Genomic DNA, 143,364 nt, shown 5'->3' with positions numbered 1-143,364 from the left:
GTCCTGAGTGTGGAAAGGGATTCACTCGGTCGTCCCACCTTCTGGAACACCAGCGGGTTCACACCGGGGAGAGGCCATTCACTTGCTCTGAGTGTGGGAAGGGATACACTCAGTCATCACACCTGCTGGAACACCAGCGGGTTCACACAGACGAGAGACCTTTTAAGTGCCCAGACTGTGGGAAGTGCTACAAATGTTCTGGAGAATTAATGTCCCATCAGCGTGTTCACTCAGATGAGAGACCGTTCAGGTGCTCGCACTGTGGGTCTGGGTTCAGGCGATCGTCTCAACTTACGGTACACCAGCGCGTCCACACCGGGGAGAGACCGTTCAGCTGCTCAGTGTGTGGAAAAGGATTCGCTCACTCGTCCGATCTGCTGAGACACCAGCGTGTTCACTCCGACGAGAGACCTTTGAAGTGCCCAGACTGTGGGAAGTGCTACAAAAGTTCTCGAGAACTGACGTCCCATCAGCGTGTTCACTCTGACGTGAGACCGTTCAGCTGCTCGCACTGCGGAAGTGGATTCAGGCGAATGTCTGACCTCGCGATACACCACCGTTCTCACACCGGAGAGAAGCCGTTCACATGTTTTGAATGTGGGAAGAGGTTCACCAGGTCAGCTAACCTGATGAAACACCAACGAGTTCACGAGTGACTTCAGTGATTGGGTTTTGCGGCAGGCCACATCCTGTGGCACATACTCCGGATAAAATTCAAATACATCAGCTTTGTATTCAAGACACAGCGTATCAAGCCTTTACTATTTCCACCAGGGGTTAATTCATTTTAATGGGCTCCCCCTTTCCCCTATCTTCTCCATCCTCATCCCCAAAAACAACTGTGATAAGCTCATGGAGTGTATCAGTTTGTTTTGAATGGTAGTCAATCTGTGAGAAACTGTAGGCTCTGTGTGGGCGGCTGTTATATGTAAAAGAGCGAGAGTTGTCTATATGTGTGAGTGAATCTCTGTGTCAGGGAGCACGTATGTGAGACGATGTTGTCAATAAGTGTGGGTGGGTGGCTGTGGGTGACTCTGAGAATGTATGTAAGTCTATGTCTGTGACAGTGTGTGTTTCTCTGAGTGAGTGCGTGGCTGTCTGTGTACATAAGAACAAGTGTATCAGTACTCTCTTTGTATTTGAGTGTGTCGGTCTGCATGGCTGGTTTTGTCTGTGAGAGTGTGTGTGTGTGTGTGTCAGTGTTTGTGTATGTACGTCAGAGTATGTCTGTGTGTGGGTGGCTGTCAGTGTGTGTCAGTCTGTATGTATGGTTGGCTGTCTGCGTGTATAAGTGTGTGTGTGTGTTACACTGTGTCTGGGATCACAGCGGCTGCGGCTTGCTGGCTTCACTCCACAAACAGACAAAATTGCTTCTCTAAAGATCCCTTAGAGTAATTTGGAATGATAATGTTCATAAATTCTTCACCAGAGTGAAACCATAGGCTCACTGTGTGCTGTGTAAAATATGATATCACCCAAACCCCATTTCTCTTGGAACCCATTCTCCTCAATTCCTTGTGTTCATCGTCCTATGGTCCCCAACTTTAATTTCTTTCAATCGGTTTTACTATTAAACAGCAATAGGATTGCTACTACCACAGGAAATAGTTTGTTATCCCCATCTGCATTCAGATGGCACAGTGTCTCAGTGGTCAGCACAAATTCTGCGACCATTCCACCCTTCGGTGACTGTCTGTGTGGAGTTGGCATGTTCTCCCTGTGTCTGTGGGGCTTTCCTCTCACTGCCCAAAGATGCGCAGGTTGGGTTGGTTTGCCTGTAGTGTCCAGAGATGTGTAGGTGAGGCAGAGTAGTCATGAGAAGTGCAGGGTTGAAGATGGGTGGTGGTAGTGGCAGCGGGAGCTCTGGGAGGGATGCTCTTCGGTGGGTCGGTTTGCACTCAATGGGCCGAGTGGCCAGCTTCCACGCTGTCGGGTTCCATGATCTGAGTTCCAAAGTTTACTATGATGAGATAAAAATGAAAACATGTATCATTTGCCACCTTTAACCCTGATTGATTAAACCCCGCTCCCCACACACACTTCAAGACAATGTGATGAGTTTCTCCTTTTCGGTCTGTGTCTTTACGAATGAGGTAAAAGTTAAAAATCACACCACACCAGGTTATCGTCCAACAGGTTTATTTGGAAGGAGAAAATGAGGATTGCAGATGCTGGAGATCAGAGTCGAGAATGGTTGCTGGGACAGCACAGCAAGTCAGGCAGCATCTGAGGAGCTGGAGAATCGATGTTTCAGGCATAAGCCCTTCAACGGGAATGAGGCTTGTGGGCCAAGACTGAGAGATAAATGGGAGAGGGGTGGGGTTGGGAGGAAGGTCACTGAGAAAGCTATAGGTGGATAAAGGGTAGGGAGAAGGTGATAGGTCAGAGGGGGGGCGTGATGGATAGGTCCGGAGGGCTGTGCTGAGTTGGAGGCTTGAGACTGGGATAATGTGGGGGGGAGAGGGGAAATGAAGAAGCTTTTGAAATCCACATTGATCCTGTGTGGTTACAGAGTCCCAAGGCGGAATATGAGGCGTTCTTCCTCCAGGCGGCGGGTGGGTAATGGTTTGGAAGTGGAGGAGGCCCAGGACCTGCATGTCCTTGATGGAGTGGGAGGGGGAAGTTGAAGTGTTCAGCCACAGGGCGGTGGGGTTGGTGGGTGTGGGTGTCCCAGAGATGTTCTCTGAATCAATCCGCAAGAAGGTGTCCTGACTCCTCGATGTATAGGAGACCACACCGCGTGCAACGGATATGGTCAATGACATTGGTAGATTTTTGACGGATGTGGAAGGACCCCTTTGGGGCCTTGGGCAGAGGTGAGGGGAGTGGTGTGGTGGAAGTGGTGGAGGATGATGCGCTGTGTGTGAAGTTTGGCGGGGTGGAAGGTGAGGACCGGAGGGTTCTGTCTTTGTTGTGTTGGGAGGGGTGGGTTCAAGGGGGGGGGTTTGGTGCGTGAAGTGAAGGAGATATGCTGGAGGGCATTGTCAACCACGTGGGAAGGGAAGTGGCGAACATGGAAGAAAGAGACCATCTGGGACTTTCTGAAGTGGAATTGGTCATCCTGAGAACAGATGCGATGGAGGTGGAGAAATTGGGAATAAGGAATGGTGTTTTTACAGGAGCGCGGGTGAGAGGAGGTGTAGTCTCGGTAGCTGTGGGAGTCAGTGGGCTTGTAGTGGATGTCTGTGGTTAGTCGGTCGCTGGAGACAGTGATGGAGAGGTCCAGGAAGGGGAGGGAGGTGTCCGAGATGATCCAGGTGAATTTGAGGTCAGTGTGGAAGGTTTTGGTAAAGCTGATAACTGTTCAACCTCCTCGTGGGAGCACGAGGCGGCACCGATACAGTCATCGATTTGGTGAAGGAACAGGTGGGGGCGGTGCCGGTGTAACTGCGGAAGATGGACTGTTCCACATATCCAATAAACAGGAAGGCATAGCTGGGTCCCATGCAGATGCCCATGGCTACCCCTTTGGCTTGGAGGAAGTGGGAGGATTGGAAGGAGAAGTTATTGAGGGTGAGGACCAGTTCAGCCAGGCAGATGAGGGTGTCGGTGGAAGGGTACTGGTTGGGACGGCGTGAGAGGAAGAAACGAAGGGCTTGGAGGGTTTCGTCATGGTAAATCGATGTGCACAGGGATTGGATAAGTCTCCGGGACCTGATGGCCTGCATCCCAGGGTACTGAAGGAGGTGGCTCGGGAAATCGTGAATGCGCTGGTGATTATTTTCCAGAGTTCAATAGAATCGGGGTTGGTTCCTGAGGATTGGAGGGCGGCTAATGTTGTGCCACTTTTTAAGAAGGGTGGGCAGGAGAAAGCAGGAAATCATAGATCAGTTAGTCTGACCTCAGTGGTGGGAAAGATGCTGGAGTCTATTATAAAGGATGAAATTACGGCACATCTGGATAATAGTAACAGGATAGGACAGAGTCAGCATGGATTTATGAAGGGGAAATCATGCTTGACTAATCTTCTTGAATTTTTTGAGGATGTAACTCGGACGATGGACGAGGGGGATCCAGTGGATGTACTGTACCTGGACTTTCAGAAAGCTTTTGATAAAGTCCCACACAAGAGGTTAGTGAGTAAAATTAGGGCGCACGGGATTGGGGGCAAAGTACTAGATTGGATAGAGAATTGGTTGGCTAATAGGAAACAAAGGGTAGTGATTAACGGCTCCATTTCGAAATGGCAGGCAGTGACCAGTGGGGTACCGCAGGGATCCGTGGTGGGACCGCAGCTTTTTACAATATATGTAAATGACATAGAAGATGGTATCAGCAATAACATTAGCAAATTTGCTGATGACACAAAGCTAGGTGGTAGGGTGAAATGTAATGAGGATGTTAGGGGATTACAGGGTGACCTGGACAAGTTAGGTGAGTGGGCAGATGCATGGCAGATGCAGTTTAATGTGGATAAATGTCTGGTTATCCACTTTGGTGGCAAGAACAGGAAGGCAGATTACTACCTCAATGGTATCAAATTAGGTAAAGGGGCTGTTCAGAGAGATCTGGGTGTTCTTGTCCACCAGTCAATGAAGGCAAGCATGCAGGTACAGCAGGTCATGAAGAAGGCTAATAGCATGCTGGCCTTCATAACAAGAGGGATTGAGTATAGAAGCAAAGAGGTGCTTCTGCAGCTGTACAGGGCCCTGGTGAGACCACACCTGGAGTACTGTGTACAGTTCTGGTCTCCAAATTTGAGGAAAGACATTCTGGCTATTGAGGGAGTGCAGCGTAGGTTCACGAGGTCAATTCCTGGAATGGCAGGATTGCCTTACACGGAAAGACTGAAGCGACTGGGCTTGTATACCCTTGAGTTTAGAAGACTGAGAGGGGATCTGATTGAAACGTATAGGCTTATGAAAGGACTGGACACTCTGGCAGGAGGGAACATATTTCCGTTGATGGGGGAGTGCCGAACCAGAGGACACAACTTAAAAATACGGGGTAGACCATTTAGGACAGAGATGAGGAGAAACTACTTCACCCAGAGAGTGGTGGCTGTGTGGAATGCTCTGCCCCAGAGGGCAGTGGAGGCCCAGTCTCTGGATTCTTTTAAGAAAGAATTGGATAGAGCTCTTAAAGATAGTGGAGTCAAGGGTTATGGAGATAAGGCTGGAACAGGATACTGATTAGGAATGATCAGCCATAATCATATTGAATGGCGGTGCAGGCTCGAAGGGCAGAATGGCTTACTCCTGCATCTATTGTCTATTGTCTATTGGATGCCTGTGGTGAAGACAAGTCATTGGGGGCCGAGGAAACGAAAATCTTGGAGATGGTGAAGGTCGTGGATGGTGTCTTGGAGGAGGGTGAAGGGCTTTTATTTGGAAGCTCTAGCTTTTGGAGTACTGCTCTTCATCAGGTGGTTGTGGAACATGACCATATATGACACAGAGTGTATAGTGAAAGGGGTACAGTGTCATTGAGTTGTAATGATATATCAGTTAGAAAAAAATCACACACCACAAGATTTATGAATGAGGGCAGGAATCTCCCTGGCTGGTGTGCGCTCCGCCCCTCACCAATCCCATTGGTTGGAGGACCAATGCCCCGCCTCCATTTCTTTCTATTGGTCCGCAGTCCCCGTCAATCAGTAGGGCACGGCGACAGTGGAGCACGCGCAGTGCCCAGCAGAAGACCCGGTCCTGCCCGGCGCATGCGCATTTGCCATCCTCCTTCGGGTCGTCGATGGTCACGGTCTTGTCTGTCCGAGCCACGAACAGTGAGGATCGGGCGGATGGGTGAAACCGATGGACCGGGCAGTGGGTCGGTGGAGAGGCTTCAAAAACGTCTCGTGTCGGCCGGAAACCGCGGGGGGAAAAACTCTTCCGCTGGCACCGGAAAGGGCGAGGATTGCAGGCCTCCTCCCGGCGATTTGGGCCCTGTTTGGGACGGTCGCCATCTTTGTTGGGGGCAGTGGGCGGCAGCAAGCATGCGCGAAGCGGATGGGGGGGCAACTATTGGAATGAGTGGGCGGGGCTTGCTGCCCATTGTTCAGAATGGGTCCAACCTGTCCATCAAGCTGCATTCACCTTTCACACCCAACATCTCACTGAGGAGGCAAAGCAGGGAAGCAAAGATGGCAATTCGTGCTGTCCATACCCTGTCCTCTCATGGGACGTCCTGTGCCCGAAGATTCGTGGTTCTGTCCAGTCACAGGGCAGAAACTCACAACCCAGAGTCAACAGCATCCTCAAATCGAGGGACTGCTGGCCAAGACGAGGGGCGGTGCACCACAGGGCACATGCACGTTCATTTCTAGGCGAGGAGATCAGAGAGTTGTGAACTTGTATCCTTCACTGATGACAGTCGTACAGCACAGAAACAGACCCTTTGGCCCAACCAGTCCATGCCAACCATAATCCCAAACTAAACTGGTTCCACCTGCCCGCGCTTGGCCCATATCCCTACAAACATTTCTTATTCATGTACTTATCTAAATAGCTTTTAAACATGGTACCAGAACCTGCATCCACTACTTCCTCTGGAAGTTCATTCCACTCATGAACCACTCTCTTTGGGGGAAAGAAAATTGCACCCTGTCCCTTTTTAAAATCTTTCTCCTCTCACCTTAAAAATATGCCCCCCTAGTCTTGAAATTAATAATATCCTTCCAAAACAGGGCAATCAGAATTGGACATTACTCCAGAATGTGCTGTAGGACCTCAATTGATTTTGGAAACTTTGATTCATTTTGTAAACTTCTTTTCCAGAATATTAAAAGAAGATTTGAAGAAGGAAACTCAAACCAAACATCACATCAAAAACGTGGCAGGATTATTCAGGCTTTGAGTGTAAGTGTCTATTTCCTGGTCATTACAAATTGCTGCATAAAATTTATCACTTACATCTTCCACCTTCCATAAGTAAATCTCACCCAAAGTCATAAATCTCTGTCTGAAATTCTTTTCATAATTAGGCAATGAGAAAAATACTTTTCTCGATCTTTCTTACCACTATCAAAATCTCTAGCTTCTATTAAATCTCCCCTCAATGTCCTTTGCCGCAAGAATTATCTTAGTTTCTGCAAACCCATGATTCCCTCATGCTTATCCACAATCTAATCTAATCTTTATAGCTTAGACTGTCCAGCTCAGTTAGCATCTTGGTATATTAGTCATCGAGTCATAGAGATGTACAGCATGGAAACAGACCCTTCGGTCCAACCCGTCCATACCGACCAGATATCCCAACCCAATCTAGTCCAACCTGCCAGCACCTGGCCCATATTCCTCCAAACCCTTCCTATTCATATACCCATCCAAATGCCTCTTAAACGTTGCAATTGTACCAGCCTCCACCATTTCCACTGGCAGCTCATTCCATACACGCACCACCCTCTGCGTGAAAAAGTTGCCCCTTAGGTCTCTTTTATATCTTTCCCCTCTCACCCTAAACCTATGCCTTCTAGTTCTGGACTCCCCGACCCCAGGGAAAAGACTTTGTCTATTTATCCCATCCATGCCCCTCATAATTTTGTAAACCTCCATAAGGTCACCCCTTAGCCTCCAACGCTCCAGCAGCTGAAGGGAATAGTGTTCTCTTATCTATCTTATAGAAAATCGTCATAAAAATGTGCGCCTTTGTCAAATATCACCTCAGCCTCTTTCTTCAGAGGAAGCAACCTGACTTTTATGAACTCAACACTGCAATGAGAATCCTTCACCACCAAACTTTCTTGTTAATCTCTTCTGCCACCGATCAGGGACCCTCCCATCCTTCATGTCTGGATTGCACAGACTGAGATACTCTGTGTTCCTGTGTGAGATGTTATCACGTACTGACACAGCGACATCGCCTGCTCCCTGGGATTTCCTCGACTGTGAGATATTTTTTTTTTCTGACTCCATGCTTCTGAAAACTTTCAAGCTACAGAACTCCAGCAGGAGATTTTAACATTGAAAACTGTGATTGTTTCAGAGTGAACTTTTCTTGACCATTCATTCCCAATTTTGACCGTTTTGTCCTGTCCTTTCTTACCTGTAAGGTGCTGTAATCTGATGCTATGTAGCATCCTTGAACACGGGTGAAGTCCTGGAGGACTGGAGAATTGCTAATATTGTCCCCTTGTTTAAGGGTAGCTGGGATAATCCAGGTAATTATAGACCAGTGAGTCTGACGTCACTGGTATGGAAGCTGCTGGAGAAGATACTGAGGGATAGGATCTATTTACATTTCGGCTTATTAGTGATAGGTAGCATGGTTTGGTGCAGGGAAGATCATGTCTTACCAACTTAATAGAATTCTTTTGAGGAAGTGACGAAGTTGATTGATGAGGGAAGGGCTGTAGATGTCACACACATGGACTTCAATAAGGCATTTGATAAAGTTCCCCATGATAGTTTGATGGAGAAAGGGAAGTTGCAAGGGGTCCAGGGTGTACTAGCTCGATGGATAGAGAACTGGCTGGGCAGCACAAGACAGAGAGTAATAGTGGAAGGGAGTTACTCAAAATGGAGAACTGTAACCAGTGGTGCTCCACAGGAATCTGTGCTGGGAGCACCATTGTTTGTGATATCCGTAAATGATCTGGAGGAAGGTATAGGTGGTCTGATTAGCAATTTTGCAGATGACACTAAGATTGGTGGAGTAGCAGATAGTGAAGGGGACTGTCAGAGAATGCAGCAGAATATTGATAGACTGGAGAGTTGGGCGGAGAAATGGAGTTCAACCCCAGCAAATGCGAGGTGATGCATTTTGGCAGACCCAGTTCAAGAGCGAACTATACTGTAATTGGAAAAGCCCTGGGGAAAATTTATGTACAGAGAGATCTGGGTCGATTGTACTCTGAAGGTGGCAACGCAGTTCGATTGAGTGGTCAAGAAGGCATGCTTTCCTTATTCGGACGAGGTATTGAGTACAAGGGTCGGCAGGTCATGTTACAGTCGCATAGGACTTTGGTTCGGCCACGTTTGGAATACCACATACAGTTCTGGTCGCCACATTCCCAAAAGGATGTGGACGCTTTTGAGAGGGTGCAGAGGAGGTTCACCAGGATGTAGTCTGGTATGGAGGGTGCGAGCTATGAAGAGAGGTTAAGTAGTTTAAGATTATTTTCATTCGAAAGACGGAAGTTGAGTGGAGACCTGATTGAGGTCTACAACATCGTGAGAGATATAGACAGGGCGGATAGCAAGAAGCTTTTTCCCAGACTGCAGGACCCAATTACTAGGGGGGTCACGAGTTCAAGGTGAGAGGGAAAATGTTTAAGGGAGCTCTTTACACACAGGGTGGTGGGTACCTGGAACACGTTGCCAGCGGAGGTGGTAATGGCGGGGACGATAGAGTCATTTAAGATGAGTCTCGACAAATACATGAATGGGCAGGGAGCAGAGGGATACAGACAGGTTGAGATAGAGGAGCTGGATTGGTGCAGGCTCGGAGGGCCAAAGGACCTGTTCCTGTGCTGTAACTTCCTTTGTTCTTTGTTCTTAAATGTTCCATAGCTCTGGGGCTGTCATTGGCTCCTTTACCATGGATCTGAGTTGACATCCACACATTGCACTGTTTCACCTCTGCCTTCCCTGATCATCCCTCTGCTATTTACTAACTTCATCTGTCGCTAATGACAGTATTCTTTAGCAAGGTTGTGTATGTGTTTGGTATGCTTTTCTTTATTGGTCAGACTATTGAGTACAGGAGTTGAGAGGGCATGTTGCGGCTGTACAGGACACACCTGCCAGCACCCGGCCCATATCCCTCCAAACCCTTCCTATTCAAATACCCATCCAAATGCCTCTTAAATGTTACAATTGTACCAGCCTCCACCACATCCTCTGGCAGCTCATTCCATACATGTACCACCCTCTGTGTGAAAAAGTTGCCCCTTAGGTCTCTTTTATATCTTTCCCCTCTCACCCTAAACCAATGCCCTCAGGATCTGGACTCCCCGACCCCAGGGAAAAGACTTTGTCTATTTACCCTATCCATGCCCCTCATAAATTTGTAAACCTCTATAAGGTCTCCCCTCAGCCTCCGACACTCCAGGGAAAACAGCCCCAGCCTGTTCAGCCTCTCCCTGTAGCTCAGATCCTCCAACCCTGGCAACATCCTTGTAAATCTTTTCTGAACCCTATCAAGTTTCACAACATCTTTCTGATAGGAAGGAGACCAGAAGTGCATGCAATATTCCAACAGTGGCCTAACCAATGTCCTGTACAGCTGCAACATGACCTCCCAACTCCTGTACTCAATACTCTGACCAATAAAGGAAAGCATACCAAACGCCTTCTTCACTATCCTATCTACCTATGACTCCACTTTCAAGGAACTATGAATCTGCACTCCAAGGTCTCTGTTCAGCAACACTCCCGAGGAGCTTATCATTAAGTGTATAAATCCTGCTAAGATTTGCTTTCCCAAAATGTAGCACCCCGCATTTATCTGAATTAAACTCCATCTGCTACTTCTTAGCCCATTGGCCCATCTGGTCCAGATCCTGTTGTAATCTGAGGTAACCCTCTTCGATGTTCACTACACCTCCAATTTTGGTGTCATCTGCAAACTTACTAACTGTACCTCTTATGCTTGCATCCAAATCATATATATATAAATGACAAAAAGTAGAGGGCCCAGCACCGATCCTTGTGGCACTTCACTGGTCACAGGCCTCCAGTCTGAAAAACAACCCTCCACCACCACCCTCTGTCTTCTACCTTTGAGCCAGTTCTGTATCCAAGTGGCTAGTTCTCCCTGTATTCCATGAGACCTAACTTTGCTAATCAGTCTCCCATGGGAAACCTTGTCAAACACCTTAGTGAAGTCCATATAGGTCACATCTACTGCTCTGCCCTCTTCAATCTTCTTTGTTACTTCTTCAAAAAACCCAATCAAGTTTGTGAGACATGATTTCCCACGCACAAAGCCATGTTGACTATCCCGAATCAGTCTGTGCCTTTTCAAATACATGTACATCCTGTCCCTCAGGATTCCCTCCAACAACTTGCCCACCACCAAGGTCAGGCTCACTGGTCTATAGTTCCCTGGCTTGTCTTTACCACCCTTCTTAAACAGTGGCACCACGTTTGCCAACCTCCAGTCTTCCGGCACCTCTTTGTGACTATCGATGATACAAATATCTCAGCAAGGTGCCGAGCAATCACTTCTCTAGCTTCCCACAGAGTTCTTGGGTACCCCTGATCAGGTCCTGGGGATTTATCCACCTTTAACTGTTTCAAGACATCCAGCACTTCCTCCTCTGTAATCTGGACATTTTGCAAGATGTCACCATCTATTTCCTCACTGTCTATATCTTCCATATCCTTTTCCACAGTAAACACTGATACGAAATGAATATTTTGCATCTCCCCCATTTTCTGTGGCTCCACACAAAGGCCGCCTTGCTGATCTTTGAGGGGCCCTATTCTCTCCCTAGTTACCCTTTTGTCCTTAATATATTTGTAAAACCCCTTTGGAGTCTCCTTAATTCTATTTGCCAACGCTATCCCATGTCCGCGTTTTGCCCTCCTGATTTCCCTCTTAAGTATACTCCTACTTTCTTTATACTCTTCTAAGGATTCCCTCGATCTATCCTGTCTATACCTGACATTTGCTTCCTTCTTTTTCTTAACCAAACCCTCAATTTCTTTAGTCATCTAGCATTCCCTACACCTACCAGCCTTCCCTTTCACCCTGACAGGAATATACTTTCTCTGGATTCTTGTGATCTCATTTCTGAAGGCTTCCCATTTTCCAGCCGTCCCTTTACCTGCGAACATCTGCCTCCAATCAGCTTTCGAAAGTTCTTGCCTAATACTGTAAAAATTGGCTTTTCTCCAATTTAGAACTTCAACTTTTAGATCTGATCAATCCTTTTCCATCACGATTTTAAAACGAATAGAATTATGGTCGCTGGCCCCAACGTGCTCCCCCACTGACACCTCAGTCACCTGCCCTGCCTTATTTCCCAAGAGTAGGTCAAGTTTTGCACCTTCTCTAGTTGGTACATACACATACTGAATCAGAAAATTGTCTTGTACACACTTAAGAAATTCCTCTCCATCTAAACCTTTAACACTATGGCAGTCCCAGTCGATGTTTGGAAAATTAAAATCCCCTGCCATAACTTACAGATAGCTGAGATCTCCTTACAAATTTGTTTCTCAATTTCCCTCTGACTATTAGGGGGTCTATAATACGATCCCAATAAGGTGATCATCCCTTTCTTATTTCTCAGTACCACCCAAATAACTTCCCTGGATGTATTTCCGGGAATATCGTCCTCAGCACAACTGTAAAGGTATCCCTTTTTTAAAATCACATTCTTAAGCAACTGGAATGTTCCAAGCCCTGTCAGATGCATGTTAGAAAGCAAAATTTCCACAAGAGATCAGATTGGGTCAGGTGAGGGGGGGGCGGGTTTGGGAGATTCTGTCAAAGTTCTGGTTGAGTTGAAGGCACATAAAACCCATCTCCTTTATGCTCGGCATCTCCTTCAACTTGTTTTGTCTATCCACTTTCCCTGTCACTTCGTCTGCCTATGTCCACCACTACCACCACCACCCCTGCGTCCCTTCCCTCTCGGCCTCTCTACTCTCAGAGGCCAGATTCTAATAGCGTGGTGGCAGGTTCCTTACTCTGAAGGACATTGCTGAACCATTCGGGGCTTTACAACAACCCAGCCGCTTTCAGAGTCGGCGCCGGTCAGTTCCATTTCACAAACGGGGGTATTTATATTGTCTGACTCCCTTTTTCCTGCTTTGAATCAATTTCACAGGGGATTGAAAGAGGGGGATTTGCAGCCGGGAAGCGAAGCCAAACGTCTCGGCAGGATCTGGCGCAGCCTGGAGTGTCGTCGGGCTTTGAACATGGAAGGCAAAAGCGAAGCTCGCGGTAGGACGAAACCGTACGTGTGTCCCGTGTGCGGACGGGATTTCGACCAGTCAACCAGTCTGTCCGGCCATGAATGTAGTCGTGACAGGGAGAAACCGTGGACGTGTGGGGACTGCGGGAAGGGATTCATTTCCCCGTCGCGGCTGGAGACCCATCGTCGCATTCACACCGGGGAGAGGCCGTTCGCCTGCACCGAATGTGGGAAGGGATTCACTCAGTTGTCCAACCTGCTGCGACACCGGCGGGTTCACACTGACGAGCGACCGTTTCGATGCCCGGACTGCGGGAAGAGCTACAAAAGCTCGGGGGAACTGATATGCCACCAACGCGTTCACACCGACGAGCGGCCGTTCAAGTGCTCTCACTGCGGCGCTGGGTTCAGGTGGTCCTCTCAACTCATCGAGCACCAGCGGGTTCACACCGGGGAGAGGCCCTTCACCTGCTCCGAGTGCGGGAAAGGATTCACCCACTTATCCAACCTCCAGACCCACCAGCGCATCCACGTCGGCGAGAAGCCGTTCGCTTGCTCTGACTGCGGGAAGGGATTCACTCAACTCTCCCACCTCCTCACCCACCAGCGGGTCCACACCGGGGAGAGGCCGTTCACCTGCTCCGAGTGCGGGAAGGGCTTCACTGCGTCCTCCATCCTGATGGCGCACCAGCGGGTGCACACCAATGAGACTCCCTTCAGGTGCTCGCAGTGCGGGACTGGATTCAAACACTCGTCGAACCTCACCGTACACCAGCGGGTTCACAGCGGGGAGAGGCCGTTCACCTGCTCCAAGTGCGGGAAGGGCTTCACTCAGTCCTCCCACCTGCTGACACACCAGCGGGTTCACACCGGGGAGAGACCGTTCACCTGCTCCACGTGCGGGAAGGGCTTCACTTGTTCATCCCACTTGCTGAGGCACCAACGGGTTCACGAGTAACTGCCGTGATCGGACGGTGTTAATTCAGACACTGGAGGGGTTTAATATTGATAAGGAAGGGCTGTTGGATCTGTTGCCTGCCCTTAAACTTAATAAGGCACTGGGACTGGATGGGATATATCCAGGGACGGTAACAGTAAGTAAGGGTTGAAATTGGAGTCGCTCTAGCCATCGGTTTTCATACCTCCTCACACTAGAGGACTGAAGGCGGCCCGGTGGCTCAGTGGTTAGCACTGCCGCCTCACAGCACCAGGGACCCGGGTTCGATTCCAGCCTCGGGCGACTGTCTGTGTGGAGTTTGCACATTCTCCCCGCGTCTGTGTGGGTTTTCTGCGGATGCTCCAGTTTCCTCCCACAGTCTAAAGATGTGCAGGTTAGGGTGGATTGGCCGTGCTAAATTGCCCACAGTGTTAGGTGCATTCGTGAGAGGGAAATGGGTCGGTGTGGACTGGTTGGGCCGAAGGGCCTGTTTCCACACTGTAGGGAATCTAATGTTTTTTAAAAAAAAGCCTGCAATTTCTTTGTTTGTCCAAAAATGAATGTAAAGGTAAACCCCGCAGCGACAGACCGATCGGGTTGAGTTTGTTGCTTGGGAAACTTGGAGAAGCACACATTTGGGATAAGGGAGAGTTAGCATCAATTTCTTAAGGCAAAATCATGTTCAATGAACTTGCTGGAGTCTTTTTGAAGAGGTAACAGTCTGTGATTGAAGAGGGCAAGGCTATCGATGTGGTGTGCATGGGTTAACAGGAACAGTAACAACATGGAGGCAGGACTAGCCGAGTGGGAGGAACCTGACCGTCCTGTTTCATGGGTGTTTTTCAAGCCAGAGGAATGTTTGAGGTTGAGTTCTCCAAGGGTCAAGTATTGAGGCAGTTGCTTTGTCATATTGTTGTGAACTGACGGCGGCACGGTGGTTAGCACTGCTGCCTCACAGCGCCAGGGACCCGGGTTCGATTCCCGCCTCAGGCGACTGACTGACTGTGTGGAGTTTGCACGTTCTCCCCCCGTGTCTGCGTGGGTTTCCTCCGGGTGCTCCGGTTTCCTCCCACAGTCCAAAGATGTGCAGGTCAGGGTGAATTGGCCAGGCTAAATTGCCCGTAGTGTTAGGTAGGGGTATGGGTGGGTTGCGCTTCGGCGGGGCGGTGTGGACTTGTTGGGCCGAAGGGCCTGTTTCCACACTGTAATTAATCTAATCTAATGATTTTTAAAAAATAAAATCTTAATGTATTAAACAGCCCAACAATCACTCAATATAAATACAAAGGTAACTGCTATGATCATGTGACTAGACATAGCGGTAAACTTCCAAAGAGGCTGTACAGGACATTAGATAGGTCTCTATTGGAATATTGCGTGCAATTCTGGTCCCCTTCCTATCGGAAAGATATTGTGAAACCTGAAAGGGTTCAGAAAATATTTACAAGGATGTTGCCAGGGTTGGAGGATCTGAGCTACAGGGAGAGGCTGAACAGGCTGGGGCTGTTTTCCCTGGAGCGTCGGAGGCTGAGGGGTGACCTTGTAGAGGTGTATAAAATCATGAGGGGCATGAATAGAATTATTAGACAAAGTCTTCTCCCTGGGGTTGGGGAGTCCAGAACGAGACAGCATAGGTTTAGGGTGAGAGGGGAAAGATATAAAAGAGACCTAAGGGGCAACTTTTTCACACAGAGGGTGGTACGTGTATGGAATGAGCTGCCAGAGGATGTGGTGGAGGCTGGTACAATTGCAACATTTAAGAGGCATCTGGATGGGTATATGAATAGGAAGGGTTTGGAGGGATATGGGCCGGGTGCTGGCAGGTGGGACTAGATTGGGTTGGGATATCTGGTCGGCATGGACAGGTTGGGCCAAAGGGTCTGCTTCCATGCTGTACACCTCTATGACTCTAGGCAACAGTTATGTCCCTCTTGATGGGACTGGGATTGTTAGTGGTGATATAAACTACCAGATTGTCTCCAATGAAAACAGCAATGCACAAAAATTCGAAGTCGTCCCTCACCTGTAAGATGTTAACAGCTTCACTAAACCTCTGAGATGGGCTAAGAACAGTTGGCTATTTGCATTGCAAGACATTGTCTTGATGGTAACTGTTCTATTCTCACTGCCACCATCCCTAAAAGGAAGGGCTTGGTCACGTGACTCCAATATCGCTGAACTCAGCGGTTGTAGAGAGCACAAATACTGATTGCTGGCTTTTCTTTTAATTAGTGAGAGGTTTTACCTTCATCACCCGAGTTAGAGTTTGGCGATCGACAGGAAATGCTGTGTGAAATAACATTGAGAATTTTACTGACAGCTATTTCCAAATGTTATTTTACACTGTCTCCTGTTGATCGCCAAACTCTTAACTCAGGTGATGAGGGTAAAACCTCTCACTCATTCGAAAAAACACAGCCTGCAATCAGTATTTGTGCTCTGTACAAGTACTTGCACCAAAATAGTGAAGTAGAGTTTTACATTTCAGCAATATTCCTCAGATGATATTCATGGTGTTTGTAGAGTCCTACAACACAAACGTGCACTTTGGCCCAAACTGGTCCATGCTGACCAAAATGTCCGTCCACACTAACCCCATTTCCCTGCACTTCGCCCATATCCTTTCCTATCCATGTATTTGTCCGAATGCCTTTTAAATGTTGTTGATGTACCTGCCTCAACCACTTCCGCTGGCAGCTCATTCCATATGTACCACTCTCTGTAAAAAATGTTGCCCCTCAGGTTCCCTTTTTATTCTTTCCCCTCAAAACTTAAACTGATGCCCTCTAGTCCTCGATTCCCCAATCCTGGGAAAAAGACTCAGTGCACTCACCCTATCCACGCCTCTCATGATCTTATACACTTCTATAACATCCCTCCCCTCAGTCTCCTATGCTCTGAAGAAAAAGGTTCTAGCTTGTCCAACCTCTCCCTATAACTCAGAACATTGAGTCCAGGCAACATGCTTGTAAATTTCTTCTGCACTCTTTCCAATTTAATAACATCCTTCCTATAGCAAAGTGATCAAAACTGAACACAATACACACCAACATCCTGTATAACTGCAACATAACTTCCCAACTTCTAAACAGTGCCCTGACTGATGAAAGCCAGTGTACCAAAAGCCTTCTTCACTGCCCTGTCTACCTGTGTCTCCACTTTCAGAGAACCGTGTACCTGAACTCCAAGGTCCCTCTGTTCCTCTACCCTCCACCATTCACCATGAAACCCCTACCTTGATTTGATTGTAAGACCTCACACTTTAGATTCCCTACAGTATGAAAACAGGCCCTTCGGCCCAACAGGTCCACACCAACCCTCTGCAGAGTAACCCACCCAGACCCATTGCCCTACCCTACATTTACCCCTGACTAATGCATCTAACACTATGGGCAATTCACCTGACCGGCACATCTTTGGAATGTGGGAGGAAACCGGAGCACCCGGAGGAAACCCACATAGACACAGGGAGAATGTGCAAACTCCACACACGTTCGCCCGAGGCTGGAATCGAACCTGGTGTCCCTGGCGCTGTGAGGCAGCAGGGCTAACCACTGAGCCACCGTGCTGCTCCACATCTATATTAAACTCCATTTGCCGTTTCTTGGCCCACTTCCCCAACTGATCAAGGTCCTGCTGCAATTTCTGAGCACCTTCCTCACTGTCCACGGCACTGCCTATTTTAGTGTCACCTGCAAACTTACTCATCATGCCTTGTACATTTGAGGCCATTTTAATGCGAATAGAGTGTTCACAGTCCATGACCTGCAGGCTAGCCAACTAACCAAGGAATTCCAGACTGCTCATTTTCAGCTAAACACACAGCCACTGATAAACTGCTATGCCTCGGTTGTGTTTGTATTTAAGTTGCTGCTAATTGACAAATGTCTTTTATTCTTTGATCTCCTCTTACACATTTGCGAGCGTGCTGTGTTGTGAATTGTCCCCTCGCTGGCAACTGAGAGTATGTCAAATAAAATCTCACTCTGGTTTAAGTTTACACCAGTGTTTGCTGAAGTGCTTACAAAGTCAAGGCCCACAAACAGAAGGACAGAGAAAGTAAACCAGCTCTGCTTAAAAACAGGGGGAAGTACTTAAGTCACAACCTGCTTCTCGACGTGTGGGGAAGCTATGGAGAGGAACCAGCTTCAAAGTGTGCAAACCATCTGTAACACTCAAAAAGCAAAATGTCCAGGACAGCTAACCTCCCGGTTTGACTAGCCAAATGGTTCCAGTGCGGCGACATCTGCCCGTCCGTGTGGAAACTGATGTCTAGTGTAGACCAGATGTGGAGGAGTCAGTGTTGGACTGGGCTGGACAGCGTTAAAAATCACACCACACCAGGTTCGAGTCCAACAGGTTTAATTGGAAGCAGACTAGCTTTCGGAGCGCCGCTCCTTCATCAGGTGATTGTGGAACATAAGATCATAAGTCACAGAATTTATAGCAAAAACCTGGATTTGTTCAGTTAACAAACTTTGGAAATATAGAGTCATGGAGATGTATAGCACGGAAACAGACCCTTCGGTCCAACCCGTCCATGCCAGCCAGATATCCCAATCCAATCTAGTTCCACCTACCAGCACCCGGCCCATATCCCTCCAAACCCTTCCTATTCATATACCCATCCAGATGCCTTTTAAATGTTGCAATTATACAAGCCTCCACCACTTCCTCTGGCAGCTCATTCCATACACCCTCTGTGTGAAAAGGTTGCCCCTTCGGTCTCTTTTATATCTTTCCCCTCTCACCCTAAACCTATGCCCCCTAGTTATGGATTCCCTGACCTGAGGGAAAAGACTTTGTCTATTTATCCTATCCATGCCCCTTCATGATTTTGGAAACCTCTATAAGGTCACCCCTCAGCCTCCAATGCTCCAGGGAAAACAGCCCCAGCCTGTTCAGCCTCTCCTTATAGCTCAAATCCTCCAACTCTGGCAACATCCTTGTAAATCTAAAACTAGTCTGCCTCAAGTTTGGGACACAGACAGACTCTGACCTCATACCTTTAATGCATTGTCTGAGCTGAGGTGCCACCTTTTGTTAAAAAAAACGTTATCTCGAGAAGGTGACTTAAAAGGAGTTCTGGGATTTACATAATAGTGAACCAAAACCTGCATTCTAAAAGAAGAAGACTTAACAATCCAGGTTTGTTCAATGTATCGCTGTATGACACTAGTCCTTTGCTATAAATTCTGTCTTATGATCTTATACTCCACAACCACCTGATGAAGGAGCAGTGCTCCAAAAGCTAGTGCTTCCAAATAAACCTGTTGGACTAGAACCTGGTGTGGTGTGATTTTTAACTTTGTGCAGACAAAAAGCAGGACATAACCATCAACAAGAAGCAGAAGTTGCTGGGAAAGCTCAGCCGTCTGGCAGCCTCCGTGAAGAGAAATCAGGTAACATTTCGGGTCCGGTGACCTTTTCTCAGCCTATGTCCAATGACCGTCCCATCGATCTAATGCCAGTCATCAGCAAACTGGCGCCAAGTGAATTAACAGTGTTACTGAGCAGCATTTACACAGCAATATGCTGCTGACTGGTTCTCTGTTTGGGTTCACCAAGGGCCACTTCACTCCTGACCCCATTCCAGCCTTGATCCCAATGTAGTCTCCGGCGTTGTTTTGAGACGATTTGTTGAGACGAATGATATCACCCACCTTAAGAAACCAAGCCCCATCAATAGAAAGGGGGACAGAACACCACTGTTTCACCAGAGGATCACTGATCATGTTACCTAGTGTGGTGATAAAACGGCTAGTACAATTTCTTGACTCCAGAGAGTAGTCGGGAGCGTGGAATGCACTGCCTGCAACAGTTGTAGACTTGCCAACTTAAGTGGTCTTTGGTTCGGCTTATAGATGGGAATGGAATAGTGTAGGGTAGATGGGCTTTGGATTGGTTTCACAGGGCGGCACAAGATTGCGGGCTGAAGGGCCAGTATTGTGCTGTAATGTTCTATTAGAGGCCATTTGGCCCAACAAGTCCACACTGACCCCTCTGAACAGTATCCCACCCAGATTCATTTCCCCTCCCCTATTACTCTACAGTTACCCCTGACATGTTCCTGAACACTAGGGGCAACTTAGCACGGCCAATCCACCCTAACCTGCATATCTTTTAGACTGTGGGAGGAAACTGGAACACACTGGAGGAAACCCACGCAGACACGGGGAGAACGTGCAAGCTCCACCCATACAGTCACCTGAGGCTGGAATCGAACCCAGGTCCCTGGCGCTGTGAGGCAGCAGTGCTAACTGCTGAGCCACCGGGCCACCTGTAAATCTTTCTTTTTGTTTGTAGAATCCCTACACCCACCCTCTTGAAGAGTAACCCATCCAGATCTGTTCCCCTACCCTATTGTCCTATACTTGCCCCTGACTAATGCACCTAACCTACACATCACTGAACACTATGGGCAATTTGGTATCGCCAATCCACCCTAACCTGCACACCTTTGGACTGTGGGAGGAAACCCACGCAGACACGGGGAGAACGTGCAAACTCCACATGGACAGTTGCCAGAGGCTGGAATTGAACCTGGGTCCCTGGTGTTGTGAGGCAGCAGTGCTAACCACTGAGCCACCGTGCCACCCTTTCCGTGCTGCCCCTTCAGGGTCGTCAGATGCTGTTGGTGTCCGCCCTCTGGGGATCTGAGCTCCTCCCAGTTTCAGTAAGGACTACTCCACAGTGTCATGCTGAGAGAGAGGGAGGCAGCATCCTGGCCCCGTCTTGAGGGTTTGGGGTAAAATGGAGAGAAGTGCAGATTCGTTATTGAGTGGAGTTCAAGTTTCCTTGTCTCCTTTATCTACTGGACAAAGATCATAGCATTGTTTCTACTCTGCTGCAGACCAGAGATCAGTCATGTGTTATAAGGCTGCGGATACAGCATCTGTCATCCTGTTTACCGCCACGGTTATGACCTGCCATGGGTCCGTTTCGGTGCTGTGCTTGAAACTGTTCAGAGGCTGCATCTCTCTCTCTCTCAGACAGACAGTCTCCGAAAGAGGAAGTGGTGGAGGCTGGTACAACTGCAACATTTAAAAGATGGGTGTATGAATAGGAATAGGAAGGGTTTGGAGAGATATGGGCCGGGTGCTGGCAGGCGGCACTGGATTGGGTCGGGATATCTGGTCGGCCTGGACCAAAGGGTCTGTTTCCATGCTGTACGTCTCTATGACTCTACAACCTCCTCCAGCCCCAAGACTCTCTGAGGGCTCCCTTGCACTCCTCCAGTACTGACCCTTTCCGCTCACCCACCAACATCGCTCCCATCATTGCTGGTCATGCTTTCAGTTGCCAAGGCCCCCAAGCTCTGGAAGTCTCTCCCTCATCCTCTCTCCCCTCCATTCAGACACCGGTGGAAATTGAGCTCTATGATCAGGCATTTAATTGACACGTGAAGCAAGCTTGGAATCTTTTACTTTGTGAACAGTACTATATCAATGCAAGTTGTTGTTGCCTTTAGGGCCTTGCATTGGGTGTCTTTGCGATCGTTTAAAATCCTCAAACTGTAATGAGCACAGTAGCTTTCAACAGATCCCACTTTTACCCCATGACTTAGCAGCACGGGATTCAATTTATTAGTGTCACGTATACCTAGGTAGTGAAAAGTTTTGTTTTGCGTGCAGTCTGGGCAGATGATGTCATAAGGCTAATAGGACCGAGCGAAGAATACAACGTGACCGGTGCAGAAAGAGCGAGGCAAAGGTGAGGACTGCAGATGCTGGAAACCAGAGTCTAGGTCAGAGTGGGGCTGGAAAAGCACAGCAGGTCAGGTAGCATCCGAGGAGCAGGAAAAATCGACGTTTCGGGTAAAAGTTCGAATGAAGGCAGGGAGCCTCTGGGGTGGAGAGATAAATGGGAGGGAAGTAGGGCTGGGGAGAAGGTAGCCAAGAGTACAGTAGGTGATAGGTCAGAGAGGAGGGTGGAGTGGATAGGTGGGAAGGAAGATCGGCAGATAGGACAGGTCACGGGGACAGTGCAGAGCTGGAAGGTTGGAACTGGGGTAAGGTTGGAGGGAGGGGAAATGAGGAAACTGGTGAAGTCCACATTGCTGCCCTGGGGTTGAAGTGTTCCGAGGCGGAAGATGAGGCGTTCATCTTAATCCCCACCCCTATCCACCTACTGTACACTCTTGGCTAACCTTCTCTCCAGCCCCACCCCCCCCTCCCATTTATCCCTCCACCCCAGAGGCTCCCTGCCTCTATTCCTGATGAAGGGCTTTTGCCTGAAAGGCCGATTCTCCTGCTCCTCGGCTGCTGCCTGACCTGCTGTGCTTTTCCAGCACCACTCTAATCCAGAAAGAGCAAGACCAACACTAAACGTTTCCAGCATTCCCTGTTTTCTTCGTGACTGTTAACAGGGACGTCTTGTCTCTTATGACAAAAAGTAAAAGAACTAAAAATTATCTCGCATTAGAAACAAGAAAAGATCCTAAAATGGAGCAGTCAGGAACAGGACATTGATAAGTCTCTGCTTATCCTGGAAAATTCAAGGACTTGACACACCGCGTGTATTTGAAAAGAAGCTGATTTATTTCACAGACGTCAGGATATCAAACTCCCGCCTAGTTCCAGTGATTATTAACATCAATCAAAATAAACCCCAAACTGTCGGTCAGAATAGGGCTCGGTTCTGGATGCGATTAATTCTGCTGCTACTGTCACTGACTCTCACATTCAGGGAAACAGGACATAAATATCAAATGTTTCTGGTGGTTAGACAGTCTGGGAATAGGTCACAATCTAGAGGCTAAGGCCTGACCCCTTCAGGAGCCTGGTTGCACAGGATTTGGTTCAGTGCGAGCTGATTCAGCAACACAGAAGCCATTTTGTGTAGCTCCATTTTGTTCTACCTCCCAGGGGCCCGTATCCTCAACGTGACCCAGAAACAGGCGATTTGACACAACCGGTCCCGGTCGGGTTTAGTGCTTCAAACAAACATCTTCTCCAGCACTTTTCTTGTGCTTTTCGAGATTCCACATCGACAGCATTCACTTTTACCACTTCTTGTGGTAGTGGGTTACCAGCACAGCCTTGCCCCTTCAGAGGCTGCTTCTGAATCCCCAGTTGGATTCCCTGTTGACTAGTGCATAGTGACAGCTGCTCTCCACAAGAGGAAACTTGATAATTTTACAAGAAGTCATCTCCTCAGCCAGTGAAACGAACCCAAGCCAGACAACCCTTTGCTAATCGGTAAGCACACCCATTCCTCCGTTCACCATTTTAAATCTTCTCTGCGCCCTGGACTGTGCCTCTTCCTTTACCTAAAATGGCCAACCAGAACTGCGCACAAGAGGCTGGTCAGTCCTGCACTTACAGATTACCGGGAAGGCCAGTCAAGGGCATCCGTGACCTGAACGTAGTGAGAAACGGCCAAGTAAGGACGATGCAAGAGCTGAACAGACAGGAAACGCGCAACAGGACAGAATGGTTCACTTGGTCCCAGGGAACAAGCAGAGGGAGACCTAGCCTCTGTCGTGGCCTGTGGCATCGCCCCTGAACGATTGGCAGGGGACGCGACTTGGAACGAATGTCAGCCACCGTCAAATTGGAATGCCTTTCCTATTCAAAGTGATTATTTTTGACAAGAGTCTGTCCGAATCCGACCGCGTGTGGGAAACACGACCCAGGGAGCTTAACGTCATCTAAACAAAGCGGCCCCCCCCCCAACCCCCCCACTCAGTTGATACCCCACACGCTATCCCGTCGCCCACAACCGACTCATCACTCTTACAAACCCACCGACTCCCACAGCTACCTTGACGACACCTCACCCCGCCTGCGAAAAAAAAACATGATCCCACATTCCCAATTCCTCTGCTCCCAGGCTGAGGAATTCCACTCCAGGACAACCCAAATGTCCTCCTTCTCCAACAATTTCTCCTTCTGCCCGTGATCAACAATGCCTTCAGCTGCATCTCCTCCATTTCCCCGCACCTCTGCCCTCAAACAAACCCCCCCACCCCCACCCCCAACAAGGACAGAGTCCTTCTGATCCTCACATCCCACCCCGCACATCTCCAATTCCAACGCATCATCCTCCACCAGCTGCAGTTGGACCCCTCCACTAAAATTATATTTCCCTCCCTAACTCGATCTGCTTTTGCACAGGGACCGTTCCCACCGCGACTCCCTCCTTTCGGTCCACAATCCCCACCAACCCCTCCTCCACACCTGGAGAACCTTCTCCTGCCAATGCAGGAGGTGCAGAACCTCCTCCCCCCGCCTCACCTCCATCCAAGGCCCCCTAGGAATCATTCCAAGAGATTCACATACATCTCCTCTAACCTGATTCATTGGATCTGTTGTTCCAGATGCGGTCTCCTCCCCGTCGGAGAGACCGAGCGCAAACTTGGGGAGTGGTTCAGGAAATACCTATGGCCCGTATGCTCCAATCAACCCCACCTTCCGGTTGCCATCCATTTCAGCTCCCCCTCCCCTGCTGACCCGTCCAACCTGGGCTTTCCTCACCATCGATACAAGGCTGCGCGCAAACTGGAGGGAGACCACCTCAGCTTCCCCTTTGGGAGCCGACAACTACATGGCCTTAACGTGGACATCACCAACTTCCAAATCTCCCACCTCATCCCAGGTCCAGCCCTGCCACTCCATCCCCCCTCCCCCCACCCCACCCCCCCCGCCACTTATCAATCTTCCTTCCCACCTATCTGCTCCACCCTTCCCACTGACCAATCTCACCCACCAGCTCCGTCGATCACTCCCATTTATTCCGCAGCCCCCTTTCCCCCCCCCCCCCCCCCCCAGTCCTCATGAAAAGGTCCCGACCTGAAATGTCGACTCCCGTTTTCCTACGACACTGCTTGACCCGCTGAGCTTTTCCCAGCTCCACTCTTGATCCACTATTCCTTCAAATAGCCACACAGTGGCCGCGGGGTGTACTGTCGACAAGGTGCACCGCAGGAGCACACCCAGGACCCAGCACCCCCTTAAACCCGTGACCTCCACCACCCCGAAGTACGAGGGAAGCAGTTGCAATGGGAACGTCACCCCCCCAACAAGTTTCCAACCAAGACCCACACCGTCCCGATTTGGTACGACACTGTCATTCGTTCGGCGTTAATGGATCGAAACCTTGACTCCCATCCCTAACGACAGTGTGGGTGCCCCTACACCCCGAGGATTGTAGCAGTTCAAAGCACCAGCTCACCACTGCCTCCTCCACTGCAGTTAGGGATAGGAAATAAATGCCACAAGTTAACGAGAGAGAAAAAGACCTTCAATCCAAATTTTCTTTCAGAGGCTGCCCTGGAGAGAGACGTGTGCTTCGCAGAAATAATCGGCCCCTCCTGTGTCTGACAGCCTGAAGACTGCACTGGAAGCACTCTTCGCGAGAGAGGGGGCTATTCTGAGTCATGGTCCAACCAGTGCACGCCAACCATGTTCCCAAACTAAACTCGTCCCAACTGCCTGCATTTGGCCCAGATCCCCCCCCAAACTTTTTCTATTCATGTATTTGTCCGAATGCCTTTTAAACGTTGTCGCTATCTCACCCCTTTGTCAGGAAGGAAGTTCGTTCCACACTAACCACAGTGTGAAAAAAAAAAGGTCCCCTCATGTCCTTTACAAATCTTCCTCTTTAAAAATACACCCCCTAGTTTTGAACTCCCCCACGCTATGGAAAAGACCTTTGCTATTCATCTTATCCATGTCCCTCATGATTTTATAATCCTCTGTAAGGTCACCCCTCTCAACCTCCAGTGAAAGAAGTCCCGGCCTATTTTTATAACTCAAACCTTCCATGCTCGGTAACATCCTGGTCAGGCTTTTCTGAACCTTCTCCCCTTTAATAAGGTCCTCCCTATAACACAGTAACCAGAACTGCACACAGTCCTCCAGAAGAGGCCTCATCAACATCCTGTGCAATCTCAACATGGCGTCCCAACTCTGATACTCAAAGGACTGAGCACCGAAGGCCAGCTTGCGAAATGCCTTCTTAACCACCCGAGCTCTGACCCAAATTTCAAAGAATTATGTACCTGAACACCCACGTCGCTCTGTTCGAGAACACTACCCGGGGCTCTACAATTAAGTGTATAAGTCCCGCCTTGTTTGCTTGACCCAAACACCATGCATTTATCAAATTAAACTCCATCTGCCATTCCTCAGCCCACTGAGACAAGTGAGTAACATCTCTTTGTAATCTTAGATAACCTTCTTCACTGGTGTCCTCTATTGGGGAGACAGGACGCCTTCTTGTGGATCGCTTCAGAGAACATCCCTGGGACACCCGCACACCCCAACCTCACCGCCCTGTGGTCGAACACTTCAACTCCTCCCTCCCACTCCGCCAAGGACATACAGGTCCTGGGCCTCCTCCACCGCCAAACCGTTACCAACCGACGCCTGGAGGAGGAACGCCTCATATTCTGCCTTGGGGCCCGGCGACCACACGGGATCAATGTGGATTTCAACAGCTTCCTCATCTCCCCTTCCCCTCACATGATCCCAGTCCCAAGCCTCCAACTCGGCCCTCTCCTCCAGACCCGTCCATCACTGCCCCCTCTGACTTCATCACCTTCTCCCTCCCCTCCATCCACCTATCGCTTTCCCAGCTGCCTCCCCCCAACCCCCCCCCCCCCCTCCCATTTATCCCTCAAACGTCGATTCTCCTGCACCTCGGATGCTGCCTGACCTGCTGTGCTTTTCCAGCACCACACACTCGATGCTGACCTCCAGTCCTCACTTTCTCCTAACCTTCTTCACTGTCCACTATACCACCATCATACCTTTGGGGGGGTCACGTTAGACAATGGTTTGGGAGGCACTGGTAAGGAAGAAACAGTTTAGTTTAGCATTTGAGATAATTAAATGCTTTTAAAATGTATGCTATAAATGCTACAATATTGCAGAAATGTGCTCGGATTTTGTCAACATTCCAGTCAATGGATTCTTCCAATCCACTGACCAGATTGCACTTATCTTCATTCCTGAGCTGACTGGAGTTCGGTTATCAGGCAAAAATATTTGGAGCCTATTGATTCTTGCCCAATTCCAACTTCTGGTGAATGATGGAGGGGCCAGTGTATGGAACGTCCAGGACAGTAGGAATTGTCAACAAGTATTCATCTGCGCTTTCTCACTGAAGAATTTAACCGGTGCAGACTTTAAATTGTAGGGATTGAGAATGGATTACCATTCTAATCGAAGCTCTGATGAGAATTCATGAACCGAGAGCATAGCTGACACACAAAAGGTTCTCAAAAGGACACTGCAGCAGTGGGAGAACAGTCAGCTGCAGATCCACAATGTTGGCAGTGACGGAGGTCATTAACATTATCCGCAGGAGGGAACCGCCAACATCAGGAATAACGTGGGTCAGCCCTGGGTGCGATTAATTGTCACAGCGACAGCAGAGTCCAACCCTGTGGTCACTTGTGAACTTGCCGGTGGGTCGCCAGGTTGGCGGACTGGGCGAATCCTTTCCCGCACACCGAGCAGGTGAATGGCCGCTCCCCGGTGTGAACGCGCTGGTGTGAAAACAGGCTGCCCGAATGCCTGAAACTCCTTCCACAGCGAGGGCAGACAAAGGGCCTCTCGTCGGTGTGGACCCGCTGGTGCGTCAGCAGGTGGGATAACTGCGTGAATCCCTTCCCACACTTGGAGCAGAGAAACGGCCTCTCCCCGGTGTGGATTCGCTGGTGCTCGTTGACGCTGCCCGAATGCCTGAAACTCTTTCCGCAGTAGGTGCAGATGAAGGGTCTCTCGTCGGTGTGGACCCGCTGGTGTGTCAGCAGGTGGCACGACTGAGTGAAAGTCTTCCCGCACTCGGAGCAGGAGAAAGGCCTCTCCCCGGTGTGAACGCGCTGGTGCGTCAGCAGGTGGGACGACCGGGTGAATCCCTTCCCGCACTCTGAGCAGGTGAATGGCTTCTCCCCGGTGTGAACCCGCTGGTGGACCGTGAGTTGGGACGATCGCTTGAACCCTGTCCCGCACTGAGGGCACCTGAACGGCCTCTCGTCCGTGTGAACACGCCGATGGGAGGTCAGTCCATCGGCCCTGTTGAAACACTTGCCGCAGTCTGAACACTTAAAAGGTCTCTCCCCAGTGTGAATGCGCTGGTGGACAGTGAGCTGAGAGGAGTGCTTGAAGCCAGTCCCGCAGTGAGAGCATCTGAAGGGTCTCTCGTCAGTGTGAACCCGTTGGTGGGACATCAGTTCCGCAGAGCTTTTGTAGCACTTCCCGCAGTCTGGGCATTTGAACGGTCTCTTGTCGGTGTGAACCCGCTGGTGTACAGTGAGTTCCGAGGATCGCTTGAAACCTATTCCACACTGAGAGCACCTGAACGGCTTCTCATCGGAGTGAATACGTTGATGGGACATTAGCTCCCAGGAGCTTTTATAGCACTTCCCGCAGTCTGGGCATTGGAAAGGTCGCTCCCCATTGTGCACTCGCTGGTGGGTCAGCAGGTGGGCGAGCTGAGTGAATCTCTTCCCGCACTCCGAGCAGGTGAACGGCCGCTCACCGGTGTGGACCCGCTGGTGGGTCACCAGGTGGGACAAGCGAGTGAATCCCTTCCCACACTCCGAGCAGGTGAAAGGCCTCTCCCCCGTGTGAACCCGCTGGTGAGTCAGCAGGTCAGCTGACTGAGCAAATCCCTTCCCGCACTCGGAGCAGGTGAAGGGCCTCTCCCCCGTGTGAATGCGCTGGTGGGCTGTGAGTTGAGACGAGTGCTTGAAGCCAGTCCCACAGTGAGAGCACCTGAACGGTCTCTCGTCGGTGTGAACACGCTGGTGGGACATCAGTTCCCCGGAGCTTTTGTAGCACTTCCCGCAGTCTGTGCACTTAAAAGGCCTCTCCCCAGTGTGAAGCCGCTCGTGTACAACGAGTTGAGACGAGTGCTTGAAGCCAGTCCCACAGTAAGAGCATCTGAATGGTCTTTCATCAGTGTGCACGCGTTGGTGAGTCATCAGTTCCCCAGAACTTTTATAGCACTCCCCACAGTCTGGACATTTGAAAGGTCTCTCGCAAGTGTGAACCTGCTGGTTTTGCAGGGTGGATGAATCAATGAATGTCTGCCCATCTGCAGAGCTGGTGAAAGGTATCTCTCCTCTATGAATCTGGCGGTGAATCGTGAAGTTGGAATGCAGGGTGAACGTCTCTCCGCACTCAGAGCAGATGAATGGTCTCTCCCCACCGTGAGTGCGCTGGTGTCTCATCAAGTGAGAGGACCGAATGAATCCTTTCCCACACTGAGCACAGGTGAATGGTCTCTCCCCAGTGTGACTGCGCCGGTGAGTTTCCAACTCAGAAGGGTAACTGAATCCCTTCCCACAGTGCCCACACTTCCACGGTTTCTCCCCAGTGTGACTGTGTTTGTGTTTCGACAGGCCAGATGAACGGCTGAAACCCTGTCCACAGAGAGAACACGTGTACGGTTTCTCCGCACTGTGGACAGTGTCTTTTCCTTCCATGTTCATAACCTGATCAAGTTGCGGCAAACTGTACAACTCCATTAAATCCTGAAGTGGCAATTCGTTTCAGTCCCCTTCTAACATCCTGTGAAAATCGATTTTGAACAGGAAAAAAAAGGAGTGTGAGAGGAAACCCAAAAAAAAAAGAAAATGTAGGTTGTGAAACATGGCTGAATGATTCTGGAAATGTGTGCAGCTGTCACAAGTTAAAAGTGACCATGAAAGCTACTGGATTGTCACAAAAAACCCAACCGGCTCATGCAACCTGGTCTGGCCTCTGTGAAAGGAGAGAGAGATAGCAGAGTTGAATGTGAGTTAAGGAGCGAGATTTTATATCAGCTACAACTAAACAAGGTCTGAACAAGATGGACTCATCCTAACTCCCCCGAGTCTCCAGCAACTGGGTAGCAGATGCATGTGAACATCAACTGTCCCTCCATTCCTGATGAAGGGCTTTTGCCCGAAACGTCGATTTTCCTGCTCCTTGGATGCCGAGCTTTTCCAGCACCACACTGATCTAAACTCTGAGTCACACATTGCCCTTACTTTTCTGACATTCAGTACCGGGTGAGAAGAAACATTCCCAATTTAAATGTTAGGGAGCCTGAAGCCATCATCTTAAGCTCCCGCTATACACTTCATTTCATTGCCACCGACTCCAATCCCCTCTCTACCAACCATCTTATACTGAACCAGACAGCCTACAGCCATGGTACCGCAACTTCACTCTAGCAGTGGTCAAATATCTTTGCCACCTCCAAGCTTGCCCTCTGCCGAAGCTGATCTTCCTGGTCCATTCAGTTGCTCCTTCCAGGCTGCACTATTCAAACTAACTCCTCGTCGGTCTCCTGAATTCAAGCCCTCAAAAGTAATCGATTTCTGGGGGGGAAAAAAACCCTCTGGAATCTGTGTGCTCTGCTCTAAGTCCCATTCGCATACCCATCACCACCCTTCTCACTGACCTGCATCTGGGTCTGGTAAACAGCACGCAAATTTCTATTCTCAGACTCTGTTTGAAGACCCCTTTAAGACCTTATTTCCAAATTTCCTGTGAACCGTTCAGCGCAGATAAAATGATAAAACATACGTGCCCTGATGACTCGAGTGCACCTGTCAGAACTTGGTGCGATGCTTGGTTTAAGTCTCATGTCTTCAAATCCTGTCCAATAAAAGGCAATGCAGTCAGAGCAAGATTAAAAATGCAGAAGACAAACATTTCCTTCGAACGTGCTGTGTGTACTTACGTTCCGCAGCTCCGGGCAGGTTGCGCATGCTCCCTGACGCGCAGTGGCCCCTTACAAACATGGCGTCCGCGCATCCGTCCCGCGTGGGACATTGCCCCCGACAAAGATGGCGGCCTAAACTCGGGCCTCTCACCGCCCGAGGCCCGGGACAGATTTCCGGTTGGTTTGCAAGCGCGCGGCAGAGCGTTTTAAATTCGGAGCTTGCGGCCAACGCCAAAAGTTTGCGAAACCTTCCGGCCCACACTGACTGAATTTCTCTCCCGCACTCCGCTGTCTGTCCTCCTCCCCACTTTTACCTTCTTCCCCCCCCCTCCCCCCTTCCCGCTCTCGTTCAGACGTCAGTCACAATGACACCGCGCCTGCGCTGCAGCGCCAACGGTGAGGGTCACGTGCCCCCACTCGGGGTCCTCCCCACTGTACCCCCCGATTGGTTGGAGGACTACCAGTCCACATTCGGTCCTCCAGGCCTGCCCACTCTCCCTATTGGGCCGGACCTGCCGTCAATCAGCCGAGCACAATTGTGTCACAGAGCGTGGAGCTCCGAATATTGTCTCAGTCATAGAGATGTACAGCACAGAAACAGACCCTTCAGTCCAACTCGTCCATGCTAACCAGATATCCTAACCTAATCTGGTCCCATTTGCCAGCATTGGCCCATATCCCTGTTAACCCTTCCTATTCATATACCTATCCAGATGCCTTTCAAATGTTGTAATTGTTCCAGCCTCCACCACTTCCTCTGGTAGCTCCTTCCATATATGCACCACCCTCTGCATGAAAAAGTTGCCCCTTACATCCATTTTAAATTTTTCCCCTCTCATCCTAAACCTACGCCCTCATGTTCTGGGCTCCCCACCCCTGGGTAAAGACCTTGCCTATTTACCAAATCCATGTCCCACATGGTTTTATGAACCTCTATAACTTGGATCAAGTTGTTGGAATGTCCAGTCCTTTACCAGGATTTCAGACCAGGGGAGGAGTGTGTGCGCTTGGGACGGCGATCTATAGTTTTATGGGGAAATAACAGATGAAAATATTCAAAGTTCTTTGCTTCACTCCAGTCACAGAAGAGGAGGGCTGACAACTCAAACCAAACTTCACGTCAAGATCTGGACACAGCCTCACTGCTCATCAGGACTTGAAATGATACCGGCTTCCAAATGTGGAAGAAGAGGAACAGTTGGAAGCTAGGCAAAGACATGAAGAATTTGGATGGTTGGTTGTGCCGTGAGAATTGTGTCAGGTGAGCAGTTAGGTGGGTCTCATGGATAAGACGAGCTCTGAAGGACGCAGGCAAGAAACAAGAGAAAATGGAGGAAAATGTACATTCAGCACATAGGAATGGAGGAAGCAGTTTTGAGTTGAAGACGAATGAGTGTGATAGAGATGTTAAAAAGACACAACACATTGTGTGTCTTATACAAAGCTGATTTATTTGATTTTTATCCAGAATATTAGGCCGTTTAAGGGGGCCGGATTCCATTAAAATCAGCAGAAGCAGATCCCATTCAGCACTGTTCATTTCTGGACGTGATTGACAGAAGAATCCTGTCACTGTAGTTACTTGTGAACTCCCTGGTGCCTCAGTAGGTGAGATGATCGAGTGAAACCTTTCCCACACTCAGAGCACGTGAATGGCCTCTCTCCACTGTGAACCCGCTTGTGTGTTAGCAGGTGGGATGACTGAGCGAATCCTTTCCCACACTCAGAGCAAGTGAACGGTCTCTCCCCAGTGTGAACTCGCTGGTGTACAGTGAGGTGAGACGATCGCCTGAAGCCAGTCCCGCAATGAGAGCATCTGAATGGTCGCTCGTTGGTGTGAATACGTTGATGGGACATTAGTTCCCCGGTACTTTTAAAGCACATTCCACAGTCAGGACATTTAAAAGGTCTCTCGTCAGTGTGAACCCGCTGGTGTGTCAGCAGACCGGATGACTGAATGAATCCTTTCCCACACACGCAGCAGGTGAAGGGCCATTTCCCAGTGTGACTGTGCTGATGCTCCTGCAGTTGAAATAATCGCGTGAATCCCTTCCCACACTCAGAGCATGCAAATGGTCTCTCCCCAGTATGAACTCGCTGGTGTATGAGGAAGTCAGATGATGTCCTGAATCCAGTTCCACAATCAGTGCACCTAAATGGTCTCTCATCGGTGTGAACACGTTGATGGCGCATCAATTCCCCGGAACTTTTATAGCGCTTCCCACAGTCTGTGCATTTAAAAGGTCGCTCATCAGTGTGAACCTGCTGGTGTCTCAGCAGGTTAGATAACTGAGTGAATCCCTTCCCACACACTGAGCAGGTGAATGGTCGCTCCCCGGTGTGAACCTGTTGGTGTGTCAACAGGGTGGATGATCGAGTGAACCCTTTCCCACAGTCAGAGCAAGTGAACTGTTTCTCTCCGGTGTGACTGCGCTGATGGGTTTCCAACTCAGAAGGGGATCTATATCCCTTTCCACAGTCCCCACATTTCCACGGTCTCTCCCCACTGTGACTGCAGTTGTGTCCCAACCGGTCAGCTGACTGGCTGAATCCTCGTCCGTACACAGAACACGTGTACGGTTTCTCCTCACTGTCAATGGTGCTTTTCTTTTCCATGTTCAAAATGTGACGTTGTTCTGGTTACAATTTAACTGGACGACTCTGTCAGAACCTGGCATGATTTTGGGTGTTTGTTTCCTGACTGAAAATCCTCCTGTTCTCATATCCTGTGAAATTGATTGGAAGTGGAAGAAAGGGAGTGAGAGAGAACCCGCAGAAACACAAAGGCAAGTTGTGAAATGGAACTGAATGGATTGAGTAATGTGGGGCACAAGGCAAAAGTGACCATGAACACTTCTGGGTAGTCATAAAAAGCTCGTTTGTTTCACTGACGTCATTCAAAGATTGGGACTTGCCACTTGGTCTTGGCCGACACAAAACTCTGATCTTTGTGGGCGGAGACTGAGAGGGAGGGAGGAGAGATGGATTTTATGCATTTACAATTTGATCAGAACCTCCCAAACTCCACTACCTGAAGTACTAGGGTAGCAAATGAACACCATCACCTCCTAGTCACGCACCATCCAGGCTTGTCTGACACCTAATGCCAGATGAGTAGAAATTTCCTCCATTTAAGTCTTGGGAAGATTGAAGTCATTGTCTTCAGTCCTTTCTACAGATTCCATTCCTTCACTAGTAATGCCATCCCTCTCCTTGGTAACTGCCTGAGGCCGAAACATGGAATGAGATGGGGGATATTTAATCAAAAGGCTAGTATAAAGAAACTGGGTCTGATCTCATTGTAGTAAAGAGGCCATTTGATCAAGTTGCACAAGTTTATGGTTGGTTTAAGTTAAGTAGTTAAGGAAAACCTATCCCATTAATTGATGGTAAAATGATTGCAGGACAGAGATTTAACATTCTGGGGAAGAGCTGCAGGGAGGAAATGAGGGATGACAGTGATTGAGTGTGTACTGCAATTCAATACTTACTTTCAAAGGCTGATTACATTCTGGTTCTAATGTATTAAATAATTGTCAGATTTTGATGTGATTGGAGGTACTTGGATTTCCCAACTTGTGAATTCTCTTGTCATATCCTGTAAAATAAGTTTACAAAATTGGTCACTGGCAGTCCAGGATAAAACTTCCCCTTCTTTGACCCAGGATGACTGTGCATACTTCCTGTTGCAAACTGCCCCTCATTGTGGTTGGCATTCCCTCAATTCAAGGGAGATGTCTATTCAGGGTTGTGAGTTGTGCCCTGGGTCTTTGTATGACTGAATGCAGCTGCAGACGTTTGGACACTTGGGGCAAGGCATCCCATGTGGAAGAGTGGGATTTGCTTCCTTTTCTTTCCTTCTGTGCCACAGCTCTACCTCATCAATGAGACACTGGGTGTGAAGGGTTAATGCAGCTTGATGGACAGATTGTCTTCATTCTGAACAATGATCAGTAAAGGGGGGGGGGCACAATGGTAGCATTAATTCAGAAATTCAGGTAACATTCTGGGGAACTGGGTTCATATCCCGCCATGGCAGATGGTGGAATCTGAATTCAGTGAAGAATCTAACGTTCAGGGTCTAATGATCGTGAAGCCATTGTCGAATGTCAGAAATCTGGCTCATTAAAGCCCTTTAAGGGAAGGGTAATTCTACCATCCTTACCTGGCACGACCATATCTGACTCTGGACCCACATGCAATGTGGTTGACTCTCAGTTGCTCTCTGGGCAACTAGAAATCGGCGATAATGTCAGATTGGCCCACATCCCATGAGTGAATTTTAAAAAGAAACACCCTCCCCAGTCATTCCAAACATTGCCCCCTACAAAGATGGAAGCCGCGCTTGCTACTTTGAGGCGAGGGTCCAGTGCCCCAAATAAAGATGGCGGCCTTTCCCTGGGGCCTATTCCTGCGAGGGCGCCTGGAGTCTTGAGTCCTGTTTACGCCAACGTGAAACGGGGAGGTCCTTCTTCGGGGTTTGCGGCTTACACCAGGCGTTCGCGAGGTTTCTCCGTCCCACCGCCCGGATTCATCGCACCCTCCTTCTGTCCTCGTTTGCCATCTTTCTGGAGCCGAGACATAAAACTGCATCCGGCGGCATCACCCGCTTCGCGCATGTTCCAGCTGCCTTCCCTCCTGCGCCTGCTCATTGCGCTCCTGTTGTGCAGATAGGGGGCTTTCACACCTGCGAGGCATTCTGGGTAGCCCCGGCACCATTAATGTTCCCAATTACTGCGCCCAGGAATTTCTTTTCGTCGCGGCGGGGGTGGGGGGTGCGACTACTGATGCCGGAGAACCAAAACAAAATTGGGACATTAGGTTGTACGGACACCAGTTTGAGCCGGAGAGCGGTACAACACTTCAGCACACTCCCTCTGTGGTAAGAATCACAGCATTGTTAGCCCCTATGCACAAAGAGGTGTCACGGCCCACGATACCACCTGATGTAGAAGCGTCACTCCGAAAGCTAGTGTGCTTCCAATTAAACCTGTTGGACGGTAACCTGGTGTTGGGTGATTTTTAACTTTGTACACCCCAGTCCAACACCGGCAACTCTAAATCATCACGATAGATGCGGTGGCCATCGGATTGAACATGTAATTTAGCGCCATTCTTCTGCCATCTCCCATTTTCTGTGTGCTTTCTAGCCTGCGAGGAATTCTGGGTAGTGGAGCACCATTGATGTTCCCCAATTTGAGCCAGAGAGCGATACAACCCTTCAGCACACTCCTTCTGTGTTAAGAATCACAGTATTATTACTCCCTAGCAGAAAGAGGTGTCAGGGCCCACACTGGATGCGGTCAGAATGAACATGTAATTTAGTGCCATTCTTCTTTTTCAAATAAAAATTCCTTTTTGAATGCCTCGTTGAAACTCCCTCCACCGGACTCTCAGGGAGCACAGGCCGGATGCTGCCGACCTGCTGTACTTTTCCAGCACCACTCCAATCTTGACCATTATGAAATACTCTGCACATCTGCTCTTCCTATGAAACATCACACTTTTTCCATATTATTTTCCTATCTAGTCACTAAGACTATCCAAATCGTCCTGAAGACACTTTACAATATTAAAGACTTGGAGAAGGGGGCAGAATAATGCTGATTTGCTAATGATAAAAAAAATTGTTGGAAGGGCATACTGCGATTATATTATAAAGCATCTGTAAGAGGATATAGATGGGTTGAGTGAGTCGGCAAAGGATTGGCATTTAATATAGGAAAGTGTGAGGTCATGGACTTTAATATGAAGAATGAAAAGGCAGTTTTAAAAAAAAATAGAATCCTTACAGTATGCAAACAGGCCCTTTGGACCAGTAAGTCGACACCGACACTCTGAAGAGTATCTGATCCAGATCCATTCCCCTAATTACTCTACATTTACCCCTGACTAATGCACCAAACCTACACATCCCTGAACAATTTAGCATGGCGAATTTATCTAACTTGCACATCTTTGGATTGTGAGAGGAAACTGGAACACTGGGGGAAAACCACAGACACAGGGAGAATGTGCAAACTCCACATAGACAGTCACCCAAGGCTGGAATCAAACCTAGGTCCCCAGCACTGTGAGGCAGCAGTGCTAACCACTGAGCCACTGTACAGAACTTACCACAAGAGAGGCAGACTCTAAAGTGTGCAGCACAAAGAGTTGAGTGTTCTTGTACATGAAACATGCAAAGTTAGAGTGTCGGTGCAACAAGTAACCAAGAAGGCAATGGATTTCTAGCCTTCATTGCTTGGGATTGCAGTTTAAGAACAGGGAGTTCTTGTTATAACTGGATAGAGTGTATTAGAAGAATTTGAGGACTGCAGATTAGAGTTGAGAGTGTGGTTCTAGAAAAGCACAGCAGGTCAGACAGCATCCGAGGAGCAAGAGAAGCGACGTTTTGAGCAAAAACCTTTCATCAGAAATGAGGCTTTGAGCTGAGGAGGTGGTGAGCTTTTTGGGAGGGGGTGGGGCTGGGGGAAGGTAGCTGAGATTGTGATCGGTAGATGGAGGTGGGGTTAAGGGTGATCGTTTAGAAGGGAGGAGGCTGCAGCAGATAAGTGGGAAGGAAGATGGACAGGTAGGACAGTCCATGAGGATGGCAACGAGTTGGAAGGTTGGATCTGGAATAAGGCGGAGGGAGGGCTGGTGAAATCCACATTGATGCCCTGGGTTTGGAGGATCCTGAGGCGGAAGATGAGGCGTTCTTCCTCCAAGGGTCCGGTGGTGAGGGAGTGGCGATGGAGGAGGCCCAGGACCTGCATGTCCTTGGCGGACTGGAAGGGGGGAGTTGAAGCGTTCAGCCATGGCGCAGTGGGGTTGTTGGTGTGGGTGTCCCGGAGGTGTTCTCTGAAGCGTTCTGCGAGTAGGCGTCCACCATCCCCACTGTACAGGTGAGCATCGGGAGCAAACGGATACAGTAAATTACACGTGGAAGTGCAGGTGAAACTAGAGTGCATTAGAGTCCAATAGAGCAACTGAAAATCTGAAAACCAGAACAATCTAGAATTTGAAAAGATGAGGGAGGTTGAATGTCTAGTAAAGAGGAAGAAGGAGGCTTACATAAGGTTGAGGAAACAGGGTTCAGACAGAGCAGTGGAGGGATACAGGATAGCCAGAAGGGACCTGAAGAAAGGGATTAGGAGAGCTAAGAGAGGGCATGAAAAATCCTTGGCGGATAGGATCAAGGATAACCCCAAGGCATTTTATGTGTATGTGAGAAACCTGAGAATGACGAGAACGAGGGTAGGTCCGATCAAGGGCAGTAGTGGGAGATTGTGTATTGAGTCGGAAGACATAGGAGAGGTCTTGAACAAGTACTTCTCTTCAGTATTTACGAACGAGAGGGACCGTATTGTTGAAGAGGAGAGTGTGAAATGGACTGGTAAGCTAGAAGAGATACTTGTTAGGAAGGAAGATGTGTTGGACATTTTGAACAACTTGAGGATAGACAAGTCCCCCGGGCCTGACAGGATATATCCTAGGATTATGTGGGAAGCAAGAGAGGAAATTGCAGTACCGTTGGCAATGATCTTCTCGTCTTCACTGTCAATGGGGGTGGTACCAGGGGACTGGAGAGTAGCGAATGTTGTGCCCCTGTTCAAAAAAGGGAATAGGGATAACCCCGGGAATTACAGGCCAGTTAGTCTTACTTCTGTGGTAGGCAAAGTAATGGAAAGGGTACTGAGGGATAGGATTTATGAGTATCTGGAAAGACACTGCTTGATTAGGGACAGCCAGCACGGATTTGTGAAGGGTAGGTCTTGCCTTACAAGTCTTATTGAATTCTTCGAGGACGTGACTAAGCATGTGGATGAGGGTAGAGCAGTGGATGTAGTGTACATGGATTTTAGTAAGGCATTTGATAAGGTTCCCCATGGTAGGCTTATGCGGAAAGTCAGGAGGCATGGGATAGAAGGAAATTTGGCCAATTGGATAGAAAACTGGCTAACCGGTTGAAGTCAGAGAGTGGTGGTGACCTTAAGTGGCATTTGGATAGGTACATGGATGGGTGCTTACTCTAGGATAGAAGTTAGGCACAACATCGTGGGCCGAAGAGCCTGTTCTGTGCTGTATTGTTCTATGTTCTATTTAACCCTGGGGGTGATGTCCAGCAGAAACAACGGAATGTAACGGCACTGGTAACGCATAATGTTTGCCTTTGGGCACGTTGGATAAATCAGTGAACCCCTTTCTATTCACAGAGCAGAGAAATTGCCTGTATCTCTCTGGAAGAGATCCTGGAGCCGTCCACTGTTTGGTGTGAACAATGAACTGCTTTTTCAAAGTCTTAGTGTGTTTTCCAAGCCTCCTCGTCCAGCCACTTTATCGCTTCCTTCAGGCACCCCGAGTCCTGACCCTTTACAACAAACTACGCATGCTCCATTTCACGGCGGGGCATGGGTGATTGACAGCAGATTACACCAAGAGGGGCAGATGAGGCGGGGCTGGAGGACCGAGCTGGGGCCGTTAGTCCTCCAACCACTGAACAAGGGCAAAGCTGAGTCCAGCTGAGGATGCGGACCAGTTGGGGAGAGCGTGGAACTCATTTCAAAGACAATGGGGAGGGAGACATTTGGAGATAAAGAGAGTTAATGATCTATGTTTTCAATCTTGAGCAATCCCAATGTTTTCTCTGACATTCAGCAGGTTAAGGGGGGGGGGGGGGGAGAGGAGGAGGGATGGGGAGGGGGATGGGGAGGGGGAGGGGGAGGAGGAGGGAGGATGAGGGGGGAGGAGGGGGGGAGGGAGGAGGGGGGAGAGGGGAGGAGGGGGGGGAGGGGGGAGGAGGGGGGGGATGGGGGAGGAGGGGGGGGATGGGGAGATGGGGGGAGGGAGGGGGAGGGGGGAGGAGGGGGGAGAGGAGGGGGGATGGGGAGAGGGAGAGGGAGGGGGAGGGGGGAGGGGGAGGGGGGAGGAGGGGGGGGATGGGGGAGGAGGGGGGGGATGGGGAGATGGGGGGAGGGAGGGGGAGGGGGAGGGGGGAGGAGGGGGGGGATGGGGAGGGAGGGGGAGGGGGGAGGGGGGAGGGGGGGGACGGGGACCAGATCGAAGTCTTCAAAATATTAACAGGATTTGTATTTGCAGATACATTCTATTTTGTTCAAAAAGCACCCAAATAGTCTGCAGTCAGGCCACGTGACATTTTGTAAATTCCTACTTTGGAAATAAGACCAGTTTCACTCCAGGCTGGGATACAAACAGACTCTAACATCTCACCTTTCATCCATTGTCTGAGCTGAGATGTCACTTTTTAAAAAATAGGCTGAGAAAACCATGTTACCTCAGTTAAAAAAAATCACACAACACCAGCTTATAGTCCAACAGGTTTAATTGGAAGCACTAGCTTTCGGAGCGCTCTGAAAGCTAGTGCTTCCAATTAAACCTGTTGGACTATAACCTGGCGTTTTAATTAATTAGATTATTAGATTACTTACAATGTGGAAACAGACCCTTCGGCCAAACAAGTCCGAAGCGCAACCCACCCAGACCCATTCCCCTACATTTACCCCTGCCCCTAACACTACGGGCAATTTAGCATGGCCAATTCACCTGACCTGCAGATCTTTGGACTGTGGGAGGAAACCGAAGCATCCGGAGGAAACCCACGCAGACACGGGGAGAACGTGCAAACTCCAAACTACACACAGTCAGTCGACTGAGGCGGGAATTGAACCCAGGTCTCTGGCGCTGTGAGACAGCAGTGCTAACCACTGTGCCACCGTACCGCCAGTGTTGTGTGAGAATTTCAACTTTGTACACCCCAGTCCAACACCGGCATCTCCGAATCATGATTGTTATCTTGGTGCTGCGACTTGAAAGAAATTCTGGGATTTACACATTAATCAATCGAAACCATTCTAAGTGATTAAAGACTTAACATCCATCTAGTTTTTCTAATACATTACATCAGTTGCGTGACACTTGGATCTTTTACTTATAAATTCTGTGTCCTATGTATCTTGCTCCACTAGCTACCTGATGAAGGAGCAGCACTCCAAAAGCTGGCATTTTCAAAAAACCTGTTGGGCTAGAACCTGGTGCCACGTGATTTTCAACTTTTAACAGGAAAAGATCTGGGTAGATAAAAATAAACCATTTCCTTGGTTGGAGATTTTGGCATAAAATGAGAATTCGGGCCAAGTGTCCAGGAGGCATTTAAACAAAATCAGAAGTTGCTGGAAAATCTCAGCAGGTCTAGCAGCATCTGAGGACAGAGGTCAGAGTTAATGCTTCGGGTCCAGTGACCTTTCTTCAGATGTTACGTTAATTCTGATTTCTCTCCACAGATGTTGCCAGACCTGTGGGTTTTTCCGGCAATTTCGGTTTCTGATTTCCAGCAACCACGTTCTTTTGTTTTTTTTTTAAAATGGGAGAGATGTTCGACAACACTTGTACACACACACACAAAGTAGACATTTGGAACCTAATCCACAAACATCAGTGGAAGCTGGATCCTAAGTCTGAGACAGATAAACGTTTGTTAAGCAACTGTATTAAGGGATATGGGCCAAAGGCATATGGAGTTGGGGCTGTGGTTGGTGGAACAGGCTCAAGGGGCTGAATGGCCTACTGCTGTTCCTGTATTCCTATGTAAACCTGGGGATTGGTGTTAGGAAGAACAACCTACCTCAGTGCATTACTACAGAAAGCCTTAAAATGAGAGTGACAGCAATTCAGAATGGATGGTTGGACTCCCAGACAAACCTGGACGTTTCTCTGTGACTTTAAACGGAGGAAACCCTGTGGCACTGATGCAAATACCCCCAACATCTGTTCGTGAAATAGACATTCAGAAGACCATGCAATTATCCCCTTCACCTTAAATTTATGTCCCCTTGTAACACTCTGTTGTACCCGGGGAAAAAGTTTCTGACTGGAAGGTATAGGGGAGATGTCAGGGGTGGGTTCTTTACCCAGAGAGTGGTGGGGGCATGGAATGCGCTGCCCGAGGGAGTGGTAGAGTCAGATTCATTGGCGACCTTTAAGTGGCATTTGGATAGGTACATGGATGGGTGCTTAATCTAGGATAGAAGTTCGGCACAACATCGTGGGCCGAAGGGCCTGTTCTGTGCTGTATTGTTCTATGTTCTATGTTCTATCTGAGGGAATCACACAGACGGAGTGAGCAACTTAATTCCATGTCAGGTTTTGGAGCCGGAAAAAGTTGAGTGAATGGCAGATTCATCCTGAGGGGAGAAAAATCCAAAAGGATCTTGGGTTTCAATAAGATCACCTGTGATTTTTCCAAACTCCAATGAGTACAGACACAACCTCTTCTCATAAGATGATTAGATTAAATTCCCTACAGTGTGGAAACAGGCCCTTCAGCCCAACAGGTCCACACCGACCCTCCAAACAGTGACCCACCCAGACCCATTCCCCCTGACTAATGCGCCTAACACTACGGGCAATTTAGCGTGGGCAATTCACCTGACCTACACATCCTTTGGATTGTGGGAGGAAACCAGAGAACCCAGAGGTGTACCCACACAGACACTGGGAGAATGTGCAAACTCCACACAGACAGTTGCCTGAGATGGGAACTGAACCCGGGTCCCTGATGCTATGAGGCAGCAGTGCTAACCACTGAGCAACCCTTTAGGATAGTCCTTCCATATCCAGGATCAGCCCAGTGAGACTTCTCTGGGCTGTGTCCAATGCCAGTATATATATTTTTCCTTATACAAGGAGCCCAGGACTGTTCACAGTATTCCAACTGTTCCTTGTACAGTCTTAGAAATAGATCCCCATACTTATACTCTACTTTCTTTTCAAATCAATGGCAATATTACACTGTTATCTGCCGAACTCGTATGCCAGCATTTTGTAATTCATGTCCAAGAAGCCCCAACTCTCTAAAACACAAATAGGAAGTGGTGGAAAAACTCAGCAAGTCTTACAGCATCTGTAGGAGAGGAGCAGAGTTAATATTTCAAGGCCAGCGACCCTTATCAGAACAGGTTTTTAAATCTCTCTGTGGTCTTTCCTGATTTAAATAACATTCGGCTCCTCAATTCTCTCTGCAGAAGCGCAGAACCTCCCATTTTTTGTCATTAAATTCCATCTGCCAAGATTTTGGCCAACTTGCTTAACCTGCTTATGTTGTCTGGCTAACACCAGTTGTTACAGTTAACCTGGGAATGCAACTTTTTAAAAAAAAAGTTTTGTGATTTACACATGAAAGAAGTGAAACTATCACGGTATTCGAACAGATGAAGGACTCAACAAATAATCAAGGTATTTTTCAATGCATAATTTCAGTTACATCACACTGTAAACTTTAGCTATAAATTCTGTGCCTTACAATTGTGTCCTCCACCACCACCTGATGAAGGAGCAGCGCTCCGAGAGCTAGTGCTTCCAATTAAACCTGGTGTTGTGTGATTTTCAAACTTTGTACATCCCGGTCCAACACTGGCACCTCTAGATTATGTGTCTCTGCACACTCTGCACCATTCTCAAGACTCGCCCTCCCATTTCCGTGGCTTTTGCAAACTCGGCTACAGTGCATTCACTTTCCTCATCCCAGTCACTGATATCTATTGTAAGTATCTGTTGGGCCATCACCGCTCCCGATGGCACTCTGGGTTTCAGGATGCCATTCTGAAAATGCCCCCCTTTATTCCTAACTCTCTGTCTTCTATTAGTCAGATATTCCTCTATCCTATGCTAGCATACCATCTCCAACACCATGGTCTTATTAAGTAACCCTAATGGGAAGTACCTCATCAAATGCTTTCACAATATAGTGACAGAGAAGCTCCATGAGATTTATACACTTGGGAGGATGGAGGAGATAGGGGAAAGGGGGGAGCCCTTCAAAAGAAGATTAACTTCTATTAGAGATGTTAAGATGGTTCGACACATTGTGCATTTAATGCAACTTTATTTGACTTTCATCTTGAATATTCACCTGAATGTGCTGGATTCTATTCAATGAGCAAAACAGATCCCAGTGAACATGGTTCCTGGCAAAGGGCTTTCTCCCGAAACATCGATTTTCCTGCTCCTCGGATGCTGCCTGATCTGCTGTACTTTTCCAGTACCACATTCTGGACCCCAATGAACATGGCTCAGTCCTTACATGACAATCAACAAAACACAAATCACTGCAGATCCTGGTGAACTTGCTGATGCTTCAAGAGGGTCGACGACCGAGTGAATCCCTTCCCACACTGTGAGCAGGCGTACGGCCTCTCTCCACTGTGATCACGTTGGTGTCTCAGCAGGCTGGATAGCTGAGTGAAGGCCTTCCCGCAATCAAAGCAGGTGAACGGCCGCTCCCCGGTGTGAACCCGCCGGTGCATCGCCAGGGTGGAAGACCGAGTGAATCCCTTCCCGCATAAAGGGCAGGTGAAGGGCCTCTCCCCGGTGTGAACCCGCTGGTGTGTCACCAGGGTGGAGGAAGTGGTGAACCCCTTCCCGCACACAGAGCAGGTGAAGGCCCTCTCCCCGGAGTGAACCCGCTGGTGGATCAGCAGGTCCGAGGAGTTTGTGAAGCCCTTCCCGCACTCGGAGCAGGAGAACGGTCTCTCCCCGGTGTGAACTCGCCGATGGGTCATCAGCTGGTAGGACCGAGTGAATCCCCTCCCGCAGTCAGAGCAGGTGAATGGTTTCTCACCGGTGTGTGTGCGGTGATGGGTTTCCAGCTCAGAGGGGTAACTGAATCCCTTCCCACAGTCGCCACATTTCCACGGCTTCTCCTTATTGCGAGTGCACTGGTGTACGGTGAGCTCAGGCAATGTCTCGAACCCGGACCCACAGTGGGAGCACTGGAATGGTGTCCCCTCAGAGCGAACGTGCTGATGGGCCATCAGCCCCTCAGAGCCTGCGCAGCACGTCCCGCAGTCCAGGCACGGAAAAGATCTCTTTGCAGTTGGAACTCGCTGACGCGTCCGCGAGCTGGAGGAAGGCGTGAATCCCCTCACCCACTCGTTACAGGCGAATAGCCTCTCCCCAGCGTGGACTCGCTGGTGCCTCTGCAGGTGGGACGACGTCGTAAAACCCTTCCCGCACCCGGAGCAGGTGAACGGCCTCTCGCCGGTGTGACTGCGCCGATGAGTCTCCAGCTTTGACGGGGAAATGAATCCCTTCCCACAGTCCCCGCACTTCCACGGTTTCTCTGTGTTCCGACTGCATTTATGTCCGAACCGATCAGATGACCAGCTGAGGCCTTGTCCACACACAGAACACGTGTACAGTTTCTCCCCACCGTGACTGGTGCCTTTTTCTTCCATGTTCAAAACCCAATGATATTCAGGTTGCAATAAAGTGGTCAGATCGGTTAGGTTCTGATGCTATGTTTGGTTTCCGTTTCCCGACTGCAAGCCCTCCTTTCCTAAGTCCCTGCGAAAATTGTTTAAAAGGAGAAAATAGAGAGTGAAAGAGAATCAGCAAAAACACAAAAACCATGCCAAATTGAGCTGATTCAAGCTGGTAATTTGAGGGGCCAGCACAGTGGATACACGAACGTTGTTGGACAATCCTAAGAACTCACTGCTTCGACAACTTCTTCAGGGAACAGAATTTGTCACACCTCTGGACATGCACAGGACTCTAGCCCCTTTGGGACAACATTAGAGAGTGAGAGAGGTGGGAGAGATGGGGGAAATGGAGAAAGTTTGAACAGATCAGCACCTTGAATAGGACTCTGAGAGAATTTACCAAACCCTCCACCAACTCGAAGGATTAGGATCACAGCTACACATAAATATCACGACCTACAGATTCCCACCAAGTCACACACTGTCTTGACATACCTGACATCCAGCACTGGATGAGAAGGAATTTCCTCCATTCAGATTTTGGGAGAACACAAGGCATTGTGTCTTCAGGAACTACTACAAACTCCACTCCCGAACTGTCTCCATCCCTATCGTTGATGATGGTGCTATTGCCATTCCTTCAGCTTCCCTGGGTGAAGAACTCTTAACTCCTTCCTTCTCAGCATGGTTGGAGCTCTTTTGTCACGTGGCTGGAAAATTCGCCATGCCCTGGACAGTGACAACTAAAAATCCAGAAACAAAATCTAACCTTCTGTCCGTGCAAATAAACTTAAAATCGTCTGCGAAGACACTTGCTCCTTTCTCAATCCCCTTTTACATTTTATGTGTCGTGTCTGTTTCAGAGTTTGGTCTTCCTAGAATCTACAATTTCAAGGCCGGCATGTAATGCACCAACTAGATTCCTCCTGCATTGGAATCGTTTACATTATGGGAAAATGCTCAGAACAATCACCCCCGAGCAATGTGAAGGTCTCCTATTGGAGCCTGCAGTTGGAAAGAGATCACAAATAGTGATGATGAAATCCCCGGTGAGTTGGTGATGTCACGGTGTGTGACATCACAGACAGGGACCCACAGCGTCTGGGTCTGTGCAAACCAGAGATCACCACACAGGGCGAAGGATGGCTGGGTCTCTGAGAGAGGGCCAGAGAAGATTTACCAGAATGGTTTGAGGGAGGAGGTATTTTCACGGTCAATTTTAGCGGTCAACTTTGAGAAACTGTTCCTCTTGCAATAAAGTAGATCTGAGGAAGAGGAGCTGGAGTTACACCGAAATTCTTAAACACATGCACTGTTGGCATATTGCGTGCAATTGTGGTCTCCCTCCTATCGGAAGGATGTTGTGAAACTTGAAAGGGTTCAGAAAAGATTTACAAGGACGTTGCCAGGCTTGGAGGATCTGGGCTGTAGGGAGAGGCTGAACAGGCTGGGGCTGTTTTCCCTGGAGCGTCGGAGGTTGAGGGGTGACCTTATAGAGGTTTACAAAATCATGAGGGGCATGGATAGGATAAATAGACAAAGTCTTTTCCCTCTGGTGGGGGAGTCCAGAACTAGAGGGCATAGGTTTTGGGTGAGAGTAGAAAGATACCTAAGGGGCAACTTTTTCACACAGAGGGTGGTGCGTGTATGGAATGAGCTGCCAGTGGATGCTGGTACAATTGCAACATTTAAGAGGCATTTGGATGGGTATATGAATAGGAAGGGTTTGGAGGGATATGGGCCAGGTGCTGGCAGGTGGGACTAGATTGGGTTGGGATATCTGGTCGGCATGGACAGGTTGGACCGAAGGGTCTGTTTCCAAGCTGTACATCTCTCTGACTCTATGATATGGATAATGTAGACGAAGAAAATAAGTTCTCTTTAGCTCTTCAAAACAGGAATAAGGAACAAGAATTTACGAATTCTGACAAGACTTGCCAAATAACACAATCATAATGGGCCCTTTGGACTATTGAACCTGCACTAACAAAAAATGACCAAATTCTACACGAGTCACACTTACCCGCACTAGGCTATGACCTTCAAACTGCTCAGGCACCTCACATTCCCCGTTCCTGAATTCTGTACTCTCATTTTTCTTCTCCAAACAGAATACAGATGTGAAGTACTCATTTAGCACAGTCCTCTGGCTCCATGCACATACTGCCCTCTTGATCCTCACTCTGTCCCTCTTCCCCCTTGATATATTTACAGAATACCTTGGCATTCTCCCTAATTCTACCTGCCAGTGTTTTCTCATCCCTGCGTTTTGCTCTCCTCATCGCTTTCTTAAGACCCCCCCTGCACCTTCCGTTCTCCACTAGGTTCTCCATTGATTTGCTCCCTTTGAACCAGTTCAAAACATCTCTTTTTCTTCTTATCCAACTCCCAGACTTCCAGGGTTTTCTGGGCTTGATGCGCCTACATTTCGCCCTAAAGGAAAACATAGAAGATAGGGGCAGGAGGAAGCCATTCAGCCCCTCGAGCCTGCTCCACCATTCATCACGATCATGGCTGATCGTCCAACTCAATAACCTCATGCTACTTTCTCCCCATAACCTTTGACCCCATTCACCCCAAGTGCTATATCTAGCCATCTCTTGAATACGTTCAATGTTTTGGCATCAACTACTTCCTGTGGTAATGAATTCCACAGGCTCGCCACTCTTTGGGTGAAGAAATGTCTCCCTATCTCCGTCCAAACTGGTGCACCCCGAATCCTCAGACCGTGACCCCCCCTGGTCCTGGACACACCCACCATTGGGAACATCCTCCCTGTGTCTACCCTGTCTAGTCCTGTTAGAATTTTATAAGCCTCAATGAGACCCCCCCCCCCCCCACCACCCCATTCATCTCAACTCCAGTGGAAACATTCCTAACCTAGTCAATCTCTCCTCATACCTCAGTCCCGCCATCCCTGGAATCAGCCTGGGGAACCTTCGCTGCACCTCCCTCGAAAGCAAGACCATCCTTCCTCAGAAAGGAAGACCAAAACCACACACAGCATTCTAGGTGCGGACTCACAAAGGCCCTGTATAACTAAAATGACAAATCTCTGCTCTTGTACTCGAAACCTCTCGAAATGAAGGTACATGTCAGGCCTGTAATGTTACCAATTCCATCCTGAATGCCTCCCCTTCCACTCCCCTACTCGCTATTCTGGTGCAGATTGACAAATAAAGAGTTCAGAAAAGATTTACAAGGATGTTGCCAGGGTTGGAGGATCTGAGCTATAGGGAGAGGCTGAACAGGCTGGGGCTGTTTTCCCTGGAGCGTCGGAAGTTGAGGGGTGACCTTACAGAGGTTTACAAAATCATGAGGGGCATGGATAGGATAAATAGGCAAAGATTTTTCCTTCGGGTCAGGGAGTCTAGAACTAGAAGGCATAGGTTTAGGGTGAGAGGGGAAAGATATAAAAGAGACCTAAGGGGCAACGTTTTCACACAGAGGGTGGTACGGGTATGGAATGAGCTGCCAGAGGAAGTGGTGTAGGCTGGTACAATTGCAACATTTAAAAGGCATTTGGATGGGTACATGAATAGGAAGGGTTTGGAGGGATATGGGCTGGGAGCTGGCAGGAGGGACTAGATTGGGTTGGGATATCTGGTTGGCATGGATGGGTTGGACCAAAGGGTCTGTTTCCATGCTGTACATCTCTATGACTATGACTAAGTGAAAGATGATTTTTATGCAGTGAAAGGGAAAGACCGGGAACTCAATTCTTACATTCAAATGTCACAAGTATCCAGGTCCTGAAGAATCAAACTGCTGTCAGACCTCAATGTGACGGCTGGTTTGTGTTTCCTTCATGTAAATCTTCCACTTGCAATACCCTGCAAAAGGAGGTACAAAAGCTATTACTTTCAGTTCAGAATGGAAAATCTCTTAGTTTGACTTTACCCTAACCAGACTTGAAAATGTGGAGCTGGAAAAGCACAGCAGGTCAGGCAGCATCCGAGGAGCAAGGGAATCGACATTCCGAGCATAAGCCCTTCATCAGGAATGTGGAGGGGGAAGGGGGCTGAGCAACAGGTCAGGCAGCGTCCAAGGAGAAGGAGAATCAATGTTTTGGGCATAGGTCCTTCATCAGCTCCACTTTTCCACTCCGATCTCCAGCATCTGCAGTCCTCACTTTCTCTCTATACCTTCAACCAATCCATTCTCGTATAACTGCAATACTGATACCTGGCAACGGGTCGAACTGAACAGATCCTCCAAATTAGTCTACTGCTGGCAGCAAACTGATGACAGATATTGTCAACCATACTACCAAACATTACTTTGTTACAAATCACACAACACCAAGTTATAGTCCAACAGGTTCATTTGGAATCACTAGCTTTCGGAGCGCTGCTTCTTCATCAGATGGTTTTCATCAGGACAACCACCCGACGAAGAAGCAGAACTTTAACTTACCTCCTGACTCCTTAAAGCCTGTTCATCAACTGCAAGGCACAGGCCAGCTGGACAATAGAATTCTCTTCATTGCCTGAATGAGCAAACTCACAGAGAGCAGTAGGAACACAAATAGATGCAAAATTACATGGAGATGTCAAATGAGTGGTCAGCAAGTTGAGAGATGGCGAGTATGACGCCATGGACACTGAGGAAACCCAGCACAAAGCCTCATGTTTGACTCCCCTCTCACATTCACTCCGCCCACCATCAATCCGCAATAGCTGCAGTGTGCACTGTGGACAAGATGCACTGCAGCGGATTGCCCCCTATAAAGATGGCGATTGAGCATGCGCTCCAACGTCCCGTTGCCCCGTACAAAGATGGCGGCTGCCAACACGGGTCCGCGGTCTGCAGGAAAAGCGGCGCTTGTCAAATCGGAACACACCTGGAGCTTCTTACTCACGGTTTGTAGCGCACAGCGAGTGTTCATAAAGCCACCGCACCCATTCCCTGGCTAAGTCAGTCCTCCCCTGCTATCTCAACTCGCCTCCTTGCGCTCTTCCCTGATGCTGCCTGAGGTTCCCGCTAGTGCTTGGAACGCGCATGCGCCGTTCACTGCCACCAGTGCGCTTGCGCCAGGCTCTTCCGCAGGAAGAGGTGGCGAGTTGTGCATCTGGGTTCAGTTAGTGATACGTGAAATACAGTAACACAGTACGTCTATTGTGTGCAAGCCATCGATGTTTGTTTTAAGATTAGAGCCGCAGATATACATTTTCTCTTTCTTTTCACACACGCCGTTGTCATCATCTGGAATGCATTTCCCAAAAGAAATTTGGATCATTTTGCTGAAGGGGGAGCATTTGCAAGTCTTTGGGGAAAACGTAGAAGGCGGGCACCAGGGGAATTATTCTAGCAGAAAGCCAGCACGGAAAGAATAGCCTGGATGGCTTGCTGCTGTGTTATAACTGTTCTGCAATTCTAATCGATTAGATAAATAACAGATTAAATCAAATAGAGAAATATGAACAGTTGGATTTTGATGGTTGAATAATTTAACTATGTACTATTATTTATCAGCTTTGAGCGTTCAGTATCTGCAAATTTAATTCCTTAGAAATATAAATTATTCAGATTCCCTGGCTTCTGGTGTTATGTTAAACCACCCTGCCTGCTGTAAATTTTATTACTTTTGATGGTGTTTCTAGTATTTAGATTAGATTGCTTACAGTGTGGAAACAGGCCCTTCGGCCCAACAAGTCCACACCGACCCAGACCCACTTACTCCTTCACCTAACACTACAGGCAATTTAGCATGGCCAATTCACCTAACCTGCACATTTTTGGACTGTGGGAGGAAACCGGAGCACACGGAGGAAACCCACACAGACACGGGGAAAATGAGCAAACTCCACACAGACAGTCATCTGAGGCGGGAATTGAACCCGGGTCTCTGGCGCTGTGAGGCAGAAGTGTTAACTACTGTGCCGTCCACAAGCGGGAATATAAAGCTGCTGATCATCACTCTAAAATTAGGATAAGAAAGGAACTCGATGAGTTCAGCCCCAGCCAGCGGGACAACAGTGGAGAGGAGTTGGAGGAGAACGGCATGATCAACATGTGAAATGCTGCAGACAGGTCAAGAAGGATAAAGCAGGAGATTATCACACTCCAGGTCAAAGGATGTCAATTGTGACTTCAATAAAGATGAGATTTGATTCTGCGGTAGGGGCAGAACCATATCAGTGGGATTTGAACATGGAATTCCAGGAATGATGGGTAGAAATCTGCATAGGTGATAAAACATACAAGGATTCTGGAGATGGAAGAGAAATTGGAAATTGATTGGTGCTTTGCAAGGACAGTATAACCAAGGGGTTCTTTTGAAGAAGGGGTGATAATGCCTTTTTTTTTTAGGAAAGGAGGGGCAAGACCTGAAGAAAGAGATGGAGAAAACCATCAAAATTATCAGTGAATGTGGGAGGCTTAGTGACCACTTACTGGGATTAGGGATGATGGAGCAAGAGGTGCACCTCAGGAACAAGGTGCACACCTATTGGTCACATGGGGAGTTGGGAAAGAAACTGAAGGAAGATATGGGTTCAGGCAAAGGGCATACTGAGAGGCAGTTTAGCCTGCTGGACTAGTGTAAGTGAGGGAAGCAGCAGAGGCAGCTAATCAGATAGTCTCAAACTTAATCACAAAAAAGCCATGTGAGCTCCTCACGCTTGTTGCTGGACGTGAGGATGGAGGAGGCAGAGGAGGACAATCATTCAAAAGGAACTAACTTGAGTTAGAGATATTAACAAGAGTTGACATACTTGTGCTGAACACAAAGCTGATTTATTTGACTTTCATCTGCATTATTAGACCTTATAAGAAATTCAGTAACATCACCTGAAGCAGACCCCAATGAACGTGGTTCAGTCCTGGATGTGATTAACCACCACCCCTCCCAGCAAACTCCAATCACTTGTTGCTACTTGTGAACTCGCTGGTGTGTCAGCAAGTGGGATGAGGTTGTGAATCCTTTCCCACACTCCGAGCAGGTGAACGGCCTTTCCCCAGAGTGAAATCGCTGATGTGTCAGCAGTTTCGATGACTGGATAAATCCCTTCCCACACTCTGAACAAGTGAATGGCCTCTCCCCAGTATGGATTCGCTGGTGCACCTGCAGGCTGGATAACTGAGTGAACCCCTTCCCACAGTCAGGGCAGATGAATGGCCGCTCCCCTGTGTGAAGTCGCTGGTGTTTCAGCAAGTTGGATGAACAAGTGAATCTCTTTTCACACTTTGAGCAGATGAATGGCCTCTCCCCAGTGTGAACTCGCTGGTGAACAGTGAGCTCATACGATCTCTTGAACCCAGTCCCGCAGTGAGAGCACCTGAATGGTTTCTCATCCGTGTGAACACGTTGGTGGGACATCAGTTCGCCAGACGTTTTATAGCATTTCTCGCAGTGTGTACATTTAAAAGGTCTCTCATCGGTGTGATCACGTTGATGAGCCATCAATTCGCCAGAACGCTTGTAGCACTTCCCACAGACGAGGCATTTGAAAGGTTTCTCCCCAGTGTGAACACGCTGGTGTATCACCAAGGTAGATAAGGCAGTAAAACCCTTCTCACATTTGGAGCAGGTGAATGGTTTCTCCCCTGTGTGACAACGGCGGTGAGCTTCCAGCTGAGATGGGTAATTGAATCCCTTCCCACAGTCCCCACATGTCCAGCTCTTGTCCTTCTCATGACTGCAATTGTGTTCCGACAGGTCAGATGATCGGCTAAACCCTTGCCCACACACAGAACACGTATACGGTTCCTCTGCACTGTGAACGGTACTCTTTCCTTCCATGCTCAAATCCTACGATACTGAGGACACGACAATTTGGGCAACTTTGTCAGATCCTGCTGCGATGTTTGGTTACAGTTTCCCCGCATGCAAAAACAAAATGTCCCCTTCTCTCAACCTGTGAAAAAGAATTGAAATAGAAAAAAAGGGCATGAGTGAGAAGCCACAAAAACACAAAAGGAGAGTGTGAAATTGAGCAGAATGAATCTAGCTGGCACAAGTGGTAAAAGCTGCTGAATTGTCGACAAACTCAACTACCGTGTATACTCCGTGTAAAAGTCGGATTTTTAAAGATTTTTTTATGGGTTCAATTTATACATTTGACTAATACACAGGCACTAGTTTTGAGGGGCTGAAGTTCATGCTACAGTTTGAAATACCATATTATTAGCAGAAGTCAATTTGATCATACGTGTAATCCTGGGTAAAGAAGAAAAACACAATGAATTACGGTAAAAGTAATTACCGGATCAAAGCAAGAGAAACAAGAATGAAGGTAGTAAATTTTATTTATACATACAGGTATGAAAATTCAAAATGTCAAACATTCATTGAAATCCTGCAAAATCACACTGTTCAACATCGTAATGGCCTGGTATAATGGCACACTTAAAATGAAACAGTTATTAAATTTTGAAGGTGTAAGCATCTTGAACTTTGGTACCAAAGTCTTCCATTTCCCTCCCATTTACTCTTGTATGTTATGAACCTCAGCAACATTAACAAATTTGTCAAAGAATTGAAGGTATATGTAGCTAATATATCTCACCTTTATCCAGATATAACAGTACAATTAAAATTATTAACTTTTTAATGATATTAACGTTTGGATGTTTAGTGAACAGAGTGCGATAAGTACTGGTCTGAATGAATCAAAATGTGCTGTAGTTAAATCAAGTGGGCGCTGTACAGTTATGAAGAATGGAGACACAATAAAGTAAAAAAGGAGTGATCAGTAGCTACCGGTATGAATGAATGAATGTGATTTTCTTTCAGTGGGTTAATGGGAAAATGCAGTTTCCTTTGTGAGAGGTTTATAATGCAATATAGTAGGGTTGACTTTTACATGAGATATATGGAAAATACAAGATTCTTTTGACCAAAAATAAAAGGTCGACTTTTACATGAGATCGACTTTTACGCAAGTATATACGGTAGTTTGTAACTGCCACTCTATCTGGGCTTACATAAAGCTGTGGCCTCTATAAGAGGAGGAAGAGGAACAAAGAAAGGCACACTGAGGGAGGGTTGGTGGGGGGTGCACATGGATTGAAGGCTACAGCCCTCCCTCTGTGTCTCTTTCTGTGTTTCGCTTTCTCCTCTTACACAGGCCACAGGTTTATGTATCGACAGCTTAAGCATAACTTTGACAGAATCTCTGAAACCTTAACCACTAGGGTACCAGGTGTATTTGAAAACTATCAAGTCATGCTGTGTGACATCCAGTACTGAATAAAGCAGAAGGTTCCTCCATTTAAATATTAGGAAGACTGAAGCCACTGTCTTCAGTCCCCACCACAAATTCTACTCCCTAGCCATTGACTCTGTCCCTTTAACTGCATGAGGCTGAACCAAACTGTTCACAACCACAGTGAAAGACTTCACCCCAGGGATGAGCCTCTTAACACCTCTCCCCATCATCACCAAGGCTGCCTATTTCCACCTCAGTCACATCACCCAATACCACCCTCACGTCAGCTCATCTGCTGCTGTAAATCTCAGCCAGTTCTTCGTTACCTCTAGACTTAACTATCCTAACACACTTCCAGCCGACCTCTAACGTTAACTTCCCCGTAATCTTGAGGTCATCCAAAATTTTGCTGGTACCAAGTCTTGCTCCTCCCTAATTCCTGTGCTCGCTCACCTACAAAAGCTCTTGTTTAAGGTGTACCTAAAGCACTGGCTTCTCATCCCTAATTTCAAGTCCTGCAAAGGTCCTTTATCAGTATAACCTCCTACTGCTTCACAACAGTGCAAAATATCTCCACTCTTCTGACCTCTTGAACACTGGAGACCTTTAATTACTTCACCATTGGTGGCCATTCTTTCCATTGCTAAGGCCACAAGTTCTACAACCTCATCCAAAAAAGGACATGCACTGGAGGCCAGGAGTCAAGGTCTGTAACCAATGTCCAGGTTGATAGAAGCTGGCTCTGAATCGGTCCAACTGTGTTTCTGGACTCGATTCCATAAGTTATGCCTGCAATCCAAGCAAAATACCACAGCCGCTGGAAATCTGAAATATAAAACGGCAAAAGCTGGAAAACTCAGCAGGTCAGGCTGTACGTTGGATTTTACGTTGTATTCGAAAGCGAGGTAGTTCGATGTGAAGTAAGGGAGTTAAATTTGAACAAGGCGAATCATAAATTAGCTGGGCTGGACTCAGGAAAGTACATTAAAAGGTGTAATTGTACATAGGCAATGGAGTTGTTTTTAAAAAAAAACTATTACAGACCTTGCAGCAACTGTACATTCCTTCAAGGTACAAGAATTGAAAAAAAGGGGCAGTGAACTGACTCCAACTGCAGAACTGAGATTGATAAAGGAAATTTAGGGTTACCAGAAATAGCAGTAAACCTGATGATGAAGAGGTTTTTCCGAAGACAGTAAAGGAGAACAAAAAAAAACTGATAAGGAAAGGGAAAATAGAACAGGAATCCAAACTGGCAAAACATAAAGAAACAGACTGGACAGCCTTCGATAGTATTGAAAAACAAAATGTTTGGCTGAAACAAATGTAAGCCCATTACAGGCACAGTCAGGAGATGTATAATAGAGAACGGAGAAGTGGCAGTGAAGCCAAAGGATAACTTTGTGTCTGGTTTCACTGAGGAAGATATCAGTAATCTTCAAGAATTAGACATTCAAGTGGCTAGAGTCAATGAGGAGATGAAGAAAATTAGTATTAGTAAGAATATTATACGAGATAAATGAATGGGTGAAGGTTGATAAATCCCTAGGATCTGATATTCTACAACCTGGGGTGTTGAAGGATGTACCTACAGAAATAATTGATGCATTGGTGGTTATCTTCCAAAATTTCATAGATTCTGGAATAATTCCTGCTGATTGGTAGGAGACAAATGTCACACCAATATTTAAGAAGGCAGCAAGACAGAGAATAAGGAATGACAGATCTGTCAGCCTTACAGTGGTCATAGAAAACATGACAATCTGTTTTAAAGCTTGTGATTAAAAAGACACTTGGATAATCATTTGGGGCAGCACTGTGGCTCAATGGTTAGCACTGCTGCCTCTTAATGCCAGGAACCCGGGTTCAATTCCACCCTCAGGTGACTGTGTGGAGTTTGCACGTTTACCTCCCAACACACACACACACAGGGTCTGCATGGGTTCCCTCCAGGTGGTCGGGTTTCCTCCCACAGTCCAAAGATGTGCAAGTTAGATGGATTTGCCATGCTAGATGGATTAGCTATGGGAAATGCAGGGTTACACGGATACGTTAAGGGTTGGGATGCTTTTCAGCGGGTCAGCGTGGACTTGGTGGGCTGAATAGCCTGCTTCTATAATGTAGGGATTCTATAACGACTTGATTGGACATAGCATGGATTGCGAGAGGGAAATGATATTTGACAAAATTGTTGGAGTGTTTTGAAGATGTTACTCTCAAAATTGATAAAAGGAAAACCAATGAATGTAGAACCACTGCAGTCCTTAGGGCAGCCGCAATGTTGTCAGGATGGATGTAGATCGGATAGTCATATTCCAAAATATTTGCAAATGGCCACATTCCAATCCATTTGTGGCCTTATCTTCTGGGTGTTGGAACTTGGGATTTTGTTCAAAAAGGTTTGAACACCTATAGAATTCTGTCAGAAGTGTGTGAGTGAGTTCCTGCAGCTGATCTTGTAAATGGTACAGATTAGATTGGATTCCCTACAGTGTGGAAACAGGCCCTTTGGCCCAACTAGTCCACACCGATCCTCCGAAGAGCAACCCACCCAGGCCCACTCCCCGTATTTCCCTCTGACTAATGCACCTAACACTATGGGCAATTCAGCATGACCAATTCACCTGATCTGCACATCTTTGGACTGTGGGAGGAAACCGGAGCACCCGGAGGAAACCCAGGCAGACACTGGGAGAACGTGCAAACTCTACACAGACAGTCGCCCGAGGTTGGAATCGAACCCGGGTCCCTGCCTCTGTGAGGCAGCAGGGCTAACCCCTAAGCCACAGTGCCACCCTAAGATTGCTGGCACTGTGCATCGTGGTGAGGGGAGTGAATATTAAAGGGAGTGGATTGGAGGTTATTGACTTTATCTGCCTGTCCTACTGCCTTCAGTCAATATACCTACAAAGCAAGGTCCCTCTGATCATCTAGGTTGCTTTGGAAATCAATGAGGTTGCTTTGTCCTGGATAGTATCAAGCTTATTGAGTGTTGTTGGATCTGTACTCATCCAGCAAGTTGGGAGTATTCCACCGCACTCTTGACTTTTGGATGGTGGACAGGCTTTGGGGAATCCAGAATTTGAAGAAATTGAGATTGTTCTCTTTGGCAGCAAAGGGGATCGGCAGGATATTTGATCGAGGTATTTGTAATCAAGATAAGTAGGGTACCTACAAGTTGTTTTCATTAGCTGACCATAAAAGGATTACGGGATAAAGATTTCGGGCAACATTTCTCCAGGTCAAATGACGATTAAACTATGAAATTTAGGTTAGTGATAATGACCTGGAGGCTTTTGACAAAGTTTCATATGACAGACAGGGTAACAAACCAAAAGCCCATGGGATCCAGAGTAATTTGTTAAATTGGATCCAAAACTGGCTTAGTTACAAGACGGTGACTGGAAACCTGTGTTTATGGCATATCACAGGCTTCGATCCTCTGTTGTTTTCAGTGTACACTAATGGTTGAGTCATGAATTTAGGAGGTATAATCAGTAAGTCTGGCTGAGAAATGAAAATACGTGGTGCGGTAAATAGCATGGAGAAAACTCTGAGACTACAGTACAATACAGGCAGGCTGAACAGTGGCAAAACATGAGAGGTGATGGGAGGACGAACGAGGCAAGGGAGGATGTATTGAATGGTTGGACATTTGGAATTTTAGATGATCAGAGGGACCTTGGTTTGTAGGGATATTGACTGAAGGCAGTAGGACAGGCAGATAAAGTCAATAAGAGAGCATATATCCCTTTTTAGTCAAAGCACTGAATAGATGAGCAAGGTGGTTGATGCAGCTACATGTAACATTAGTTATGCCATAGCTGGCATACTGGAAAGAGTAGAGGAGCCTCACCAGGGATGTTGCCTCTGCCAGAGCAAATCACCAATGAAGACACAAAGTAGGATGGGTTTGCTTTCCTGCGAACGGAGAAGGCGACAAGGGGACCTGACACAAAATTACGAGGGTCAATAGATAGGGTACACAGGGAGGGATTTATCTCCTTCATTTCAGGGTCAATAACCAGAGATACAGTTTTAAGGGAAAGTGCAGCAGGTTTAGAGGAGGATTTGAAGCATTTTTTCAAAAAACCCAGAGTGTGGCAGGCACCTACAATTCCATAAGACCATAGGAGTGGAAGCAAGGCCATTTGGCCCATCGAGTCCACTCTGCTATTTAATCATGGCTGATGGGCGATTCAATTCCACTTACCCGCACTCTCCTTGTATCCCTTAATTCCTTGCGAGATCAAGAATTTATCAATCTCTGTCTTGAAGACATTTAACGTCTTGGCCCCCACTGCGCTACGTGGCAATGAATTCCACAGGCCCACCGCTCTCTGGCTGAAGAAATGTCTCCTCATTTCCGTTCTAAATTGACCCCCTCTAATTCTAAGGCTGTGCCCACGGGTCCTTGTCACCCTGCCTAACAGAAACAATTTCCCAGCTTCCACCCTTTCTAAGCCATACACTATCTTGTAAGTTTATATTCGATCTCCCCTCAACCTTGTAAACTCTTAATGAATACAGTCCAGGGATCCTCAGCCGATCATCATATGTTAGATTTACCATTCCAGGGATCAACCGTGTGCATCTCCGCTGGACACGCTCCAGTGGCAGTGTCCTTCCTGAGGTGTGGGGCCCAAAATTGGACACAATATTCTAAATGGGGCCTAACTAGAGCTTTATCAAGTCTAAGAATTCACTACCTAAAAGGGTGGTAGAGGCCCTGAAACATTTTGATGAAATGCCACATCAAACAAGACTACCAGTCAAGTGCTGTGACATCAGATTAGATTGCATGGAGTTGATAACCAGCACAAACACAATGGGCCAAATTATCTTTTTATTCCCTTTTATGACTTACTCTCAAAGGTCGATAATATCTAGGTCCTGATGAATGATTGTTAGATTTTGATGAGACGTTGGGTTGGCTGGATTCCTGTAATTTTCTGTAAAGAAATGTAGAAGTTCATCACTATCAGCCAAAGACAGAAATTCATATGAATTGTCTTGAATTGAGTTCACTATGTGTGGGAATAGCCCAGTAAATGGGAGGCTGCACATGCGCCCTGGTACACCCTGCCCCCTACAAAGATGGCGGCACCGCGTGTGTCACGCAAAATCTTGCCCCCGATAAAAATGGCGCCGGAACCCCGGGCCTGTCACCGCCCGAGGCCTTCAGCCGCTTTCCCGTTCGCCTGCAAACACGGCACCGGGAGTTTCTATTTTCGGTTTTCAGGGCCTACACCTGAAGTTCAGGAAGCGTCCCAGCCCACACCAACGCAAATTCTCTCCGCTGTTACACCCTTTTTTTTTAGCCTCCCTTTTACCTCCCGCACTGAGTCACATCATCTTCTTTGTGGTGAGGGGAGGGGGAAGGGCGCGCGTGGGCGTTGACAGCAGTCCCGTGACGCACACTGACCACGCCCCGCCCCCCAGTGGCCTCTCCGATTGGTCTGTGGGCCGCCCGCCCACCCCCTTTGTCCGTCAACAACGTCCAGCCCTCCTGTTGGTCCAGAGCCGCCGTCAATCACCAAGAGGACCGGTGAGACCTGGAGCATGCGCTGAGGCTGGAGACAAGCGGCCGCGCGGGCGGTGGGGTGAGGTAGGAGGTGCCTGGCTTGATCAGGGGGATGCTTCATTGAGACCTTCTGCAGACCCCAGACTCCAAACGAGAACATTGCAATGGAGGGTTGCAAACGCCAGCTGCTCCTTCGGCTCTTCCTTGACCCCTACTGTGCAGCCCAGTTTCAGGCCGCCGTCCTTGGTTTTGCAGGATTTCCATGATGTCCTCATGATCAAAACAATTCTTAGGCACACAAGGTGAGGGGGAGTTGGCACCAACTGGTGTAGCCAAGAGGGACTGGTGGAAGCAAGTCATGGAGGTGGTTTGATGAACTTAGATTGCAGGAGCAATGTGTGTGGAAGAAAGGTTTTCTGCTTCGGAGGAACAAGAGAGACTGTTCTATACAGAGCACAATAGTCTATTGTGAACTTGTGTCCTGTGCTTATAGTTATGAATTTTGTACTTTCCCAGCCTGCTAGAAGGGGAGAATTTGCAGACAGAAGCTGAAACCAAACATTAGATTTACCAGAATCACTTGATTCGTTGAAACTTCAGCATTAACGTCTTTGTTAAATGTGTGGAAAAAGGTTTGAGTTCTGTCTGTGGAAGAACATTTCAAACATCAGCGTGACCGAGAAACCCAAGATACACATGCATACTTTGGGCGAGAGTATTTCAACGCACTGGGAAAGCATTAATGTGCCACTGTTCACAACAGGGAGAAACTGTCTGCGTGTGCTGTGCGGGGCCGATGCTTTAGCTGACGGTCAAGCCTGGAGAAACACAAGGCCACCCACACCATGAAGAAACCATGGAAATGTGAGGACTGTGGGAAGGGTTTCAAAATCCCATCTGAGCTGGAGATTCATCGGCGAAGTCATACTGGCGAGAGACCGTTCACCTGTTCTGTGTGTGGGAAGGGGTTCGCTCAGTTAGCTGTCTTGTTGAGACACCAGCGCATTCATACTGGAGTGAGACCGTTCACCTGCTCTGAGTGTGGCAAAGGATTCACTCAGCAAACCCACCTTGCTTCGCACCAACGTGTCCACTCTGATGCGAAGCCTTTTAAATGCCTAACATGTGGGAAGTGTTATAAAAGTTCCCAGCAACTGATGCGCCATCAACCTGTTCACACTGATGAGAGACCGTTCAAGTGCTCTGAGTGTGAAATGGGATTCACTCACTCGTCCCACCTGCTAATACATCAGCGGGTGCACACGGGCGAGAGGCCCTTCAAATGCTCAGACTGTGAGAAGTGCTATAAAAGTTCTGGGGAACTGATGTCCCATCAACGTGTCCACACTGATGAGAGGCCGTTCAGATGCTCTCACTGTGGTTCAGGGTTCAGGCGATCATCTCACCTCACTAAACACCAACTAGTTCACACTGGGGAGAAACCTTTCATCTGCTCAGAATGTGGAAAGAGATTCACTCAGTCATCCAACCTGCAAAGCCACCAACGTGTTCACTCCGATCTGAGATCTTTTAAGTGCTCTGCCTGTGAGGAGAGCTTTAAAAGCAGCAGTGACCTGCTTAAACACCAGCAAATTCACACTGGATAGATGCCATTTGCCTGCTGTCATGTGTTGGGCAGGGATTTACTTGTTTGTGTACACTGCAGACCCACCAGCAAGTTCACAAGTGACTGCGAGGGACTGGAAACTGCTGTTTGTCTCGCCAATGAGAGTTTGTTTAAGTGTGAATGGCCTCTTATAAGTGGACTGGAGTTTAATGATCCGTATCGAGATGAAACAGATCAGCTGAGCCAGCGAACTTTTTTTAAAAAAAAGCAAAGCTTTTGAGTCTTTGATTTATACAGTCATGGAGTCATACAGCATGAAAACAGACCTTTCAGCCCAAACAATTCATGCTGACTATATTGCTAAACTAAACTACTCCCAGCTGCCTGCGTTGGACCCATATCCCTCCAAAGCTTTCTTATACATGTATGTATGTATGTATGTATGTATGTATGTATGTATTCTCCCAAATAAGAGACTGTTGATGTCCTATTTTCCTTTTGCAATATTTTCTCCTTTTTTAGTATGCTTTCGTTTATTGCTCAGAGGATTGAGTACAGGAGTTGGGAGGTCATGTTGCGGCTGTACGGGACATTGATTAGACCACTGTTGGAATATTGTGTGCGATTCTGGTCTCCTTCCTATTGGAAAGATGTTGTGAAACTTGAAAGGGTTCAGAAAAGATTGACAAGGATGTTGCCAGGGTTGGAGGATTTGAGCTATAAGGAGAGGCTGAACAGGCTGGGGCTGTTTTCCCTGGAGTGTCGGAGGCTGATGGGTGACCTTATAGAGGTTTACAAAATTATGAGGGGCATGGATAGGGTAAATAGGTAAAGTCTTTTCTCTGGGGTCGGGGAGTCCAGAACTAGAGGACATAGGTTTAGGGTGAGAGGGGAAAGATATAAGAGACCTACGAGGCAACTTTTTCACACAGAGGCTGGTACATGTATGGAATGAGCTGCCAGAGGATGTGGTGGAGGCTGGTATAATTGCAACATTTAAGAGGCATTTGGATGGGTATATGAATAGGAAGGGTTTGGAGGGATATGGGCCGGGTGCTGGCAAGTGGGACTATATTGGGTTGGGATATCTGGTCGGCATGGCCAGGTTGGACCAAAGGGTCTGTTTCGATGCTGTACATCTCTATGACTCTCGTGATGGCAATCTTGTATTTATATAATCACCTTTCACAACTTCACAATGTCCTGAGGTGCTCCATAGCCAATGAGATTCTTTTGAAATGCAGTGACTGTTTGTAATAGTGGATAATATCCTGGCCATTATTGTGCACAGCAAGTTACCCCAAATCAAAATGGGATTTTGATCTGATTTTCTCTCTCTCTCTCTCTCTCTCTCTCTTCCTCTCCTGATGTTTGTCGAGGAGTATATATTGAGCAGCTCACCAGAGAGAGAACACCCTGCTCGTCAGAATTACGTGCACGCTTCGAAAACCGTCTGAGAGGGCAGATGGGGGTGTAGGTTGAAGGTTTTCTCTGAAATATGGGACCTTTGACAGTTCAGTCCTCTCTCAGTTCTGAATCAGAATATCAACCAGGATGTTATGCTCTGGTTTCTGGATGGAGACTTGAACCCACAACCTCCTGTCTCAGATGAAAATGCAGCCACTGAGTCAGAAGCAACATCTCATCGTTACTTGAGATTTATTTCCGTGACTCAACGTGGGCAAGTTTCAAATTTTAGTCCAGGAGTCACAGCTCCGAAAAGGAGGTCACCATCAAAAATGATTTGAAAGCATTTAATCACAAAGGTGGCATTTTCAATACAATAGCTGCGTAGGCAGAAAAGATATACTACCTGCAATGCTTGAGAGTGGTTTATTGATTCTGCATTGGACAAATGGATTGGGGTGAGGTTCCCTGTGACTGACACCTTGAGAGAGTTTACTGCTCTGGCATCCGGCAGACACGATACCTGTGGTTCGAGGTGACAGCTCCCTCGGAATGGGCTGGATCATGGAGTTGCTGATCACCAGGGTTTGGAAGTGTCCCATAACAGCCCAAAGCCACTAGGATGATCAGAATCAGTAATACAGACCCAGCAACTTCCTCCAAGTACATTTGCCAATGAAACGTGATATCTATTAATTTTGACTCATCATTCCCACTTGCAGATCCCCTCCCTCAGTTTTAAGTCATTGTCACATCATTGAGACACACAGAAGTTAATCTAAGGACATTCAAGTTTCTCCAGCTCTCTGTTCACCTGCGTCCACCTTGTGGATAGATATTATCTGAAACCAGATTCTACACCTCGCTATCTTAATGTTACTTTCGACAATTGTGTGGAATTCTATCCCAACGGTCCTAAAGTCAGTCTCCCGAGTGAAGTACGTGTGGACAACTTGATTTATAAAATCTCGTTCTGCTACTGAAACGATAGACTCCGTTTTCGAGTAGCTGATCCTGTCTCAGCCCTGTCCTTCGGTCTGGGTTCAGCACGCGTTTCCAGGTGTTAGTTGCACCCCAGAACCACAACTCAGTCGTGTTTAACCCAGTGGGACAGTTTTTTTACTTCTGCCAGTGAGAACGTCAGTGTCTAATAATTTCAGGGAGGTGTTTTGGGGAGGATAGAATCAAATGCCCCCTCGATCCCATCGTAGAGAACACCATGGATTTCTGTTTCGACAGTCAGCTTAGCCATTCCTTTTACATCCGCTGATCCAGTGTTTGTTTGCACAGCATCTCCTTGTCTTTTACACAAATGACTCTCACTTTAAATTTAAGCACATCATTCTGGCTGTCATTTTGAATTTTCACTTTGTAATTACTTTGTGGAACCTTTTGCACGCCGAAGTTTAGAGTTTACACCGAGGGTAAATTTACGATTGAAATAAACGTTCACGGCTTAATTGTAAATTATTTCCGGGTGAGAGTTCTTCATCAAGGGTAAAGTTCTTAAGATTACAATTTAAACAAAATAGGACTGTTTCAACGACGTTAGTGCTGTGCTGGTTTGTGCAAACTGAATGAAAATCAAAGCAACCTGTCATTACCCATGTTAACTGCATCTCTGACATGAGCCTTAGTATTACCGTTAGGTGTCGAGAGTGGGGTGCTGGAAAAGCACAGCCGGTCAGGCAGCATCCAAGAAGCAGGAGAGTTGACGTTTCGGGCATAAGCCCTTCATTAGGAAGACGCTTGTGCCCGAAACGTCGATTCTCCTGTTCCTTGGACGCTGCCTGACCGGCTGTGCTTTTCCAGCACCCCACTCCTGCCTCTGATCTCCAGCATCTGCATTCCCCACTGCCTCCTATTACAGTTTGGTGTTTTGTATACAACTACATTCATTCAATGTTTACCTCTCCTCCTTTTTTTCCCTAGAGCCAACCAAACTGGTTCTACGTCTTGATGTTTAGAATAAGATCCTCTTTCACTAATGTACTTGCATCATCCCTTATCAGGAGTGATGCCACACTTTTTTTTTTACTTTGTGGCCAAACCCAGTTAAACGTAGAACATCCTTGGCTATTTTTGTTATCATGTATCCACATTTCTCATGGCAATGAAATCATGTCCCTTACCTCAATTTTTTGCATTCAAGGCATCGATATTTTTGCAAATGTTACATCCATTCAGATAGAGTGCCTTTAGTTCAGTCTATTTAATGTTATTCCCCATTTTGGTCCTTTTTGATGCCTGCCATTGCTTTGTCTGTCTAGGGAATTTGCATCCTACACTTCTACACCCTTCTCCTTGTTTTGTTTCCCTTGAATCATAACTCCCTCTTAGCATTCCATGTATATCCCAATCCAGATGGAGCCCTCCCCAAAATTCCTGACAAAGGGCTCAGCCCGAAACATCGATTTTTTTAAAAAATGTTTTGTTTTCCTGCTCCTCGGATGCTGCCTGACACGCTGCGCTTTTCCAGCAACACACTCTCAACTCTGATCTCCAGCGTCTGCAGACCTCACTGTCTCCCTCCCCAACAGTGCTAGCAAATCTCCTTGAGAAGACGGTAGCCCCAGTCCTCCTAAGTTGCAAAATACCTATCCTGAACAGGCCTCACCTCCCCAGAACAAGTTCCGATGCCTCAGAAATCCCGTGCCCTCTCTCTCTGACATCAGCACTGTGCTCACCTACACATGGGACTGGGAGTAATCTTAAAATTACCGCTGTGAATGTCCTGTGTTTCAATCTGCTTTGAGCTCCCACTAATCTCCTTTCAGGACCTCATCCTCCTTCCTGGCAAAATCACTGGTTTCTGAATTGAACCATGAACTCGAGTTGTTCTTGTCCAGAGAAAAGTCAGTGTGAAAATGGTGGCATGACTGGAGGGTATGTAATGAAACTCATTCAATAAATGATGCAAGTCAATGCTTTCTGCTTGAATTCGTTAGTCGGAACAAATTGCTGCAGATGCGGAAATCCGTACTGAAAGGAACAAATGCTGGAGATTACAGCGGGCCAGACAGTATCCATGGAGAGAGAGCAAGCTAAAGTTTCGAGTCTAAAGTTAAAAAATCACACAACACCAGGTTATAGTCCAACAGGTTCAATTGGAAGCACTAGCTTTCGGAGCGCTGCTCCTTCATCAGGTGCTGATGAAGAGTAATCCAGACTCGAAATGATAAGCTTGCTCTCTCTGCATGGATGCTTTCTGACCTACTATGATCTCCAGCATTTCTTATTTTTTGGTTGAATTCATTGAGGTGTTCAGTGAGGATGGACAAAGACCTGAGCCTCTGTTTTCAGATTGCGCATCTTAATAGTTTCTCCTCAGTGTGTGAACTTTTCAGTGTGAAGAAGGACCTAAAGACCTAAATTACCTTCTTACATGCAGAACAGATGAATGGTTTCTCCCCACTCTGGATACTTGGAGTCATAGAGATGTACTGCATGGAAACAGACCCTTCAAGCCCAACCCATCCACGCCGACCAGATATCCCAACCCAATCTAGTCCCGCCTGCCAGCACCCAGCCCATATCCCTTCCTATTCATATACCCATCCAAATGCCTTTTAAATGTTGCAATTGTACCAGCCTCCACCACTTCCTCTGGCAGCTCATTCCATACCCGTACCACCCTGTGTGTGAAAAAGTTGCCCCGTGGGTCCTTCTATTTTTCCCCTCTCACCCTAAGCCTAGGCCCTCTAGTTCTGGACTCCCCCACCCCAGGGAAAAGACTTTGTCTATTTACCCTATCCATGCCCCTCATAATTTTGTAAACCTCTATAACATCACCCCTCAGCCTCCGACGCTCCAGGGAAAACAGCCCCAGCCTGTTCAGTCTCTCCCGATAGCTCAAATCCTCCAACCCTGGCAGCATCCTGGTCAATCTTTTCTGAACCCTTTCAAGTTTTCAATGGATTTCCAGCCAGCGTGGTGCTGGAAAAGCACAGCGAGTCAGAGGCAGCATCCGAGGAGCAGGAGAATCGATGTTTCAGGAATCATTCTTGACGAAGGGCTTAGGCCGGGAACGTTGCTTTTCCGGCTCCTCGGATGCTGCCTGACCTGCTGTGCTTTTCCAGCACCACTCTCTCGCCTGTGATCTCCAGCGTCTGCAGTCCTCACTTTCTCCTCATGGGTTTCCAGCCAGAATGAATGAATGAATGAGTCCTTTTTATGACAGTCTTCACATTGCAATGTTGCACTCAGCTGTCTGTTTGTCTCTCAAGATTTTAGTTAGGTGAAGCATGTGGAACGCATACCTTTATCAGTCAATGGCAGAGATTCTAAGAGCAGGGAGGTTGGATCTGTACAAGACTTTGGATAGGCACAGATCAAGTGCTGTATGCACTTCCAGTCTCCGCGCAGCAGAAAGGGTGTGATGCACTGGAGGGGGCGCAGAGGAGATTCACCAGGATATTGCCTGGGATGGAGCAGTTTAGCTATTAAGACAAGCTGGGTAAGCTTGATGAAAACCAAAAAGAGCTGCGGATGCTGTAAATCAGAAATGAGTGGAAGGTGCTGGAAAAGCTCAGCAGGTCTGGCAGCATCTGTGCAGAGAAATCAGAGTTAATGTTTCGGGTCTGGTGACAGATCTGACTTACATTTCCTGTCTGTGAATCCTCCTCCTGTTTGAACTGTTTATAGATCTCTTCACTGCGTGTAGGAATGTAAGTGATCAGCAATTCTGGTGTCGATGAAACGTGACTTTCTCCCAAGCTGTAAATCCATCCCTCTCTAATCTCTTCCCTCATTGGCTGAAATCGATGCACATTGCAACATCTCCTCTCTGCACTCCCAGGCTTCACTGTCTTCTATTCTCTCAAGGTTCAATTATACAGACATAGGAGCAAGAAGTAGACCACGCAGCCTGCTCCATATTTCATGATGATTGTGGTTGAATGGCAATTTCACAAGTCATACAGCACAAAAACAGACCCTTTGGTCTAACTAGTCTGTGCCAACCATAAACCCAAACTAAACTAGTCCCATTTGCCTGCTCCTGGCCCATATCTCTCCAAACCTTTCCTATTCATGTCCTTGTCCAAATATCTTTTAAATGTTATAATTACACCCACCTCCAACACTTCCTCAGCAAGTTCATTCCATATGCGAACCTCGTCTTTTTTTTTAAAAAAAATCTCTGACCGTAAAAATGTGTCTTGAAATTCTCTCCATATCTTTTGAACCCTTTTCTCTTCAACTGCTATAACTCTTTCCTTTGTGTAATCACATACAATGTTTTGGGCTTGACTGCTTTCTGTGGTCGCGAATTCTTTGGGCCCGATGTGCAGTTGGGGAATAAAATGAATGCGTCATCAATTTTCTTTGCTGGTCACAGGGTCCTGACTTCCGCCACTCCCTGTGGTTTCACTGCAAGGAAGTAACAGATGACCAGATTGTCTCAATCTGAATGACAAAGGAGCTCCTCTTTCTTGGTGTTGGAGTGGACGACAGGGGAGACAGGAGAGAGGGACAGATCTTCACATGGAACTAACTTGTGTTCGAGATATCAAAAAGACTCGACACACTTATGTGTTAAGCACATATCTGATTTATTTGACTTTTCCCCCAGAATATTTACAGGTATATTTGGCAAGAGTTCGGTAACACCAGCAGACAACAACGAACAGGGGTCCAGTCCTGGACTTGATTAACGGCGAAAGCCAACGAGTGGAGTTAGATTGTGAACTCGCGTGTGCTGCAGTGGGGTAGCTGAGCAAGTGAATTTCTTGCCTCACTTGGTGCAGGTCAACAGCCCCTTCCCAGTGTGAATGCGTCGGTGTGTCAGCAGGGTGGCTGACTCAGCGAATCCCTTCCTGCACACTGAGCAGGTGAACGGCCTCTCCCCGGTGTGCACCCGCTGGTGTTTAGTGAGGTCAGACAACTGCCTGAACCCAGTCGCGCAGTGAGAGCACCTGAATGGCCTCTCGCCTGTGTGAGTGAGTTGATGGCGTGTCAGCTCCCCAGATCTTTTGAAGCACTTCCCACAGTCTGGGCATTTGAAAGGTCTCCCTTCAGTGTGGACCCGCCGGTGACTCACCAGGTGGGACGACTGAGTGAATCCCTTCCCGCACTCGGAGCAGGTGAACGGCCTCTCCCCGGTGTGAACCCGCTGGTGTCTCAGCAGGTCGGATAACTGGGTGTACCTCTTCGCGCACCTGGAGCAGGTGAACGGCCTCTCCCTGGTGTGAACCCGCCGGTGCTTCTGCAGAGTGGAAGACTGGACGAACCCCTTCCCGCACTCGGAGCAGGTGAAAGGCCTCTCCCCGGTGTGGACTCGCCGGTGGGTCCGAAGGTCGGACAACTGCGCGAATGCCCTCCCGCACTCGGAGCAGGCGAACGGCTTCTCTCCGGTGTGAAGCCGCTGGTGCTTTTGCAAAGTGGATGAGCGACTGAATCCTCTGCCGCACTCGGGGCAGGTGAACGGCCTCTCCCCCGTGTGACTGCGCCGATGGGCTTCCAGCTCAGAGGGGATTCGGAATCCCTTCCCGCAGTCCCCACATTTCCACGGCTTCTCCCGGCTCCGACTGCATTTATGTTCAGACAGACCGGATGACTGGTTGAAGCCACGTCCGCACACATGACACGTGAACGGCTTCTGCCCGGTGTGACAGCGAATGTGTCTCGCCAGGTCACACAGTTGGCTGAAGCCTCGTCCACACATAGAACAGACGTGCGATTTCTCTCCCGTGTCTCTGCCACTATTTGCTTCCACGTTGAAATCTCCACCACGATTTGAGCTGACGGTGCTTTGGGCCTGTTGGGACATTTCAGTTTCCGGTTCCTGACTGCAAATCCTCCCCTAAATTCAGTTAAAGCGGAGAAAAGAACTGAGCGGAAACTCACAAAAACTGTGTGTGAACCTGATCTGAATGAAGCTGGTACAGTGGCTAGCACTGCTGCTTCATAGCACCAGGGACCCGGGTTCGATTCCACCCTCAGGCAACTGTCTGTGTGGAGTTTGCACATTCTCCCAGTGTCCGTGTGGGTTTCCTCCCACAGTCCAGAGATGTGCAGGTCAGGGTGGATTGGAATCCCTACAGTTTGGAAACAGGCCATTGGGCCCAACAGTCCATACCAACCCTCCAAACAGTATCCCACCCAGACCTATTCCCCTCCCCTATTATTCTACATTTCCCCCTGACTAACGCACCTAACCTGAACACTCTCTGGGCAATTTAGCACGAGCAATTCACCCTAACTTGCACATCTTTGGATTGTGGGAGGATACTCTTTGGAGGGTTGTCTTGTCCTAAGATGGACGTGTTGTCCCAGTCAAAGTGGTGTCCTTCCTTATCTATATGTAAGGATACTAGTGAGAGAGGGTCATGTCGTTTTGTGGCTAGTTGGTGTTCGTGTATCCTGGTGGCTAGTTTTCTGTCTGTCTGTCCAATGTAGTGTTTGTTAAAGTCCTTGCACGGTACTTTGTAAATGACATTAGTTTTGCTTGTTGTCTATATAGGGTCTTTCAAGTTCATTCGCTGCTGTTTTAGTGTGATGGTGGGTTTGTGGGCTATAATGATGTCAAGGGGTCTGAGTACATCCAGAACCTCAACCTGAGCTACAAATCTTCTCAAAACTCACTAGAATCTACTCAGTCCTGCCTTAAAAATATTTAAGGATTTTGCTTCCATCACCTTTGCAGGAAGACCCACGACTCTCAGAGAAAATAACTTCACCGAACCTCTGTTTTGAAAGGGCCACCTGAATTATTTGCACTGTGGTCCCATGTGGAAAATAGCCTCTCCACAACGACACAGCCACGGCCACTCAGAATCCTACACACTTCAGTCGAGTGACCTCTCTCTCACTGTTCTAAACTCCAGCTGGTACAAGACTAGCCTGTCCACCATTTTCTCATAAGTCTAGTCTGGTAAACCTTCTCTGAACTGCCTCGTACCCCTTGACAGCCTCGTTTAAATGAGAATACCAATCCTGTGCTCGGTACTTCAGTACGCCGTACAACAGAAGCATAACCTTCCTCTTTTTGTTTTTAATTCCTTGCGATAAGGGATAACAGTTTTTGTTTTCCTATTTACTTGTTATACCCACACATGAATCTTTTGTGATTCCTGAACTAGGACACTCAGTCTTCTGCATTGAAGGGCATTGCAATCGCTCACCATTTAGATAATGTCTTTTTTTTTGTTCTTCCTGCCAATTTGACATTTTCCTACATTATACTCCACTTAGAAAATCATAGAGTCACATGACATGAAAACAAACCTTTTGGTCCAATCAGTCCACGCCGACCTTAATCCCAAACTAAAGTAGCCCCACTTCATAGACCCCCTACACAGTATGGAAACAGGCCATTTGGGCCATCATGCCTACATTGAACAGCATCCCACCCAGATCCATCACACTCTTCTGGGCAGCACAGTGGCACAGTGGTTAGCACTGCTGCCTCACAGCACAAGGGTCCCAGATTCGATTCCAGCCTTGGGCGACTGTCTGTATGGAGTTTGCACGTTCTCCCTGTGTCTGCGTGGGTTTCCTCCGGGTGCTCCAGTTTCCTCCCACAGTCCAAAGATGTGCAGGTCAGGTGAATTGGCCATGTGCAAGCTAGGTGTAGGGATCTGGGTGGGTTGCTCTTTGGAGGGTCGGTGTGGACTTGTTGGGCCGAAGAAATCTAATCTCTGTAACTATGCGTTCCTCATGGCTAATCCACCGAACCTACACATCTCTGGATACTATGGGCAATTTTGCATGGCCAATCCACCTGACCTGCACATCTTTGGGCTGTGGGAGGAAACCAGAGCACCCGGAGGAAACCCACGCAGACACGGGGAGAATGTACAAACTCCACACAGACAGTCACCCAAGAGCGGACTTGAACTCAGGTCCCTGGTGCTGTGAGGCCAGAGTGCTAACCATTGAGCCACTGAGCCATCCACTTGCCTGCATTTGGCCCTGTCCCTCCAAACATTTCTTTTTCATCTACTTATCCAAATGCTTCTTTAATGTTATAACTGTACCTCCATCCACCATTTCATCTGGAGAAGCCATTCCAGAGCCATTTTCTGTCCAAAATGGTTGCCCCTCATTTTCCCACATCTTTGCCCATGCATTTAACCTACATCCTTATAAGCCTCCTTAACTCCTGTTCACAACGTACATCAACAGTGAACACAGAATTATCACTGAAATACATATCAAAGCTTAAACATGTGCACATTATAAGAGCCAAAGGTAGTCTGTCAGCGGCAAAGAGTTGATCAGAGAGGGCAGAGATGAAACAGAGCCTTAGATGGATATGGATTTAGATCCTCAATAAATGGGTCACACTGTCCCCAGCGCCACGGAAACTCTCACAGATAACAGTATTAAAAGCTTAAAATTGTCAACGAATGATCAAAAGTACTCAATTTGAATAATTTCACCATTTTCGATTTGAAAATCTCCTGGTGGAGTCTGCAGCTGGAAAGATATCAAAAGACCTGGAGTCAGAAAAACATTAGAATCCCTACAGTATGGGAACAGATCTTTCAGCCAAAGAAGTCGACACTACCCTCCAAAGAGTAGCCCACCCAGACCCATTCCCCAACCGTATATTTGCCCCTGACTGATGCACCGAACCTACACGATGGGCAATTGAGCATGGCCAATTCACCTAACTTGCACATCTTTGGACTTAACAGTTGAGGAACTTCCCAGGGAGTGGATGGTGCCATTGTGTAATTGTGGCTGCAAGATGACACCAAACAAAAGAAAAACACGTTCACCAGAGGCCACCTCACATTGTCATGGATGAGATGGCACCTGAGAAGGGACAGAGGAGATTTTAGCAGAATGGCTGGTGAAGGATTATCGTTGCATTCCGAGTTCATGAAAGTGGGGTTACTCTCGGTAAAGCAAAGAAGGTTGAGGTGAAATTTGGTACAAATGCACTCCTTTATGACAGGTCTCCATGAGATAAATAAAAGAAAGCTATTCCTATTAACTGATTGGAATACCAAGATCTGCCTGGTCTGAGCTATGACAAAAGATTGTGTGAGGGATACCTATAAAGAATGTTGTTTCTGCAGAGAATTGAGTTTTTTTAAAGTACCATAAGAATTTAAATGTGCTTACGAGTAAAAGCTGGTTAGCATTTTGCAAATCCTTAACCAAGGTTATACTCAGAAATAGGAGGAGAAAGTGAGGACTGCAGATGCTGGAGATCAGAGCTGAAAATGTGTTGCTGGAAAAGCGCAGCAGGTCAGGCAGCATCCAAAGAGCAGGAGAATCGACGTTTCGGGCATCAGCCCTTCTTCAGGAATGAAGAAGGGCTGATGCCCGAAACGTCGATTCTCCTGTTCCTTGGATGCTGCCTGACCTGCTGCGCTTTTCCAGCAACACATTTTCAGCTCTTTATGCTCAGAAATAACAAACTAAGAAATAGGGAAGTTGTGAGAAATAGAGAAGTACGTTGCTTTTGCAGAAAGCTAATACTGCAGACGATCTGAGAATTGCAAGATCAAATATTAAGCTTCTAGACAGATGAGAGTATGTCCTGTGGAAAAGAGGAACGATAAGCCCAAGCAGAGAGACAGCTGCAAGGAGAGGAAGGTTAGCAACCCCTTGTCCCGGGGGAAAAGAGGAACAAGGTGAGATCACAAATGTAACATGTGTTAATGGTGGTTAAAGTGTATGTCTAAGAAAACAGACGTAGAGTTTAATTTAGATAATACAGAGAAGTCACGTAGCGACAGCTAAGATGGTTTGATAATACAAGGGGGGAGGGAGAGGTGACCTCATGCAGCTCAAAAGGTATAACTGTACATGTATCCCAATGCACTTTGCTCATTCGCTTTAGCAAGCTTATGGGCCCTTACGTGCAAGTTCGTAAATAAATTGTCTTGTTTCCAGATTTTTGGTGGTCTCAGTTAATTTTGATAATTGTGTTTCTAACAATTGGATAGGCTGGGGTTACCTTCCATGGAATCGTGAGGGCGGGTAGTGTTTTTACAGTGGTGCACAAGATTAAAAATTGGTGGAGGGTTCAGTAAACAGGGGACATAGATTCAAGTATATGTTCCCTTTAAGCAGCATGGCTGTGCATAAGTGAAATGCTCCAAAGTTCTACAGGTAGCAAGTGACCTCTGCAGCCAGAAGGAGAATTACAGATAAGAGTTACAAAGCTAAGAGAGAATTGGAATAGAAATGTCTTCACTTGGAGGATACGGGAATCTGAAACTCAACTGCCTGAATTTAAGCAATATTTCAATAGTCACTACATTGTCATAACCTGCAGAGCCAGAAAATGGGATTAGTGTAACAAGTGTCCCTGGAGATCTGGTGGACACAATGAGTCAAACGACCTCCCTCTGTGCTGTAACAGTTTATGATTATTGACAGAACGTAAGCTTTGTGTAAAGAGATGCAGAGGAAATGCAAAGAAGCAATTTATGTATTAAGAATTAATGACCAATGCTTACACTGAAAGGCTGATAGTATCCTGATTAATTGAGCGATTATGTCAGATTTTGATGTGGCGTCTGGTTGCAGTTTCTCGACTGTGAATCAATTTGTAACATCCTGTAAAAGAAGTTTGCAAATTCCGTCAAAATCGCACCAGGACAGATATTCACAAAATCCCCATCCCCTGTCCCTGTATGAATATACACGTTCTGTGATGCACATTACCCCTCGACATGATTGGCTGCTCCTCGATTCGAAGTTGACCTCTCCTCAGGATGGTGAGTTTCTGCCCTGGGTCTCCATGTGACTGAACAGAGCCACAGACCTTTGGACACCTGGGATAGTAGGGCCCATCAGGTGGTGGAATCCAGAAAGCAGGAGTTTCTTCCTTTTCTTTGCTTCTGTGTCTCTACTCTGCCTCGTCAACAAGACATTGGACGTGAAAGGCCAATGCAGCCTGATGGACAAGTTGTCTCCATCCTGAACAATGGGCAGCAAGCTCCTCCCATTAATTCCACACATTGCCCCCTACAAAGATGGCGGCTGCGCATTTGGCCTGCTGCCTAGTGACCCGAATAAAGATGGCGGCCGTCACCTCCGCCCCCATCAGGGGCCTATCGCCTGGGGAGCCGTCTTCCGATTTGGTTGGGGCGGGGGGGAAATAACATGGAGTTTCTTATTCGGCCGTCGCAAATTGTTCTCGAACCCTCTCCGCTCACCCTCAGCTCGGTCCAACGCTCCCTTCGATCCGCCGAGATCTCACCCTTTTCGTATTCGGGAAATGCATCATTTTAACGGTCGGAGGGAAGATGGAGCCTGCGCATGCCCCGCCCCAAACGATGACCGTTCACCCCCCCACGCGGTCACGGCTGATTGACAGCAGTTCCGGACCAATTGGGAAAGGGGGCGGGATCGGAGAGTCCCTGGTCAGTGTCACACAGTCATTGAGATGTAAAGCGCAGAAACAGACCCTTGACCAACTCGTCCATGCTGACCAGGTATCCCTGACTTAATCTACTCCCATTTGCCAGCATTTGGCGCACATCCGTCCAAACCCTTCCTATTCATATACCCATCCAGCTGCTTTTTAAATGCTGTAATTGTACCAGCCTCCACCATTTCCACTGGCAGCTCATTCCATACCCGTACCACCCTCTGTGTGAAAAAGTTGCCCCTTAGGTCCCTTTTAAATCTTTCCCCACTCACCCTAAACCTATGCCCCTCTAGTTCTGGTTCCCCCACTCCAGGGAAAAGATCTTGTCTATTTACCCTTTCCATGATTTTATAAACCTCTATACGGTCACCCCTCAGTCTCCGCCACTCCAGAGAAAACAGCCCCAGCCTATTCAGCCTCTCCGCGTAGTTCAGATCCTCCAACCCCGGTAACATCCTTGTAAATCTTTTCTGAACCCTTTCAAGTTTCACGATACTTGAGGGCAGCATGATGGCTCAGTGGTTAGCACTGCTGCCTCACAGCACCAGGGATGCGGGTTCGATTCCAACCTTGGACGACTGCCTTTGTGGAGTTTGGACATTCTCCCAGTGTCTGCGTCGGTTTCCTCCTACAGTCCAAAGATGTGAAGGCCAGGTGAATTGGCCATTCTAAATTGCCCGTAGTGCTAGGTGCATTAGTCAGAGGGAAATGGGTTTGGGTGGGTTACTCTTCGGAGGGTCGGTGTGGACTTGTTGGGCTGAAGGGCCGGTTTCCACACTGCAGGGAATCTGATGTAATATCCTTCCAATAGGAGGGTGACCAGAATTATACACAATGTTCCAAAAATGGCCTAACCAATGACCTGTGCAGCCACAACATGACCCGCCAGTCCCCCAACCAATAGGAGTGAATGGGAGGCGGGCCAGAGTGACAAGAGGTTAGCGTTTGGAACAAGAGACACAAAAAAAACCTGCAGATGCTGGAACCCAAAGTGGATAAGCTGTAGGCTGCTAAAACAGCAAGCCAGGTAGCACCTCCATCAGGAGGTGGTGAGGTCAATGTTTGGGGTATTTACCCATTTCAGGACTAGATGTGTGGGTAAGGGTGGCGACAGATACAGAGATGGGGAGACAACAGAATGGTGACGTAGTGAAGGTGAACAAGAGTAGTGGAAATAGAGCCTGGGGAAGATTATTTGAAATCAGTGTTGAGTTCTCTTAATTTCAAATGACATTCCCACCCATCCCCTAGCCCCCTTTCCAACCTCACTTCCTCCCTTACATTCATTGCACACATCGACCAACCAGGTCATACCCACTACCTGCGTCCATCAATCACTACCTCACCATTCCGCTACTGTTCCCACCCAAAACCCTACTACTGCCACATCCTGGCATGCTGTGTTTTTTTCCAGCCTCCTGTTTGTCTACCATGAATTAGAACAAAGATTTGAAAGGAGCAATTTCACTTCAGTGACCATATAAATAGGAACAGGATTTAACCATTCAGCCCCTCAAGCCTATTCCGTCATTCAATAAGAACCTAGCTGATCTGACATTCCTCAGGCCCACTTTTCTTCCCTTTACCCATAATTCAAGAATCTGTCTCAACCATAAATATACACAAGGACTGTGCCCCCACGGCTCTATGTGGCAAGGAGTTCCAAAGACTCTTAGCTCTCTGAGATAAGCAATTCCATAAGACCATAAGACATAGGAACGGAAGCAAGGCCATTCGGCCCATCGAGTCCACTCCACCACTCTATCATGGCTGATGGGCATTTCAACTCCACTCACCCGCATTCTCCCCGTAGCCCTTAATTCCTCGAGACGACAAGAATCTATCAATCTCTGCCTTGAAGACATTTAGCGTCCCAGCCTCCACTGCACTCTGCGGCAATGAATTCCACAGGCCCACCACTCTGGCTGAAGAAATGTCTCCGCATTTCTGTTCTGAATTTACCCCCTCTAATTCTAAGGCTGTGTCCACGGGTCCTAGTCTCCTCGCCTAACGGAAACAATTTCCTAGCGTCCACCCTCTCCAAGACATGAATTATCTTGTAAGTTTCTATTAGATCTCCGCTTAATCTTATAAACTGCAATGAATACAATCCCAGGATCCTCAGCCGTTCCTCATATGTTAGACCTACCATTCTAGGGATCATCCGTGTGAATCTCCGCTGGACATGCCCCAGTGCCAGTATGTCCTTCCTGAGGTGTGGGGACCAAAACTGGACACAGTACTCCAAATGGGGCCTAACCAGAGCTTTATAAAGTCTTAGTAGTACATCTCTGCTTTTATATTCCAACCCTCTTGAGATAAGAGACAACATTGCATTCGCTTTCTTAATCACAGACTCAACCTGCATGTTGACCTTTAGAGAATCCTCGACTAGCACTCCCAGATCCCTTTGGACTTTGGCTTTACGAATTTTCTCAGCATTTAGAAAGTAGTCCATGCTTGTATTCTGTTTTCCAAAGTGCAAGACCTCACATTTGCTCACATTGAAATTCATCCTTATCTCAGTCATAAATTGGCACTCATTTTATCTTGAGACTTTGCCTTCTGGTCCTGGGCTCGCCCTTGAGGGGAAGCATCCTCTCGACATTTACCCTTTCTAGTTCCTTAAGAACCCTTTATGCTTCAGTGGAATCACCTCTCATTTTAAATTCCAAAACGCTTCACACCCATCCTCGTGAACCTTTTTGAACTGCCTCCAAAGAAATAATATCTTTCCTGAAACAAGGGCACCATCAACTGCTCCACAAGTGTTCTCACCCGCACCTTGGGCGGATTGCGGGAAGACTTCCCTACTCATATCCTGACGGAAGACTTGCTAGGACTGCTTGGGGGACTTTAAGATAGTTAGCGGGAGGGGAGGATGGGGACCGGTGGGACCCAAAAAGACAGTGAGAAAAGAGATAAAACTGGGACTATATAGTTGAAGAGAGGACCAAGTCAAATAGTGAAGGGAGGCAAGAGTTAGGCTGAGAATGAGGTAATACCGATAAATTGTACTGTAATAATTTCAATGCAAGAGGCCTAACTGGTAAGGCAGATGATACCAGAGCATGGTTGGATATATGGGACTGGAATATCATAGCTATGACAGAAACATGGTTCAGGGATGGACAGGACATTTATACCCCAGGGCAGAAATGCTATAGGAAGGATATAAAGGATAGCGGGTAAGAGAGGAGGGAGAGTGGTGTTTTTGGTTAGGGACAATGACTGTACTTCGGGAGGATATTACTTGGAGTATGTTCACTGAAGGTTATCTGCATCAGAAATAAGAAAGGGGTGATGACTTGATTGAGATTGTACTGTAGCGCCCTCTACCCCCCTCCCCACCTCAGTAGTCAGCAGGAAATTGAGAAGCAAGGAGATCTCAGATATCTATAAGAATAATAGGGTAGCAATGATAGGGAGTTTTAACTTTCCAAACAATGGGACTGCCGTAGTGTTAAGGGCTTGGATGGAGACGAATTTGTTCAGTATGAACAGGAAAGTTTACTGATTAAATCTGTGGATGTACCTACTAGAGAAGGTGCAAAACTTGAGCTATTCTTGGGAAATAAGGCAGGGCAGGTGAGTCAGGCGTCAGCGGGGGAGCACTTTGGAACCAAAGATCATGATCCTATTTGCTTTAAAACTAATTTTATTTGGAAAAGATAGACTAGATCTAAAAGTTAACATTTCCAAATTGGAGTAGAGCGAATTTTGACGGCATTAGGTAAGAACTTTCAAAAGCTGATTGGGAGAGGCTAGTCGCAGGTAAGGGGATGGTTGAGAAGTGGGATGCCTTCAAAAATACGGTAACGAGAGTCCAGAGGCAGTATGTTCCTATGAGTGTGAAAGGCACAGTTGGTAGGTGCAGGGAATGCTGGATGACTAGGCTCTGGTGAAGAAAAAGGAGACATAAGGCAGATATAGAAGCTGGGATTGAGTGAGTCCCTCAAAAAGTATAAGGGTAGTAGAAATATGCTCAAGGGGGAAATAAGGAGCTAAAAAGGGGACATGAGATACCTTTGGCAAATAGGCCTTAACGAGAATCCAAAGGGATCTTACAAATATATTAAGGAGTAACAAGAGAAAGAATAGGGCTCCTTAAAGAACAGAAAGGACTGCGTGGAACATGTGGAACTGTCGGAGATGGTGGAGATACTCAATGAATATCTTGCCTTAGTATTCACAGAATCCCTGCAGTGTGATAACAGGCCATTTGGCCCAACAAGTCCACACCGACCCTCCGAAGAGTATCCCACCCAGACCCATTCTCCTACCCTATTACTCTACATTTACCCTGACTAATGCACCTAACCTACACATTCCTGTACACTACAGGCAATTTAGCACAGCGATTCCACCCTAACCTAAATACCTTTGGATTGTGGGAGGAAACTGGAGCACCCGGAGGAAACCCACACAGACACGGGGAGAATGTGCAAACTCCACACAGCCGCCCAAGGCTGGAATAGACCCCGGGTCCCTGGCATTGTGAGGCAGCAGTGCTAACCACTGAGCCACTGTGCTGTGTTTACTGTGGAGAAAGATTTGAAAGCCAGAGAATTTGGAGAAATAAACAGTGATATCCACATTACAATGGAGGTGGTACTAGACGTCTTAAATTCTTGGGATCTGACCAGGTATATCAGGTAGGTAGCTAAGGAAGTCATTGCTGGGCTCCTTGCTATGCGTGAGGTGTCAGAAGACTGGAAGGTGCCTAATGTGGTGCCAATATTTAAGAAAGGTGGTAAGGAAAAACCAGGGAACTATGGACCTGTGAGCCTGGCATCAGTACTGAGTAAGTTGTTGAAGGGAATCCTGAGGGGCAGGATGTACATGTATTTGGAAAGGCAAGGACTGATAGGGATAGTCAACGTAGCTTTGTGTGTCGAAATAGTGTCTCACAAACTTGATCGAGTTTTTGAAGAAGTGACAAAGATGATTGATGAAGGCAGAGCAGGGGACATTTGTCTATATGGACTTCAGCAAGGCATTCAACAAGGTTCTGTTTGGTAGACAGGTTAGCAAGGTTAGGTCACATAGAATCCAGAGAACGCTCGCTATTGGGATACAAAATTGGCTGGAAGATAGGAAGTGGAGGGTTGTTTTTCAGACTGAAGGCCTCTGACCAGTGGTGTGCCGCAAGGATCGGCGCTGGGTCCACTGTTTTTTGTCATTGATACAAATGATTTGGAAGTGAATATAGGAGGAATGTTTAGTAAATTTGCAGATTACACCAAAATTTGGTGGTGTAGTGGACACTGAAGAAGGTTGTCTCAGAATACTCAGATTGGCCAATGAGTGGCAGATGGAGTTTAATTTAGACAAATGTGTGCTTTTGCATTTCAGTGAGGGGGGAGGGCAGCACGGTGGCTCAGTGGTTAGCACTGCTGCCTCACAGCACCGGGGTCCCAGGTTCGATTCCAGCCTTGGGCGACTGTCTGTGTGGAGTTTGCACATTCTCCCCGTGTCTGCATGAGTTTCCTCCATGTGCTCCGGTTTCCTCCTGCAGTCCAAAGATGTGCAGGTCAGGGTGGACTGGCCATGCTAAATTGCCCATAAGTACATTAGTCAGAGCGGAAATGGGTCTGGGTGGGTTACTCTTCGGAGGGTCGATGTGGACTTGTTTAGCCAAAGGGCCTGTTTCCACACTGTAGGGAATCTAATCCAATCGAATCAGGGCAGGGGTTATGCACTTAATAGTAGGGTCCTGGGAGTGTTGCTGAACAGAGACTTTGGGGTGCAGGTACCTAATTCCTTGAAAGTGGAGTCATAAGTAGATAGGATAGTGAAGGTGGCATTTGGTACGCTTTCCTATGTTGGTAAGTGCATTGTACAGGAGTTGGGATGTCATGTTGTGGCTGTACAGAACACTGATCAGGCCACTTTTGGAATAATCAGGAGGGACATGGATAAGACAAACAGACAAAGTCTTTTCCCTGGAGTGTCGGAGTCCAGAACTAAAGGACATAGGTTTAGGGTGAGAGGGGAAAGATTTAAAAGGGACTTAAGGGGCAACTTTTTTACGCAGAGGGTGGTACGGGTATGGAATGAGCTGCCAGAGGAAGTGGTGGAGGTTGGTACAATTGCAGTATTTAAAAGGCATCTGGATGAGTATATGAATAGGAAGGGTTTGGAGGGATACGGACCGGGTACTGGCAGGTGGGACTAGATAAGGTTGTGATACCTGGTCAGCATAGTTGAGTTGGACCGAAGGGTCTGTTTCTGTGCTCTACATCTCTATGACTGTTATCTAATACATCCCAAATTAGCAAGTTGCTACTCCTATGGCCTCAGGCATATGTGAACATGGTTCACCTTCATAATTTTGAACATGCCTCCTGAATATCACGTGCTGCATCACTTTTCTTTTCTGCTAATCCCATTTAGAGGTCGAAAACCACACTCGTTCTGAAGAAGGGTCACTGGAATTGAACTGTTAACTGCTTTCTCTCCAGATGCTGCCAGACCTGCAGGGTTTCTCCAGCAATTTCGATAGCTGATGTCTTGAATAAACTGGTTTGCAATACAATAACTCTGCTGTTATTGGACAGTCTGTGTGACATAATTGCAGCAGGACTGGGGGAGACATCATAATACCCCATTGTTTCTCAATAATGGCAGCAGGACTGTAGGGCATCATAATACCCCATTGTTTCTCAATAATGGCAGCAGGACTGTAGGGCATCATAATACCCCATTGTTTCTCAATGATGGCAGCAGGACTGTAGGGCATCATAATACCCCATTGTTTCTCAATAATGGCAGCAGGACTGTAGGGCATCATAATACCCCATTGTTTCTCAATAATGGCAGCAGGACTGTAGGGCATCATAATACCCCATTGTTTCTCAATAATCGCCCTCCATAGCAACAGGAATACACATGAGGCCATTCCAGAGGCTGGTCCTCCTGTTGAGTAATTGCTGTTCAGTGACAGACAGTAGCCTTCTCACAGCACTGGCAGAGGCTCTGGTGATAATTTTCCCATCCTCCTTACATAGGAGTGAGGCGAAAGGACTCTCAGATTGTAAATGTGACAGCCCTATTCAAAATCACAGCTAATGACTCTGACAGTCGGCTTCACATCAGGGCTGGGGAACATTTGAAGTCAGAAATAAACCACAGTGTCAACGGCCACTTGGTAAAGTATGGATTATTTCTTCCAGCCTTGTCTCTGTTTAACACCAAAGTCATCTTTGGAATGTGAAGATCCTGACAGGATCTCTGGAAGAGCTGAGATTTCACTGTGAGAGCAACCCAAAGGTAAGAGAACTGAGATGATCTAGAGTTAGAAAAATGATCCGAAAATGGAGTCGTCAAAGAGACAAGTTAGTTTGCTGTGATCCTAAAGCAATCGAGAGCTTGACAGATTGCGGGTTTGAAATAACCGGATTTATTTAACAATGCCCACTTATGGTAGAGATAGACCCCAGCTGTCAGAATGGCTCAGTTCTGGATGCAACATACATTCACAGTAACAGCAGAATCAAAAATATGCAGAGGAACAGGGTTTACTCTGTTACTGCTGCTTAGATAGTCCAGGAGAAGGTGACAGAGACGGAGAAATAGAACCAGAGCCCTTCAGGAGGTAATTAGACCAGATGCATGCCGCTGAGATTCAACACAGCCAAGTCCACGTCAGTGTTAATGCTCCAAATAAGCCTATTCCCATGTTCTGGGCAAGTCACTTGACCTGAAACAGTAACTCTTGATTTCTATCCACAGATGGTGTCAGACTTGCTGAGCTTCTCCAGCAATTTGTTTTTGCTTCTCCCATCTTACCTCATCAAGATCTACCACCATAACCCTCCCCCTCTTTTGCCCTCCTGCTTGTCTAGGTTCCTGTAAACACATGCATATTGTTCACTTTAAACACACTCTATAGAGGATGTTCCACACTCTCACCACGCTCTGGGTAAAAGAAGCTGTTTTTTGTTCCTGAATTCTCTCTTGATGTGTTGGCAATTATCGATGCTCCTTCTCATAATGTGAAAAATTCTCTCTGTATCCATTCAATCAAAACCTTTCCTAACGTTAAGGCAGAAACTGGATCTGTGAGGCAACTGTGCATGCACACTCACAGTGTGTGGGGAATAACGCACATGCTCCTGGGTGTCAGCAAATGCAGCCTAATTTTTAAGGCCTGCTTCAGCTCACCCTCTCAGCCTTCTTTTCTCATGAGCACAGACCCGGCCTGTCAAACCTTTACTGCTCTGCAAGCCCACACGTTTCTGGTATCATTTTCTGCTCCCTCTCCACTGCCTGAATATCTTTAGTATAACATATCCACTGGAACTGCACAGAGTAGGCAGTAATGTTTTCAATCCTCAGACTATCCAAATAAATTGTCATGAAGTGATCTTAAAAGGCTGTTCATTCAGTAACAACATTTCAAAAGATGCATGAGATAGAGAGACAGGAAAACAGGTGAGAATGGTTTACTGATCCAACAGACATGGTGGCTCAGTGGTTAGCACTGCTGCCTCACAGCACCAGGGGCCCAGGATCGATTCCAGCCTCGGACAGACTGAATGTGTGGAGTCTGTGCATCCTCCACACGTCTGCGTGGGCTTACTCTGAGTGTTCTGGTTTCCTCACACAAAGATGTGCGGACTAGCGTAACTGGCTGTGCTAAATCGCCCATAATGTTCAGGGAAGTATAGACTAGGTGAATTAGTCAGGGGTAAATGTAGACTAACAGGGCAAGGGAATGGGTCTGGGTAGGTTACTCTTCGGTGTGGACTTACTGGACCTATTTCCACATTGTAGGGATTATATGAAGTCTTCAGACACAAAGGAAGAGTTGGTCTCTGTAGGTGGTGGTGAGAATGTGTATAGGGTATAAGCAGGCAGAGAAAGAGTTTAAGTTCTGAGTGTTGTGAAACAAGAGGTTCAGCTGAGCATAACTCAGATCAAGAAAGAACTTACAGTTAACAATGGGGTCCTAGATGCAAGGGTAATGGGTTAACAAGGTGGAAAAGCAGTCATTATGTACAGCCATTTAACAATATTGGAAGCACTCGGTATGCAAGGTCAGTTAACAAGGGGAAAAGTATCCAATGTATGAATTCAGTTAACAAGGTTAAGAACATTCATTGTGTAATGGTAAAGAGCTTGGTTTCTGCTACTGATACCCGTTGATTGCAACAGTCACCCAATTAATATGTATGTTGCCTTATCTGGATGCTTGTCCCTGTAAAATGACTATGTAGTTCATTGAGAAACTGCTCTTCCAGTGAAGACCGTGAACTCATGTCCCAGTGCAAATGGGCAATCATTCTCTCTCCCTCCAGGGCCCGGAATAAAGATGAAGGAGGTAAAACTACACTGTGTATCTGAGCGTTTTGCTTCGACTGAGGGGAGGGGGCAACAGGACAACAATATTGGTGTAGTCAGCAGGACCCAAACTGACAGTTACAATCGGACGGTGTCAGAGGCCGCCCGGAACATCAGTACCTCGAGACGGACGGGCCCACAAGGTAAGATCTTAAACCCACATGGGTTAGGAGATCCAATCATGTCAAAGTTAGATATGTCTTGTTTCAGGACCTGTGCTAGAGACAGGTCCTGGGCAGAGATTACAGGCCCATGGCTGCTCTTCTCATATGAGAGAGAGAGACAGCGATCTCCATAATACTGCAGGTGTCTCTTCAGAGTTTATAAATTTATTAGGCAGCGATTTCCCAGACTGCTACATTGATTCAATGTGTCACTATTCCAATATCAAAAGGGATTTCTGTATGAGATGGGAGGAAAACATTTACAGACTCCCAATTCCCATTCCTTCTCTTCATGCTGGAGAATGGAGATGCTGCTGTGGAATGTGCAAGTCAGTAAGAATCGTCAGCACAGATTCATCAGCACTTTCTAACGAGAGAGGGAACCTTTCACGCACAAAATTGAAGGACATTGAAACAAAAGGTCAGTTTAAGATTGAAGTAATGATTCAATGATACAGTGCTAAAGTAATTTCTGATGCAGGCTGACGAATTATGGGGAAAGGGCACACAGACAGCGATCCTTAAAAGGGACACTGCAGTCTCAGAAACACAATCGGCCACAGATCGAGAATATTGAAATCTGGCCCAGTTATGAACATCAGCACAAAACAAACTCCTAAAACGTGAAAGAATCAACACAGTTCAGTGCTGGATGTGATTAACAGGAGCAGTAGCAGAATCCAACTTGTGTACTCACTGGGGTACCACTGGGTTCGTTCGCTGAGTGAATCCTCCCCCATGTTCAGTGGGGGTGAACGGCTGCTCCTCACTGTGCATGCGCTGGTGTTCAGTTAGGCTGCCTGAATGCCGGAAGCGTTTTCCACAGTGAGCGCAGATGAACGGTCTCTCCCCAGTGTGGACTCGCTGGTGCGACAGTAGGTGGGACAACTGAGTGAATCCCTTCCCGCACTCCGAGCAACTGAACGGCCTCTCCCCTGTGTGCAGTCGCTGGTGAGAAATGAGGCTGGATAACTCGGTGAATGATTTCCCACATACAGAGCAGCTGAACGGTCTCTCCCCGGTGTGAACGCGCTGGTGTGAGGTGAGGCTGCCTGAATGCCTGAAACTCCTTCCACAGCGAGTGCAGAGGAAGGGCTTCTCATTGGTGTGAATGCGCTGGTGCGTGAGCAGGTGGGATAACTGCGTGAATCCCTTCCCACATTCGGAGCAGGTGAATGGCCTCTCCCCACCGTGAACCTGCTGGTGCCGCAGTAGGGTGGATGACTGAGTAAATCCCTTCCCGCACTCGGTACAGGTGAAGAGTCTCTCCCCAGTGTGAACTCGCTGGTGTTCAATGAGTGTGGACGAATACCTGAAACTCTTTCCACAGGAAGTGCAGCTGAATGGCTTCTCTCCTGTGTGAACGCGCTGGTGCCCCTGCAGGCTGGCTAACAATGCAAATCCCTTCCCACACACAGAGCAGGTGAAAGGTCTCTCCCCAGTGTGAACACGCTGGTGGACAGTGAGATTGGACAGTTTAGTGAAGCCCTTGCCACACTCTGAGCAGGCAAACGGTCTTTCCCCAGTGTGACTGCGTCGATGTGTTTCCAGTTGGGACGGGCAATTGAATCCCTTCCCACAGTCTCCACATTTCCATGGTTTCTCCCCGGTGTGACTGCGCCGATGAATTCCCAGCTGGGATGGGTAATTGAATCCCTTCCCACAGTCTCCACATTTCCATGGTTTGTCCCCGGTGTGACTGCGCCGGTGAACGTCCAGCTGGGAAGGATAACTAAATCCCTTCCCACAATCATCACATTTCCATGGTTTCTCCATGGTGCCAGCGACTTTCCAGGTAGGATGATCAGTTGAGTCCTCATCCACACAGAACACATGTACAGTTTTTCCTGCTGAGATCAGTTAGGTTTTTTTTCAGGCGAGTTAAAACATTTTGTCGCAACAGTCTCTTTCAGGTGTCCGTGTCAGTGTCCACCTTAGCGCTTTTCCAGTCACGGTGATATTTTCCCACAAACATCTCTCTTTCCACATTCAGAAGTGGATGACATTGAGGCTCTGATGACCTTGACGTGGCGCTTGGTTTGCATTTCCCATCTGGAAATGCTCCCCTTCTAATTCCAATACAAGGAGTTTACAAAGGTCATCACTGCAGGTAGAGGGTGGAAATTCAGCTCGGACAACTCGACTTTCTGTTTCCCTCTGTTGTTCACCTGAAGCTGCAAGTCTCTTAGCAACAGAAGTTCCCTCGTCCTTCTAGGGACACCTCAACCCCATGCCACCGTCTATTTTAGTATTCGAGTCTCACACTTGAGTCTGGTCGGCTTCCCGGAAACGTTGACTTCCCCAGCTCCTGATGCTGCCTGGCTTGCAGTGCTCTCCCGGCCTCCTGCTTGTCTGCGTTGGATTCCAGCATCTGCGGTTTCTTTTTGTCTCGAATCAGTTTTTTTTTTCCTCGACTTCTCAGAACATTCACTCTGATCGTTCCTCCAACAGATGCTTCCGGACCGACTGCATTCTCTGCATCTGTTGCAATTCTCCCAAGCCGGGCTGCAGAGCGAAATCAGAACCCATTCACCTCCCTCCCCTGGCCACGGGGACCTTGAGGTGCTTGGTGACCCAGGCCGACGGTCGTTAGCCCGGGTCCCTCAGGCGGAAGGAGCTGGTATCCTCTCAGTCAGGATAGACTGAAGGTTTTTAACTAGGTAAACACAATGACTGCAGATTCTGGATTAGTGGGTGCTGGAAGAGCACAGCAGTTCAGGCAACATCCGCGGAGCAGGAAGATCGACGTTTCGGGCAAGAGCCCTTCATCAGGAATACACCGTTTTTAATGCAGCTCTCCGCCCAGCCCAGCCACCTGCTCCAGACCGCTCCCCTGGATTTGCACTGGCTGCCAATTTCCGCGCGCCCGCTTCTCTTCACTTCCAGGGTGCATGCCAGGTCACAATGGGTGATTGACGGCAGTTCCCAACCAATAGAAAGGGGGCGGTCGAGCCAGGAGAACCTTCGGCGCCGCTGGTCCACCAACCAATAACGAAGGAATGGGGGCGGGGTTGGAGGGCTGAGGGTGCGTGTGTTTGCCTGTTTGTGGTCCTCCAACCAATAGGAGAAAGGGGGCGGGGCTGGAGGACCAATCGATTTGCGGCTGGTCCTCCAACCAATAAGGAGGGAATAGGACGGTGCTGGAGGACAGAGGGTGCATTCGGCTGGTCCGCTAACCAGTAGGAAGGAGAGAGGCGGGACTGGAGGACCCAGTGTGCGCGGCTAGTCCTCGGGCCGCCAGAGCAGCACGTGTGTCGCCACCGTCCCCGCGACTGAGGACTGCATGAATCTTCGGGGTTTTGGAAGCGGTAAAAGGAGAGGAGCGGTGCCAGTGCAGACTAGAAGGTCTCAGAAACGCCCGTACAGGCCGCCAGAGCCTAACGAGAAACTTTCGGTCTCCAGTTGGCAGCAAAAAGCTGGGGTGGTGGGGGGGCAGGCGCCATGTTGGTTGGGGGCAATATTCTGCAGGGTGCCTCTTCGGTCGCCATTTTTAATAGGGGCAATGTGGAACAATTTCTTCGTCTCGGGTGGTGGGGGGAATTGTACCATATCAACTTCAGACCAGAGAAATGTTCATCTCCTGGCTATTTTGGATTCCAGCATCTGCAGGTTTTTTTGTCTCTTATTCTTTATCCGAATTCTTATCCTGGACTGAAATGTAAGGCCTTTTCTTACTGTAAACTCCATTTACAGGTATATTGAATGAGACTGCAGATTGGACCTTAAAACATCACAGCAAGATCTGGCAGGCAGTCACTCAGTGCATCAGGATCTGAATATCATCAGCTTTTGAATAGGGAAGGAGAAGGGTTTGTCTGGTCTGTCTGTTGGAAACTATTTTCAACTTATAAAAATGGAAAAAATAATACTAGGGAATGAATAAAAAGTAAGTGTGAATTTTTAAAACTAAAGTCATAGAATCATAGAATGGTACATCGCAGAAACAAACCCTTTGGTCCAATTTAATAGTGCTGATCAGATATCTCAAATTAATCTCATCCCATTTGCCAGCATTTGGCCAATATCCCTCCAAACCCTTCCAATTCATACACCTAAGCAGATGCCTTTTAAATGTTGTAATTGTACCAGCTTCCACCACTTCCTCTTACAGCTCATTCAACACACACACACCATCCTCTGTGTGAAAAGGTTGCCCCTTCCGTCTAGTTCTGGACTTCCCCACCCAGAGAAAAAACCTTGGCTATTGATGCCCCTCATGATTTTATAAACTTCTTTATCATGTCAATCCTCAGCTTGCGATGCTTCAAAAAAGACAGCCCCCAGTCTATTCAGGCTCTCCCTATAACACAAACCTTCCAATCCTAGCAACGTCCTTGTAGATTTTGTTTGAACCCATTCAAGTTTCACAACATCCTTCCTACAGGAGGAAGAACTGAACGCAGTATTCTAAAAGTAGTCTAACCAATATCCTGTTCAGCTACAGCAAGATCTCCCAACTCCAATACTCAATGCATTGATCAATAACAACAAACGTACCAAATACCTTCACTATCCTGTCTACCTGTTACTTTCAAGAAACTGTGAACCTGTGAAACTTTGTTCAGCAACACTTCCCAGAACTTTAACATTAAGTGTATAAGTCCTGCCCTGATTTGACTTTCCAAAATGCAGCACCTCATGTTTATCTAAATTAAACTCCATCTGCCACTCCTCAGCCCACTAGCCCATCTGATTAAGGCCCTGTTGCACGCTGAAGTGACCTTCTTCACTGTCTAGTATACCACCAATTTTGGTGTAATCTGCAAATTTACTAACCGTACCTCCTATGTTCACATCCAAATCATTTATATAAATGACAAAAAGCAGTGGACCCAGCACTGATCCTTGTGGCATACTAGTGGTCATAGGCCTCCAATCTAAAAAGCAACCCTCCGCCACCACGGTCTGTCTTCGACCTTTGAGCCAGTTCTATATTCAAATGGCTAGTTCTCCCTGTATCCCATTTGATCTAACCAGTCTACCATGTTGAATGCTTTACTGAAGTCCATATATATCACATCCATCTCTCTACCCTCATCAATCCTCTTTGTTACTTCTTCAAAAACTCAAATCAAATTAGTGAGACGTGATTTCCCACAGTATATGTGTCTTTCCAAATATATGTAAATCCTGTCCCTCAGGCTCACCGGTCCATAGTTCCCTGGCTTTTCCATAACACCTTTCTTAAATAGTGGCATCATGTTAGCCAATCTCCAGTCTTTCGGCACCTCACCTGTGGCTATCAGTGATACAAATATCTCAATCACTTCCCAGGCCTCCTGCAGAGTTTAAGGATACACATGATCAGGTCCTAGGGATTTATCCATCCTTTTGCATTTTATGTATCTCGTCTTCTATAATACGGACATTTTTTAAGATGTCACTATTTATTTCCCAAAGTTCTCTAGCTTGCATATCCTTAAACACTGATGCAAAATACTCATTTAGTATCTCCTTGTTCTCCACACAAAGATGGCCTTGTTGATCTTTAAGGGGCCCCATTCTCTCCTCGTTACTGTTTTGTCCTTAAACTGCTGTTGAACTGGGAGTCTTTGTTGTTCAATGGGTAAAGTTGTGACAGCAAAAGAGTTATGGTTTAAATGGGAGATAAATACAGATGATTGCAAGTTTTTAAGAGTTGAATTTCAGGGCACAGCTAGCAAGGTGTCAGCATTGTCCAGACTAGAGGTAACAGAGGAAAGGATGATACCTTAAGAAACAATTCACCTGAGGTAAAGTGAGGCAATGTTACAGAGGTGCATCACCCTATCACAGACCCTACAAACCCCTTTCACTTACTAAAACTCTACGACATTTCTATCTTTCCTCAGTTCTGATGAAGGATGATCATAAGCAAAATATTCATTCTCTTTCTGTCCACAGACGTGCTGAGAACTTTCTGTTTGAACTGCTGAAGTTAATGATAGGAACTGTGTGATTGAAAGCTGCTCTTGCAGTGCAATATTTTGCCATTGTTATGAACATTCTGGTCTGGCCTCAGTTTCCAGCGAGTGGGTGGAGTTTCAGAGGGTACAGAAAACAGTGGCTTCAGTCATCCCAATGTTAAAATGGAGGACATTTCTACTTATCCAGGAGTGGATATCAGGCATGTCAGGGCAGTACATGACTTGGAGGTTCACATACACATGCTTCCTTGATCCTTTTCCATGGTGAAGATTGAAGCACTGCAAGCTTCTGTCAAAATGCTAGCTAAGTTGAAGCAATATAAATTCTTCCTCTGCTAGCCGCTGCCTCTCCCAGCTATTTCTCTCATTATGTTACTCTCCACCTCTCTCTCATAGAGTCATACAGCACTGAAACAGATCCTTCAGCCCAACTTGTCCATGCCAACCAGGTCACCCAAACTAAATTACAATAGTCTCATTTGTTTGCACCCAGCACATATCCCTCTAAACCATTCCTCTTCATGTACTTGTCCAAATATCTTTTAAAAGTTGTAACTGTAGCTGCACATAGCACTTCCACTGGCAATTCATTCTACATATGAATATCTCTCTGTGTGAAAATGTTATCCCTCATGTCCCTTTTAAATCCTTCTCCCCTCACCTTAAAATTATGCACTCTAGTTTTGGACTCTCCTACCTTCCCTATGTCTGTCATGATTTTATAAACCCCTATAAGGTCACTCCTCAATCTCCTATGCTCCAACGATAAAAAGGCCCAGATTATCCAACCTCTCTTTACAACTCAAACCCTCCAGACTCGGCAACGTCCTTGCAAATCTTTTCTGTGCCCTTTCCAATTTAATAACATACTTCCTAAGCAAGGTGACCAGAACTGTATACACCAACTTCCTGTCCAGCCCCCAACTCCCACTCCAAAACAGGCCAGAGTGTGAGAGTAAGGGTAGAATCCTTTCCATGAAGGACATTAGTGAACCAGTTGGGGTTTTATGCCAACCTAGGTGGCTCTATGGAAACTTTTTTCCTCGTACTGGCACCACAAAGTGCCAGGTTCATTCAGTTAAATTTCACTATGTGTTTTTGTTGGTTATCGCTCACATTCTTTCTCTTTTACCTCTGTGGCTTGTCATGAGTTCGACTGGGACAACACTACTATTATAGGACAAGCCAAACAGAGAACAGCCAGGGAATTCCTAGAGGCATGGCACTCATCCATAGATTCAATCAATCAATAAGCACATCGACCTGGACCCAATATACCGACCACTGCAGCGGACAGCTGGAACTGACAACCGGAAGCGGCAGATTCAAACCACTACAAATGCTGGAGAAAAGATCACAGAAGCGCTTCACAGGAGGCTCCCAAGCACTGAGGATGTCACCTTGACAGGGGACGAAACGTCTGCAACATAAATTCCCAGCTCAGCAAACAGAACCACAACAACGAGCACCCGAGTTACAAATCTTCTCACAAACTTTGAATTCACTCTATTAATACCCTCTACCTCCGTGGTCTTCGGTGGTTGACTAGGCTACCCTCAACTGCAGCATTGAATTTTGGAAGCAAAGTTTCCTTTCAGCTGAATTTCTAGCTCCATTCCAGTATGATATTATAAACTTCAGAACTTTAGTAACAGTTCATGAATTGATAGAGTCAATAAAGATAAATTGTTACACACAGAAAAAAGCAGCAATAACTCTGTCTGGAATAGCTTTTAAAGGACAAAAGCAAGCTGTCACAGAGGGGACTCAGAGCAATTAGCCATATCTGGGAGCAGAAGGGGTTGCAGCTACACGAACAAAGCTGTTTTGACACATACTTGATAACTGGCTGCTTTACGCCACAAGGACAGCTGATTGCCCTGCAGAAGAATGTAAGGAATTAATCATAGGAAAGCTCGGTCTTCAAGCAGACAGCAAACACAATGTAACAAGAACCAAACAAGTCATTTCTGATCAGGAAGCAAGCTGCAGACCTGATGCTTCTGGAGGAGTAATCAATATTTTGGATAAAATTATCTATAGAATCATCAATAATATCACATTATAGACCTGAAGAATGAAACTCTATACGCATACGAATCCGACACCAGAACCCTTCATTTGCATAACTTCCAGGAAAAACACTGTATAAAGATCAAACCCTGGACGTCAGAGACACTATTGTAACTAAATTTAATAGCCAAGTTGAATTGAGAGGCTTAACTTGTTTATGTGAGGGGTCCTATTTCGGTTGCTACATGCAATAAAGTTTAAATCATTACTTCAGCACTTCATTGTTTGTGAGATTTCTTAATAAAGTTGATGATTCACCCACAACACCAGTCTTTTGTCCACACCTTCCCATCGGAAAAGGTCTGAAAATAGCATGAGTTGTTATCTCTCAGATTTGGCAAAGACTGGATACGCAGCAGAAATCAGGCTGTTGACCATCCTTGATACAACCACAGAGTTAGATTAGATTAGATTCCCTACAGTGTGGAAACAGGCCCTTCGGCCCAACAAGTCCACACCGACCCATTTCCCTCTGGCTAATACACGTAACACTATGGGCAATTTAGCATGGTCAATTCACCTGACCTGCACATCTTTGGACTGTGGAAGGAAACCGGAGCACCCGGAGGAAACCCACACAGACACAGGGAGAATGTATAAGCTCCACACAGGGAGTCGCCCGAGGCTGGAATTGAACCTGGGACCATGGTGCTGTGGGGCAGCACTGCTAACCACTGAGCTGCCCACTTGCAGCAAGTTTTGCATCAAGGGAAAGAGACCCTTTGGCCCACTGTGTCTGCACTCCTGATCAAACATCCATCTATTCATTCTAATTCTATTTTCCAGCACTTGGTCTGGTGTGGCATTTCAAGTGCCCATCAAATGCTTTTTAAATGTCTTGAGGGTTCCTGTCTCTGCTACCCTTTTAGGCGGTGAGTTCCAGAAACTGACAACTCCCTAAGTGAGAAAAAGCTTTCCTCAAATTCCCTCAAAATGTCCTACTCCTCACCTTAAAACTATGCCCCCTGGTTGTTGACTTGAGAATGTGTATCAGGTATGTGCAAGTCGAGAAAGAGTTAAGTTTTGTGAAACGAGATTCAGCTGAGCATGACTCAGATCAGATAAGAACTTGCAGTTAACAATGGGGTGCTGGAGGCAAGGGTAATGGGTTAACAAAGTGGAACAGCATTCATTATGTGGAGCCATTTAACAATATTGGAAGCATTCAATATGTATGGTCAGTTAATAAGGTGACAGTATTCGTTATGTGAAGCCAGTTAAGGTTGAGAACATTCATTGTGTAACAGCAGATGGCTTAATCTTTACTGTTGACGCATGCTGATTGTAACGGCCACCCAATCAATATGTATGTTGCCTTATCTGGATGCTCCTCCCTTTAAAATGGCCATATAATTCATTAAGAATCTGCTGTTCAAGAGAAGACCGTGAACTCACGTCTCTTGTGCACATGGGTGATCATTCTCCCAGCCTCCAAGGCCCGGAATAAAGACGAAGGAGGTAAAGCTATACTGTCTCAGAGTATTTTGCTTCGACTGAGGGGGGAAATGGAATGCCATACTGATTAGATTAGATTAGATTCCCTACAGTGTGGAAACAGGCCCTTTGGCCCAACAGGTCCACACTGACCCTCCAAAGAGCAACCCATCCAGACCCATTCCCCTACATCTATCCCTGACTAATGCACCTAATACTACGGGCAATTTAGCATGGTCAATTCACCTGAGCTGCACATTTTTGGACTGTGGGAGAAAACCAGAGCACCCAGAGGAACCCACGCAGACACTGGGGGGGGGGGGGGGGGGAAGAGAGAACGTGCAAACTCCACACAGATAGTTGCCCGAGATGGCGTTTGAACCAGGGTCCCTGGTGCTGTGAGGAAGTAGTGCTAATCACTGAGCCATGGAAACATTTATCCCTATCTATGCCACTCAGAACTTTGATACCTTCCTAGCCTCCTCTGCCTGAAGGAAAACAACCCCAGCCTATCTAGTCTGCCTTCACAGCTGAATCACTGCAGCCCAAGCAACATCCTGAACTGAATCGCCTCGGAACCTCTGTAGTTTCATCGCATCCTTCCTATAATGTGGAGACCAAACCTGTAAACAGGCCATAGCTGGAGTACTAATGGTAGTTACAGCTCCATCATAACCTCCTTGCTCTTGTATTTGATTTAAACAATAAAGACAAGTGTCTCATATGTTGCCTTAACTATCATATCCAACTGACCTACTGCCTCAGAGGATCTATGGACATGCACATTCTCTGATCCTCTGTACTTGCTTAGGTCCTGCCATTCAAAATGTATTCCTTTGCATTGTTGGACCTTCCAAAATGCATCATGTCACACTTTTCAGGATAAAATTCCATTCGCTATTGTTCAGCCCGCCTGACCAGTCCATCAATATTATCCTCTAGTCTAAGGCTTTCTCCTCAATATTTATACCACCATATTTTGTATCATTTAGGAACATAGCGTTATGAAGTCAAACGAGTGCATGTTCACTTTAAAATAGAGAGTGTTTTCTGAATATTAAAGTAAACTTAAACTACAGGCTCAGCTGCCTAAATGGAAAGACTGAAAGACGAGCTGTTCCAAAATAGATACATGTCACAATTGGCTGGTAAATGGATCCCTGAGTTTTGGTTGCTGTTTTGACAACAATTAGAATTTAACCAATTAGTTTAAATTATGTGCAGGTTGCCAAAACCCAATCAAGTTTGAATTTATTGTTTTGACAACATCGGACCAATGACAGGGAACAATGTTTGGAGGTTATAAAACCAGAGCATTTTGAAGGTTTGGTCAGAGCTAATTGCCCATTTAATATCTTGCACTCAAAGAAATAAGAAGGCACTCTCTAACAATAGGTACCTTTTCCTGTAAAAGCAGTAAAAAGAAAGACAACCCAGGGAGATCAGCAGATGGAAAACTGAAGACAGCAGAGAAGACAGAGTGTGTGGACTTGAGGTTAAGTTATTGTAATGTTTAATTTTGTTATTGGAGTAGCATTTTTTTGGAATTAGGGTCATATAGCAATTGGTTACGAAGAAGAGTGTTCAGTTTGATAATAGCTTTGAATAGTGTTCACTATTAGAGTTCGGAAAATAAATTGTTATTTGTCTTTAAATAGTGGAAATTAGGATTTGTCTGTCACGCACTCATATTTTAACAGAGTTATGAGATGAGGCGAGCCTGTCTGGGTGTTTGGTTTTAATTAACAGCATCGTAACAATAGGAACAGAAGTAGACATTCAGCAACTTGAGCTTGCTCTGCCATTCAATAAGATCAAGGCTGATTGGTGAACTAACTCCATTTACTGCTTTGGGCCTGTATCCCTTGATACCCTTTCCGAAAAAATTGTATTTCAGATTTAAATTTAGCAACTGAGTTAGCATTGACCGCCATTTGAGGAAGAGTGTCCCAAACCTCCAATACTCTTTGCATGTAGCAATACTCTTTGCATGTAGAAGTGTTTTAATAACATCTCTCCTGAATGGTCTGGTCTGAATTCTTAATCTTATGCCTATTGGTTTCAGAATCTTCACCAATGGAATTAGTTTATCTTTGTCAACCCTGTCTTTCCCAAATAATAACCCGTTGACCTTAATTAAATCACACCTTAATCTTATAAATTCTACAGTAAAGGCCGAACTTATCTCATCTCTCCTAATAACTTAACCCTTGAAGTCCAGGTATCATTCTTGTAAACCCTGCGTTGAACTCCTTCCAGAGCCAAAACATCATTCCTAAGGTTGATACCCAGGTCTTCTCACTGTACTAAGTGGCGCCTAACTGATGATAGCTCAGCTTTTTAAACAATAAGTGTGAAGTCTGTCTGTGTCCCAATGCTATCAGACTGACAAACCCTTGGTATAGTTTTACATTGATTCATGCAGTTTTTGAGCAAAAAAAATGTAATTCTGCCCATTTATTTTGCTCAACAACTGCATGAGTCCATGTAAAACTCTGTAAAACTATACAGAGAGTTTGTCAGTCTGACATAGCATTGGGACACAGACAGACTTCACACCTATTGTTTAAAAAGCTTGAGCTATCTTGAGAATGTAATTTAAAAGTAGTTCTGGGATTTACAGATCAAAGAACAGAAACCAGTACATCCCATTATAAAAGATGGAAGTTTTAATCTAAGATTGTTTTACTGTATCACATCTCCATGACACTGGACTCCTTTGGCTAGAAATTCTGTGAGCATGATCTTAACCTCCACAACCATCTGATGAAGGAGCAGCAGTCCGAAAGTTATTGCTTCCAAATAACTGGACGATAACCCGGTGTTGTGTGATTTTGTTTTCAACATCCTTGCCAGTCCAACACCAGCACCTCCAAGTCATATAGATCATTAAAAGTTAAAGATTCCACAGTCCCAGAGGGCTGCTCTCTTATTACAGAGAGAGAGAGAGAGAGAGAGAGAGCATGAGAGCCAACTGGTGGTCACCATGCCGCAGAGGTGTGGTTGAGCAGGAAGACCTTCACGGTAACCCCAGCCAGTGCATGAAATGAATCGGCACTGTTGGTGTCACTCTGCATTGCAAACCAGCCGTCCAGCCAACTGAGCCTGCTTTTAGAGCATTAATGTATAGAAAGAATAGCAATGGACCCGGAGCCGAACCCTGTGGAAACTATTGGTCAATGAGTTTAACATCTGTGGTCGGGAAATTATCCGAAAAATTCCGAGGGATGGAATTAATCTCTACTTGAAGGTCACCACGCCGCAGAGGTATACTGGTTGCCATTAACAAAACACCCGTCCACCATCACCCTCTGCTTCCTCCTACTAAGCAAAATTTGGATCCAATTCCCCAAATTACCCTGGATCCCATGGACTCTGAGCTTTTTAACCAGATTATCACGTGAAATCTTGACAAAAACCTAACTGAAGTCCACGTAGACGATATCAACTGCACTAACCTCATTTACATGCCTAGTCACACCCTTGCCAAATTCACTTAAAGTTGTGAGACATGATCTCCCCCTTACATAGGTATACTGACTGTCCTTGATTAATCCAGGGTAATTTGGGGAATTGGATCCAAATTTTGCTTAGTAGGAGGAAGCAGAGGGTGATGGTGGAAGGGTGTTTTGTGAATGGAAGCCTGTGTCCAGTGGTGTACCATAGGGTTCGGCTCTGGGTCCATTGCTGTTTGTTCTGTACATTAATGCTCTGAAAGCAGGCTCAGTTGGCTGGACGGCTGGTTTGCAATGCAGAGTGACACCAACAGTGCCGATTCATTTCATGCACTGGCTGGGGTTACCGTGAAGGTCTTCCTGCTCAACCACACCTCTGCGGCGTGGTGACCTTCAAGTAGAGATTAATTCCATCCCTCGGAATTTTTCGGATAATTTCCCGACCACAGATGTTAAACTCATTGACCAATAGTTTCCTGGTTTATCCCTTCCATCTTTCTTCAATTTTGATACCACGTTAGCTGTCCTCCAGTCCTGACTATTGGCCCTCCAGCTTCACAATGCCCTATACCTATTCAGGAAACACTAACCCTGGCCCCAGGGAAGCGACACACCATCCTGGAGTCTCATCTGCAGCGTAGAAATGCCAGTCTGTGCTCCACACTGTTGAATCGCCTGCTGCTATAATTCTCCCTCTCTTTCTGCTCTCCCCTTTGCAGCTGGGCATTGACCGCATTTCCCAGAGGACACCACTCTCCCAATCCAGAGGACACCACTGTCATCTATCAAACTCTGTCTCACTGATCACTCCATGTAAAGGTAATTCATTGCCCAGGAGTGTATGTTAAGTCCCTTTGGGGTCACTACAGTTGGGATAGTCCATTTTAAAAATCAACTTTGAGGAAAATTTTCTTTCATCCAGAGGGTGGTGGGACTATGGAACTCATTGCCTTTACGTGTGGTAGACAAGCAGGAAGCTGGGAGAATACAGCAAGCCAGGCAGCAGCAAGAGGTGGAGAAGTCGAAGGAGAAGAGGTGGTGTAACCCTCCTTCAGATAAGTGTGGTAGAGGCAGAAACCCTCATAACACTTAAGAAGTAGAGTATTTAGATGTATACTTGCAAAGCCAAGGTATACAGGGTTATGGGCCAAGTGCTGGAAAGTGGGATGAGAATTGTTAGGTGCTTACTTTTGACCATTGCAGACTCAATAGACCAAAGAGCTGGAGACCTCAATGACTCTAAAATGCTTCGGATATGGGAAGGTATAGTAAACAGTCAAAAGAACTGCTGTAGATATGATGCACACAAAGAAATTGTGGGAAAAAGAACTGAAAGTTATGGTTAATAATACTGAATGACTACATTAGATTCATTTTAACGTGAAGTGCAAACAATTTGTTTGAAGTCAATGTTTATAAAGCAAGAAACCAATGCAGCTTGTAATGTAGGGTGTGTGACATATTCTAATACCATTTAAGTTTGGATTTCTGAATTGTGTTTCTGCGGCATATGGGTCTTTCTGTGTGCCTGGAGTGTTTAATGATTAACTTAGAGGTATTTTCGTAGCCTTGGTGATTTACATGAAAAATAATTTGAAAACAAATGGGTTTTTGTTTAGAATAGGAAAGGTTATGACTACGCAATGTACACTGAGTCATACCTTAAGCTTTCTGACGGAAGTTTCAGAACTTTTTTTGATTAAAAACGTAAAAGAAAACACACAGCCGAAGAGGGGTTAAATTTTAGTTTCTATTTGGGGCAGTTCTGCAAGTGTCTTCAATTAAGGTGTCTGGTAAAGCAGTATTCCTGAGAAAGGTAGAAGACATAAGAATAGATTACTTTTAGAGTAAGGAGATTAGTAATACTTCCAGACCAGACCGAATGTTTGAATAAAACCCTGAAGAGGTTATTTGAAGTTGTGAATGTCTACAGTCAGGTGCATGGAAGCTCCAAAAATACCTTACCTGAATTTCTGAACTGGGAGTGGAAGTCACAGTTAAATCAAATCTATGGAGGTGTTAGGGAAAGCAATTTTCTTCAATGTGAGTACTGTATGTGGGGTGCTTTGGGTAGTGGGCAGAGGTGGAATGGGCATTTGTAAAGGAGTGCTTTTGGGATCATGTTTCCATGTGTTTCAACATCTTTAAGTTTGATGTACAAGTAAACAGTCTTATTTCTTTTGCTTAAAAACTTGTTTTACTGTTAAAACCAAATTTGCCACATTACATGCTTTTTTTTCCCCAATGACAGACAACTTCATTAAAACCAAAACAAACCATGATCTACCAAGACAGATTTCAGTCTGGGTATTTGACTCGTCTGGTAATAACATCAGCTGGGATCACAACAAGGAATACTTGGAAATCAAAAGTGAAACAGAAGTGAGATATGAGAATAGGATCACAAAATTACGGATTGCCAGCTGTGGACCCACAACTCCAACTTTATCAAATAACACAACTCATAAGAACAAATTATCTTTCATTACACTGGTTAGTAACACTGAATGCTCAGAAAGAATCACCTTGTCCTGAATTTGGAGGACAGAAAGTCCAGTGGTTAGTTCAGTTCTTCCTCCTCTCAGATCTGTTCTAACAAGCTGTGCTTATTTGAGTTAAAAGTTATACAGACTCACTCGCTCAATGATCAGATCTCATTGAAGAGGAAATTCACCAGGATATTGCTTGGATTGGAACATTTTAGTGATGAAGAGAGGGTGTGGGAGCTTAAGATAGAGGGTGGCAAGGGGGCTCAGTGGTTAGCACTGCTGCCTGACAATGCCAGGGACCTGGGTTCAATCCCAGCCTTGGGGCAACCGTCTGTGTGGAGTCTGCACATTAGCCCCGTGTCTGCGTGGGTTTCCTCCCACAGTCCAAAGATGTGCAGTTTGGTGAATTGGCCATGCTAAATTGCCCATAGTGTTCAGGGATGTGTAGGTTAGGTGCATTAGTCAGGGGTAAATGAATAGTAACAAGGGAATGTGTCTGGGTGGGATACTCTGTGGAGGGTTGGTGTGGACTTTCTGGGCCGAAGGATCTGTTTCCACACTGGAGGGATTCTATGAATGGATACGAAGCAGCTAACCTCCTCGGTTGAAAGGTCAATAACAAGGGGGCATAATTTTAACATGAAGGGTCTCAGTAGGTTGACAGGGGATTTGAGGAATAATTTCTTTTCATCCAGAGGGTGGTAGGAATCTGAAATGCACTGCTTGAGGAGATAGTGGAGGTGAGAAACCTCACAACCATTAAAAAATAAATGAATGAGCAGTTAAAGTGTCATGACATTCCAGGTTATGTACCGAAAGCTGGGAAGCAGATTTGGTGTAGACAGGTGAGCATAGACTCAATGAGGCGAAGGGTGTCTTCTGTGCTGTTTATGATGCCATGAGCTATGATACAAGCTGTGTCTGAGTTCCACTTCTTGGACAGATTTATTCACTCACTTGGTGATCAGATCTCACTGAACTGTGACACAAGCTGCGACTGTCTGAATTATATTTGAACAGACTCACCTGCTCAGTGTTCAGATCTCAGTAAACTAGCTGCGCCTGAACCATATTTGTGGTTTGACTGAACTACAGCAATAAAGAAAATTCTATTTCAGTACCGCTTTTCACATCATAAAATGTTTCACAGACACATTGAATCAGATGACCAAAATCATGGACCAAGAGGTTTTCAGGACAAATTGAAGTAGATAAGTACTTATGGAGGAAAATCCAGAGCTTAGGGTCCAGGTAGCTGAAGACATGGTGACCAATTAACCCATTCCTGGGCCTGCTCACAGTTCACCTCACTGAATCTCATGCTATTCTGAGTAATCATCATTCTTCTATGTTCCTCTTATTTCAACATTGTTGGAAATTATTTTACTGGTGATTTATTTTACTGATGTTCCTGTATTCGCACTCTCAAACAGTTTCCATTTTTTTGTAGCTATTAGCAGTTCTGTAGGAGGAGAAAGTGAGGACTGCAGATGCTGGAGATCAGAGCTGAAAATGTGTTGCTGGAAAAGCGCAGCAGGTCAGGCAGCATCCAAGGAACAGGAGAATCGACGTTTCGGGCATCAGCCCTTCTTCAGGAAACTGAAGAAGGGCTGATGCCTGAAACGTCGATTCTCCTGTTCCTTGGATGCTGCCTGACCTACTGCGCTTTTCCAGCAACACATTTTCAGCTCATTAGCAGTACTGTAGTAAGCTTTTGAAAACTGAATCTCCCAGGATGTCCCGACCTTGGCGTATTTTCTCTGCTGTGCCCTTATGTTTAGCCAATCCAAAACACAAAGGCAATTTTCTACTTAACTTAGGTGTAAGCAGGGAATAATCAAGTTGGGTATTAATAATCAACCTGATCTAATAATTTTCCAGCAATCTTGAACAGTCTCATTGGGCAGAGATATTTCCCTTGTGAGATTGTTTAGCTCAGTTGGCCGAACTGCTGGTTTGCAATATAGGGGAATTCCCACACCAGCTTACGTTACCATGAAGGATACTCCTTCTCAACCTCTCTCTCCTCACCTGCCATGTGGTGCCCACCAGTCCTGTCTCTCTCTAAATGAGAGGATAGGACCGTAGCAACTTATTTTTGGGCCACAAAAGCCCCATTCAAGTTCCACCCGTCCCAAAGAACACATCCAAACAACAACAAATATTTCAACATGAAATCAGCAAAGGAGGGAGATGGCCTTCAGGTATGAGCTTGGACAAGAGCTGGAACTGTTCCAACACATACACCTTAAAAAAGGAAGCTTGATATTTTGCCAAATATCCCTTGGCCGAATGCAATTTCCAGCGCATACCCGTTCTGTTACTTCTACTTTCTTTGTGGTTTCAGAGGTACAGATAGGATGCTCAGATCCCTGCTGGCACTGCTCAAATACCTTTGGTCTCCACTCTCTTCAGTTTCAGAGCCCTGGACGGTCCCATAAAGATAGTTCCACCTGTACCTACAGAGGAGCAGACTCCGAGTGGAGGGGTGGGAGATGGAGGCAGTGCATCGGGTGCTGCTTGGGGATTAAGGGTTGAGAAGCTGGAGTGCTTCAAGTGGAGTTCCCACTACCCTGTCTCCCAACATCACATCATTGTTCCCACTCCGCTGCAGACCAGTTTGTTGGAGATCAAGCATATGTTGCAAGTGCACAGATATGACTACCTGTCATCCTGTCTAAGGCAGTAGACATGTCCTGTATTGATCCATTTCAAAGTGGTGCTTGAGGCTCCAGGGAGACAGTCACTGTTTTCATGAGAGATAGTCTTTGTAACCTACGACCTCTGAACCCAGTGCACTCCTCCGATTCTGATTTTCCTACCTACCGCCTACAACACTCCACAATATTGGCCCAGCTTTGAGCAGCGAAGGCCTCAAGTTCTGAAATTCCTTCCCTAAACCCCTTCTCATCTTTTAAGCTATTTCTTAAAATGTAATTGTTATTGTTATCGCCTTACAGTGGGAGAATCAGACATGACCAACAAACATCTTTAATGCTTGGACAATATGGATCAGAGCCGAAAAATGTGTTGCTGGAAAAGCGCAGCAGGTCAGGCAGCATCCAAGGAGCAGGAGAATCGTCGTTTCGGACACAAGCCCTTCTTCAGCTCTGATCTCCAGCATCTGCAGTCCTCACTTTCTCCACAATAAGGATCAGCCATTTTCGAACTGGAAACGTGAACCTGCCACTTCACTTTCAGTCAGGAACAGAAGCCAGTTTGACCCAATCTCTGACTGAACGTTTCCAACATTGCTGTTTTTCTTGCTGAATCTAAACCCAGTTGTAAAGGAGCTTGTGTTTGATGTCGAGAAGCTCTTAACCATGGAAGACAGCAGCTGGGTAACATTCCTACCCCAACCTAGAATTACCCCTACGTTTAGTCCTGGGTGTGATTAACAGCAGCAATAACTTCAAAATCCAAGTCATTCGTGAACTTGCTGGTGCCTCAGCAGAGCAGACGACTGAGTGAATCCCTTCCCACACTTGGAGCAGGTGAATGGCCTCTCTCCTGTGTGAATACGCTGGTGTACAGTAAGGTGAGTTGACCGCCTGAACCCAGTTCCACAGTGAGAGCACCTGAATGGTCTCTCATCAGTGTGAAGAATTTGATGGGACATCAGCTCCCCAGAACTTTTATAGCACTTTCCGCAGTCTGGACATTGAAAAGGTCTCTCATGAGTGTGAACTCTCTCATGTGTCAGCAGGGCAGATGACTGGGTGAAGCCCTTCCCACACTTGGAGCAAGTGAACAGTTTCTCACGAGTGTGGGTTTTCTGGTGCGAATGCAAGCTGGATAACTGAGTGAATCTCCTCCCGCAGTCAGGGCAGGTGAATGGTTTCTCCCCGGTGTGAGTTCTCTGGTGTTTCTGTAAGCTGGATAACTGAGTGAATCCCCGACCACAGTCAGGGCAGGTGAATGGTTTCTCCCCGGTGTGAGTTCTTCGATGTTTATATAAGTTGGACGACTGAGCGAATCCCTTCCCACACTCGGAACAGGTGAATGGTTTCTCCCCGGTGTGAATTCTCTGATGTACATGTAAACTAGATAAATGAGCAAATCCTTTCCCACACTTGGAACAGATAAGCGGTTTCTCACCAGTGTGAATTCTCTGGTGTATTTGTAAGCTGGATAAATCAATGAATCCCTTTCCACACTTTGAACACGATAACGGCCGCTCTCCAGTATGTCTGCGCCTATGAATTTCCAGCTGGGATGGGTAATTGAATCCTTTCCCACAGTCCCCACATTTCCATGGTTTCTCCATGGTGTCAGCCCCAGTGTGAGTGCGTTGATGAGTTTCCAGCCAGGACGGGAATCTGAATCCCTTCCCACACTCCCCACATTTCCATGGTTTCTTCATGGGTGCCAGTGTGGGTGCCTGTCAAGGTTGGATGATCAGTTGAATTCTCCTCCACACAGTGAACATGTGCTGTGAACAGTCAGATGTTTGTCAGTCTGTGTAACTGCTTAAAGCTCTTTCTTCACCATTTTGTCAAGGGCTTTCATCTCGTTGTGGTAGTGGTTCTGGCTGGTCCAGGTCCCCTTGGGGGAAGGAATCCCGCATGAATACGAGCTTTATTACAACTTGATGTTAATTCGTTCTGAGCATGTACTTCACTATTTAATTACTATGGTATCCTTTTTTATTCTTCTTTAAGTAATGTAAGATATTTTATTATACGCTCTGGTTACCTAAAGGTTAGATTAGTAGTTAGTTGAGTTTTGTCTTTTTTTTTCTGTATCTCTTCTTTTTGTTTGACAGCTTTTGGTTATTATTTATTTAATTTAAAATTGTATATTAGTGCTTGTACTTGTGTTTTTTTTATCTGTAAGCTTGTAAAAACATGTTAAATTTTCAATAAAAATATCTATTGAAAAAATGCTCTTTCTTCAGTCAGTTTAAAGGAACACTCTCAAGAGTGTTTGTGTCTCTCGCTGAGCTTACCCAGTCAGAGATGATTGAAACCATTCCCCTCAAGCAGAACTCCTTCCACATTTGGAGGCCAGTGATGTTCAGCTGCAGATGAATGGAGTGACCGTGTCAGATCTTGACTTGATGTTTGATTTGAATTTCCAGATGTACGCTCTCCTCTTCTAATCCCCTGCACCAAGTGATGGCAAACTCGTCACCGACTGAAAACAGTGAAATTAGAAACAAATACAACAATTCCAGTTTCTGTGGAATATTTTTGTCTCTTGTTCCTCCAAAGCATCCCACACAGTCTCCCTACTCCCTGGGTTGAAATCCCAATAAAGCGCTCGATAATTTGACAATTTAGTCCAACTTGAAGTAGCAGCTAATGATGGAGCTTGGAAAATTGACAGCAGCTGCAGATCAAGACTTAGAAGAGAGGAAATTCAGCAGATCTGGCGATATATGTGGAACGAAAGCAGCGTTAATGTTTCATGTGACCCTTCTTCACAACTGATTCAATGGGAGATAAAATACAGTCACAGGCGGTAAAGAACAGAGAATCTGCTCAGCTCCTGTTTCTCAGTTGTTGAATTTGCTGATCCAGGACACTCAAACCTGCCAGTTAATAAACTAAGGTGTAATTTAGAAACCTCTTCTTCTGTACTGTTCTGCTCCACTGAAGTTTTCACTTTTATGTCTAATGTACCTTGCATTATTTCTGAAACTTAAAGAATGTACCAAACCATCGTATTTGTTCTGTTAAATTTAACGTTGTCTCCCTGCGTGTTTTACTAATTTGTGCGTTCACACTGATCAAGAACACTCCCTAGTTTAAGTTGTTGAGGACTATGATCTTATGCTTCACAGATTTAGGGCCACAACACTTCTCTATCTTGAGAAGATCAATGGTCCCACCACCAATCACAGACATAGCTCTATTTCCATCCTTCCAGACTGAGAAATATCCACTAACGTAACTCTGTTTTCCACGCTTCACTGGACTTCCAATCCTGCTGCTGCACACTTTTTAATATTAGTAGCTTCATCTTATTAACAATGCTTTCATCTGTTTGTCGCTTAACATATGAGGAACATTTGAGGACTCTGGGTTTATACTTGATGGAGTTTAGAAGGATGAGGGAGAAACTAATTGATACATACAGAATACTGATTGACCTGGACAGAGTAGATGCTGGGAAGATGATACTATTGGTAAGAGAGACAAGGACCTGAGGGCACAGTCTTAGAGTGAAGGGAAGACCTTTTAGAACGGTGATAAGGAGAAATGTCTTCAGCCAGAGAGTAATGTATCTTTGCAATTCATTGCTACAGATGGATGTGGAGGCCAGGCCATTGAGTATATTTAAGATCAAGATAGATAGTTTCTTGAGTATCAAGGGGATCAAGGGTTAAAGGGAGAATGAGGTTGAGAAACATAGCTGCCATAATTGAATGGCAGAGACAAAACAAAACTGCACATGCTTGAATACAAGGTAGAGGATGGGGAGATGGGTGGTGTAATGGCAATGTCAAAGGATTAGTAATCCAAACCCCAGTCTAATGGTCTTGAGACATGCTTTCAGAACCTACTATGGCCAATGGAACTTGAAATTGATTTAAAAAGTCATAAATTAAAAAAAAAGGTAGACAAACAGGAGGCTGGAAGAACTCAGCAAGTCAGGGAGCCTCAAGAGGTGGAGAAATCAAACGTTGACTTCTCCACCTCCTGATGCTGCCATGATTGAATGGTGGAACAGACTTGATGGGCTGAGTGGCCTCATTTCCGCTCCTATGCCTTATGGTCACCCTATCAAACCCATTTTGACAACTAATAGTCAGAGGGAAAATGAGAAACAAACTTGTAAGGAGATCTCAGCTATCTGTAAGAATAATAGGGTGGTTATGGCAGGGGATTTTAATTTTCCAAACATCGACTGGGACTGCCATAGTGTTAAAGGTTTACATGGAGAGGAATTTCTTACGTGCGTACAAGACAATTTTCTGATTCAGTATGTGGATGTACCTACTAAAGAAGGTGCAAAACTTGACCTACTCTTGGGAAATAAGGCAGGGCAGGTGACTGAGGTGTCAGTGGGGGAGCACTTTGGGGCCAGCGACCATAATTCTATTCGTTTTAAAATCGTGATGGAAAAGGATAGATCAGATCTAAAAGTTGAAGTTCTAAATTGGAGAAAGGCCAATTTTGACGGTATTTGGCAACCACTTTCGAAAGCTGATTGGAGGCAGATGTTCGCAGATAAAGGGACGGCTGGAAAATGGGAAGCCTTCAGCAATGAGATAACAAGAATCCAGAGAAAGTATATTCCTGTCAGGGTAAAAGGGAAGACTGGTAGGTATAGGGTATAAAGAAATTTGAGGGTTTGGTTACGAAAAAGAAGGAAGCATATGTCAGGTATAGACAGGATAGATCGAGTGAATCATTAGAAGAGTATAAAGGAAGTAGGAGTATACATAAGAGGGAAATCAGGAGGGCAAATGGGGATATGAGATAGCGTCAGCAAATAGAATTAAGGAAAATCCAAAGGGTTTTTACAAATATATTAAGGACAAAAGGGTAACTACGGAGAGAATAGGGCCCCTCAAAGATCAGCAAGGCGGCCTTTGTGTGGAGCCACAGAAAATGGGGAGATACTAAATGAATATTTTGCATCAGTAGTAACTGTGGAAACGGATATGGAAGATATAGACTGTAGGGAAATAGATGGTGACATCTTGCAAAATGTCCAGATTACAGAGGAGGAAGTGCTGGATGTCTTGAAACAGTTAAAGGTGGATAAATCCTCAGGACCTGATCAGGTGTACCCGAGAACTCTGTGTGAAGCTAGAGAAGTGATTGCTGGGCCTTTTGCTGAGATATTTGTGTCATCGATAATTACAGGTGAGGTGCTGGAAAACTGGAAGTTGGCAAATGTGGTGCCACTGTTTAAGAATGGCGGGGAACAAGCCAGGGAACTATAGACCGGTGAGCCTGACCTCAGTGGTGGGCAAGTTGTTGGAGGGAATCCTGAGGGACAAGATGTACATGTATTTGGAAAGGCAAGGACTGATTCGGGATAGTCAACATGGCTTTGTGCGTGGGAAATCATGTCTCACAAACTTGATTGAGTTTTTTGAAGAAGTGACAAAGATGATTGCTGAGGGCAGAGCAGTATATGTGATCGATATGGACTTCAGTAAGGCGTTCGACAAGGTTCCCCATGGGAGACTGAATAGCAAGATTAGATCTCATGGAATAAATGGAGAACTAGCCATTTGGATATAGAACTGGCTCAAAGGTAGAAGACAGAGGGTGATGGTGGAGGGCTGTTTTTCAGACTGGAGGCCTGTGACCAGTGGAGTGCCACAAGGATCGGTGCGGGGCCCTCTACTTTTTGTCATTTACATAATGATTTGGATGCGAGCATAAGAGGTACAGTTAGTAAGTTCGCACATGACACCAAAATTGGAGGTACGGTGGACAGCGAAGAGAGTTACCTCAGATTACAACGGGATCTGGACCAGATAGGCCAATGGGCTAAGAAATAGCAGATGGAGTTTAAGTCAGATAAATGAGAGGTGCTGCATTTTGGGAAAGCAAATCTTAGCAGAACTTACACACTTAATGGTAAGGTCCTAGGGAGTGTTGCTGAACAAAGAGACCTTGGAGTGCAGGTTCATAGCTCCTTGAAAGTGGAGTCACAGGTAGATAGGATAGTGAAGAAGGCATTTGGTATGCTTTCTTTTATTGGTCAGAGTATTGAGTAAAGGAGTTGGGAGGTCATGTGCAGCTGTACAGGACATTGGTTAGGCCACTGTTGGAATATTGTGTGCAACTCTGGTCTTCTTCCTATCAGAAAGATGTTGTGAAACTTGAAAGGGTTCAGAAAAGATTTACAAGGTTTTTGCCAGAGTTGGAGGATTTGAACTGTAGGGAGAGTCTGAACAGGCTGGGGCTGTTTTCCCTGGAGTGGAGGCTGAGTGGTGACCTTATAGAGGTTTGCAAAATTATGAGGGGCATGGATAGGATAAATCGACAAAATCTTTTCCCTGGAGTCGGGGAGTCCAGAACTAGAGGGCATAGGTTTAGGGCGAGAGGGGAGAGATATAAAAGAGACCTCAGGGGAACATTTTCACACAGAGGGTGGTATATGTATGGAATGAGCTGCCAGAGGAAGTGGTGGAGGCTGGTACAATTGCAACATTTAAGAGGCATTTGAATGGATATATGAATAGGAAGGGTTTGGAGGGATATGGGCCGGGTGCTGGCAGGTGGGACTAGGTTGGGTTGAGACATCTCGTCGGCATGGACAGGTTGGACCGAAGGATCTGTTTCCGTGCTGTACATCTCTATGACTCTATAAGCCATCTGCACGATGACCAGCGCACGTCTTTACTTGTTGCTGTTGCTGTTGCAGTGGAAGGGGAAAGGGGGCGGGGCTGGAGGACCGAAAGGCTGCACCTGGTCCTCCGAACAATGGGAGCGCGGCGCATGCGCCCTCCTTCGCAGAAACACGACCAACAGAATGGCAGTTGTTAACCAGGCCTGAGGCGGTAAAAGAGACTGACCATATGTCGCCGGAGCCAACAGTCTGGCGGCGGTTTTCGCTGAGCACTCGGCGTCCTCCCGGTGCGTTTCCTGAAACCGCCCACCACGAGCGCCTTCCCCGTAAACGCCGAGAAAAATCTCACCCGAGGGCAACGTCTCGGCGGCTCCGTCTGACCCCCCCACCCCCCCGGAACAGCAGTACCGATACTGCGCATGCTCCGGGGCACGTGGCGGCGCGCCCGGACCGAGGGATGAGAGAAGGAAGCGCGGCACCAGGGCAACGGACGAGATGGAGGAGGCGGGGCTGGAGGGTCGAGGGGGCGTGTCTGGAGGACTGAGTGGGTGGGTACACCAGCCAATGGACGTGAATGGGAGGCGGGGCTGTATTACTCAAGCAGTCCGAGTGAATGAGGGGCGTGGCTGTAATACCAAACCCATCCGAATCAATGAGGGGCGTGGCCGGGCTGAGACATCCGAGCAGGGAGCTGCGCTAGAGATGAACATGCTGGTTCTTACAAACGAGGTTGTCTGTTTTAGTTCCTGCTCTGTATTTAGAGTTACTTAAAACAGACTGCATGGTCGATTATGTTTCAATGTGTGACGTTCAGAAATATACTTGTGAAACTTCGGGCTGTAGAGGACATTAGTTAGGCCAGTTTTGAGATAACTGCAATCAGTTCTGTTCTCCCTGCTCTGGGAAATATGTTGTGAAACTTGGAAGGGTTCAGAAAAGAATTACAAGGATATTATATAACTATAACCTGGTGTTGCGTGACTTTTAACTTTGTACACCCCAGTCCAACACTGGCATCTCCAAATCAACGATATTGGAGGGTTTGAGCTATGGGGGGAGGCTGAATAGGCTGGGGCTATTTTCCCTGGAGTGTCGGAGGCTGAGAAGTGACCTTTTAGAGGTTTATGAGGGCCACGGAATAGGGTGAATAGCCAAGGTCTCTTTCCCAGGTTAAGGGAGTCTCAAACTAGAGGGAATATATGTGATGTGGGAGGTGCCAGTGTTGGACTGGGGTGGACAAAGTTAAAAATCTCACAACATCAGGTAATAGTGTGTTTTTTATGACAGAGTTAAAATCAGTTAGCAGAGCGAAGTGCTAATGAGGTAATGATTGAAGGAAAGGAACTGCTGGGAACCAGGGGAATGTGTCCTTGTAAATCGTAGAGAAGACAAATTCCAGATAACTTTGCCTCGCTTCCTGCCAATACCCAGCAGATTAGACAAAGAAGAGTTAAGAGCCAGCGCTGGATGAAAAAGTGACGGATATTGATGTAAGGCAACAGTCAGGAATGAAGACACTGAAGATCAAGCTCAGGGCCCCTGAAGATCCATCCAGCAGATGACCTTGTGTAAGTGACTGTGGACACTCAGGACATAGATGTTTACACTGATTGATAGATCCATAGAAGATACAGTAGAGGACAGAGAATCTGCTCAACTTTTATTTCTCCGTTATTAAAACTGCTGCTTCTAGACGGTCAAACCTGCCAATTAATAAACTAAGGTATAATTTAGAATCATCTCCCTCTATCCTGGTCTTGACAATTTCATGTACAATGAGTTATTTCTAAAACTTATAGAATGAATTTAGCAGAACAAATATTATGTAATACAATCAGATATCTCCCTGCCTTCTTTACTAATTTGTGTATTAAGAATACTCCCTGTTTTTAATCTCTGGGAATTGATCTTTTGCCCATAGATTCAGCCCACATCATTTTTCTATCTTAAGATCAATGGTCTCCCAGCACTGACCATGGGAACAGCACCGTTTCCATCTCAGAAATATCCATTAAGATGACTCTCTGTTTTCTGTCTTTGGCTAAATTTTCAATCCTGATGCTCCATTTTCCTTAATATCAACACCATTTGCTTAAGAACAACCCGCTTGTCTGTTACCCTATCAAACCCATTTCGCCAATTCATCTGCGCCACATCCAGTGCCCTTTGCTCACTGAGCATTGTCTGAGTCACTCATGTAATGTCTGCTGACTGTCCAGCTCAGTTATATATTCTGGGTAACTGTAAAATAAATCAGAGAAGTGTTGGAAAAGCACAGCAGGTCAGGCAGCGTCCGAGGAGCAGGAAAATCGACGTTTCGGGCAAAAGCCCTTCATCATTGCTTCATGCTGCCCGACCTGCCGTGCTTTTCCAGCATCACTTTAATCTAGACTCTGATCTCCAGCATCTGCAGTCCTCACTTTCGCCATGTAAAATAAATCAGCTTTGTGTTACACGTTACTGGACTTGAGTGTTTTTACTATCTTTAAGAAAACTTAGTTCCTTTTGAAGGGCTCCCTCTCTCTCCCACCTCCTCTCTGATTGAGACGTATGAGATTATTAAAGGATTGGACACTCTGAAGGTAGGCAGCATGTTTCCGCTGATGGGTGAGTCCAAAACCAGAGGACACAATTTAAACATAAGGGATAGGCCATATAGAACAGAGTTGAGGAGAAACTTCTTCACCCAGGGAGTGGTGGATATATGGAATGCTCTGCCCCAGAAGGCAGTGGAGGCCAAGTCTCTGGATACTTTCAAAACAGAGATGGATAGAGCTCATAAAGATAGCGGAATCGAGGGTTATGGGGATAAGGCAGGAACAGGACACTGATTGTAGATGATCAGCCATGATCATAATGAATGGTGGTGCTGGCTTAAAGGGCCGAATGGCCTACTCCTGCACCTAATGTCTATCCTCACCTCCAACAAGTGTGAAGGACACATGGAACCCTTTGTCCTAATTCTAATGACAATGTGATCATCTAGTCTCAGTTCTGGACAAAACATCTTTCTATATTTTCTTCCCTGATACCTTTTCAGAGCAAACATATTGATCCCTCAGCTCATTCCCACTCGCAAATCTGACACTTGTTATGAGCTGGTCCAACCCCCTCAAAATATATTAAGAAGATCGCCTAGACCCTAACTTTTTCTTATTTTAGAGGTAAATACCAAGTGTTGTACTCTGGATACAGTTTTACTGGTCTTGAAGCAAAACACACTTTCTTCATATACTATAGTTAGCGAGTTTTAAAAAGATTTGTAGCTCAGCTTGAGGTTTTGGATGTAGGTTTGCTTGTTAAGTTGGAAAGTTCATTTCCAGACGTTTCATTACCCTACTAGGCAGCATCTTCAGTGGGCCTCTGGGCGAAGCAATGCTGAAAATTCCTGCTTTCTATTTATATGTTTGGGCTTCTTTGGGTCGGTTTCCTGTGGTGATGTTTTTTTCCTGTTGTGAAGTCACTTCCTGTTCCTTTTCTCAGGGGGCGTAGATTAGATGGGGTCTAACTCGATGTGTTTGTTGATAGTGTTCCGGTTGGAATGCCATGCTTCTATGTACTCACGTTTGTGTCTCTGTTTGGCTTGTCCCAGGATGGATGTGTTGACCCAGTCGAAGTGGTGTCCTTCCTCATCCATGTGTGAGGATACTAGTGAGAGAGGGTCATGTCTTTTTGAGGCTAGTTGGTGTTCATGTATCCTGGTGGCTAGTTTTCTGGCCTGTTTGTCCAATGTAGTGTTTGTTACAATCCTTACAAGGTATTTTGTAAATGACATTAGTTTTGCTTGTTGTCTGTACAGGGTCTTTCTATAGTTAAAATAACCAAAAGAATGAAGAAATTGGTATAACTTAATCCTATAGGTCAACTTAGCAAAATGACAGATTATTTAACTACAAAACAGCAACTGTTTCAATAGTAACATCACATAAACACCCCCTTGGCAAAGGCAAATTCAGTAAAATAGATCATCGCACGTGCAATTCTCCTGTCCAGGACGAAAACAAGCAAGAGTAAACTGAGATAGATAGAGACAGAGTAGCAACTTCTACTGTAAAACTATCAATCCTGGTTTTATAGGAGTTTGACTGCACCCATTCAAGCTGCTTCTGTTATTCCAACACTGTTGAAAGACAACCCAAGTCCTCAGAAGACGTTAACTTTATTAGATTCAAATAGACAACTCATCACCTGGCTTAAAACCTCTCTTCAAGAAAAAAGAAGGACAAAGTACACCTTTCAAAGCCATAGTTTCATCACACACTGAATTGTTTCTTACTACTCTGTGTGACACTCTCACCGCTGTTATCTGTCCTGAATGAATCCATTTTACTGACAAATGTTGAAATATATGCTCCAGCCCGTCATAGTTTCCTCTGTTTAAAGCCACAAACAAAAAGATTATGTTTTCTCCTAGAGTTTGACACAAAGCAGGGCTTCAGTGTGAGCTGGAGTACTTGCAGTACAAGTTTATACCCTGAACAACTAGAGACATGTGCAACCACCATCTTAACAGACTCTGCAGAGAACTATAAGATAAAGGAGTGGAAGTAGGTCATTCAACCTGTCAACATTCAGAATGGCTGATCTAATAATCCTCAACCTCATTTTCCTATCTTTCTCCATTAACCCTTCATTTCATTACTGATTCATTACTGTGGGTGGCACGGTGGCATTGTGGTTAGCACTGCTGCCTCACAGCGCCAGAGACCCGGGTTCAATTCCCGCCTCAGGCGACTGACTGTGTGGAGTTTGCATGTTCTCCCCGTGTCTGCGTGGGTTTCCTCCGGGTGCTCCGGTTTCCTCCCACAGTCCAAAGATGTGCAGGTCAGGTGGATTGGCCATGCTAAATTGCCCATAGTGTTAGGTAAGGGGTAGATGTAGGGGTCTGGGTGGGTTGCACTTCGGCGGGGCGGTATGGACATGTTGGGCCGAAGGGCCTGTTTCCACACTGTAAGTAATCTAATCTAATCATCTGATTAAAAATCTGTCTTTCTTGACTATTTAGTGAACTGGCTTCAACACCCCCATGTGGTTTAAGAGTTCAACAGATTCACAACCGGCTGAGAGAAAACAGTCTTTCACCTTTCTATTGTGAATAGGCAACACTTTGTTCTGAGATTATGCACCTTGCTGGGGAGGGATTTTAAAGAGAAGTCTTGAGTTCCATACTCAGCAGCATTAACCGAGCTTCTTACCAACACAGCATGGGTTATGTCTCTAGGACCCTCTGACTCTCCCAGTCAACTACATTATATTTTCATGTTCCACGTTACAACATTGATGTGCTACATTGACATCGGTGCTTGCCACACACCCTCTGACCGACATATCCAATCCTGTGAATACATGATCAATGATGGACATCTTCATGAACAACCCTCGGCCCTCCCATTATCTTGTGATGTTTGCCAGACCCCTGTCACCTGTACTTGTGCTCTAACAATACATGTTATGGACCACATTCCAACACTAATTGTTCTATCCCATCCCAGATATTTGTCAGCTACATCATATGTTTGCTTGTTACATATGACTTCTCAAATTCTGTTCTGCAATTTATCATCAGTGCTAACCTTAATACAGAAGGTTAGAAAGGACGTTAACTTCTACTAATTGTTATAAAGTTGTAATATCAGCTCTAATCTAAAGTTACTCATAGTTACACATAATACTACAATTCTGTGACAAAGCTGACAATTTTGGGAGCAAAGGTCAAACAAAGACAGTCTCTCTGTCATTTACAACTTCTTATATTTGTAAGATGATTTCAACAGAAGTTTTAATACCAGGATGGCTTTTATTGTCAATATTTTAAATACTTTTCATACTCATTCTCCTTACTAAATAAGAAAGCATCTATTCAAATCCAATTGATAGGAACGAAATTCTATCACTTTTACAGTCATTATTTGGACTCTTTAAGGTTCTACAAGACATGACCTCTCTCTCTCTTATAATCTTTCTCTGTCATCCTTTCTTTGTTCTTTCGGCTGTCAGTCAGGTTGTGAGAGCTTATTTTCTCACGGTCATGATGACTCTGTCTCACAGTTGTTTCTGCCCTCCTTGCTATGTTAATTGTCTCTTGGTACTCTTTTTCAGAGGTCCATCTTATTTATGCTTTCTTGTTGTTCTAATCTCCCTGGTGATTGAATGAAAGCACGTCTTTACTGCCTGTAGCTATTTATTTAAAGGAAATTCACTTGAATCCCTTAATGTTAGTTCGTCAGTTGCAATTATCATTTCAACATGGTGTATTTAATATGTCATGACAATTGCGTAACAAGTCTCGATTATTGTGGTCTAACTTTTCTTCGAATCTATACTAAATAACAAACTTCAAACTAACTGGTACTAGGTGCTCATCAAGTTGTCCTAGAGTGTTTATTGATACCAATCTCTGCATCCAAGGCTGACGACCTGCAGAAGTCTGCAATGTCTTTAACTTACATTTAAACCACTGTTATTGCACAAATGTATGTGTCGAGTCTGACACGCAATTATAATGATGTAACAGGCCTCATCGAAGATGGGACAAGCTTTCCCTTTCCATTGTGGGCGGCACGGTGGCACAGTGGTTAGCACTGCTGCCTCACAGCGCCTGAGACCCGGGTTCAATTCCCGCCTCAGGCGACTGACTGTGTGGAGTTTGCACGTTCTCCCCGTGTCTGCGTGGGTTTCCTCCGGGTGCTCCGGTTTCCTCCCACAGTCCAAAGATGTGCAGGTCAGGTGAATTGGCCATGCTAAATTGCCCATAGTGTTAGGTAAGGGGTAAATGTAGATGTAGGGGTATGGGTGGGTTACGCTTCAGCGGGGCGGTGTGGACTTGTTGGGCCGAAGGGCCTGTTTCCACACTGTAAGTAATCTAATCTAATCTAATTTCATATTGAAATAGGCAATTTCAAATCGGACAGTTTCCATGCTGTGAAGGTATGATTTGAGTTGTATTAAATCAGCTACAATTTTTTTCAACCATCTTGTGTCAGCTAAACTAAAAAAAACCTCACAATACTCTTCAGAGAGTCGATGTGGACTTGTTGTGCCGAAAGGCCTGTTTCCACACTGCGGGGATTCTTAAGAAAAAAGGCCACCTCTCATTGTTCTGTAACACACTGAATACAAGCCTAATCTACTTAACCTCCCCTCATAAGAGTCCTTCCATACCTAGTATCAGCCTAGTGAATGTTCTCTGGTCTGTCTGCAATGCAGTGTATCCTTTCTGAGACAAGGAGCCCAAAACTGTTCACTGTATTCCATCTGTTCACTGACGAATGCCTTCTGTTGTTTAAGCAATTCTCCCTAATTTTATACTCCATTTCCCTTTGAGATAAAGGCCAATATTGTATTTGCCTTCCTAATACTTAGATGCTAGCTTTTTGTGATACCATGGATGAGGCGTCCCAATTTCATTGTTGTTCTACAGCTTTCTGCAGTCTTTCTCCATTTAAATAATATTCAGATCCTTCATTTTTCCTGCCAAAGTGCATAACATCACATTTCCCCACATTATATTCCAACTGCCCAAGGTTTTGTCCAGTCACGTAACCTGTCCATATCCCTCTCCTGACTTCCTGTGTCAACCTTCACCACTTGCCTTCCCACCTATCTCTGTAAACTTGGTTTACAGTTTCCTAATCAATATATTTAATATATGTTATAAACAGTATCCTTCAGTGCTCTGATTTCTTCCCACAGTCCAAAGATGTTGATTGGAGATGTTTCCTCCCACAGTCCAAAGAATTTGAATGCTGAATACAGGGTTAAAGACATGATTCTTGGCAGCGTGGAGAAACAGCGGGATCTTAGGGTCCGTGTACATAGCTCCCTCAAAATTGCCACCCAAGTTGATTGGGTTGTTAAGAAGGCATATGGTGTTTTGGCTTTTGTTAATAGGAGGATTGAGTTTAAGAGCTGAGAGGTTTTGCTACGGTTCTTTAAAACCCTGGTTAGACCACACTTGGAATATTGTGTCCAGTTCTGGTCGCTTCATTATAGGAAGGATGTAGTTGCTTTAGAGAGGGTGCAGAGCAGATTTACCAGGATGCTGCCTGGATTGGAGGGCTTGTCTTATGAAGAGAGATTGAGTGAGCGAGGGCTTTCCACACTGGAGAGAAGAAGGAAGAGAGGTGACTTGATAGAGGTGTACAAGGCAATGAGAGGCATAGATAGAGTGGATAGCCAGAGGCTGTTTCCCCAGGGCAGAAATGGCTGTCAAGAGGGGTCATAATTTTAAGGTGATTGCAGGAGGGTATAGGCGAGATGTCAGAGGTAGGTTCTTTACACAGAGAGTGGTGGGTGCGTGGAATGCACTGTCAGCGGTGGTAGTAGAGTCAGAGACATTAGGGACATTTAAGCGACTGCTGGACAAGCACATGGATGGCAGTGAATTGAGGGGCGTTAAGATATTAGGTTGGGTTGGTCTTAGATTAAGATAAATGCTTGGCACAACATCAAGGGTCAAAGGTCCTGTGCTATGTGCAGGTTAGGTGGTTTGGCCATGCCAAATTGCCCATCGCCCAGGGATGTGCAGACTGCATAGAATCTCTACAGTGTGGAAACAGGCCCTTCGGCCTAACAAGTCCACACCGACCCTCCAAAGAGTAACCCAACCAGATTCCCTACCCTATATTCACGCCTGACTGACGTACTTAACCTACACATCCTTGAATACTATGGGCAATTTAGCGCGGGCAATTCACAGCCCCTCCATGGGAATTGCAGGGTGACGGGGCTGGGTAGGGTGCTGAATGGAGGGGCGGTGTGCACTCAACGGGCTGAGTGGCCTCCTGCCACACTGTCGGGACCCTGTGCTTCTAAGAAAGCTCCTCGCTGTCATTGCCGCTGAGGATTGAGAAGCCGGGGCAGGGGGAGCACTTCAAAAGGAATGAAGCTGTGGTACGACATATTAAACAGACTCGCCACAGCACATTTTTTAGATTAGATTCCCTACAGTATGGAAACAGGCCCTTCCCCCCAACAAGTCCACGGCAATCACCCAGACCCATTTCCCCTGACTAAGGCAACTAACACTATGGGCAATTTAGCATGTCCAATTCACCCAATCCTGCACATCTTTGGACTGTGGGAAGAAACCGGAGCACCCGGAGGAAACCCCCGCAGACACGTGGAGAATGTACAAACTCCACACAGACAGTCGCCCGAGGCTGGAATCGAACCTGGATTGCTGGTGCTGTGAGGCATCCGTGCTAACCACAGAGCCGCTAAACTTTTTCATTTTAGTATTTGGTAGCAGTTGCTGGCATCTTGAAGCAAGGTTTGGAAGCGGCAGTACATGCCCGTCTTTTTCTCTCTCTCTCCATCAAGGGAGTGTTTATGGGAATTTATTATATTGGAATGGTTCATATTTAGTAGGAAAATAATCTATTATTCTGTTAAGTTTTCAGATAGAGTTAAGTTGAAAGGGTTCAGAAAAGATTTACAAGGATTTTGCCAGGGTTGGAGGGCTTGAGCTATAGGGAGAAGCTGAATAGGCTGGGGCTATTTTCTCTGGAGTGTGGGAGGCTGAGAGGTGACCTTATAGAGTTTATAAAATCATGAGGGGCATAGACAGGTTCAATAGACAAGGTTTTTTTCCCTGGGGTGGGGAGTCCAGAACTAGAGGGCATAGGTTTACGGTGAGAGGGGAAAGATATAAAAAGAACCTAAGGGGCAACATTTTCACACAGAGGGTAGTACATGTATGGAATGAGCTGTTAGAGGAAGTGATGGAGGCTGGTACAATTGCAACATTTAAAAGGCATTTGAATGGATATATGAATAGGAAGAGTTTGGAGGGATATGGGCCAAGTGCTGGTAAATAGGACTAGATTGGGTCAGGATATCTAGTTGGCATGGGAATGCTTTAGTTTTGGAAAGGTGTTGAATAAATGCAAACTTAGAAAGGATAGAAAATACAAGGATCGGAAAAGAATGAAGGAAATCAAAGGGAGGGCATGAAAAGAAACATTAACAAGCAAGATAAGGAAAAACCCAAAGATGTTTTGCCAGTATATAAAGAGCAAAAGAATAGTTAAAGAAAAGATGGGACCTATCATGACCTAAGATGAATGGGTGACCTTGCGTGATGATGCTGGGCATCTGGGAAGAATTTTAAATAAATATTTTGTCATTGTATTCATAAAGGATAGGGATACTCCAAGAGTAGCAGTATGAAATATTGAGGAAAATAATTGTAATGAGAGAGGAAGTGTTAGGGATTTGGAATCCTTGAAAGTCGGTAAGTTGCCAGGACCAGATGGATGTTGAAGGAGGTCAGGGAGGGAATAGCACACGTTCTGAGGATTATTTTCCAACCTTCACTGGATACAGGTGAGGTGCCACAGAGGACTGGAGGAACGCAAATGTAGTTTCGTTGTTTAAAAAGAGTACAAAGGAAATGCCAAATAATTACTTTGGTGATGGGCAAATTGTTAGAATCAATGCTGAGAGGTTGGATAAATCGTCACTGAGGAAGGCGTGGACTAGTCAGCAGTAGCCCGCGTGCCTTTGTTGAGGGAAGGTCATGCCTTTCAAATTTGATTGAATTTTCTTGAGGAACTGACAAGATGGAGTTGATGAAGGTAGTGCAATGGATGTTGTCTGAGTGGATCTTAGTAAGGCAAGGTCTCACATGGCAGACAGTGATGTGAAAGCCCATAGGATACCAAGTAATGTATTGAATTGGATCAAAAGTTGGTTTAGTGACAGGAAACAAAGACTTGTTGAATTTCAGTTTCTGATGTCCAGCATACCTTGGGTTCTTTTTTGTTATTTAGTGCTAAAGAAATACAAATTGTTGTCAATCTAGACAGGTATCAATGTTCTTCCATTGCTGGAGGAATGATCTGTAAGTTTTGACTCAACAGGAGCACCTACACCACAGCGACACAGCAATAGTTCAACAAACACAAACATAGTCATCTCCACAGGTGCCTGGGGATCGGCAACATATTACTAGTCGTGGAGGTATACATCACGGAAACAGACCTTTCGGGCCAAAGTGTCTGCCAACTGGATGTCCTCACCTAATCTAGTCCCATTTGCCAGCACTTGGCCCATATCCCTGTAAACCCTAGTTATTCATATCCCCATCCAGATGCTTTTAAATGTAATTGTACCAGCCTCCACCACTTCCTCTGGCAGCTCAGTCCAGACATGCACCACCTTCTGTGTGAAAATGTCGCCCCTTAGCTTCCTTTTAAAATTCTCCCCTCTCACCCGAAACCTATGCCCTCTAGTTCTGGACATCCCCACCCCAGGGAAAAAAACCTTGTCAATTGACCATATTCATGCCCTTTATTAAAAATAACACAATGCCAGGTTATAGCTTTTGAGAGCTCGTGCTTCCAACTAAACTTTTTTTTATTTCAAAAATATACTTTATTCATAAAATGATTTGATGGTCTGTACATTTGATCATGCCATACATATGTCCACATTTACAAACACAGATTCGAATTTATCCTTGTCATATACAGGTCTGTGCATTTCTCAATCTTATACATATATTCGACTGAGGCATCAGCAGAGCCCAAAAAATGTCCACATGGGCCCCCTGTTCTTCTTTAGGCAGGCCGATCTTACACGGTGGTCTTTCCCCACCGCGCCTTGGTGGCAGCTGCCCCAAGCTTCAGCGCGTCCCTCAACACGTAGTCTTGGACCTTGGAATGTGCCAGTCTGCAACACTCAGTCGGGGTCAACTCCTTCAGCTGGAAGATCAATAGGTTTCGGACCGCCCAGAGAGCATCCTTCACCGAGTTGATGATCCTCCAGGCGCAGTTAATGTTCGTCTCGGTGTGAGTCCCGGGGAACAGGCCGTAGAGCACGGAGTCCCGCGTCATGGCGCTGCTCGGGACGAACCTCGACAAGCACCACTGCATTCCTCTCCAGACTTCCTCTGCATAGGCACATTCCAGAAGGAGGTGTGTGACAGTCTCATCCCCACCGCTGCCCCTTCGAGGGCAGCGTGTGGTGCAGCAGAGAGTCCGGGCGTGCATGAAGGATCTCACAGGCAGAGCCCATCTCACCACCAGCCAAGCCACGTCTTGGTGCTTCCAACTAAACCTGTTGGACTATAACCTGGTGTGTTTTTTTTTGCTTTGTACACCCCAATTCAACACGGACATCTCCGAATCGTGCCCTTTATGATTTTATGAACCTCTGTCAGGTCACCCCTCAGCGTAGTCAGCCTCTTCCTGTAGCTCAAATCCTCCAACCCTGACAACATCATGGTAAATCTTTTCTTATTAGAAATGCTCAAACCCCAAAACTCAATTGCTGAAATCCATCCACACACAAAACATGTAAACCAGCCCCAGCCCACAGTGTCCCCTATCTCCACAAGAGTAGGGGGGGGCAGTGCGCAGGCGCGCACAGAGCATGCGCAGAGTGGGTAATGGCGAGGAACGGTGCTATCTTTTTTCGGATGCGGGAACGGTGAGGCTCAGGCAGGGATCGAGAGAGCCGAGGACGAAGGGGCGGCCAAGCTTTGTGAAGACCTTACGTCAATCGCAAACCCCGAAATACGTCTCCGTCGTATGCGCCAAACGGCGCGACAAGTCCAGGCTTCATCCTCAGTGATAGGCCCCGGGGAAACCGCCATCTTTATTCGGGGCACTGGGCGATAGGGCGCACGTTGTGTGGCCATCTTTGTTGGGGGCAATGTTTGGACTACAGTCATAGGAAATGTCGAGCTTGCTGGAGGAATCATAGAATGCCTCGTGTGGAAACAGGGCGTTCAGCCCAACAAGTCCACACCGACCTCCAAAGTAACAAACCCAGACCCATTACTCTACATTTACCCCTGACTAATGCACCTAATCTACACACCCCGAACACTACGGTCAATTTAGCATAGCCTACCCACCCTAACCTGCACATCTTTGGAGTGTGGGAGCAAACCAGAGCACTCAGAGGAAACCCACGCAGACACGGGGAGAATCTGCAAACTCTGCACAGACAGTCGCCCGAGGCTGGAATCAAACGAGGGTCCCTGGCGCTGTGAGGCAGCAGTGCTAACCGCAGAGCCACCGTGCCACCCACTATGTAGACAAGTTGTCATAGAGTCGTACAACACAGAAACAGACCCTGTAGTCCATCTCGTCAATGCCGACAAAGTTTCCCAAACTAAGCACAGTCCCACTTGTCTGCATTTGGCCCATGTCCCTCCAAACCTTTCCTATTCATGTACCTGTCCAAATGTCTTTGAAATGTTGTATCTGTACCTGCATCCACCACCACCTGTAGCAGTTCATTCCACATACATACCATCTCTGCTTGAAAAGGTTGCCTCTCAGGTCCTTTTTAAGTTTTTCCCCTCTTACCTTAAATGTATGCTCCTGCATTTTGGACTCCCCCACCCTGAGAAAAAGGTGACGGGTTTACCTTCTGTGGTGCACATCAGTTGGGCCTTATTCCAACTTAACTATTTTGGTCACTTTTGTGGATGTTCTCTCACACCCTATTTTCTGTTTTGAATCAATTTGCAGGGTATTATAAGAGGCAGATTTGTATTCGGGAAACGGAAACTAAACAGTTTGTTGTAACCTGAAAGTCGTCAGATTTGGGAAATGGAAGGAAAAAACACCGTTCACAGTGGTGAGAAATCGTACACGTGTTCTGTGTGTGGACGAGGCTTTAACCAGTCATCTGGCCTGTCAGGACATAAATGGAGTCACCGTGGGGAGAAACCATGGAAGTGTGCGGACTGTGGGAAGGGATTCATTTCCCCATCGAGGCTGGAAGCTCATCGACGCATCCACACCGGGGAGAGACCATTCACTTGTACTGAGTGTGGGAAAGGATTCACTCAGTTGTCCCACCTGCTGTCACACCAGCGAATTCACACCGGGGAGAGGCCATTCAGCTGCTCCGAGTGCGGGAAGGGATTCACTCAGTCAACCCACCTGCTGACACACCAGCGAGTCCACACCGGGGAGAGGCTGTTCACCTGCTCCAAGTGTGGGAAGGGGTTCACAGCCTCGTCGATCCTGCTGAGACACCAGCGGGTTCACTCTGACGAGCGACCTTATAAGTGTCCCGACTGCGGGAAGTGCTACAAAAGCTCTGAGGAATTGATGTCCCATCAACGTGTTCACACTGATGAGAGACCGTTCAGATGCTCTCACTGCGGGACAGGATTCAGGTTATCATCACATCTCACTGTCCATCAGCGAGTTCACACTGGGGAGAGGCTGTTCACCTGCTCTGAGTGTGGGAGGGGATTCAGTGAATCATCCACTCTTCTGAGACACCAGCTGGTTCACACCGATGAGAGATTGTTTAAATGCCCAGATTGCGGCAAGTGCTACAAAAGCTCTGGAGACCTGATGTCCCATCAACGCATTCACACTGACGAGAGGCCGTTCAGATGCTCTCACTGTGGAACTGGGTTCAAGCACTCATCTCACCTCACTGTCCACCAGCGAATTCACACCGGGGAGAGACCATTCACTTGTTCACTGTGTGGGAAGGGATTCACTCAGTCAGCTCATCTGTTAAGACACCAGCAAGTTCACAAGCAATTACAGTGATTGGATTTGGTTTTTAATTCCGACACTAGAAGCATTGATAACTGATAAAGAGAGAGTATTGGATAGTCTGTCTGTCCTTAAAGTTAGCAAGCCACTGGCTTATTATGATGGAACCAAAGATACTGAAGGAAGTGAGAGTGGTGTCAGTGAATTCCAGACGCCATGTCCTCATTTAAACAGATGGTGTAAAAATAAGCCCACCCAACTGCAGGTCAGTTGGCGAAACTTCAGTAGTTCGGAAATTGCGAGAAACGATTTCGGTCAAAATTAACAGTCATGTGGACAATCACGGAGGGGAGTTACCATAGCTCTTATAAGGGAAAGCCCCATTTTAACAAACATATTGGAGTCTTTTCACAGAAGTTATGGAGAAAGCTGATCACGGCAATGCAACTAATGTACGTGGACTTGCAGAAGGCATATGAGACAGGGAAACCCACCAGACGTTGTGAGCAAAGTTGGAGCTAATGGCATAAAAGGGATAGTAGCAACATAGTTACAGGAAACTCAGAGTTGTAGATAGCGCCTTTTTTCTGGAATATGGATAGGTTTGTAGTGGAGGTCCCACGCGTTTAGAGCATTTACTTTTCCTAACATATGTTGTCACATTTAAAAGCAACTTTCGTACATGTTTATCTCCATATATGTATCTATTTAGTGAATATTTTAATACACATTAAACAGACGAAAAAAGATAGCTGTGATAATCGTGTGTCTGTACTTAGCAGTAAACATTTGGAAATATCTTTCAAGGTTGAAGGACAATCAGCATCACATGAACCTCTTCATCAGATCCAAATATTAAAATATTCTGTTATAAACTGCCACAGAGTCGGTTTGTCTCTGATGTAAACCTCAACGCAGAAGAATTACAAGTTATTCCTTTCTTGGAAGGGAATACTTGAATCGCTCTGCTTAGTTTCTGAGATGGCCCATAGCCAGTTGTCTGTCTGCAATGATGTGGAGGTGCCAGTGTTGGACTGGGGTGGACAAAGTTAGAAGCCACACAACACCAGGTTATAATCCAACAGGTTTATTTGAAATCACAAGCTTTCGGAGCACTGGTCCTTTGTCAGGTGAAGTCACGATACTGACATGAAGTGATTTCAAATAAACCTGTTGGACTACAACCTGGTGTTGTGTGACTTCTGACTTTGTCTATCTGCAAAGCATGATTGAATCTTGTGTTTAACAGTTTTCAACCACACCACCTCCCACATGCAGAAGCCGGGTCATACGACAGTGCGCATTTGACTAATGTTTAACAATCATGTTTAACAGGTCCCCAAACAGTAGTCTGGAAGTCGGATGTAAGTTGAATCAGGAGCTGAAATTGGCCTGTCGCAAAGATGTTACTACAGTTGTTATGGGGGATTTTAACATGCAGGTAGACTGGGAGAATCAGGATGGTATTGGACCTCAAGAAGGAGACTTTGTGGAGTGCCTCAGAGATGGATTCTTAGAGCAGCTGGTGCTGGGGCCAACCAGGGAGAAGGCAATTCTGGATCTGGTATTGTGTAACGAACCAGAATTGGTCAGACACCTCAAAGTGAAGGAGCCATTGGGAAGTAGTGACCATAATACATTAAGCTTCAATCTGCAATTTGAGAGGGAGAGGGTACAGTCGGAAGTGACAGTACTTCTGTTGAATAAAGGGAACTATGGAGCTATGAGGGAGGAGCTGGCCAAAGTTCAATGGTGCAATACCTTAGCAGGGATGACTGTGGAGGAACAATGGCGGATATTTCTGTGTATAATGCAGAAGTTGCAGGATCAGTTCATACCTAAAAGGAAGAAAGATCCCAGGAGAAGGCATGGGCGGCCGTGGCTGACGAGGGAAGTTACAAAGCATATAAAGTTAAAAGAGAAAAAGTATAACATAGCAAAGATAAGTGGGAAAACTGAGGACTGGGAAGCTTTTAAAGAGCAACAGAGGATTACTAAGAAGGAAATACGCAGAGGAAAAATGAGGTACAAAGGTAAACTGGCCAATAATATAAATGAGAATAGTAAAAGCTTTTTTAGGTATGTGCAAGGCAAAAAAATGGTTAGGACTAAAATTGGGCCCTTGAAGACAGAAAAAGGGGAATATATTACGGGGAACAAAGAAATGGCAGAAGAATTAAATGGGTACTTCAGATCTGTGTTCACTGGGGAAGACACAAGCAATCTCCCTGAGGTAACAGTGGCTGAAGGACCTGAATTTAAGGGAATTTATATTTGCCAGGATTTGGTGTTGGAGAGACTGTTAGGTCTGAAGGTTGATAAGTCCCCGGGGCCTGATGGTCTACATACCAGAGTACTGAAGGAGGTGGCTCGGGAAATCGTGGATGCGTTGGTGATTATTTTCCAGAGTTCGATAGATTCGGGGTCAGTTCCTGAGGATTGGAGGTTGGCTAATGTTATACCACTTTTTAAGAAAGGTGGGAGAGAGAAAGCAAGAAATTATAGACCAATTAGTCTGACCTCAGTGGTGGGAAAGATGCTGGAGTCTATTATAAAGGATGAAATTACAGCACATCTGGATAGTAGTAACAGGATAGGACAGAGTCAGCACGGATTTATGAAGGGGAAATTATGCTTGACTAATCTTCTTGAAATTTTTGAGGATGTAACTCTGAAGATGGACGAGGGAGATCCAGTAGATGTAGTGTACCTGGACTTTCAGAAAGCTTTTGATAAAGTCCCACACAGGAGGTTAGTAAGTAAAATTAGGGCGCACGGTATTGGGGGCAAAGTACTAGATTGGATAGAGAATTGGTTGGCTAATAGGAAACAAAGGGTAGTGATTAACGGCTCCATTTTGGAATGGCAGGCAGTGACCAGTGGGGTACCACAGGGATCCGTGCTGGGACCGCAGCTTTTTACAATATATGTTAATGATATAGAAGATGGTATCAGCAACATTATTAGCAAATTTGCTGATGATACAAAGCTGGGTGGCAGGGTGAAATGTGATGAGGATGTTAGGAGATTACAGGGTGACCTGGACAAGTTAGGTGAGTGGGCAGATGCATGGCAGATGCAGTTTAATGTGGATAAATGTATGGTTATCCACTTTGATAGCAAGAACAGGAAGGCAGATTACTACCTTAATGGAATCAATTTAGGTAAAGGGGCAGTACAGAGAGATCTGGGTGTTGTTGTACACCAGTCAATGAAGGCAAGCATGCAGGTACAGCAGGTAGTGAAGAAGGCTAATAGCATGCTGGCCTTCATAACAAGAGGAAGTGAGTATAGAAGCAAAGAGGTGCTTCTGCAGCTGTACAGGGCCCTGGTGAGTCCACACCTGTAGTACTGTGTGTAGTTCTGGTCTCCAAAGTTGAGGAAAGACATTCTGGCTATTGAGGGAGTGCAGTGTAGGTTCATGAGGTCAATTGCTGGAATGGCGGGATTACCTTACACTGAAAGACTGAAGCGACTGGGCTTGTCTCCCCTTAAGTTTAGAAGACTGAGAGGGGATCTGATTGAGACATATAAGATTATTAAAGGATTGGACATTCTGGCAGCAGGAAACATGTTTCTGCTGAAGGGTGAGTGCCGAACCAGAGGACACAGCTTAAAGATACGTGGTAGACCATTCAGGACAGAGATGAGGAGAAACCTCTTCACCCAGAGAGTGGTGGCTGTGTGGAATGCTCTGCCCCAGAGTGCAGTGGAAGCCCAGTCTCTGGATTCATTTAAGAAAGAGTTGGATAGAGCTCTTAAGGATAGTGGAATCAAGGGTTATGGAGATAAGGCAGGAAGAGGATACTGATTAGGAATGATCAGCCATGATCATATTGAATGGCGGTGCAGGCTCGAAGGGCTGAATGGCCTACTCCTGCACCTATTGTCTATTGTCTAATCAGTCAAGGGGTCAGTTTTGCTTGATAACAATTTCAAAACCCATAACTGCTAAGTGGTTGGTGTTAGTGGCCTGTACAAAGCAGCAAAGTATAGCAATTTAGTGTCCTCTGCAAGGAATCAATGTCTTTTCCTTAAAACAGTGAAGTAGAAATTAGATTCCTGCAACACTCTTGAGATGACTTTCAAAGAAACATCAAAAGAAGAATGTGTCCACAACTCCTGAATTACTATCGAGCCAATAAACCGAGCCCACAAAGGAATTCCAGACTGCTAACTTCAGCTGTCTTTTTTTTGTTGGACATTGTTAACTTGGTAACACTTGGTTGTTTTTATACTACTGTGATTGCTAGATTAACATTCTCTTTATCCTTTTCAATTTGTATCTCCCATGCAATTTTGCGAGTTTGCCCGTGTCGCAAAGTAACCCTCCCACCAAGTCTGAAAATATGTCAAATACTGACATTTCTGATGTAACGTTTACAATGATGTTGTTGCGGCTCTTACAAAGTCACAGTCTGTAAACAAAGGCCGTGGAGAAATACAGACATTCTTTCACTATTTTATTAAACGACCTGCATTGACATCTGGTGATGACATGGAGAGAGATTAGTTTTAAAACTTGTAATTCACTTTAACATCAGTAAATCAGTCGACAAAAGTTGTCATTGTCTCAATCCAAAATAGAAATCGTTTTGGTTTGACTGTGTTACACTGATGTCAAGATTAGAGTGGTGCTGGAAAAGCACAGCAGGTCAGGCAGCATCTGAGGAGCAGGAAAATCAACGTTTCGGGCAAAAGCCCTTCATCAGGAATGAGCTAATTCTTGATGAAGGGATTTTGTCCGAAACGTCAATTTTCCTGCTCCTCGGATGCTGCCTGACTTGCTGTGCTTTTCCAGTACCACTCTAATCTTGACTCTAATCTCCAGCATCTGCAGAACCCACTTCTGCCTGATATAGGGGGTTAGTCTGATCAGTTAGGGCTGCAACAGTGGTATCTTCCTGACAATGTAGACAATTGTCTTGGCAAATTTGCCTGATCAGTCCAGCCCTACTCATCAGCGAACTGTTGGAAGTCTTAACTAAGAAATAGCACTTGTGCAGCAGTAACCTGCTTCCCAGTTTGGGTTTTGGCCAGGCCCACATGGGTTCTGCCTTCAATATAGCCTTGGTCAAAAGGCAATCTTTTGTGGTCAAAAGAGATGAACTGAAAAGATGAGATGTGAGTGACTGATTTTAGCATTAAGGCAGCAACTCTCCTAAGGGGCTGGCATGAACTGCATACTTTTCTCATGCATCGCCTCACACTTGTCTGGATGAAAATCCATCAGCCCTTTCTCTGCCTAACTTTCTAATTGATCTATATCCTGTTGTATCTTTGATAACCTACCTCACTATCCACAACTCCAGAAAATTTCATGTCATCTGCAAACCAACGAGTCAAATCACCTACATTTTCATCCAAATCATTTATCTTCAATATATTACAAACAACAGAGCTCCCTGCACTCATCCTTGTGGAACACAACTGGTCACAAATCTCAGGCAGAAAATAGCTGTCCATAACTACCCTCTGGCTTCTATGATCAAACCAATTTTGTACCAATTTACCAACTTACTATGGATCCCATGCAACTTTATCTTCTGGACCAGCCCACCTTGAGGAACTTGTCAAATGCTTTCAAAATCTCCATGTCGACAACCTCCATTGCCCTAGCCTGATCAATCGTATTTGCCACTTCCTCAAAAAGCACAGTGGCTCAGTGGTTAGTTCTGTTTCCTCACAGTGCCTGTGGCCCAGGTTTGCTTCCACCCTTGGACTGGAGGTTGGAGTTTGCGTGGAGTCACCTCCCACAGTCCAAAGATGTGCAAGTCAAGTGGATTGGACCAGGCTCAATTGCCTGTGGTGTCCGGACGAGGTGCATTTGCCTTGGAGAAGTGCTGGATTGCAGGGTCGGGGAAGGTCGGCGTGGACATGATAGACCGAACAGCCTGCTTCCGCCCTGTCGGGGTTCATACTGGAAGGTCTACGTTGTCTGTGTAATTTTTTTTTTTGATTTGGCATTGCTGATTAAGCCTCCCATCCCCGGTCCGTCGCAGCGGTAAAGGAAAGTACAGCGGAGCCTGACACATGGCGGATCGCTGGCCCAGCATTCCGTGCGGGCGAGAAAGCCCCCTATCCACAAAGAGGAAGAGCGGGTGCGCAGGCGCAGTGCTGAACCGAGGACGGGGACTGCACAAGGGAGAGGGTGATGATGGTGAATGGAGGGATGTTGCTCCGATGCACAAGCGGAAGAGGATGAGGGCCAGCCGGGGTGCTCCCGACACTTTGACGGGGAGGCATCCTTATCGTTTTTTGCAAAACCTGGAAAAAACTTCGAAGTTTGCCCCGAGGGAGGGGTCAAGTGACTGCCTCCTACTGACAGGGGCACCCCCACCCATCTTTATTGGGAGCACTGGGTGGTAAGGTGCGTGCCTTTTGTTTTTTTGTTAGGGGACAATGTTTGGAATGACCGGGTCACAGTCCAACAGGTTTACTTGGAAGCACAAGCTTTCGGAGTGCAGCTCCTTCGCCCCTGCGTTTGACAGGACTTGAATACAAAAACAGGGATGTGCTTCTTGAGGCTCTGCTCAGGCCACGTTTGGAGTTTTGTTGCACGGTTTTGGGCTCCACATCTCAGGAAGAATGTACTGGCCCTGGAGCGTGTTCAGAGGAGGCTCGCGAGAATGGTCCCAGGAATGAAAAGCTTAACATACGAGTACCATTCCATAGATTCCCTACATGTGGAAACAGGCTCTTCAGCCCAACAAGTCCACGGTGGGCGGCACGGTGGCACAGTGGTTAGCACTGCTGCCTCGCAGCGCCGGAGACCCGGGTTCAATTCCCGCCTCAGGCGACTGACTGTGTGGAGTTTGCACATTCTCCCTGTGTCTGCGTGGGTTTCCTCCGGGTGCTCCGGTTTCCTCCCACAGTCCAAAGATGTGCAGGTCAGGTGAATTGGCCATGCTAAATTGCCCGTAGTGTTAGGTAAGGGGTAGATGTAGATGTAGATGTAGATGTAGGGGTATGGTTGGGTTACGCTTCGGCGGGGCGGTGTGGACTTGTTGGGCCGAAGGGCCTGTTTCCACGCTGTAAGTAATCTAATCTAATCTAATCTATACACCAACCTTGTGAAAACAAATCCACCCAGGCCCATTCCCCTACCCTATATTTACCCCCGTATAATGCGCTTAACCTATACATCCCTGAGCACTATGGGCAATTTAGCATAGCCAATTCACCTAACCTACACATTGTGGGAGGAAACCAGAGCAGCCAGAAGAAACCCACGCAGACACAGGGAAAATGTGCAAACTCCATACAGTCATCTGAGGCTAGAATTGAACCTGGGCTCTTGGCACTGTGCAGCAGCAGTGCTAACCACTGAGCCACTGTGCTGCCCCATTTAAGGTCTAGATTCGATGGAGTTTAGAAGGATGATGGGAGATCAAATTGAAACTGACAGAATTCCGAATAGTCTGGACACAGTGGACGTTGGAAAGATGTTTCCATTGGTAGGAGAGGCTAGGACCCGAGCACCCAGCCTTAGAGTAAAGGGAAGACCTTTTACAATGGAGTTAAGGAGAAACTTCTTCAGTCAGAGAGCGGTGAATCCAAGGATTTCATTGCCACAGAAGGCTGTGGAGCCCAGGTCACTGAGTATATTTAAGAGTGAGATGGATAGGTTCTCGAGTATCAACGGGATCAAGAGTTACGGGGAGAAAGCGGGAGAACAGGTTTGCAAAAGTTATCAACCATGACTGAATGGCAGAGCAGACTTGATGGGCTGAATAGCCCAGTTTCTGCTCCTATGTCTTATGGTCTTAGGTAATTCATGGGGCAGGATCATAGAACACAGAATTTATAAGTAAAAGATCCAAATCTCATTCAACTGATGCGATGTTTTGAACAAACCTCAATTGCTGTTCAGTCTTTAATCACTTAGAATGGGGATGCAAGTTTCAATTGATTAATGTGTAAATCCCAGCATTGCTTTTAAATCACAGCCCTGAGATACCTTAAGGTTTTATCAGTATATTTAAAAAAAAGATGTCTCAGCTCAGACAATGCATTAAAGGTATGAGGTTGGTGCATTGTCTGAGCTGAGATGTCACTTTTTTACTGTACAGATAAAACCTTAAGTTATCTCAGGGCTGTGACTTGAAAGAAATTCTGGGTTTTACATATTAATCAATTGAAACCTCCACCCCCAATCTGAGTGATTAAACACTTAATATCAGTCTAGGTTTGTTCCATACACCGCATCAGTTTTATGACACTTTGATCTTTTTCTATAAATTGTGTCCTATGATCCTGCCGCACTTAGCTACCTGAAGGAGCATGCTCTGAATGCTTGTACTTTCAAATAAACCTGTTGGTCTATAACCTGGCGTTGTGCAATTTTTAACTTTGTCTACTCCAGTCTAACACTGGCATCTCCCCATCATGGAATGACCAGCAGGACTGCCCATTGTTCAGAACGGTGACAACATGTCTATCAAGCTGCAAGAGCTTTTCACACATCACCTTATTGATGAGGTACAGCAGAAACACAGAAGGGAAGAAAAAGGAACTAAATTCTTCCTTCTGAGTTGCACCACCTCATGGGACTTGCTGTTCAATGCATCCAAAAAAATTGTAGCTCTGTTCAATCACATGGAGGCTCTGAGCAGAAACTCATGACTCTCATGGGACTGCCGACAGCGGTGAGGGGCAATGTGCATCAGGGAGCATGTCCAGTCATCCTGGCCAGAAAGAGGGAGTCTTGTGAATATCTCCAACCTGGACTGAGAGTTTTTTGAATTTGAAAACTCCTTTGACAGGGGCTTGAGAAAGGGATGATTAACACACAGCAAACTCAAACTGCAAGAAATGTTTGTCACTTCTGAATGTCTATGCTGGACTGATAGTGATGGGTTTTCTGAACTTTGATTTGCAGCGCATTACAAGAGAACTTGCTGACAAGAAAATGAAACCATAAAATCTGACAGAATCACTCAATTCTTCAGGACATTGATATTATCAGTCTTTGAGGTAAACATTGAGGGCCAGTTCATTACCACTAGATGCATGACATATTTTCCTTACACCCCCTATCCACCTGCCCTACAGTGCATCTTAAATCTACCATGCTGACAAATGGGACAAGATTAATTTAGGATATCTGATTGGCATGGATGACTTGGAATGAAGGGTATGTTTCCATGCTGTGCAACTCTATGACTGTCACATAATAGTTTCATGATCAACTAATGGGAATAGCTTTTTACTTCACCTAAATGTATCCTAAACCCCAGTGCCTCTAACATTTTGCAACTGAAGTACCCCCCCCCCCCCCCCCCCAAAATGAATCATTCTGGTAAATCTCCTCTGCTCCCTCTCAGGGACTTTCCCATCCTTCACAATGTGTGGCGACCCCTGGTTTGCGCAGGTCCAGATGCTCTGTGTTCTTGTGCACAAAGTCATCACACAACATGCTGACATTGTCCTCAGGCATTTCCTCAAACGTAACTTTTTTTTTTCTCTGATTCCAGTGTTTCTGATACCTTTCAGACTGCAGGCTCCAGCAGAAGGTTTTCAAAATGGAAACAGTAATTGTTTCAGAGATGACTGTTTGTAAACATTCCTCAAAAGTTTCAAAGTTTTAGTGCTGCACTGTATTATCTGTGAGAGTTCCCAAAGTTCTGAGTCTGGTATGGATTCTATGCTGTGGATCTGAATCCATGTTCTATTCATGGCTCTGTTTGATCTGTACTCTTCCTGATTGCATCTATCACTGTGCAACTTTCTCTGTCTCGAATAATGGGTGCATTGTCACTCTGTTTATTAGTTTGCTGTAACTTTGACTGAATGTGTTTAAATGCTATCTGTCCACTGGCCTGCTCCAAACATAGGCATTGTTCTCTGGTTTTTTACAGTCTTCCAGTTTTGAGCTGATATGGAACATAAAATTCTGCAACATTTTTAACTGCTTGTAATTCATTCTGCTCCCACTGAAAGGTTAACTTGTTTCCTTTCGCCGCAGATTGCCTGACCCATTGATTACTTACAGAATTTGCATGTTTGATTTCAGATTTCCAGCGGCTGTGTTGTTGTGCTATCGTTGTATCCCAGGCCTCCTGAGTAAGAGCTTTTCAGAAAAGGGAGGTTTCCAGCCTGTCGTGGCTGTGTTGGCTCTTGGCGAGAGTAAGACAAGCTCATCCTACCCTTCACTAACCGGTCCGGCACATATTGCCAAAATACAGTTGCACACAGAGAAGAGAGTGTTTGCCTATCTTCAGTCGCTGCAGTCCGTGTGGTGAAGGTGCTTCCAAAAATTCTGTTAGGTAAGAGGTCAACAGAATTTTCACCCAGAGAGGATGAAGAACGGTGATATATATCCACATCATTAACACAGTAAATGAAATCTGGCCAGTGTGAACTCAATGCTGAGAGGCTTGGAGATGATGGGTCTTCCTGACCAGCAGCTGCTTTTATCTTGTTCGGTGGTGAGGTCAATGGGTTTGGGAGATTTGCCAAATTTTGCAGGGCATTCGATTCCTCATCACAGAATCATATTGAGGCACTTTGATTCTGTACCATGATAAAGATACTGTGCCCACTTGCCCACACTAGACCCATTGTTGCAAATGGGTGAAGTCAGTCTCCTGCTCCCCTCCCCAGTCTCTCTGTCTGGCCCCAGGGTCTTGTTCAGGCCCATTGTGTTGGCAGTTGAAGAGGGTGTTGCCGGAAAAGCACAGCAGGTCAGGCAGCATCCAAGGAGCAGCAGAGTCAACGTTTCAGGCGTAAGCTTGAAATTCAGAAATTCCTGATGACGGGCCTACGCCCGAAACTTGACTCTTCTGCTCCTCGGAGAAATCGAGGACTGCAGATGCTGGAGAGTCAGCGGTTCAGGGTGTGTTGCTGGCAACGCAGAGCCCATTCCTGAAGAAGGGCTTATGCCCGAAACGTCGATTCTCCTTCTCCTTGGATGCTGCCTGACCTGCTGCGCTTTTCCAGCAACACATTTTTAAGCTCTGATCTCCAGCACTCACTTTCTCCCAACGCAGAGCAGGTCAGGGCAGCATCCGAGGAGCAGGGGGAAAAATCGATGTTTCGGGCATTAGCCCTTCATCAGGAATGAGGGTTGGTTCCTGAAGAAGGGCTTATGCCCGAAACGTCGATTCTCCTTCTCCTTGGATGCTGCCTGACCTGCTGCGCTTTGCCAGCGCCGCACTTTTAGGCTCTGACTCTGCAGCGATCCCCCCTTGCGACGGCTGCTTTCATAGTCACTCCATCCCTTTGCAAATTAGATTAGATTACTTAGTGTGGAAACAGGCTCTTCGGCCCAACAAGTCCACACCGCACCCCCCAAAGCGTAACCCACCCATACCCCTTACCTAACACTACGGGCAATTTAGCATGGCCAATTCACCCTAACCTGTACATCTTTGGAGTGTGGGAGGAAACCCACGCAGACACAGGGAGAGTGTGCGAACTCCACACAGAGAGTCTGCCTGAGGCGGGAATTGAACCCGGGTCTCTGGCGCTGTGAGGCAGCAGTGCTAACCACTGTGCCACCGTTCAGCGCAATGTCTCAACCCGCCTGTGCATTTGGGTGTGTGTGTGGGTGTGGGTGGGTGGGTGGGTGTGTGTGTGTGTAGGTGTGTGTGGGTGGGTGGGGGTGTGTGTGGGTGGGTGTAGGTGGGTGGGTGTGTGGGTGTAGGGGGGTGGGTGTGTGGGTGTAGGGGGGTGGGTGTGTGGGTGTAGGGGGGTGGGTGGGTGGGGGTGTGTGGGTGGGGGTGGGGGTGTGTGGGTGGGTGTAGGGGGGTGGGTGTGTGGGTGTGGGGGGGGTGGGTGTAGGGGGGTGGGTGGGGGTGTGTGGGTGTGGGTGGGGGGGTGTGTGGGTGGGTGGGGGTGGGGGTGTGTGTGGGTGGGGGTGTGCCGACTGCGGCCGGGGCTTCAAGGGGCCCGGGGACTTGACATCCCACCAGCGCGTGCACACGGACGAGCGGCCCTTCCGCTGCCCGCGGTCCTCGCAGCTCACCGTGCACCAGCGGGTGCACACCGGGGAGAGACCCTTCGTCTGCCCGGTGTGCGGGAGGGGATTTAATCAAACCTCCAACCTGCTGAGACACCAGCGGGTTCACCGGTGACAGCAGGGGGGCTGAATGCTGGGATCACACACACACACACACACACACAGAACTCAGTCCAGAATCATATAATCCCCCCACCCCCCACCCCCACTGCAGCATAGAAACAGACCCCTCCGGGTCAACAAGTCCACAGCCCCCTACCCTATTGTCCTTGATTTTACCCCTAACCTACACATCTCTGAACACAGAGCCAATTCACCCTGTGACCTGCACGTCTTTGGACTGTGGGAGGAAACCCACGCAGACACAGGGGAGAATGTGCAAGCTCCACATCGGACAGTCGAAGGCTGGAGTCGAACCTGGGTCCCTGGCGCGGTGAGGCAGCAGTGCTAATCACTGAGGCCCCTGTTAGCATCCGTATGAGCCCCCATGACATCTCTTTTCTTGTGTCTATTCTGTCAGCGGATCTTGTTTCTGAATTTAAATCCACGTATGATCTGTGCTGGACTGACCATGAACATACAAACAGGTCATAGCCCAGTCCTGCAACTGTACAGTGACAGGAGGAAGTCTGTTCTGTGATGCAAGGATGAGGCTGGGTATGCTCTGAAAGTTGGTCATCTTACCTATGGACTATTTGATAGAGGGGCTGTCCCAAGCTGTCTATATCCATCAGCCATTGAAGGAATCGCTCTTAAAGTAAGCTCACCTACTGTGATGAACATTCAGTGTCTATTGGTGCTGGAAGAGCACAGCAGTTCAGGCAGCATCCAACGAGCAGCGAAATCAACGTTTCGGGCAAAAGCCATTCCTGATGAAGGGCTTTTGCCCGAAACGTTGATTTCGCTGCTCGTTGGATGCTGCTTGAACTGCTGTGCTCTTCCAGCACCACTAATCCAGTATTTGATTTTCAGCATCGGCAGTCATTGTTTTTACCACAGTGTCTATTGGTGCTGATTTATAGTGAATCACTGACTGACCCGTGGACCTTTGTTTTGTGAAGTCACTCCCATATTAGATCTGAACTGTTGAATTTCTCTGATTCCATTCACATATCTCGATAAGGAATCTATCTGCCCACATCTCAATGTATGAACAATAGCTATGGTGTTCCTGATGAAGGACTTTTGCCTGAAACGTCGATTTTCCTGTTCCTCGGATGCTGCCTGACTTGCTGTGCTTTTCCAGCACCACTCTAATCTTGACTCTGATCTCCCACATCTGCAGTACCCACTTCTGCCTAACGGTTATGGTGTGACCTAGAGTCTTGGGGGGGGGGAGGTTGCTAGGAATGATTGAATTGACTCACTCTGCATCTTGCGGGAACCAGACTGAGGTTTAACAAACATATGGATCCTTCAAGCCAGTCTTCAGCTGGAACTCCGCCTTCTGGAAATGTTCCCATTATCCTTCAATTCCTTTTGTACAAAAAATATTCTTAATTTCAATGATGGAGAATTCAGGGTGTCCCCCAATACAGAAGTCTAAGCATGCACCAGCCTTCAAGTTAATAAATTCCTTCTCACCTCACTCCTTGACGGTCACCCCACTATTCTGAGACTGCGACTTTCATTCTCACTTGTTCTTTTTGGTTCCTCATTCCTGGACACCAGACCTTAGGAAGGATATATTGAATGTGGAGGGAGTACAATGTGGTAGCGAGTTTTGAGAAGATTTGTAGCTCAGGTTGAGGTTCTGGATGCAGGTTTGCTCACTGAGCTGGAAGGTTTGTTTTCAGATGTTTCGTCACCCTACTAGGTAAAATCTTCAGTGAGCCTCCGCATGAAGCACTGCTGGTGCAGCCTTCTTTCTATTTATATGTTTATGTTTGAGTTTCCTAGGGTTGGTGATGTAATTTCCTGTGGTGATGTCATTTCCTGTTTTTTTCCCTTAGGTCGTGGTAAATGGGATCCAAGGCAATGTGTTTGTTGATAGGAAACTCAAACATATAAATAGAAAGCGGGCTACACCACCAGTGCTTTGTCCGGAGGCTCACTGACGATGTTACCTAGTATGGTGACGAAATTTCTGAAAACAAACCTTCCAGCTCAGCGAGCAAACCTACATTCAATACAATATATGTTTACAAGAATGATACCTGGACTTAATGGATCAAATTACAAGGAGAGATTATATAAATTAGTCTTGTTCTCTGAAGCATTGAGACGATTAAGGGGTGATCTGGTTGAAGCCATCAGGATTTAACAAGAAAAGCCTGCATAACAGAGTATATAAATATAAACTATGGTCGGAGATTCAACAAAAGGTGGGCATAGTGTGAGAATTAGGGCTAGAGTGATGAGAAGTGTTGTTTGGAAGCCCTTCGACACAGGAAGAGTGCGAGATATTTGGAACCATCTTCACAAACAGGAATGAACGCTGGATCAGTTGTTAATTTTAAATTTGAGAGAGATTTGGTTTTTGTTAAGCCATAGGCAGGTATGTGGAGTGAGGCAAGAGATCAGCCACTGAATGGTGGAACAGGCTGGAGGGGCTAAATCGCTCTTGTTCCTCTAATTCTTTTGTATCTCAAGCATAAGGACAGATAGAACTTACTATTTAATTAATGTCCCTGTCATTTCCTTATTCCCGATTATAATTTCAGCACTATCTACCTCTCATGTGCCCAGTTCACCATTACTAATCTCTTCCTCATTACAGGTTTGTAGAAACGTTCATAATCTGTTATGTTTCCTATTGATTCATTTCATTCTCTTTCCTCATGAATTATTGCTTTCTACAGAAGCCCCTAAAAATTTCACAATACAGTTGTGTGGCCCTTGTCCAGTTACAAGTGCTCGCGTGAGCAGGATTTGCAGATCATCAGAGTGCACACTTTCCTCTAGGATTGCACAAGAGTTTGTAACTTCCATTATCTTGTTGTTCTGAACTTGTATAAATCAGTTCAAGGCATCGCATCACAACACACTCTTCACCGCCCCCCCACCCCCAAACAAGTCAGATCCTAGAATGAAACCTGTCTTGATAGATTGTATGTTTTGCTAGTTGGTTACTATGGTGGTCAGTCACTGAACACATCGATAAGACGCTACCAATGTATGTTTAATAAAAGAACATCACATTTTTATTATGGAAAATAATAAAATGCAAAGTGATGAAAATACATATTTGTCTGCCAAATTGAAAAAAGGTTTAAAAATTTAACTGCAAAAAAGGAACAATTCAACCCGTCTTTATTCCCAGCAATATCCTTCACAGATACTCAATCCTTTAAATGGATATCAATATAAGAGGTAAGTTGGCAGATGACATGAATATTGGTGGTGGGGTAAATAACGAGGAGGAAAGTCTCAAGACTACAGGACAAAATAGACTTGCTGGTCAGATGGGCTGGATTTAATTCTGAAAACTATGAAGTGATGCTTTTTGGGAGAACTAATAAGAGAAGGGCTGGACCCTAGAAAAGTACAGAGGATCAGGACAGCTTTGGTGTGTCATGTTGCAAAAGAGAAGGACAGCACAGGATCAGGCACTTCAGCTCTCCAAACCTGTACCGATCATCATGCTAAAAAAAGTTGTGATATTATTCAGTCCATATCCCTCTACTCCCTCCATATTCATGTAACAATCCAGATGCCTCTTCACTGTTGCCAATGTGCCTGCTTCCACCATCTCTTTTGGCAATGCAGTCCAGGCTCCTACCACACTCTGCATGAAAAACTTGCCTCCGTTAAACTTTCCCCCTCTCACCTTGAACCTGTGGCGCCTTGTAATTGAGGCCTCAACCCTGGGAAAAATCGTCTGACTATCCACCCTATCGGCGCCGCTCCTAATTGTGTCCACGTCAATCAGGTCCCCTCTCAGCCGCCGTCTTTCCAGTGAAAATGATCCCAGTCTTTTTAACCTCTCTTCTCAGCCAGTGCCCTCGAGCCCAGACAACATCCTGGTGAACCTTCTCTGCACTTTCTCTCTAAAGCTTCCTTCTGGTAGTGTGGCGATCAAAACTGCACACCGTACTCCCAACTGTGGCCTAACGAGGGTTTGATAGAGCTGCAACATGGTTGGCCAACTCTTGTCGTCCATGCCCTAGCCAATGAAGGCAAGCATACCATACGCCTTCTTAAATCACCTTGCCTACCTGTCTCGCCACTTTTAGGGAGCTGTGGATTTGCACGTCCAGATTTGTCTGTACATTAATGTTCCTAAGGGTTCTACCATTTGCTGTACAATTCACCAAAAGACATTGACCCAGTTATCACTAGTTTCTATACATACAGACAAAAGGAGAGAACCTACTTGGACTGGGACAACACACACCTTCCTCAAACAGGTGAAACATAGACACGCAAGAGAATTCTTAGAGGCATGGCATTCTAACCAGAACTCGATCAAAAAACACATCGATTTCGATCCTATCTACCTCCCTTGGAAAAACAAAAGAAAACTGGAAATGACATCATCTACCTTGAGAAACCAAGATCTATAAATAGAGAGGTGGGACATACCATCAACACTTCACTGGAGACTCTCACTGAGGATGTTACCTAGTCATGGTGACAAAACGTCTGAAAACAAACCTTCCAGCTCAGTCAGCTAACTTACATACCTTAAAACAATTCACACTTAAGTATGGTCCTCCAAAATGTATCACCTTGCATTTGTCTGGATTAAACTCCATCTGCCATTTCTACACCCAAGTCGCCAATCTAGCCATATCCTGTTGAATCCTTTCACGATCGCTGGCGGTATCAGCAACTCCACTGGCTTTCAGGTCATCTGAAGACTTACGAATCAGACCACTCACCTTTTCCTCCAGATCATTTACAAATACTACAAACATATCCTTGAAGGCAGCATGACAGGTAAATAATGTGGCTAAGAAATCATGTGGGATACTTGCCTTTAGATTTGATTAGATTAACAGTGTGGAAACAGGCCCTTCGGCCCAACAAGTCCACACCGACCCGCCGAAGCGCAGCCCACCCATTCCCCTTACATTTACCCCTTACCTAACACTATGGGCAATTTAGCATGGCCAATTCACCTGACCCTGCACATCTTTGGACTGTGGGAGGAAACCGGAGCACCCGGAGGAAACCCACGCAGACACGGGGAGAACGTGCAAACTCCACACAGTCAGTCTCCTAAGGCGGGAACTGAACCCGGGTCTCTGACGCTGTGAGGCAGCAGTGCTAACCACTGTGCCACCGTGCCGCCCAAAACCACTGTGCCACCGTGCCACTTTATTAGACAAGGCAGTGAATACTACAGCGAGGGGTTAGAATGAAGCTGAAAATAATGTTCGGCTGCAGATCAAAACTGCATGTCGTTGTGCTCACTCCACCACTGCAAGAGTGTGACTGCACTAGAAGAGACTTTCCAGGATGTTGCCTCAAGTTGCAGCGTTTGAAGAGAGACTAAATAGGCTAGAGGGGTTTTCCTCAGAGTCGAGAGTGTGGTGCTGGAAAAGCACAGCAGGTCAGGCAGCATCTGAGGAGCAGGAAAGTCAATGTTTCAGGCATTAGCCCTTCATCAGGAATGAGGCTTATGAGCTGAGGGGGTGGAGAGATAAATGGGAGGGGGATGGACCTTGGGGGAAAAGGTAGCTGAGAGTCCAATAGACAGATGAAGGTGGGGGGTGGGGGGGGGGGGGGGGGGGGAGGTGATAGGTTGGAAAGGTGGGTGAAGCGGATCGGTGGGAAGGAAGATGGACAAGGAGGGTAGGTCATGAGGGCAGTGCCAAGTTGGAGGGTCGGATCTGACATAAGGAGCAGGGGGGGGGGGGGAAGAGGAGATGTGGAAACTGGTGAAATCCACATTGATGCCATGTGGTTGGAAGGTCTCAAGGGAGAAGACGAGGCGTTCTTCCTCCAGGCATCAGGTGGTTAGGGAGTGGCAGTGGAGGAGGCCCAGGACCTGCACATCCTCAGCAGAGTTGTGGGGGGGGGAGGGGAGAGTTGAAGTGTTTGGCCACAGGCCGGTAGGGTTGGTTGGTGCGGGTGTCCCGGAGATGTTCCCTGAAGCGCTCTGCAGGGAAGGCGGAGAGGGGAAGCTGACCGAGCTATACAAGCTGATGAGAGGTGTAGATAGGGAGAAACATTTCTCCTTAGTAGAGGTGTCAATGATCTGGAACACAGGTTTACGTTAAGGAGCAGGAGGCTTAGCGGAAACAAGAGGAGAATGTTTTTCACTTGAGGGTGGTGGGTGCCTGGAACTCACTGTCTAAAGTGCAGTGGATGCGGGAACTATCTAGACATTTAAAAGCTATTTTAGGTGAAATGCCATTGAAGACAAAACTGTGGGCTAAATGATGGTCAATGGGATAAGAACAATGCTTACGGACCAGTGCAGGAACAATGGGCCTTTCTTCGGTGCTATTAAAATTCTGATGAAGTTTCACTCCTACTTTTAATTTCTGGCTGAACTGATGAGATCGCAAGCTTTTCATTTCAGACTTGCTGCACATTCACCACGGGATTCTCTCAACTTCCCGCAGAGAGACAGGTGAAGCCACTGACTTTTCTCAGTGAGCCTTAGGAGGGCCTCAGGGCCGTTCCTCGCCCTTTCTCCTGGGACTGTCAAAGGATTAAAGACGTCCTTCCAGCCTGAAGACCCCCACAAACTAAGTGACCTTCCTGGAATACCTTTCAGTTCTAAACTCAACCCGCTGGCCGTCCCGTTTCACTGGCGGGTCCAACAGAAAACACAACTCAGAAAACGTTACATTAATTTAAATTGCCAGATAACTTACTCGTCAGTTAAGTCGCGCGTTTTCCTTTCGAAGCGATGTTTAAGCTCATTGTTCGAAGCTAACTTTCAGACCTCTTTAAAAATAAGCCCCTTCACAGAACCAAGATCAAAACCCATTTACCTCTACTCTCATATTCAGGTTCCCCCCCTTAGTCATGTTAAAGACCTTCAGGTTACTCCTCCTGAATTTATTGACAGAAGAGGAACAGAATTTCTACACACGCTATTCAGAAAATGGACGACTGAGTACGTTTGTGGGCGGCACGGTGGCACAGTGGTTAGCACTGCTGCCTCAGAGCACCAGAGACCCGGGTTCAATTCCCACCTCGGGTGACTGACTGTGTGGAGTTTGCACATTCTCCACGTGTCTGTGTGGGTTTCCTCTGGGTGCTCTGGTTTCCTCCCACACTCCAAAGATGTGCAGGTTAGGGTGGATTGACCATGTTAAATTGCCCGTAGTGTTAGGTAAGGGGTAAATGTAGGGGTATGGGTGGGTTGCGCTTCGGCGGGTCGGTGTGGACTTGTTGGGCCGAAGGGCCTGTTTCCACACTGTAATGTAAACATATTCCCTCACACGGAATATGTTTAACAGCACCTCCTCGCTGTGGATGTGCTGGTGCCCCTGCAAGCTGGACAATTCAGGGAATTCCTTTCCCACACGGACTACAAATGAGTGGCCGCTCCATCAAATGGGATGGAGAACTAAACTCCTTTCCACATGCCTCAAATTTCCGCCGCCGCTCCCTGTTATCATAGTAGTCCGACAGCGTGGAAACAGGCTATTTGGCCTATCCGTGCCGACCCTCCGAAGAGCATCCCACCCAGGTCCCCCCCCACTGCCCGATCCCGGTAATTTCCCATGGCTAATTCACCTAACCTGCACATCCCTGGCCCGTCATACCTTTGGACTGTGGAAGGAAATCGGAGCACTGAGACACTGGGGAACGTGCAAACTCCACACAGACTGAGGCTGGAATCGAACCCGGGCCCCTGGTGTCGTGAGGCAGCAGTGCTAACTGAGTCTTTTGTGGCTATCCTTGTGTCTTTCCAGGTTGAATGACTATAGAGTCATAAGAGAATGGAATTAGATCCTTCGGCCCAACCAGTCCATGCCAACCGCAATCCCAAACCAAACTGCGCTTGGCCCATATCCCTCCAAACCTTTCCTATTTATGTACTTATGACCACAGTGCTCAGTGGTTAGCACTGCTGCCTTACAGCGCCAGGGACCCAGGTTCGATTCCAGCCTTTTTTTTGGGGGGGGGGGGGGCACTGACTATGTGGAGTTTGCACATTCTCCCCGTATCTGTGTGGGTTTCCTCTGGGTGCTCTGGTTTCCTCCCACAATCTAAAGATGTGCAGATTGGGTGAATTTGCCAT

The 143,364-nt window shown here is 46.6% G+C and overlaps 5 protein-coding genes, 1 long non-coding RNA gene and 1 pseudogene across 11 annotated transcripts in view; 4 read left to right on the top strand and 3 right to left on the bottom strand.

Annotated features, from left to right (window-relative positions):
• LOC140461019 (uncharacterized) overlaps positions 1–14,328 on the top strand; it is a 17,902-nt gene extending 3,574 nt beyond the window's left edge. The window contains exons 2-4 of the mRNA XM_072555807.1: positions 1–652; positions 981–983; positions 12,923–14,328. The exon at positions 1–652 is cut by the window's left edge and continues 237 nt beyond it. Of these exons, the coding sequence (XP_072411908.1) occupies positions 1–652; positions 981–983; positions 12,923–13,763 (1,496 nt within the window). The 3' untranslated portion in view covers positions 13,764–14,328. The remainder of the gene's footprint in view (positions 653–980; positions 984–12,922) is intronic.
• A 12,027-nt stretch (positions 14,329–26,355) lies between these two features.
• LOC140460076 (uncharacterized) lies at positions 26,356–104,577 on the bottom strand. Its single transcript, XM_072554477.1, has 8 exons — positions 104,470–104,577; positions 73,739–73,838; positions 58,688–58,772; positions 51,544–52,527; positions 49,782–49,911; positions 46,692–46,769; positions 43,514–44,701; positions 26,356–29,247 (listed from the first exon to the last, which is right to left on the bottom strand). Exons 4-8 carry the CDS (start codon positions 52,410–52,412, stop codon positions 27,139–27,141), a joined length of 4,374 nt encoding a protein of 1,457 aa, XP_072410578.1. The 5' UTR covers positions 52,413–52,527; positions 58,688–58,772; positions 73,739–73,838; positions 104,470–104,577; the 3' UTR covers positions 26,356–27,138.
• On the bottom strand, positions 31,839–35,227 carry LOC140461003 (uncharacterized). 4 transcript variants are annotated; one of them, XM_072555770.1, is made up of 3 exons: positions 34,573–35,050; positions 33,899–34,005; positions 31,839–33,133 (listed from the first exon to the last, which is right to left on the bottom strand). In XM_072555770.1, the coding sequence occupies exon 3, from the start codon at positions 33,021–33,023 to the stop codon at positions 31,986–31,988; it is 1,038 nt and encodes a 345-aa protein (XP_072411871.1). In that variant the 5' UTR covers positions 33,024–33,133; positions 33,899–34,005; positions 34,573–35,050; the 3' UTR covers positions 31,839–31,985. The 4 variants fall into 4 exon arrangements, 3 of the variants coding, with proteins under 3 accessions (XP_072411871.1, XP_072411872.1, XP_072411873.1); XM_072555771.1 differs by having other exon boundaries at positions 34,760–35,050; XM_072555772.1 differs by having other exon boundaries at positions 34,899–35,036.
• On the top strand, positions 60,088–63,785 carry LOC140460074 (uncharacterized; annotated as a pseudogene).
• LOC140461022 (uncharacterized) lies at positions 68,287–104,624 on the bottom strand. Its single transcript, XM_072555810.1, has 4 exons — positions 104,470–104,624; positions 102,950–104,066; positions 84,862–85,941; positions 68,287–69,120 (listed from the first exon to the last, which is right to left on the bottom strand). The coding sequence occupies exons 2-4, from the start codon at positions 103,882–103,884 to the stop codon at positions 68,439–68,441; spliced, it is 2,697 nt and encodes an 898-aa protein (XP_072411911.1). The 5' UTR covers positions 103,885–104,066; positions 104,470–104,624; the 3' UTR covers positions 68,287–68,438.
• Positions 104,625–109,336: 4,712 nt separating this feature from the next.
• Positions 109,337–111,239, top strand: LOC140461028 (uncharacterized). The gene is made up of 2 exons (XR_011954457.1): positions 109,337–109,508; positions 110,214–111,239. It is a non-coding gene; the product is annotated as an uncharacterized lncRNA (long non-coding RNA).
• A 9,549-nt stretch (positions 111,240–120,788) lies between these two features.
• LOC140461007 (uncharacterized) lies at positions 120,789–136,039 on the top strand. Of its 3 annotated transcripts, XM_072555785.1 has the most exons (3): positions 121,429–122,146; positions 122,264–123,286; positions 135,169–136,039. In XM_072555785.1, exons 2-3 carry the CDS (start codon positions 122,345–122,347, stop codon positions 135,328–135,330), a joined length of 1,104 nt encoding a protein of 367 aa, XP_072411886.1. In that variant the 5' UTR covers positions 121,429–122,146; positions 122,264–122,344; the 3' UTR covers positions 135,331–136,039. The 3 variants fall into 3 exon arrangements, with proteins under 3 accessions (XP_072411885.1, XP_072411884.1, XP_072411886.1); XM_072555784.1 differs by lacking the exons at positions 121,429–122,146; positions 135,169–136,039 and adding an exon at positions 120,789–121,211 and having other exon boundaries at positions 122,264–124,007; XM_072555783.1 differs by lacking the exon at positions 135,169–136,039 and having other exon boundaries at positions 121,218–121,543; positions 122,264–124,007.
• The last annotated feature ends 7,325 nt before the right edge of the window (positions 136,040–143,364 follow it).

Source organism: Chiloscyllium punctatum, chromosome 36, assembly GCF_047496795.1.
Source record: "Chiloscyllium punctatum isolate Juve2018m chromosome 36, sChiPun1.3, whole genome shotgun sequence".
NCBI lineage: Eukaryota > Metazoa > Chordata > Chondrichthyes > Orectolobiformes > Hemiscylliidae > Chiloscyllium > Chiloscyllium punctatum.
Note: the sequence above shows the minus strand (reverse complement) of the source record. Positions and strands in the feature narration are given on the sequence as shown.

What these genes read in the sequence shown, in the direction of transcription:
- LOC140461003 (XM_072555770.1), bottom strand. Translation starts at nt 33,023, where the DNA reads ATGGAAAAGAAAAGCACCATTGACAGTGAGGAGAAACCGTACACGTGT.
- LOC140460076 (XM_072554477.1), bottom strand. Translation starts at nt 52,412, where the DNA reads ATGGAAGGAAAGAGTACCGTTCACAGTGCAGAGGAACCGTATACGTGT. An exon ending in ATGGCTTGCACACAATAGAC is followed by an intron (nt 46,770 to 49,781) that starts GTACTGTGTTAC and finishes TTCTGTTTGGAG; the next exon opens with AAGAAAAATGAGAGTACAGA. An exon ending in AAGTTCACCAGGATCTGCAG is followed by an intron (nt 29,248 to 43,513) that starts TGATTTGTGTTT and finishes GAAGGGGACTGA; the next exon opens with AACGAATTGCCACTTCAGGA.
- LOC140461022 (XM_072555810.1), bottom strand. Translation starts at nt 103,884, where the DNA reads ATGAAGAAACCATGGAAATGTGGGGAGTGTGGGAAGGGATTCAGATTC. An exon ending in AGGCACCAGCAAGTTCACGA is followed by an intron (nt 85,942 to 102,949) that starts ATGACTTGGATT and finishes AGTCGCTGGCAC; the next exon opens with CATGGAGAAACCATGGAAAT. An exon ending in ACGAACCCAGTGGTACCCCA is followed by an intron (nt 69,121 to 84,861) that starts GTGAGTACACAA and finishes AACTGAATTTAG; the next exon opens with GGGAGGATTTGCAGTCAGGA.
- LOC140461007 (XM_072555785.1), top strand. Translation starts at nt 122,345, where the DNA reads ATGGAAGGAAAAAACACCGTTCACAGTGGTGAGAAATCGTACACGTGT. An exon ending in ATCTGTTAAGACACCAGCAA is followed by an intron (nt 123,287 to 135,168) that starts GTTCACAAGCAA and finishes ACATCCCACCAG; the next exon opens with CGCGTGCACACGGACGAGCG.